Source organism: Vitis vinifera, chromosome 16 (genome assembly GCF_030704535.1).
Source record: "Vitis vinifera cultivar Pinot Noir 40024 chromosome 16, ASM3070453v1".
Taxonomy (NCBI): domain Eukaryota; kingdom Viridiplantae; phylum Streptophyta; class Magnoliopsida; order Vitales; family Vitaceae; genus Vitis; species Vitis vinifera.
Window position 1 is genome coordinate 19,835,376 of NC_081820.1, and position 144,179 is coordinate 19,979,554.

At 36.3% G+C, this 144,179-nt stretch overlaps 12 protein-coding genes and 1 pseudogene across 13 annotated transcripts; 4 read left to right on the forward strand and 9 right to left on the reverse strand.

Annotated features, from left to right (window-relative positions):
• Positions 1-7,958: 7,958 nt before the first annotated feature.
• LOC100262964 (uncharacterized) lies at positions 7,959-16,633 on the forward strand. Of its 2 annotated transcripts, none has more exons than XM_002263586.5 (5): positions 7,959-8,129; positions 9,134-9,381; positions 9,756-9,969; positions 10,154-10,303; positions 16,295-16,633. In XM_002263586.5, the coding sequence occupies exons 1-4, from the start codon at positions 7,992-7,994 to the stop codon at positions 10,274-10,276; spliced, it is 723 nt and encodes a 240-aa protein (XP_002263622.1). In that variant the 5' UTR covers positions 7,959-7,991; the 3' UTR covers positions 10,277-10,303; positions 16,295-16,633. The 2 variants fall into 2 exon arrangements, with proteins under 2 accessions (XP_002263622.1, XP_010662336.1); XM_010664034.2 differs by having other exon boundaries at positions 7,965-8,129; positions 10,154-10,298.
• A 1,286-nt stretch (positions 16,634-17,919) lies between these two features.
• Positions 17,920-21,344, reverse strand: LOC100249050 (cucumisin-like; annotated as a pseudogene).
• Positions 21,345-25,698: 4,354 nt separating this feature from the next.
• Positions 25,699-26,691, reverse strand: LOC100254982 (carboxylesterase 1). Its single transcript, XM_002267569.4, has one exon. The coding sequence runs from the start codon at positions 26,689-26,691 to the stop codon at positions 25,699-25,701; it is 993 nt and encodes a 330-aa protein (XP_002267605.2).
• Positions 26,692-39,242: 12,551 nt separating this feature from the next.
• LOC100854535 (probable carboxylesterase 120) lies at positions 39,243-40,544 on the reverse strand. The gene has a single exon (XM_059733831.1). It carries the CDS (start codon positions 40,013-40,015, stop codon positions 39,362-39,364), a length of 654 nt encoding a protein of 217 aa, XP_059589814.1. The 5' UTR covers positions 40,016-40,544; the 3' UTR covers positions 39,243-39,361.
• Positions 40,545-46,678: 6,134 nt separating this feature from the next.
• LOC132255302 (uncharacterized) lies at positions 46,679-52,467 on the forward strand. Its single transcript, XM_059743385.1, has 5 exons — positions 46,679-46,932; positions 46,984-47,754; positions 47,788-48,376; positions 48,839-50,807; positions 51,690-52,467. Exons 1-5 carry the CDS (start codon positions 46,702-46,704, stop codon positions 52,465-52,467), a joined length of 4,338 nt encoding a protein of 1,445 aa, XP_059599368.1. The 5' UTR covers positions 46,679-46,701.
• Positions 52,468-56,437: 3,970 nt separating this feature from the next.
• Positions 56,438-58,219, forward strand: LOC104882098 (uncharacterized). The gene is made up of 5 exons (XM_010664032.3): positions 56,438-56,938; positions 57,030-57,114; positions 57,211-57,306; positions 57,410-57,804; positions 57,890-58,219. Exons 1-5 carry the CDS (start codon positions 56,448-56,450, stop codon positions 58,032-58,034), a joined length of 1,212 nt encoding a protein of 403 aa, XP_010662334.3. The 5' UTR covers positions 56,438-56,447; the 3' UTR covers positions 58,035-58,219.
• Positions 58,220-59,543: 1,324 nt separating this feature from the next.
• LOC132255303 (uncharacterized) lies at positions 59,544-60,701 on the reverse strand. The gene has a single exon (XM_059743386.1). The coding sequence runs from the start codon at positions 60,699-60,701 to the stop codon at positions 59,544-59,546; it is 1,158 nt and encodes a 385-aa protein (XP_059599369.1).
• A 2,548-nt stretch (positions 60,702-63,249) lies between these two features.
• LOC100249257 (probable carboxylesterase 120) lies at positions 63,250-64,365 on the reverse strand. The gene has a single exon (XM_002267419.4). It carries the CDS (start codon positions 64,322-64,324, stop codon positions 63,344-63,346), a length of 981 nt encoding a protein of 326 aa, XP_002267455.1. The 5' UTR covers positions 64,325-64,365; the 3' UTR covers positions 63,250-63,343.
• A 15,575-nt stretch (positions 64,366-79,940) lies between these two features.
• Positions 79,941-87,222, reverse strand: LOC132252733 (cucumisin-like). Its single transcript, XM_059733856.1, has 9 exons — positions 82,886-87,222; positions 82,708-82,805; positions 82,470-82,610; positions 82,267-82,369; positions 81,681-82,194; positions 81,268-81,587; positions 81,059-81,170; positions 80,736-80,949; positions 79,941-80,661 (listed from the first exon to the last, which is right to left on the reverse strand). Exons 1-9 carry the CDS (start codon positions 82,978-82,980, stop codon positions 80,006-80,008), a joined length of 2,253 nt encoding a protein of 750 aa, XP_059589839.1. The 5' UTR covers positions 82,981-87,222; the 3' UTR covers positions 79,941-80,005.
• A 19,403-nt stretch (positions 87,223-106,625) lies between these two features.
• LOC104882169 (uncharacterized) lies at positions 106,626-108,390 on the reverse strand. The gene is made up of 2 exons (XM_010664258.1): positions 107,250-108,390; positions 106,626-107,140 (listed from the first exon to the last, which is right to left on the reverse strand). Exons 1-2 carry the CDS (start codon positions 108,388-108,390, stop codon positions 106,626-106,628), a joined length of 1,656 nt encoding a protein of 551 aa, XP_010662560.1.
• Positions 108,391-112,979: 4,589 nt separating this feature from the next.
• LOC100854483 (probable carboxylesterase 120) lies at positions 112,980-114,145 on the reverse strand. The gene has a single exon (XM_010664147.3). The coding sequence runs from the start codon at positions 114,089-114,091 to the stop codon at positions 113,111-113,113; it is 981 nt and encodes a 326-aa protein (XP_010662449.2). The 5' UTR covers positions 114,092-114,145; the 3' UTR covers positions 112,980-113,110.
• Positions 114,146-119,088: 4,943 nt separating this feature from the next.
• LOC132255304 (uncharacterized) lies at positions 119,089-119,652 on the forward strand. The gene has a single exon (XM_059743387.1). It carries the CDS (start codon positions 119,089-119,091, stop codon positions 119,650-119,652), a length of 564 nt encoding a protein of 187 aa, XP_059599370.1.
• A 7,536-nt stretch (positions 119,653-127,188) lies between these two features.
• Positions 127,189-132,858, reverse strand: LOC100243906 (cucumisin). Its single transcript, XM_059733848.1, has 8 exons — positions 130,019-132,858; positions 129,841-129,938; positions 129,603-129,743; positions 128,960-129,522; positions 128,538-128,857; positions 128,329-128,440; positions 128,006-128,219; positions 127,189-127,931 (listed from the first exon to the last, which is right to left on the reverse strand). Exons 1-8 carry the CDS (start codon positions 130,111-130,113, stop codon positions 127,234-127,236), a joined length of 2,241 nt encoding a protein of 746 aa, XP_059589831.1. The 5' UTR covers positions 130,114-132,858; the 3' UTR covers positions 127,189-127,233.
• Between the last annotated feature and the right edge of the window lie 11,321 nt (positions 132,859-144,179).

Below are 144,179 nucleotides of genomic sequence, written 5' to 3' on the forward strand. Positions count from 1 at the left end.
ATTTGCATGGGATAGGAAACTATTCAAATATGATGCTTTTAATTCTTATAAATAAGTCTCATTCTAAAACTTTTAAGAGAGAACTCGTAAGATAATCCCAAACATTGTGGATCCAGGCATTATATGGTAGAGCTCATATTTGCATTGTAAATAAATTAGTAGATGTAAATTTAAAGAAAAATAAAAAATAACATGGAAAGATTGAGCCATAATTATTTTGCATGAAAATTCTCTTTACTTTATATTATAATTGTTTCATCTAACATATGCAATTAATAATGATTTGTTATTTAATTGTGATGTCTTTTTTAAATTAGTATTTTAAATTTATATTTTACTTGTTATATAAAGTTAATGAATATTATAGAAACAAAAACTAAATTAGTAACACACATGTACTGTTTATGCATCCAAATTAATGTGAAATTGGTTTCAATGAAAAATTGAAAAAAAAAATTACTAACATGCAAAAATGACATATTTTTGCTAACTATTATTGATTATATATGAAAATTTGAAAAATGAAATTTGAATTTGGTTAAAGCACCATAATAATAATAATAATATTATTATTATTATTATTTAATTGATTCCACCCTTGAGTTAGTAAGCCGATATCACAAGGTATTAAGATTGAGTCAAAAGATTGAAAGAAAATACAAGGAAAAATGTGAATGGTCAAGTTCTAACTAAGAAATAAATGCTAACTACACACATTAAATGCTAACCAAGCTAAATAAATGAAGAGATTTTAAGTATTTGTGATGGTTAAATAATTTAAAGATGGTTAATATGTAGCCCACACTTAAATATTCTCAACTCAATATAGTTATGACTACTAAATTGATATCAAAACAAGTTGCTCATAGATAAATGATAATATTTTTTATTAAACTGTAATAATTTGAATCACTTTAATTTCATTAAAATAAATACTCTCGTATAATTCAAATTTGATATGAATTGAGTGAAATGCAAAGGTATTAATGTTTTTTACACTTATTATTAGATAGTATAAGTAAATGGATGGTACAAGAAATTGAGTGAAATAATTTTTTTAACCTTTTTTTGGTATGAACTATCAGGATGGAGTTTTTAAAAGCATGACATGATGTAACAATAAATGAGTTTCATTAATAATTATATTATGATTTTGGTTTTCCATTCACTATCCTACTTATGCATTATGTATGTTAAGCATTCAAGCCTACATCACTTACATTACACATAACTTAAGTGCATTAGGAGTTGTAAGAAATATCCAAGTTATGGGTTCCTCACAAGTTGATGCCTTGTTCATAGGTGGTTCATAAACTTATACAAGCATTTGAGGCTATAGTGTACTACCTCCTAATTGAATGGATGATTTATTTTTTCTCATGATGGATTCACTATTGTACATGGTTACATATTGGATAGAAACTACGGTGAGACGTGACATTGACTATTAGGTATTCATGCAACATAGTAGCTTGGAGAAGCCATGACAATTTAATACCCATTTGTTAAGACTCTCTATAGGTCTTGTTTAATGTGTAACCATATACATTAGTATACTTGCATAGAAAAACCATCTCAACGACCAAGACATGTCATTTCACCAATTAAGAGATAGTGTACTATAACTTTTAATAGATTGTCAAATTCTATAAACCAACCGTGAACAAACTCATCAACTTGTAAGGAATCTATAACTTAAATATTTCGTGCAACTCTCAATACACTCAAGTCATGTACAATATAAGAGATCAAGTCAGAATGCTCAAATGTACCATTATGCATAATAGGATAGTAAAGGAAAAAAATAATATCATATAAAATTGAATCCAAATGTTCCAACATGTCAATGCTTTTAACGGCTTTATCTTAATAGAAATGAATAATAGTACTCTTACAACTATTCAAATGACTTTTTTATACCCATTAAACATAAATTTTGGGGTCTATATTCACAATATAGGTTGGATTATCATCACAAATGGTTCATTCAATTAGTTTTATTCTTATTTTCTTTGATGTCGTTTTTCAATAAGTTGTTTAATCGATCCCTTTGTTAAAGAGTCAACTGGGTTCTCTTTGGATTTTACAAAATTTTCACCTTTTTTTAGGTAATTACTTTATTATTTTATGTGTTATGTGTATGTGTTTACTTTTTGCACTATAAATTTTATTTCTAACTTGAAGTATACAAGCTTGGTTGTCATAATATGAGGTAACAGATGGATTAAGTTTAACCCATAAGGATATGTTATAAGTTATTTCAATCGATCATCCTTATAGCTCTAACCTGAGACTCCATAATGGAATGACCCTAATAGTCAATTTTACTAATTTCTAAGGTATAACAGTTAGGATACAACTCTTAAAAGCATGATATGATGTAATAGGTTTGAAATTCATTATTTATTTAATGATATTTCAATCTCACTTTTATCTATCATTCTTTCATGTATTGTACTTTATGATCATTCTCGCCTAACATCTCTTGCATTATACATGATTTAGGTGCATTTAGAGTTGCACGAAAGATCTAAGTCATGAGTTCCTTACAAGTAGATGACTTGTTCATAGTCGATTCATGGACTCAAACAATTCATTAAAGGTTGTAGTGCATTATCTTCTAATTGGAGATATGACTACTTTTAACCATTGGGATGAGTTTCCTATGGTGAGTACACTAATGTATGGTTATACATTAGATAGGACCTACGTTGTATTAAGACTTAAGGTTATCAAGTAATCATGACCTTATCAAGTTGCTTCATTGTATTGTCTTTTAACCTTGAGAGAATATTGAGTTTGTGTTAAAGTTAGCATTGGTTTTGATCTAAGGGTGATATCGTAAGCTGACCATATATTCCTTATGGATTGGGTCACTATTGATGAAGTCGATAACAATAGGTATTTTCAATCGAAACACTATGATATTTCATGGGGTTGAGATAAAGTATCTCGTTGGGTGGTCTTAAGGAGGTGTGTTAATGTAAACTACGATCATAGTAGTTCTTTAAGTGGAATTGACATAGGTTTTTTAATAGTTAAGACATGCACAATTAAAAGATGTATAACTCGAGGATAGTAGAGGTAATCTTAAAAGACTAATAACTCTTACCTTATTAGACTATAGACATTAGTTCATGGGGAGACTATACGTAATGGACAAAAAGTCACGAACTCGAGCACTTAGTATCACATTGTTATTGATTATTTGTAGTGGGATGTTGAATCAACTTTAAAATTGGATTATGAGGAAGTTAGTACTATCCTAAGGATCCTAATAGTCCTCACTCGAGCTCATATACCTTGTTGGCACGATTTTGAGGGTTTGAATTAACTTTAGGTTCATTTTTGTGTATAAGGGTGTTTTGGTAATTATGCTATGGTTGCATAGAGAAAAATGAACGAGGTATCTAGATTGGTTTAATTGATTAATTAATAGGTTTTATTGGGTTAATTAATTAATTAGGACATGTTTTGGGCTAAATTAAGTGAATCAAGCCCTTTGTGGGCTCAAGTCACTTAAACCAATTGGGGACCTTGTAAATATCCCATTTGGGTTAAGGTTTCCATAGCTTTTCTATAAAGTTGTCTTTTACCTCTAGAGAGAAAGAGAGTCATAGCCTTCAACCTCTCTTCCCCTTTGTCGAAAATGTGTCAAGATCAAGGAAGAGCCATTAGACTGAAGATCTTGGGTTTATGAGACTTCTAACAACATCAATTTGATTCTCTAACACTTGACTTTAAGGTTTGGGAATATCCAAACCTAAAGGTTAGTGCTTTAACCTTAAAAATCAATTTTTTTTGAAAAATTGGTATTACTTTTGTTGCTTAGATCTAAGATGCCAACAATAACTCTACCATACAAATAAAACACATAGCTATTAATTAGTAGAGTTTAATTCACAATTATTGAAAATTCAACCACTATTGAAGTTTAATTCACCATTATTAGAAATCCAGGTAGTATCATAATATGCTTCTAAATGCAAGAGGATATCAAGTAAAATAAATACCAAGATTTATAGCTTTAAGGCATCTAAATTTCCTACACATAATTTCCTAATGGTACTTACTAAGACACTAGGGTATAGCCACTTGATTTAAGGAATGAACAGAAAATATGAAATTGGGACAATGCATTAAATATAACAAAGTATGACCTTAATATACTTATTTTGAAGAATTCTTTTACTTTTATGTTTTTTAAATTGTATGTTAAGTCATAAAATGTTCTCAAAAGTTCACTATAAAAAAATCCAAACATTTTTAGAATCTTCTTTGCATAATGTTATTAGGATAAAGCAAACACTTCAACCTATTTTAATATTCTTATCCTTTGGACCATATTTATGTCATGATTGTCTTTCATATTACATTTTTGAAGCAAAAAATTGTAAAATTGATTTCACAATATTATTTAAATAGTATCTCTAATTAAAATATCAGTAATACATAAACGTAAAATATGTATTAAGATTAATTTTACCATACATACAAATATACCAATTATGTACTATAGTATCATTTGAAATGAGAAGAAAAATTTTCATTCATCACTTGAATGCTTTTTTTTTTTTTTAACCCATATAATTACTTAATTATCTTAACTTTATTCCCTTTGTTCATGGAGCTCATACCCTGTAAGTATTTTTAAATAAACCTCTTCTTTTATATCACCATTTAAAAATGTCATTTTACATATTTGTTGAATCATAAGTTTGTATAAAGATACAATTTTTTTAATATCCAATAGTAATTATTTTTAATATAAGTGAATTAATATCAATTAATATATACTTTCCTTTTACTTAAACCTCTTTGCTACAAATTTGACCCCATATGGCAAGAAGGGCCACTAAAAGGAGGAATGTCCTAAGTTCTAGAAGACCTTCTAGGTTATAAATATTGTATAAAAGGTAAAATACCCAAGAGGTTCTTTACAACTAAATGAGATGAAGCTAAAGAATGTATGGAGTTAATGCATATTGATGTGTGTGAACCTTTTAATGTCTAAGCATGTGGATTATATGAGTATTTCATCACCTTCACCGATGATTACTTTAGGTATGGTTATGTTTACCTTATGCATAGGAAATTCTATGCCTTGAACAAATTCAAGGAATTTAAGTTAAAATAAAAAACTAATTTGGTAAATGCCTTAAAGTACTTTGATTTAATCAATGTGGAGAGTACATGTCAGGTGAGTTTGATTTTTTCCTAAAGGAGCATGAGATTATATCCAAGTTGAGTGTCCTTGGAATTCTATGACAAAATGAAGTAACGAAAATAACAAATCAAACTCTTTATAAACATGGTAAGATTTATGATGAGTGTTTTTTAACACTCTCTATATCTTTTTGGGGATATGCCTTGGAAACTATAGGGTATCTTCATTACGTAGTTCTATCTAAATTGGTACCTTTGACCTCGATGGAGATGTGGATAGGTCGTAAACCTAGTTTACACCATTTTCGCATATAGGGGATTCCAACACATGATGAAACCAAAGGTAGATAAGTTGGAACAAGGTTAAAGGTTTGTCAGTTTGTTAGGTATCCAAAAAGGACTAGGGTTACTTTTATGGTCAGGTTGACTAAAAGGTATTTATCAACGCAAATGTCGATTTCTAGAAGATAACTACATGATGAGCAATAAGTTTAGGAGTAAAGTTGATTTGAGAGCTCTAGATAAGACTCCCACATTAGCATAGATAACTATGGATTTAGTCCCAACCATTTCCCTTTTTAGTACTATAAGTCCTAATTGTCATGCTCATTCCTCTTCTCCTCTAGCTACTCTAGCCTCTTTTGAGATTGTGGATTCTCTTCCCCCATGGACTTCTTAGCATCCTTGTAAGTCTACTCGATTATTAGATTTTGTTTATTTATCTTATTCAAAAAATTTTACATCATTTTTTTGGCTTTTATTCACTTTTTTTCTTTTTTTTTTTAAGCTTTTATCTTATAGAGATGTTGTTATTGATCCTCTTTGGCAATAACTATGACCGAGGAATTTTTTGCTTTATGTAAGGTTGACACTTAGGATTTGGTTCCTTTACCTTCTAGTAAGAGTGCAATTGGTTTTCATTGGGTTTATAAAATTAAAACTAAGTCTGATAATTCAATTGAGCAGTATAAAATGCAATTGGTTATTAAGGGATTCTTTCAACAATATGGTAAGGATTATGAGGAGACCTTTGCCTTTGTTACAAAGATGACTGCTATTTGTACTCTTATTGTTGTTGTTTCTTCTCGTCAGTGGCATATATCTCACATGGATGTTAAAAATACCTTCTTGAATAGTGATCTTTAAGAAGAAGTCTATATGGTATCCCCCCGTGGTGTTTCTCATAACCCTAGAAAAGTTTGTAAGGTCAAAAAAACTTTATACAATCTCAAACAAGTACATTGTGCTTGGTTTGCAAAGTTCTTTGATGGGCTTAATTACTTCTCTTAGCTATCATCCTAGTCATAAAGATGTTACACTTTTTCTAACATGTGCTACTACTAATCGTATTCTAATTTCTCTAGATGTTGATGACATGATTATTACAAGTGATGATATTGAGAAGATTGTAGTCTTGAAATCATATTTAGCTTCTTGTTTTGAAATGAAGGATTTGGGCTTTCTTTAGTACTTTTTGGGTATTGAGGTAACTTCTTTATTGAAAGGTTATCTTTTCTCTAAGTTTAAGTATATTGTTGATATCTCAATTGTGCTTGCCTTATTGATACTAAGACTATTGATACGTTTCTTGAAGTTAAAGTTTGGTAATATTCTTCTTTTGATGGTAACTCCTTGCTAGACCTTAATTTATATCGATTACTGTTGGAAGCTTGGTCTATCTCACCATTACACATCTAAACAATATTGCTTATGTTGTTCATATTGTTAATCAATTTTTTACCGTTCTTTCTACTGTTCATTGAGTTGTTGTTCTTTGTGTTCTATGGTATCTCTAAGGCACTCTATTTTAGAGTCTTTTACTTTCATCCACTTCTTTTTTGGAGCTACATGCATATTTTGATATTAATTGGGCCAATGATCCAAAATATCATAAGTCTACCACTAGATTTTGTATATTTTTAAGGGATTCTCTTATTTAGTGGAAAAGCAAGAAAAAGATTATTATTTCTCAATCCTCCATATAAGCTGAGTATTATGCTATGACATCTACTATGAGTGAGATAATTTACTTATGTTGGTTACTTGTTAATATGAGTATTTTTTTTTTCTTACAACTCTAATGTATTGTGACAGCAAAAGTGTTGTTTAAGAATAAAAACTATGGTGTTTTTAGAAAATATTTTTTAGTTATTTTATATTATTTTCACTTGTTTTTTAAGAGTTGTTTTATAAAATAATTATATAAATATGTAAAATGATTAAAAATAAAGTACTAGATATAAAAATTATTTTTATTAAAAATAAGTTAAAAACATTTCAAGTGTCTAAACAGAATTTTATTTTACAAAAAGTCAAAAAACTATTTTCAAAACTATTTTTCAGAATTATTTTGAAAAATAGTTACTACATAGAACCTATGATTTTTTTTGAATCTCACATTAATAACTAATGAAACTTAAACTAGAAAATCGCTAACACTTTTTTAGCAATAGGAAGTGATAATATATTCATCCTACAATTGTAAATTTTGTACTCAATTACACAATTAAGAATTATAAAAATTTATTACTCTAATACATTTTTTACTTTAGGATATTTAAAAACATGTTAATTTATTATTTTTTCAAATGATTAGTTTTTAAATATCATATTTTAATTATATAAAATAACAATAAATAATTTCATAATTATTTTGAAATATGTTAATTACTAATTTTCAAGTTATTATTTTTTAAATATATTTATTTTAATTAAATTGAGTAGGAAAGAAATATTTTTATTTTTTATTTTTGCTTTCACGCGCATAACAAATTCTATATAAAGTCAGGAGGCAGAAAGGAAGGAAAAGGGGTAGGCAAAGTTGAATGGCAGAAATAGGAAGCAAGAAGAGGAAAATGGGAGAAGAAAGGAGAAAAGCAAATGCCAAGAAAACAGACTGGCCTCTCATCAAACCTAAACCCAATCTCCAAGTCACTCACCTCAAAGATTCTCATCTATTCACTGTATGGATCCCTGCCTTTCTTTTAATTCTAATTATTTACTCTGTCCCTTCCCATATATTGTATTTAGTGTGAATAATGATTCTGCAAGAGAACTCATAAATTCTGACATTTTTTCCATGATTATGCGACATTTTTTTTCTGACCCACCAAACTGATATTCATATACATGTATTAATTTTTACAATTGCAAGCATGCCCACCTCAATTTTATGCCGCGATGATGTGAAAGGTCCATTAAATTTCAAATTTTGAAGAAAATTTGCATGTGGGTTATAGGTATTTTGTTGGGATTTCGACTATAGACTTGGCGGGCGGCTGATGAAGTGGGAGAGTGCTTAGGGTTGTGTGATTGATGTATGCATAGCAACTGGAGGGGAAGTTTGTGAGTTTTTTTGGTATCGGACGTTGGGTAGTGATGATTTTTTATAAGGTGAGAGGTGAAGGAATGGAGATACTGAGAAGGGTGAGTGGCAATAAACAGAAGGATAGGGAAGAAACCTAGAACAACACCAAATTGGGACTAAGGGGAAACTGGAAAGAGAGGTGAGAATGTTTGTTGATGTGTACTGGAAATTAATCACTGCAGCAGTAAGGAGAGAATGGGTTTAGGTTGAAGGTGTTATGCGGATGTAAGAACAAAAAGGATGATCGATTGAGGTGGGGAGAAGGACATGTTGGCCTGTGATTTAATGGCTAGTGTGGATATTGTAGAACAAATGACACAAAAAGATTTGTTAGTGGATCCAATAGTTGGAATAAGACTTTTTATAAGCGGCACGGTTAATATTACAATTCCATTAATATCAGATGAATTAAATAAGTAAACTGTCGATAATATAGGATTTGAGCTAAATAATGATGATGCACCTCTTTGTCTGTATTTGGGTGTGCAACGAGTCCTAATATGCCTTTTCGAACTTGATAGAAGGAATGATTTCTTCTTAAACACATTCTTATTGAGTTATTCTGGTCATAATAGTTTCTACTTTGTTTAAGATGTTTAGGTGCAAAATTTCTTCACGTCTGCTGAATCAAAGGCATTCGTTAAGATTGCTGAATCAATGGGTTTCACCCACCAAGGAAGTCTTGGCCCAACGAAAGGCGAAGCTTATAGAGATAATGATCGGACATCTGTTAATGACCCAGTTCTTGCATACACAATATGGCAATCTGGACTTAACAAATTATTTTCTGATATTAAGATTCGAGGGAAGGTTGCTGTTGGGCTGAATCCAAATATCAGATTTTACAGGTCAGTTGAACTATTTGTTTGTTTTTTTATTTTTTTCCCATATGGATATAGAATTATTTATAGCTGTCTGGTCTACTAAAACCATTCCCAGCTGTGAACTGATACAGAGAAGGATTATATAGCTGTAGGGAATTGCATCACTAGGGTTTGTTTGTTGTTTTGCAGACATCTAAGCTGTTACTCTTTGAATTGGATAAGCATTTTTGGCTTATGTGGGGCCAAATTTGATATAGCTTGTCGAAAGTGTCTTCTTTCCCTTTCAGTGTTTCAGTTTTGTTGTGCCTTTTCTTGTCTTCTGCTGCATAATTTCTCTTGCATGACCACACCTTCGAATTTTGGTTTATTTTGAATTCAGTATCTTGCTTACTTTTCAGGTACAAGGTTGGTCAGCGCTTTGGTCGACATATTGATGAAAGTGTTGATCTTGGAGAGGGAAAGCGTACCCATTATACTTTGTTAATATATTTAAGTGGTGGTTCAAAACAGAAAACTAAAGGTGTTCAAAGCAATGTTGGGGATTCTTCTTCAGAGCCTCTAGTTGGTGGAGAGACTGTCTTCTATGGTTCACGAAATGGTATTGTGGCTGAGGTAAATCCTCTTTCCTTTCTGTCTACTTCCCTTGCTATCATTTTGCATTTTGTTATTATATTCTTTCTTTCTTTCTTTCTTTTTTGACAACAATTTTTTTTTTTTTTATCTTATCTGTTTGACATTAGAAGTTTCATTTTGTTGATATACATCGTCTTTGAAGCCAATGGTTTGCACTCTGCAGGTGGCTCCTACTGAGGGGATGGCTCTCCTGCATATTCATGGGGATATGTGTATGTTGCATGAAGCAAGAAATGTTACCAAGGGTATCAAGTATGTTTTCCGTTCAGACGTAGCTTTTGCTTGATGAGTACACAACATTTTTAAAGGTCTGGTAAGTTTTCAACTCCAAGTTTATCTCCAGACTTATATTTTGGAATTTCTTGATATTCATCTTCTGTAGCCCAGCCTTGTCATCCTTGATTTAATGCTTCAAATTCAAGTTTTTGTTTTCTGACTGTTAACCATAAAAAGAATTATATTTACAGGCTTAAAAACTCATTTTTAAAATAAAATATTTTTACCTTTATGGTATATCAAAAAGAATTCTGTGTATAATAAACCATTCACCTTCTTGGTTGCTGTAACTAGGTTGCATCGTGCTCTGGCACTAGCAAAGAAGGTCAGGAAACCAATGATAAAGATAAAATTCAGCAAGAATATATAAAATAAAATAAAATAAAAATTCAATGATGTATTTGAGTGGGGCTAAAAGCTTATACGCGAGGCTGTAAGACAATGAAAACATTTGTTTTCATTTTGAAATCATTTACACTGATTAAAAAAATCATGAGCAATGTGTATGAGAACTCTTGAACCACTGAAGTATGCATGACAAAATCAAGCTGCATATGCTAATTAGAATGCTTTCTTGAAGTTGAACCTTATTCCTTTTGTCATGGCATGGTATTCTAGTTTCAGAAAAGGAAAACAATGTCATTACTCTGCTTGGAATTCTGGAGGGGGGTGGGGGTTTGGGGGAGAGGGGGAACATAATAATGGAATTTTATGTTTTGTTCATAATGATGCAATGATTGCTGTCTATAAAATGATTAGCAATGCATAGAGGCACATTAACACATAGAAGCCAAGCTCTAGGAATAGTGTGGCTGTGTAGTTCCTGAACAATTATCTTATTCCCATGATCAAAAGTTTATCACCCAATTATTTGCTGCAAAAGTTTTCTACTGAGTTTTGTATCTAATGTTATTCTGAATTCTTATCAGGCTGCTTTTGGTAATTTGGAATAGTAAATCCTAGAAATGGTTCCAGAATACTTTTTTTTCTTTTATTTTTGTGCCATAATTATACTGCACAGTACAAATTGGTGGGAGATGAGCTGCAAGGAACTGAGTACCGTGTAGGACTTGTGCATAGTTGATCTGTACTCAAGCTCGGTTAGCTCTTGAACAAGTGTCTTTTTATGGTGATCTGCCAAGGCTGAGCTTGTTCAAGTGCCTAATAAAAAATGATCATTCACCCAATCAACATAAGCTTATTTGTGAACCTAAAATTCCAGTATCTGGAAGGCAACTCTAGTGACATCCTACTTTAAGAAAAAATGGATAATGAATAAGCATACAAAGAAGTAGAACTTGGGTGTTGGAGGTTTGCCGATGTGGAGAAAGGCACATGCACCATAGGCACGTGGGATGCCTTCAAGAGGGAGATCAAGAGGCAATTCTACATGGAGAATGTGGCTTACTTGGCAAGAAAGAACATGAAGCGTCTTACCAGTTCGATCCATGAGTATGTCAAGGAGTTCTCTATACTTATGCTTGAGATCCTTAACATGATGGAGGAGGAGTTGCTATTCAACTTCATGGACAACCTACAAAATTGGGCTGAGCAAGAGCTAAGACGTTGTGGCATCCAAGACCTTGCCATGGCCATGGCAACAATGGAGTCCTTAGTAGAGTACAAAAGGGGGAAACTCCTCTAAGCCAAAGCCATCATTCAAGTGTAATCACGATAAAGGTGGGTAAGGCAAAGGATCAACTATGGCAACAACAGAGTCCTTAGTAGAGTACAAAAAAGGGAAACTCTTCTAAGCGAAAGCCATCATTCAAGGGTAATCACAATAAAGGTGGGGAAGGCAAAGGATCAAAGGGCTATATTGTTGTTAAAGAGGGATCCAACAAGACCTCTAGTGGTAAGGATGGAAAAGGCAAAGACAAGCAGAAGGAGTTCACGCTTAAGACTAACTGCTTCTATGCGACGGTCCACACTAGGCATAAAACTACCCTTAAGAGGAAGACCCTGAATGCCATGATCAAGGAGAAAGAAAGGGAGGGAGACACTCATGTTGGGTTGATGCAACTCCTAAAGGCCCTTAAGACTAAGTCCGTGCCTAAGACTCCTCAAACCAAAGGGTTGATGTATGTGGAGGCCCATGTGAATGATAAGCCCACCAAGGCCATGATGGATACCGCTGCCGCACATAACTTTGTCTTTGTGGAGGAGGCTAAGAGACTAGAGCTCCATGCATTCAAGAAGGGTGGATGATTTAAGGTGGTCAACTCTGCCGCCAAGCCACTCCAAGGTGGCACACGTGGGGTGACCATACACATTGGCACATGAGAGGGTTAGATTGACTTCATAGTGGTGCCAATGGATGACTTCAGGGTTGTACTAAGGATGGCCTTCCTAGGGAAGGTCAAGGTAGTGCCACTACTGATTTTGAACTTGATGGCTATCATGGAGGAGGACACACCATGTGTAGTCCCCATGGTCATCGAAGGTACACCTAAGATCCCCTTGCTTTTAATTATGCTAGAGAATAAAGGTTTAAAAAAGAAGCAGGTGACCTAAGGGAACCTATGCTTAAGGAAATCAAGGGATTCCTTCATGAGTTCAAGGATGTGATGCCACCAAAGTTGCTCAAGAGACTCCCACCTAGGAGGGAAGGGGATCATAAGATTGATGTAGAGTCGGGAGCTAAGCCCCCTACTATGGGGCCGCACAAGATGGCACTGCCCGAGTTAGAGGAGCCAAGGAGACAACTTAAAGTATTGTTGGATGCGGGCTTCATCCAATCATCTAAGGCTCCATGCGGTGTGCTGATGCTTATTTTAGAAGAAGCATGATGGATCCTTATGTACCTACATGCGCTATCGGACACTTAATAAGGTGATTGTGAAGAACAAGTACCCTATTCTGCTCATTGTTGACCTATTTGATCAGCTTGGTAGGGTGAGGTACTTTATGAAACTTGGCTTGAGGTTAGGCTACTACCAAGTAAGGAATGTGGAAGGGGATGAGCTAAAGACAACATACGTGACCCGATATGGATCCTATGAGTTCTTAGTGATGCCTTTTGGACTCACTAATGCTGCAACTACATTCTGCATGTTGATGAACAAGATCTTCCATCCATATTTGGATAAGTTCATAGTGGTGTACTTAGGTGACATTATTGTCTATAGCAACACCTTGGAGGAGCATGTGGAACATCTAAGGAAGGTCTTCACATTACTCAGGTAGGACAAGTTTTATGTTAAGAAGGAGAAATGCTCATTTGCTAAGGAAGAAGTGAGCTTCCTAGGGCATCGCATCAAGAATGACGAATTGATGATGGATGATAGCAAAGTCAAGGCCATCTAGGAGTAGGAATTGCTAACAAAGTGCCTCAACTAAGGTCCTTTCTTAGTCTAGTCAACTACTACTAACAATTTATCAAGGGCTACTCAGCCAGGGTAGCTTCAATTACTAATCTACTAAAGAAAAACAAAGCATCAGATTGGGATGATAAGTGCCAACAAGTTTTTGAGGATTGAAACGAGGTCGTGATGGAGGAACCAATGTTGGCACTTCTTGACCACACCAAGGTGTTTGAGGTACACACGGATGCCTTTGGCTATGCTATTGGAAGGGTTCTTGTACAAGACAAACATCTAATAGCCTTCGAGAGTCGCAAGCTCAACGACACTAGGAGGTAGTATGTGGTGCAAGAGAAGGAGATGACAACTATCATCCATTACTTGTGCAGATGGAAGCACTACCTATTGGGGTCTCACTTCATAGTGAAGACCGACAATGTTGCCACTGACTACTTCCAAACATAAGAGAAGCTAAGTCCTAAGCAAGCAAGGTGACAAGCCAGAGTACATGCCAGAGTACAAGCCAGAAAATGCTAATCATGTGGCTAATGCCCTAAGCCACAAGGTGGAACTAGCATTTATGACTAGCTAGCCCAAGGAGATTTGGTGGATCCAAGTGGGTTGGGCACCTTGGACAGTGACACACAAGGGCACTACTAGAATCAACTTACTATCGACTTCAAATGCGGGATAAAGTTGAGGCCTATGTAAGGACTTGTCTTGTGTGCCAATAAGACAAGGTGGAGCAGTAGCCACCTAGAGACATATGTTAGAGCCACTACGCATGTTGGAACGACCATGGGAGGGTGTCACCATGGACTTCATTATCGGATTGCCTAAGTCTAAAGGCTATGGTTTGATCATAGTGGTAGTGGATAGGTTCTTGAAGTAGATAAAAAAGGTGAATGCTTTACTGGAGTTATATTTGAGGCACTTTGTGAGTGCCAATCAAAGATATGGGGCTAAGTTGCTGAATGTGGCCCAATACTCTTACAATTTACAAAGGAATGAGGTAACTAATAGGAGCCCGTTTGAGTTAGCTATGGGGCAGCAACCACTGACTCCTTACACACTAGTGATGGACTACATAAGGAGAAGTCCAACGGCTTACAAGTTTGCTAAGGGGTGGCAAGAGCAAGTTGGCGTTGCTAGCTCATGCTTAGATAAGGCTACTAGGAAAATGAAGGAATGGGTTGACGAGAAAAGGTGACACATTGAGTATTGGGCTGGAAACTTGGTGCTTGTTGAGCTACTTCCTCAACAGTTCAAAGTCCCTAAGGTTGATGCACTAAGGCCTTGTGATGAGATATGAAGGTCTCTTCCTTATACTTGGGAGAGTCAGCAAGGTGTTTTATCGGGTGAAGTTACCTCCAAGATTGAAGATCCATCATGACTTCCCAACTATTTGAAGCCTTATCATGAAGACAAGGACAATCCAAGCTGCGTGGTATAAAAAAGAGCGCTAATAGTTGTCGTAACCTTGTACGACAAAGAGGTAGAACATATTATCGCATATTGAGTCACCAAGAGAAGAGGTGTGCCACATGCGATGGAATACTTAGTCAAATGGAAGGGACTACCAAAGAGTGAGGCTAGTTGGGAGCTTGTAGATGCATTACAATAGTTCCAAGGGCAGATTGAGAGGTTCCAAGCAGAAGGCACGACGAGGATGTTTGTAGCATTGGCAGGGGAGAGTGTCACAACTTGATCAAAATGACCCACTTGAGCTTTTATAAGGAGCATGAAGCTTCTGGAACTATCTAGAGTCATCTACACATCTCTACTAGTGAAGGAGGGTAGACAATTCTAGAGAAGCCTATAGGCATCTGCACATCTCTGTACAAGGAATGAAGTTAAGGGGTGTGGAGAGTTTTAGAGAGTTCTAGAGAGCTTTTGTACATATCTTGTACATAGCATATGTTTAGGGATTTCTAGAGAATTCTAGAGATGTAAGGAACCTTTGAGGGTTCTAGAGAGTTCCATAGGTGCCCTATAAATAGAGGATGACCTCATTTGACTAAGACTCCAAGCTCTTGAGAGCATTCATAGTCTTATAAAGCATTCTAGTGCGATACAAGTTCTATTCTTCCAAACTCTCTAAGTATTGCTTCCTTTGTTGTTCCTAGCTTCCGAGCTAAGTCAGGTTGCTTGGCATAGAAAGCTAAGATCAGGGAAAGGTTGACTCAGCAATGTTAAATGACCTAAGTTGTCTAGCTTAGGAAACACCTAAGTCCGTGACATTGAGCTGTTAATGAATAGCTTGCTGATTTACCATCTCTTCATGTGAGATGAATTGAGTGTGTTCAAGTGACTTTCTTCATAAGAATAATAGGGTCACATTAAATGATTGCACCACTTTTCCCATATGACTAGTAGTGTCAGATGGAATGGCTTTGTGCAGGCTACTTTCCCAGTCTCTCCATAGGATGGTTTGTGTCTGCTCTGGCACACAGGTGTATGATTGGAAAAGATAAAAGTTCTTTCATCAATTCTGGTCAGTCAAATAATTTGTCTAGATCAGAGCAACAATAACTTTCAGTCTACAAAGGAATACAAATGCCTAATTCTTGAACCTTTGCTTGATTGACATTTGAGTTTGTAAAGGCAATGAATTTTATTTTTTATTTTTATTAGTTAGAATCTATTCTTAGTATAGTATTATCAAATGTTGGAGTTCGATTTTCTATTGTCTCAAAATCATTCTGATTTTTAATCTTGCCATTCAGGTGAATTCCAATTTTGTGTTCTTGGATTTGTGCAACTGAACAAACCAAAGCAAATGCATACAACTATGACCCATGGCTCGTGTATTGCTAAGATGACTGGGTTTCATAGAAGTATCTAGATCTTGTTGTTTGTTGTGTTAGCACAGTAGCAATATACACCTACAATGTACCCTAATTTTCTTTGAATGAGTAGACTGCCATCATTTCTGGTATGTAATCCAAGTTTTACCGATATTTCTATTTTTCTGCTGTATCAATAATCATTTTTACTATAAATCCTCTCCTACCAAGTTTCACTTTGGTATCAAACGAATAAATTGATTTGAGTTTTTGGTGAAAGTTTAGCATAAAATACTGAATGATGAGGATGGGATGGTATGGTGAGGATTGAAGAATGGCATGTTTTCAGTCAAACCCTTGCATTCCATTTTGATGTCAAGAAGATATGATCCATTTCCAAAAGACATTATGTTGAACCCTTGGGTGCCAACCAAAGTGGGTTTTTTTAGCTTGGGTGGCTGTTTGGGATAGGATTCTCACCACAGATTAGCCAAAAAAGAGGGTTGGACCTTAGTGAACAGATGATGCTCTTTATGGGGAAATGGAAGAATCAGTGGATCATCTTTTGGTTCACTGCACCAAGACAGGAATCTTATGGCAGCTTGTCTTCTCTTTGTTTAGCGTAGAATGGGTGATGCCAGATTCAGTTAAAGAGGTCCTCTTAAGTTGGCAGGGGAACTTTGTGGGGGGAAAAAAGAAATTTTTTTTGAAGGGCTGCTCCTTTATGCATTTTGTGGATTGTTTGGAGGAGGGAAACAGGAGGTGCTTGGACAATGTGGAAAAATTGGATCAAGCTCTGACATCCTCCTTTTTCTTACTTTTGGAGTGGGTGAGAGTGGGCTTAAATGATGTGACTATGTCTATGCTAGACCTAGTTGATTGGCTTGGTGTTGGATAAGGGAAGGAGCTATTGCTTTTGCCTGTCTCTTGTATTCTATTTTTTCCCCTTTCCTTGGTGCCCTTGTACACGTCATGTGTACTTTGGTGCACTTTTTAATAGATGCTGTTAATATATTTTTTTGCTTGCTTATCAAAAAGAAAAAAATAAAAAAAATCTAATGACTCTATTTTGGTAAGCCTTATTGCAAGAGCTCATCAGCATCATTCCAACATTATTTCCTGTGGCAGTATCTTCTTGCACTTTACTTTTCAATTTAAAACTCATTAAGGACTTTGAATTTTTGAGAATTTGATCTGCATTACTAATTCACCAGGCCATCACCCAGTTATCTAAAGCTAGGGCACATTCAAGGACTAGAACTGATATGTTCATGTAGTTGCCTATCATGATTCCTAAGATAATTTCCTGAGATAAATGCATAAACTTTCTCCTGAAAGTAGCTGTTCTTTGTATTAATTACGATTTATATTAAGAGGATAAGTGATTGCTCAAGTTCCCCGTTTTGGTGTGGGCATGATGGTGTCATTCTCAAAGAATCTGAGAGCTCATATTTTAGGTTCCTTCTTGCCACCAACTTCAAAAAAGATTTGAGTTCGAGTGTTCTGAGGATATCCATTTGGATCTGAGTCAAATTATTTAATATTACTCCTTCGGGAAGGTGATATGCGTCAGATCAAATGCACTCAGACAATGAAAAGGCTCACACTACCTATTTGATCAGCTTATAGAAGGAAAAAGGTTCAGACATGACATGAAGAAGGAAAAATGTTGACCAGGCGCACACTTGTGTGTTATTCTGGATGGAGATGACATTATTTGAATTGTATTGCTCACTGAAAGAGAGACATTTCTTGTTTGATGGATCTGCCTGAAGAAAGATGGTAATGGCCCCTGTATCTCTATCTTTGCTTCTTAGTTTCACCCAAAAATCCTAGAGGAACCCTTCAGGTCTGATGTCTGTGCTCGTTTAGAGAGACTTCTGTTCGGGAAAGTTTCTGATGGGAGGACTGTGTATACCACGAGTGGGGTCCTCACCACATGAACACCATCTTTCCAAAGGATAGCGCCTGATATAATTGGATGCATGGTTATCTCTGGTCCATCCACCCTCACTGAAAAGGATTTCTTCTCTCCAGTGGCTGAGAATGAAAGAACAGGGGGCTCCACCTTAACCTCGAGAGAATTCGGCATGTAGATGCTAGCTTGGTAGGTTGAGTTGAGTTCGGGAATCCTACATTTGTGACCGTCCTTGTGAAAATGCCCATGATTCTGTGGCCATCTTCAATGGTCAATGAGAATGACGGATAGTTTAGATCCCAAGCTCTGCCCAGTTCGGTGCTATTGCAGGCACTGCTGTCACCAGTGATGAGTCTTAAGGTGCTGGTATTGTAACCCTGCTTGCAGAGGAAGTTGATGTACTCTTCCTCAGATGTCTCATGGACTAAGCCAGGATCGGCTGCCTTCACTGGGTTGATATGACTGGAGCCATAAGCAAATTCTTTGTCATCGTTCTTCCTTGGGTCCATCGCATAAGCTGTTTTAAAGTGGTTGAGAAATGAGTAAGAAGTTGGAAGAAGTTTTTACTTTGGATTATCTCTCTTTTACCTGTGGTCATGAGGGCAGATTTGATGGCAGAAGGAGACCAGCTTGGGTTAGTAGCCTTAACATAAGCTGCAGCTCCACTAGCATGTGGGCAAGACATGGAAGTGCCAGAGATTATGTTGTAGTGGGTGCTCCTGGTATCATGCTGGTAAACTGAAGGTGGTGCAATGGGAGACCAGGCCGCAAGAATATCAACACCAGGTGCGGTAACATCAGGCTAAAATTTTTTATTCCAATCTCTCTATTAGTTTGTCAGTTTTTCAAAGCAACTGCAATGGTGAAATGACAATAAAATTCAAGCCTAGGAGATACAGTTTACCTTAAGAATGTCAAGAGTGATGGGGTTAAGACCTCTGGATGAAAAGGAGACCACGGTAGGAGCCATGACATCCTTCTGAGTCTCACCAGGCAGAATTGTCGCTATAGGATGCCTGAAAAGGTTATTATTATCAATTTTGATGTTACCATTTGATCTATGTTGCTAAAACTGAAGGAGAAAGCATTTGGTGATTTACTTGGAAGATCTGGTGTACTCCAATACTTTGTCTATGTCTTGTCTGCGGAGGATTGTTGTTGGCAAGGGGAAAGAGAAGGCAAAGTCATTGAAATACCATGCAGGCATTATAATTCCCACTCCTCCTGCCATGACAACACCAGAACCATCCCAAAGGCTTTCACAGAGAACGATCTTTCCCTTGACTTTGCTTGAATCAAGATCCCCAGGAAAGCAGCTTTCCGAGCTTAAAGGGATCTGATGGCCAGAAACGTTTGCTGCATCCCCTCCCCAAATTAAAGGATATGTTCCATTGAGCTCAAAGTTATTGATGTTAACTCCCTTCAGTTTGTCAAGTCAAAAGAAAATAAGAGAATGGTAGCTTGAGGGTAGCTCTAGATGAAGAGAAGCAAGGGCTCACCTTGAATGTCTGTCCATTGCCAAGTACCAATTGAGAAACAAATTTCCTGTCAATGCTGCTGGCAGCTACAGTTAGTGACCAAGGCGAGTAATTACTGATACCCCCCAGTGGCCCATCGTTTCCAGCAGAATTTGAGGTTAATATCCCACTTTTCATTGCATGAAAAGATCCAATTGCTATTGGGTCTTCAAAATATTGGAGGGTTAAGGAGCTTCCAAGGGAAACTGAAATGATATCAACCCCATCTGCAATTGCATCATCAAAGGCAGCAAGTATATCTGCAACAGCACATCCTATCACCCAACAAACTTTGTACACAGCAATCCTTGCTTTGGGGTGTCCACCCCTGGCAAGTCCTTCAGCTAGGCCATAGTAGCTTGCTCCTGCCACCTCTCGACCTGCAGCGGTTGAAGCAGTGTGAGTCCCATGTCCCTCTGAATCCCTTGGAGATTTGATGTCTCCATCATAATACTGATTTTCGCTGTTGTAGTATCGAGCTCCAATTATCTTGCTGTGAAATTTCAGCAGTTCTGTGAGTTTTTATCCGCATTGGAACACTGAGGAGGTTATATCAGAGATTGCTCACTTGTTGCAGGTGAAGTTATTCTCAGTTTGGCACGTTCCTTTCCATTTTGCTGGTGGGGGGCCAAAGCCTTCATCGCTGAAGCTCTCCGATTCTGGCCAGATTCCTACAGAATTAACCAAATTTCTACAGTTTTCATCTTAAAGAAGTACTAACCGAATTCATAGTATTGCAGTTCAGTGCTATTTTACAGACTGACCTGTATCTAGTAGCCCAACAATCACATCCCCTCCTTGGGAATCTCTGACATGGGATTGATTGAATCCCATGAAGTCCCATGATCTTGTTGTGTGAAGCTTTAGCATGCATGCTGTTTGGCAGAACTGAAACCACTTCTTCCATATCTGTAACCCCAACTTGGTTTTTAAGTTAAGAAAAAAAAAAAAAAAAACCTGAAAAAGGGAAAATGGTAGCAGACGTGCATATCATCCTCTCTTCACTATGCGTGATTATTTCACCTGAAAATCTTGCAACTTCTTCATCTGATAGTTTGGCTGCAAACCCATTAAAACTTCTTCCATAACTGTAAATTAGCAACTCTTTTGCAGATGCAGTACTGCAGGTAAAAAAATGGAAGTACTTATGATTTATAGTAATATTATTGCATGGTCTCATTTATTTCATGATTTAGAGAAGTACTATGATAGTTGACAATGATAGTAGCACAATTTAGTAACCTTCCAAGGACTCTCGCTAGCATGGAGTGATGCATCGATGTCACTGAAATGTCTCCTTGGGGTTTCTCTCCCATATAGATGATATGAACCTGCATATGAAACTGATCAGCTTGCTAAGAAATTCTAAGAGTGTTAATAGCATTTCGTGAATGCTTTCTTCGAGGTTCTTTGATGAGTACAGCATTCTGTCCTCTGTTAGCCACTCATCTATTATTAGGAAATTGTATACCTTCCTTTCATGGGAATAGCAGCTCAACACCAAAGCTGCAAGGAATGAAAGGTAGAGAAGAGGGAGCAGCTCTTGCTTAGCCATTTTCCTCCGTGATTCTATGGTGAGATTGGTGACCATGAATATTAGATTTCAGCTTATTTAAAGGGATGCTTCTTTAGTTGGTCTGTCCACAGCAATTCAGCTGTGACATTACTAAACACAAGATCATTTTTGTTGCATGTGGTTTGGGATCCTCGCCCCACTCATATATGGAACAAACATTTGTTACATTTTTGAACATACTCTTTTCATGCAAACATCTCTCTCTCTCTCTCTCTCTCTCTCTCTCTCTCTCTCTCTCTCTCTGTATGCTTTCGCTTGGCTGCTTTAATAATGAGTTCTCTATATCAAACAATTACAGATGGTATTTCTCTCTCTCTCTGTTGCTTTCTCTTGGCTGCTTTAATAATGAGTTCTCTATATCAAACAATTACAGATGGTATTTCTCTCTCTCTCTCTCTCTCTCTCTGTTGCTTTCTCTTGGCTGCTTTAATGATGAGTTCTCTATATCAAACAATTACAGATGGCATTTTCTGTCTCATAAGTATTAGTGCTGTTTCTCTTGTTGCATGTACATACTTGTTTGTGTATCTTGTGTTTGTAGTATTACTCTTGCTGTGTATTGGCATTTGTAAGTTTTTGGATGGCTGTTTCCATGACTAGTTTTCCATCTTAAATAAAATAGCCTCAGACATGTGTTGGCTCCTTTTTATTAAAGAGATTAATTCAAGAACCAAAAACAAGAGAGTTTGGATTGGATTTCTCTCCAAAGTTGAAAACCCCAATGATTATTAATTAATATCAGGTAATGCCATGATTTCTATTGAATTTCATCGATTCACAATCCAGACATTCTAATGGTAAAGGAAGCAGCCAAGCAGGTTCCACTTTACCATCAATTTCCATCTTTCTAATTACGAACTGCTTGGACAGTCTCAGCCTAGTGGATTCTTGTGTTTTGTAGTGTAAAAAAATTTGAGAAAAAAAATGTATTGATGCGGTTGACTGATTTTTCATATTATAATGATGAATGAGGATTAAAATATCAGAAATCATAGAAATTTCGATGTTTTGAATTTTATGAAAATACTGGGAAAATTAATAAAAAATTTGAAGAAAAAGTATTGGAAAAATGAAATGTATCAAATGAATGTTGGGAAAAACTTCAACAAACAATAAAATTATTAAGTTGTTTCGTTTAGTGATAACATGAAACTTTTAAAAACATTTAAAAAAAATGATGTATTTTTTTAATATATATATATATATATATTTTTTTTTTAAAAAAAAAAATTATTAAATGGAATTTTAAAAATAAATAATTGAAATTAATTTAATTAAAGCCAAATTTTAAGGGGGACAAAGAATATATATAATTATATCAATATGTATTTTATAGGACCAAGCTGCCGTGTATGCTACCCAACCATTGTCCACATGGGAGACCAAGGCTTGATTTTTGGGTTCTCCTTTCCTTTCATTTTGTAAGAGTGTAGACCAAATTTTGTGAGTGTTGGCCCTTTGTTCACCAGTCAAATATCAAGGTAAAATCTTCCAAAATCCTGATAAACCCTAAACCTAAGGGTGGTGGAAAAATCATAGAAAATGCTGACAAACCCAAAATAAACCTAAAAGTAGTAAAAAATGTTGAAAAACATACTTAATTCCTATCTATGTTGAAAAACATACTTAATTCCTATCTATATATCATGTCGAGGTTCACAAATACATAATATTTCTTTGAAATATCATTAAATATTAACAATACTTTCGTTCTTGATGATGATCACTTTTAAGGAGAAAGTTGATTAAAGTTGATTAAAGTTGAAATTAAAGCATAGAGGAAAACTATGGTTTCGAAAAAGGCAAACTCTTTGGTTTACCATTAATAAAAGGTTCAACCATGATGGAGCATTGTGATAAAAAAAATAAGGATTCCTATGGTTGAGTTAGATTGTGTTGAGTTTGCTTATCGACGAAGTAAGACAAAATATGATATTAATAATATAATTATTGATTGTTTATTTAAAAGAGTGTAAACGTGCTACAAGATGCATTTGATATGTGAGAATATGAATGAAAATAGTATAAAACTAGAGGTGAATCATAATCTAAATGTAATAATGAACAAAAATGGAATTGATTTCCTATTCCAACATTCAAAACGTAACCTTAATGTAATGCAAAATAACTTGATCCACTTTCCTTCTAATTTTTGTATGTAATGTACTTGTTCTCTAAATAGTGTAGAAACTAAAGTTTTTTGTATTCATTTCTAAGAGCTATGTAATATACTTGTGTTCTAAATAGTGTAGAAAATAATTTTTTTTTTGGAACCATTTCGAAAAGCAAAGAAATGACAAATTTACACTGTACTATGGTTTTTGAAAAGATGGTTGATCATAAAGAGAATTAAATACAAGTTTTTAATGATAAAAGGTTTTGAGTTCCCTAGTACAAGTCGTGTTGTTGTTTGTAAGTAATGTGGTTTTCTAGACTGATAAGTGATGGAATTATAGCTCTTATAATATTAATAAAGTATTTTTAATTTATTTTTTAAACCATGATACTTGGAGAAAAATGTAGGCTTATGTTCAAAGTTGCAAAAATAGAAAGCTAATCATTGAAGATGGGATGGGAGTGGTAACTACAAGATTACCATATGTACATCCAATGGCTCATGAAAGGCTCATAACTTGTGCATGACTGAACAACAAGATGATCATAAGTACGAAAGTCATTCAAATAACAAATAATACTCGAGTTTGTCTTTAGGGCTGAATCTAACAACTCATTGTGGGCTCATCCCATCAAGGAGAGTTGACCGGCCTAGTCCATAACCATTTAGGTTCTTGGTCAATGTTTAAACCTATCCATTACCCTCATTTTCTTGCTCAATTGCCTTTGATAGGTGAAAGTAAGAGGAAAAAGTTGGTGTGGGATATGTGGCATTATAAGGGAAGCACTACCAAGATGATTATAGGCTTTATGCTTATCAATTGAAGAGAGGGAGATGAGAGAAAAGGGGAAGGAGGGGGAGAGAGAGAGAGGGGGGATACTAGTTCTTTTAGGTAAATGCTCAATATTCAAGTAGGCCGACAAAGTCGATCATGATCAAGTGCTTTTTGGGTCATCTCAGACCTTGCGGTTGACGTTTATCCCTAAAATATTTCAAGTTGTTTTTTTTCATAGAAAGGATTTACTTGTTACTAATATTGTCTAACCTCTATTCTTCTTTAGATCTCTTGTTTTACTCCGATAATATCATAAATTGGGTCAATAGAGAGGAAATTAATGCATTTCCATACTATTAAGTAAGTGGAATAGATCTTATTCCTATCTCCTCTTTTTCTCTCGTCTTTCTTATGTCATTATTCCTAGGTCATCCATTAAAAACATCTAATGTCATTTGGGTTATGCAATTCCGATAAACCTCTTATTTATTTTTTCTCCTTTCTTCTTTTACTTTAACTTCAAGTGCAAGGGTCATTTCCAATTGGGGGTGTCAACTTCATAGTGAGCCCTTTTATTACTTGTAGGGACCCTTATCTCTTCATGTTGTTGCTTTTGATAGTGTTTGCTTCCCTTTTTTTGCTCTCCTTTTGCTTCCTTACGCTTCCTTTTGGGTGTTGTTTGTTTATTTATTTATTTATTTTTAATTCTTTTATTCTTTTTTGTTTTTAATAATGGCCTCTATCATTGTTTGTGCCTTATTTCAAACTTTAATATGTATTATGTCATTGGAACAATGATGTAGTGTCAAAGATTGCCAAGGTTAGGGTTGATCATTTTGACACAACTCATACACAACATGAATTTTAGGGCAACTTTTATTTTAGTCCCTCAAGTTTATCTTCTTCTTCATTTCTTTTTTCTTTTTCTTTTGTTTTTATTCTCACCAAATGATTCAAATGTCACTTAAATTAATGTACTCTTTCTTTTATGATTGATATACTTTTTTTTTTCTCCTCTTTGGATTGGATATGCGAATTGCAATGTTTAGGGTTTGATTTAGAACTTTAAGGTTTTATTTGGGTAGTGTATTTAATTAATATTTTGGGAAGTGTATTAATAGATTTTATAAAATGGGTACTAACTAATATTAGTTGTAAAAAATATTATCATTTAATATTATTTAGTAATTTTAATTAGTGATAATATAAGATTAATTTAAATTAAAATTAATTAGGTTTTATATATAAAATTTGAAGAAATTTAATTTATAACGTTATTTTAGAAAGTGTACGAAGATTAAAAAGAAATTTTAGAAAATGTATAAAGATTTATTAAAAGCAGTTTATTTTTAATTATTTTGTGGGATAAGCAAGTTATATTCAATCCATAGCACAAGAAAAGGGAAAAGCAGCAAAGAACTTGACAAGGCCATGAGCTGCTTCTAAGCCATGAAATTTTTTACGAGGCCAAACAAGGCCTTAGCTTTGGAGGATTCAAAGAGCTCTATCACATGGTAATCTCCTCTCACGAACTCTGCTTCCACCTCTACCCCATTTGCCTTTAACATATCGACGAACTCCACCTGGCGGTCATGCAACAAATCTCCCTCACAGCCCGTCACCAACAACTTCCACCCCACCCGTCCGATCTTTGAACAGTGTTCTGAGGCTTTCTTAGCCATCGGATTGCTATACTCGTGATCGCGGTCAACGCCCTCTGGCAGTGATAATTGCCACGCCAGATCAGTAGCACATAGAGGCAGTACACCGTTTTTTTCCAACCTCACCTCTGACCCAGTTCTCTGGATCCCACCAAAAAATGGATGGTGCAAGATAAGCCCTCCGATCTTCAACGGCTCAAGATCTCCTACTGAATCCGCCACGCGTATGCCCGTGAAGTACGCTAGGTTTGCTCCCGCACTGCTACCCATGAGAAAACACCGCGACACGTCAGCATGCTCTGACACCCAAACCTCTCCGCTGCTCTTGATCCAGTGCAGCGCCTCCACTCCGTCCTCGTAGGCTGCCGGAAGCCGATGCTCAGGCGCCAGCCTGTACTCCACGGAGACGACGACGGCACCGATCTCCGCTGCCATGTGAGCGCAGTGATCATGAAAAACGGTGTCAGCGGCGCTGCAGATCACGAAACCGCCGCCGTGGAAGTAAACGATGAGGGGCAGCTTTCTTGCAGCTCCAGCAGCAGGAGGGGAAGTATCCCGTTCTTCTCGGGGCAGGAAAACCCTGACCCAAATGTTCTTATCTGGGTTGATGGTAACATCTTTGGAGAGCACTGGGATGCGGGTAGTGTGATCAGGTGATGCAGCGGTAGTCGGTAAGATGATGGGCCTGGTGACGGAGCCGTCGGGGTTGTTGATCATCTTGAGATAGTCATTGAAGTTGACGGTGGGTTTAGGTATTGCAGGGTAATCTGACATGTTGATCGCTGTAATATTTATGGTGGTCTGGTCATGAGTGCAAGTATAGTCACTACTAGATATTTATACCGAAGAGTAAAGGGGAGACTGGATAGTTCTGATAAGGATATACAATCAAGTTGTGAGAAAGTCAAGGGAGAAAATCAAGGGATTTCCAAGTTTGAATATTTTGGAATATTTGTAGTTATACCATTTATTTGTATAGTTACTCAATTTATTTTGTTTCCTATTTTTTTGTAATCAGTTTCCTATTTTCGTGCTCATGCAATCTGTATATATACTAACCATATCAATGAAAATCACAAGCAATAATTCTTCAATTTCTCTCTTCTAAAAATCCTTTAAGTTCCACTTGGAATACCATAGCTTATCACCTCCACGTCCCTCTTAGAAAAGTTTTACTTCCAAGTCGGATTTTTGATTAGAATACCAAAGTTTTAAAAAATAATTCCAAATTTATCATAATTTGCATGACTATCATACCATGTTTCATATATCTTCTTAATTCATTCTAAATTTTATTAATTATTTGGCAAGATGTCTTAAATAATATTGTAAAATTTCAAATTAAAAGTAGGGAAAATTACCCAATAGGTTGGGATGGATCGGAACTTAAAGGAAGATAAAATAATATTCTAAATTTATTAATTACCCAAGATGTCTTTCAACTAAAACTTTTAAAATTCAAAGTATTTAAATTTGTTATGACATTTATGGTGCATGGGTCCCACATTTATTCTAATTATTGATATTCAAATTTTAAATCAAAATTTTGAATTTAACCCTTATAATTATATATAATTTTTTATTTAAATTTATTATTTAAAACAAAAATACTTTTAAAAAATATTTTCAAAATATCATTTATTGTTTTTTTTTACATTTTTTTTATTTTTATTCTAATTTTTAATTTTATTAAGAAAAAAAATAAGTTTTATAATTATATAATAAAAATGATGCTTTATATATATATATATATTATAATTTTAAATTAATAAATTATGTTTTTATATTAAATTCAAGGAAGATAAAATATTTAATTTTTCACTCAGATTATCTAAAAAGAATAAGAAAATGATGAAGAAGATTTAATCATTTTTTTATTTTTATAATAAAATAATTTTTAAAAATTCATATGATTTTTTTTTTCCTTTGCATAGTGTTTTTTTTTTTTTTTTCATATATAATTTTTTTTCTCAATGCATCCAGTGGATGATGTTAATATATTTGATATGTTGAATATTAATAAGGTATAAAAAGTTATTTTCAAAATTATTACTTTTATTATAAAATACGGGTACAACGAAAACATGTTATAATTATAATATAAATACACTAACATTATAATACATCACAATAAAACCTAATTAGGAAATTTTTGAAATTTTTTATAAAAATGATAATTTTGTATGATCATACCATATTTCACAACATACCTATATCATAAATAATTTATGAAACCAAATGAAATACTAATTTGAATTCACGAAACTCGTAGTTTTTTTTTTTTATATTTTTATATATATAAATTATTAAATAATTTTAATACACTAGATAAATGTTAATATATTGATATGATGTGTTAATACCAATAGGGTATGAATAAACATTTTTAGAATTATTACTTTTGTAATGAAATATAGGTACGACATAAATGCATTATACTTACAATATAAATACATTATCATTACAATATATTACACCATAATTTAATTTATTTTTATTTAATTTTTTCATGAGCCATATTACCTAATGAATAATTGTGAGTTATTCCATTTAATAGGTGTGTGTTAGTAAATTGAATATTTATATATTATTTAATTGATGATTGCTCATAAAAAATAATTATTCATTATATTATGGTAACAAAATTTGTAATTGTATGTTACATATATAAAACGATATAATAATTTTGGGATATGGTTTTTATTTATGAGATATTGAAAATTATTGTTTTACAAGGTTCTTTAAAAAATCTCAATTTTTTTTTAAAAAAATAGCAAATTTTTAAATAATAACTTGATTATTCAAAAGTGAACAACAATTTTTTCAGGCTGAGAAATGTAGGGTTGATTACCAATTAACCTGTACTTACCATCATGTATGAGCCCCACATCATTGGCAATCTCAAATTTATTTATAAATAATATAGAAAACATATTAAAGGGTAAAATTGTCCTCTAAAAATCTTTGAGATGAGTGAGCCTTCCTAGTAATTATTTTTTTCAGCCTACCCTATTGGGTAATTCTCCCGAAAATTAAAGTTTTACTTCCAAGTCGGACTTTTGATAAGAGTACGACAGTTTTAAAAAATAATTCCTAAATTACAGTAATAGAAAAAATAATTCCAAATTTATCGTAGTTTTATCCAAATAAGAGAGAGAAAATAAATTATAAGTGAAAAATCGTTTCTTCAAAAGACGATTTTAAAAAAATTATAAAAAAAATCGTCTTTCCAAGACACAATTTCAAAAATTTAAGAAGTGGGGAAATAAATGAAATGAGAAATCATCTCTTGAAAAGATGATTTTCACAAAAATAAAAAAAATAAAAATTAAGAAGTGAGAAATTGTCTCTTCAAAAGATGATTTAAAAATAAAAATAAAAATAAAACCAAGTGAGAAATCGTTTAAGAGACGATTTCCACACAAAACTAAGAAATCCTAAAAAAAGCCAAGTAGGCAGAATAAAAGCGAGAAATTCTCTCTTGAAAAAAAAAACAAAAAAAACCTTAAAAAATCCACTTTTTTCATTCTTTATTCTATTTATACAATAATACAATTATTATAAATATATATTATAAAATTAATTAATTTTATTTACTAAATTTAATATATAAATAATATACTAAATTTAATATAAGATAAATAATATTTATATATTATTTTTTTACTTTCACTTTGGAATTAAAAAAAAAAACTTTATCAATTTTCTATGAAAATTGAGTTTAAAAAAATTGACATAAGAAATTGTGTCTTCAAGAGACGATTTTAAAAAAAAAAAAAAACTTTAAAAATCTATTTTTCCATTCCCTATTATACTTATACAATAATACAATTATTAAAAATATATATTATCAAATTAATTAATTTTATTTACTAAATTTAATTTATAAATAGTATACTAAATTTAACATAAGATAAATAATATTTATCTATTATTTTTTTTCTTTCACTTTGGAATTAAAAAAATAAAAAAATTACTATCAATTTTATGTGAAAAATGAGTTTAAAAAACAAATCTATTATTAATTTATTAAATAATTATTTACAAAATAAATAATTTTGTTTTGTTAAATTTTAAAATTAATTTTATTATATAAATTTTAAGATTAAAAATATTAATCTTTTAAGTTAAAATTTCACTATAAAATGAATAAAATATAAAAAAATAAGTTAAATAATTTTAATTGTTCTTAATCTTCAAATTTTCTTTAAATTAATTCAATTAATTACAACTAATAAAATTAATTTAGTTTGATATTTTTTTTATTTACAAGATAAATAATATTTATCTATTTTTTTGTTTATGAGAAAATGATTTTATAAAAAACAAATTTGTTATTAATTTATGAAATAATTATTTATAAAATAAATAATCTTATTTTGTTTTAGTAGTAGTCATGTTTATAAGGTGGGTGGTGGGAGAAGGACAAGACAACTGCATCATCTGTTAAATGACATTTCTTTCTACCAAGCTTCTTCTATGCAGTAATTCCCCTTCATCGAATTGGATCCATCCATTTGTTCTACATTCTGTTGCTGCAGTTGTTGTTTTTGTTGCCATTTGTATCGAAGAGACGATTTCCAATTGCTTAATTCTTTTTTTTTTTTTTGGTGGTTTTTTTTTTATTGGTGGAAATCCTCTTCCCTCCTATCTAGCAAAAACTATCGTAGATTGAGAATTATTTTCCCCACTATGGTAATTTAAGAATTATTTTTTAAAATTGCTGTACTCTTACAAAAAATCCCTTCCAAGTTATCAACACATCGTTTGACCATTTGGGAAAGGTTTTATGAGAGGAATATTGTATTTTATTGTTTTGTAATTGAGAAATATAATTTTATAGTTAGCATATATTCTTATTCAATACATGCCTTTAATTTTATTATACATTTTAAATGATACAAAATCCTAAATAATGAATTAAATTCTTCATATATTTTACATAATTAAGATTTAAACTAACATAATAATAATGAAAATAGAATGAAAATGAAACTGGAGCATAATATTATGTAAAAAAGATGAATCAAAATCTTAAAGAAAGTAAAATTCGGTTGTCATATTAATGATTTTTTATATTCTCGTCTCATCGTAAGAAATAATCACACAATAATGGATATGGATGAAATTAATTTCATATTTCCCATTTTGTATTTCAATATTCCAAATGTGAACTTAAAGTATACTTCATTTATCTTCTTTTTAACCTTTGTGTGTGATATACTTATGCTTAGAAATTAATTAATTAATATTATTATTATTATTATTATTTTAGGGATGTTTAATAGCAGGAAGAGCAAAGAAATGATAGATTTACACTATAATACATTTTCTAAAGGGTTGGATAATCATAAAGAGAGTTATATGCAAGTTTCTAATGATAAAAGATCACGAGTTCTGAGGTTATACAAGTAGCACTGCTTATAAGTAACAAGGTTTTCTAAATTAGTAAGGGATGAAATTTTAGTTTCTATAATATTAATAATGTTATTAAACAAGTATAAACAAAATGTAAAGGAAGAATAGTATAAATATATAAATTCTTTCAAAAATATCACATAAAAAAAAATTAATTAAGAGAACCAATTTCTTGCTTGGGGCGTAGGCACCCAAGTTGTAAGATAGCCGAGTAAGCAACCCATCCCAAGCAATGTCAACTTGATGTTGGGTTGGGTTATTTCCTTATTGTGGAGGAAAACCCAAAACCCAAACATTTAAGGCTTCTTAGGCCTTAATGTATAAAAGAGAAGAAGAAACCGTTTTCTCTTATTTTTCTTCATCTTTGCAGCCCTAGGAGGAGAGTAAGAAGAAAAATGAAGAGAAAGTTAGAGAGAAAAAGAAAAAGAGCCACTGAATTTTTGAAGTTAGAAAGAAGAAAAACGCTGATTTCTTTTCTTCTCTTTACTGTCCAGATTTCATCAAATGGCCGATCCCGCTTCGTGTGTGGTCCGATCGACCTGAAATTTGAAGTAGAGATTTTCAACTCATTGATCTCTAATCTGAACGGTGAAGATCGGATTTAGAGTTCCGAAAGGTTGTTGTTTCAGTCCGTGAACAGTGCATATTTGTTGTTGAATTTCTTCTCACCCGGGCAGTTCTGATCTTCAGCTTTGATCGAGATTAATCCGTGGTCTGATCGAGATAATTTTTGGTTAGCACATTCTTAACTCATTGATCTTCATTTGAATGGTCAAGATTGGATTTGGAGTTTGGAACAGTGGTGATTTGTGTCTGGGAACAGTGACTCTATTTTGGTGAGATCTCTCCATTGTTTTATGCAAGTTGTTTTGTATTTGCCAAGATTAATTGTCTTGAGATATGACTGATGTAGACCTCTAGTTTCATCTAGAGAGAATTGTGTAACCCATTGATTATATTAGTGGAGGGTTTAAGTGGCCTAAGGGTCCCGTGGTTTTTACTTCTCACATTTGGGAAGGTTTTCCACGCTAAAAATTGTTGGTGTTCATATTCTTGTTGCATTGGGTGAATTGTTGTTACTCTATTAAATTGATTCCTATTAGGTTCTCACAAGAGGGGATAAAATCTGGTTGTGCATTGTTTGCATTTATCCCATCAAAGTGGTATTAGAGCATTGGTTCAAGATAATTTGTGTCTTGTGTAGAACAATGGAAAGCAATACAAGTAGAATGATCACTTTGAATGGTTCCAATTATCATGTTTGGAAAGGAAAAATGGAAGACTTATTGTATATGAAGGATTATTATTTGCCTGTGTTTGCTTCTAAAAGGCCAGAAAATAAAACTGATGCAGAATGGAATTTACTTCATCGACAGGTTTGCGGTTATATCAAACAGTGGGTAGATGATAATGTTCTCAATCATGTTAGTAAAGAGAAACATGCAAGGAGTCTATGGAATAAGCTCGAATAGTTATATGCTCGAAAGACTGGTAATAATAAATTGTTTCTAATCAAGAAGATGATGAGTTTGAAGTATCAAGATGGAACTCCTATGACAGATCATTTGAATACATTCCAAGGTATTATTAATCAGTTGGCTAGAATGAATATCAAGTTTGAGGAAGAGGTGTAAGGGTTGTGACTTCTTGGTACATTGCCGGACTCGTGGGAGACGTTTAGAACTTCTTTGTCTAACTCAGCCCCAGATGGTATTATGAATATGGACTTAGTTAAGAGTTGTGTTCTAAATGAAGAAATGAGAAGAAAGTCACAGGGCTCTTCTTCACAGTCAAATGTCCTAGTTACTGAGAAAAGGGGGAAGAGTAAGAGTAAAGGTCCGAAAAATAGAGATAGAAGCAAAAGCAAGACTAACAAGTTTGCCAATGTTGAGTGTCACTACTGCCATTTGAAAGGGCATATAAAAAAATATTGTCACCAATTGAAGAGAGATATGAAACAAGGGAAAGTGAAGGAAAAGAAGAATGACAATGGTGGTGAAGATGATCAAGTTGCCACTACCACTTTAGATTTCCTTATTGTTTATGATAGTGATGTTGTTAATTTTGCTTGCCAGGAAACCAGTTGGGTGATTGACAGTGGTGCCTCCATCCATGCTACACTTCGGAAGGATTTCTTTACATCCTACACATCCGGTGATTTTGGAAGTGTTAGGATGGGTAATGATGGCTCAGCTAAAGCCATTGGTATGGGAGATGTACGTTTGGAGACTAGTAATGGTACTATGTTGACTTTGAAGAATGTTAAACACATTCCGGATATTCGCATGAATTTAATCTCCACAGGAAAGCTTGATGATGAAGGGTTCTGCAACACCTTCCGTGATAGTCAGTGGAATCTCACTAGAGGTTCTATGGTGATAGCAAAAGGAAATAAGAGTTCCTCATTGTATTTGATGCAGGCAAGGGTAATTGATTCCAATATCAATGCAGTGGATGATGATAGTACATTTGAGCTTTGGCACAACAGACTTGGTCACATGAGTGAGAAGGGCTTGATGATTTTGGCTAAGAAGAATCTTCTTTCTGGTATGAAGAAGGGATCTTTGAAGAGGTGTGCTCATTGCTTAGCAGGAAAGCGGACCAGAGTTGCATTCAAAACACTTCACCATACAAGGAAGCCAGATATGCTTGATTTAGTGTATTCTGATGTGTGTGGCCCTATGAAAACAAAAACACTTGGTGAATCTCTATATTTTGTGACTTTTATAGATGATCATTCAAGAAAGATTTGAGTTTATACCTTGAAAACAAAAGACCAAGTGTTAGACGTGTTTAAGCAGTTTCATGCGCTTGTTGAAAGACAATCTGGTGAAAAGTTGAAATGTATCCGGATTGATAATGGGGGTGAGTATTCTGGTCCTTTTGATGAGTATTGTAGACAACATGGTATTCGACATCAAAAGACACCTCCTAAGACTCCTTAGTTGAATGGGTTGGCTGAGAGAATGAATAAGACACTGGTTGAAAGAGTAAGATGCTTACTTTCGCAGTCACAGTTGCCAAGATCTTTTTGGGGTGAGGCTTTGAATATTGTTGTACATGTTCTCAATCTTACACCATGTGTTCCTTTAGAATTTGATGTTCCGGATAGAATTTGGTCAAATAATGAAATCTCTTATGATCACTTGCGTGTTTTTGGATGCAAGGATTTTGTGCATATTCCCAAATATGAGAGATCTAAGCTTGATGCTAAGACAAGACCTTGTGTATTTATTGGCTATGATCAGGATGAGCTTGGTTACAGGTTTTATGATCCGGTGCAGAAAAAACTTGTAAGAAGCCGAGATGTTGTGTTTATGGAAGACCATACTATACAGGATATTGAGAAGACTAATCCAATGGAGTCTCAGCATAGTGGTGATTTGATTGATTTAGATCCAGCCCCTCTGAAAAATCTTCCTACACAGGTTGAAGATGAAGCACATGATGACCAACATGACATGGGTGATGTTGAAACACCCACACAAGTTGAGGTGGATGATGATGTTCATGAGTAGTCACCAGAAGTAGAGACTCCATCAGATATTCCACTTAGAAGGTCTACCAGAGACCGACATCCTTCCACACGATATTCTGTTGATGACTATGTATTACTAACTGACGGGGGAGAACTTGAAAGTTATGTGGAAGCCATGGAAGATGAAAATAAGATGAAGTGGGTTGATGCTATGCAAGATGAGATGGAATCATTGCATGAGAACCATTATTTTGAGCTTGTCAAGTTGCCAAAGGGAAAAAGAGCTTTGAAGAACAGGTGGGTTTACAGAGTGAAGCAAGAAGAACACACTTCACAACCTCGTTACAAAGCTAGATTGATCGTCAAAGGGTTCAATCAAAAGAAAGGTATTGATTTTGATGAGATTTTTTCTCCTGTTGTTAAGATGTCATCTATTCGTGTGGTTTTGGGCTTGGCAGCTAGTCTTGATTTGGAGATTCAGCAGATGGATGTTAAGACTGCATTTCTCCATGGTAATTTAGACAAAGAAATTTATATGGAACAACCAGAGGGTTTCGTACTAAAAGGGAAATAGGATTATGTGTGTAAGCTGAAGAAATGTCTTTATGGCTTGAAGCAAGCACCGAGGTAGTGGTATAAGAAGTTTGAGTCAGTTATGGGAGAGCAAGGCTACCGAAAAACTACTTCTGACCATTGTGTATTTGTGCAGAAATTCTCTGATGATGATTTTGTTATATTGTTGCTCTATGTTGATGATATCTTGATTGTTGGCAGGAATGTTTCAAGAATTGATAACTTGAAGAAGCAGTTAAGCAAATCCTTTGCCATGAAGGATTTAGGGCCAGTAAAGAGAATTCTTGGCATCAGAATTGAGCGGGATAGAGCATTTAAGAAGCTATGTATGTTACAAGAGCAATATATTGAAAAGATGCTTGCAAGGCTTAACATGAGCAAAGCCAAAGTGGTTAGTTCTCCCCTAGCTAGTCACTTTAAGCTAAGCAGCAGACATAACCCTTCTATAGATAAGGAGAAGGAAGACATGAGAAGAGTTTCGTATGCCTCAGCAGTAGGAAGTTTGATGTATGTCATGGTATGTACTAGACCAGACATAGCTTATGCAATTGGTGTTGTCATCCGTTTTTTATCGAATCCAGGAAGACATCATTGGGAAGCAGTCAAGTGGATTATGAGATATTTACGAGGCACTTCTAAGTTGAAACTCACTTTTGGAGGTGGGAAACCAATACTTGTTGGATACACTGATTCAGACATGGCAGGGGATGTGGATAATAGAAGGTCTACTTTAGGCTATTTGATGACATTCTCAGGAGGTACTGTGTCTTGGCAATCGAGACAACAGAAATGTGTTGCACTTTCTACAACAGAGGCAGAGTACATTGCAGCAGCAGAAGCATGTAATGAGTTGTTGTGGATGAAGTGTTTCATGCAAGAGCTCGGGTTTAAACAACAGCGCTATGTGGTATACTGTGATAACCAAAGTGCTATTCACCTCAGTAAGAATTCTACCTATCATGCAAGATCAAAACACATTGATGTGAGGTATCATTGGATGAGAGATGCTCTCAATGACAACTTGTTTGAAATTGAGAAGATACATACAGATAACAATGGCACGGATATGTTGACAAAGACACTACCAAGGGAAAAGCTTGGAGTTTGTTGTTCCATCGCTGGGATGGTGAGTCCCTCCACATAGTCGGAAAATGGGAGATTTATTGGGTTGGGTTATTTCCTTCTTGTGGAGGAAAGCCTAAAGCCCAAACATTTAAGGCTTCTTAGGCCTTAATGTATAAAAGGGAAGAAGAAACCGTTTTCTCTTTCTCTTCTTCATCTTTCCAGCCTTAGGAGGAGAGTAAGAAGAAAAAGGAAGAGAAAGTTAGAGAGCAAAAAGAAAAAGAGCCACTGAATTTTTGAAGTTAGAGAGAAGAAAAACGCTGATTTCTTTTCTTCTCTTTACTATCCAGATTTCATCAAACGACCGATCCCGCTTCGTGTGTGGTCCGATCGACCTGGAATTTGAAGGAGAGATTTTCAACTCATTGATCTCTAATCTAAATAGTGGATATCGAATTTGGAGTTCCGGAAGGTTGTTGTTTCAGTCCGTGAACAATGCGTCTTTGTTGTTGAATTTCTTCTCACCCGGGCAATTCTGATCTTCAGCTTTGATCGAGATTAATCCGTGGTCTGATCAAGATGATTTTTGGTTAGCACGTTCTTAACTCATTGATCTTCATTTTGATAGTGGAGATTGGATTTGGTGTTTGGAACAGTGGTGATTTGTGTTTGGGAACAGTGACTTTGTTTTGGTGAGATCTCTCCATTGTTTTATGCAAGTTGTTTCGTATTTGCCAAGACTAATTGTCTTGAGATATGACTGATGTAAACCTCTAGTTTCATCTAGAAAGAATTGTGTAACCCATTGATTATATTAGTGGAGGGTTTAAGTGACCTAAGGGTCCCGTGGTTTTTACTTCTCACATTTGGGAAGGTTTTCCACGCTAAAAATTGTTGGTGTTCATATTCTTGTTGCATTGAGTGAATTGTTGTTACTCTATTAAATTGATTCCTATTAGGTTCTCACAAGAGGGGATAAAATCTGGTTGTGTATTGTTTGCGTTTATCCCATCACTTGAATGATCCCATTTAACCAAAGCCTACTCGAGTAGTAAGCCGTTATAAATAGATGATTGTTATGCGCTAGTTGACCATTACACGCCATTAGTGGGTTGGCGTTACAAGTTTAAATGCGAATACAAAGAAGGGTCATAATGACTAAAAAAATGTTACAAAATTCAATCTATATAATAGCAAAATGACAAGAATTGAAGGTATGAACAACTAGTCCCTCAAAATTTAGTCCACCAAATCCTGTAAGCTAACTTAGCCATCAGAAAGGTCTGCTCAGAGCACATTTGGACATATCTTTTTTGCAAGATAATAAGAAGTAGGAGGCATTGGGGTAGCTTCCTTGAGGGTTAATATTGAACAAGAACTAACATGTAGATATCATTTGTACAAAGTATGAAGAGCCTTTTATAGACTTCACATAAATGACTTCCATTACTCATATTTAAGCTGAGTAAATGGAAGTTCATAAGTGAAATTTAATGGTGGTCATTCACCACCTCATCCGCAAGCGGACAATTACTATATTAACGTCTTCTTAAAACCTTATGGAAAAAACCTAACAAAAAAAAAAAAAAAACTATTATTATAATTCTTTAAGCTACTTTAGTCTATTAGAATTGTCTCATTAAGACCTTTGTTAATAAAACCAAGTAAGACAAACCCTTGTTAGTTAATTGCAATCGTCAATTCTTCTTTTATCGACAATGAGATAGTCATGATTAGGGCATCTCTCACTTTTGGTTCAAGTCTCTTGTTGGATACATGTTTGGTATCATCAGAGTTGGACTCCATAGACCAAGTGAAGTCTAGGGATAAAATGGTGGATCAGTTCGTGTTTGGTGCGGCAAAGAGGGGTAGGGATGATTTAGATTGATTAGTGTAATGAAAATGGAATCATATTTAGGGCTTTTGATTTTTTTTTTTCTCTATTTAAGGTTTGATTTGGGAAGTACATGAGATTTAAATTTAGCATGTCAGGTTGAGGGCAATTTTGATCAATTAGTGTAATGAAAATGGAATCACATTTGGGGCTTTAGATTTTTTCGTTTTGATTTGGAAAGTGCATGAAATTTAAATTCGGCATTTTAGATTTAAGGCTTTGGATTTTTTTTCCCTCCCCTTTTGATATGTGAATTGCAAGGTATAGGGTTTGATTTGGAAATTTAAGGTTTGATTTGTTAGTATTTTAATTAATGTTTTGGGAATATTATTAATAGATTTAAAAAAGATATTAATTAACATTGGTTGTAAAAAAAATTATCATTTAATATTATTTAGTAATTTTAATTATTTATAATATAAGATTAATTAAAATTACACATTTAATACAAAATATGAATTACAATTATATTTAATTAATATTAATTAGGTGAAAGTATATAAAAATGAGAAGAAATTTTAGTATTATTAGTAAGATGATATGATAAAATAAGGTAAGATATAATTATAAAGGTATTTTAGAAAGTGCACAAAAATTTAAAAATAAATTTTAGGAAGCACAAAAAGATTTAAAAAAAATTAGAATTTTAGATTCATATTTTTTATTTTCATTTAAGGTTTGATTTAAAAATATTTAACTATTCTAATTAATGATATTTTGATGTTAATTATGATTAATATATTTAATAAAAATAAATTATAAAATAAATTATGGATAAAATTTTCATTAGAATTAAGGATATTTTAGATATTTTTACTAAATTTAATTAGTGATAATTTGATGATAATTAGAATTGGATTATTTTATAGAAAAGTTAAAAACCGTTTTCTAAAATTAGTATTAAACGCACTTTAAAAGCAGTTAAATTTTATTTATTTTATTGGATAAGCGTGTTACATACTTACATTCAATCCAAAAGGTAAAATCAGCAGAGAAGTTGACAAGGCCATAAACTATTTCTAAGCCATGAAATTTTTGACAACGCCAAACAAGGCCTTAGCTCTGGAGGAATCAAAGAGCTCTATCACATGGTAATCTCCCCTCACGAACTCTGCTTCCACCTCTACCCCATTTGCCTTTAACATATCGACGAACTCCACCTGGCGGTCATGCAACAAATCTCCCTCACAGCCCGTCACCAACAACTTCCACCCCACCCGTCCGATCTTTGAACAGTGTTCTGAGGCTTTCTTCGCCATCGGATTGCTATACTCGTGATCACGGTCAACACCCTCGGGCAGTGCTAATTGCCACAGCAGATCAGTAGCACACAGAGACAGTACACCGTCATTTTCCAACCTCAACTCTAACCCAGTTCTCTGGATCCCACCAAAAAATGGATGGTGCAAGATCAACCCTCTGATCTTCAACGGCTCAAGATCTGCAACTGAATCCGCCACACGTATACCCGCGAAGTACACTAGGTTTGCTCCCGCACTGCTACCCATGAGAAAACACCGTGACACTTCAGCATGCTCCGACACCCAAGCCTCTCTGCCTCTCTTGATCCAGTGCAGCGCCTCCACTCCGTCCTCGTAGGCTGCCGGAAGCCGGTGCTCAGGCGCCAGCCTGTACTCCACGGAGACGACGACCGCACCGATCTCCGCCGCCATATGAGCGCAGTGATCATGAAAAACGGTGTCAGCGGCGCTGCAGATCACGAAACCGCTGCCGTGGAAGTAAACGATGAGGGGCAGCTTTCTTGCAGCTCCAGCGGCACCAGGGGAAGTATCCCGTGCTTCCCGGGGCAGGAAAATCCTGACCTAAATGTTCTTATCTGGGTTGATGGTGACATCTTTGGAGCGCACTGGGCAGTGGGTGGTGTGATCAGGTGATGCAGCGGTGGTGGGTAAGGTGATGAGCCTGTTGATGGAGCCGTCGGGGTTGTTGATCATCTTGAGATAGTCATTGAAGTTGACGGTGGGTTTAGGTATTGCAGGATAATCTGACATGCTGATCGTTGTAATATTTGTGGGTAGTCTGGTAATGAGCGAAAGTATAGACTCTTTGGATTATCACTCTATTAGTATTCACATTAAAATAGCAGAGAAATATTTAATAAAAATTATGACATTTCGATGTTAATTATGATTAGTATATTTAATAAAAATAAATTATAATTAATTATCTATAAAATTTTAATTAGGATTAATGACATTTTAAATTTTTGGGATAACCGATTAAAAGGGACAAAAATCCCTCAATATTGCAAAACTAACCCTTTACTTATTTAGGTCTCAAAAATGACCCAATTTGGACAAAAATACCCCTTCACCCCCTCAGTTATCTTTTCAGCCTTTTTTCCCTCCAACTCCAATTTTCTCTTGTGTTGTGTCTCTTCCTTACCCTGCAAACCCATTTGTTCCATCTGTTAACCTGCGAGAAAGAAATCACGAAGGATTTTTCCGTTTATTGCAAGAGAACAAAAAGGCAACACAATACAAAGAAAAAACAGAAAGTAAGTTTCACTGTTTCATTCTTTGATTTTAGTTTTTCGAACTATATATATGAATCTTTATCCATGAAATGAGAAGAAACCCTAAGTGTCTTATTTTGGTTCTTTTTTTTTTTTTTTAATCAAACCCGATTTTTCATCTTTCTAATATTGTGTGTTGATTCAGTTCATGAAAATGGAGGAAGAAAAAAATTCGGTGATGAAAAATACGAAACAAAAAAGGTATAAAATTTTGGGAAAAAAGAGAAGTGAAAGAAAGCCAGGTTTTGAAACCTCGTCATCGTCATCAAAAAATGAGAAGAAATCAACTGATTCAGTAAGCATTAATTTTCTACTTGAAATTTTGATTTTTAATTTTATCATTTTTAATAGATTTTTTTTTTTTTTTTTTTTTTTTTGTGAATTTATTTTTCATGAATTGATAATCTAATTGTTGGAAATTTTCTCAGTGAGGTTATAGTCCAAGGTTTAAAGCAATATTTGAATGATTAGAAAAAACTAAACTTAACTACTATCAAGTTTACCATCAAAAGGTTTTGAAATTTTGTGTAATGAAGTTATTTGTTATGAATTTATAACGTATTTGAATATAATTTTTGTGAAATTATTTTATCCAAATATTTAGAATTTTGATTTAAATATATATGTTAAGAAAAAACTGAACTTAACTGCTATCAAGTTCATTGTCAACAGGTTGCAATTTCAAAATGGTTTTGTTTTGTTTCAAATTTCAATAAAATATAATAGCTTCAATTGCATTAGTAAAATAATATCTTTAGAATATTAGCATTTGACATGACATCCTTAAATAATAGGAAAATAAAGTCTATGTTAAGAAGTAATACAAAATGATGGATTTAACATAGTTGGATAAGTTTGGTAATATAATTTTGCTCAATTTATATTGATATTTTTACAATTTGTTATTATTTTGCAGATTGACATTCCTCCTCCTCTCCTATCTTTTATATCTAAAATATCTAAAGAGGAGTACTTTCCTGGAAAAATTGCATGTTTGTCTCACTTGGTAGCTATTGAAAATATTAAGAAGAAATTGACTGAACCACAATTGGAGATGTTTAGAAAATCATGTTTTGGTCATTTTTTACTCCTTCCCGAACTTAGATTTTCAGCCCAAATTGTTCATCAATTGTTGTTACGTCAATGTGAAACCAAAAAAGACAATGAAATATGGATTTTATTAAAGTCAAAGGGCTTAAGATTTAGTAAAGAAGAGTTTGCATTGATTACGGGCTTGAGTTTTGGTCCTATTACAAAATATGATAAAAAATCATTACGAATAAGGGACACATACTTAAAGGAGAAAACAAGGTGCGTAATGATGAGTTGGAGAAAGTTTTTCTTTCTTTAGGAGAAGAAAAGAAAAAGAAAAAGAAAAAGAAAAATAAAAAAAAAAGAATTTGAAGATGAAGAGGTGATAAAGTTGGCACTTTTGTATTTTTTAGAGCATGTTTTATTTGGGAAAGAAGGAAAAAATTTGATAGATATGGAATGGGTTGCTTTGGTTGATAATTTGGAGGCTTTTAACAAATATCCATGGGGGGGGATTTGTTATGAGAGGACACTATTTGGTTTGCAAAGAGCTTTGGAGAACCGGGTATCCAAATACCAAGATAAAAAAAAAAACAAAGGGAGAAGCTGCAGTTGAAGCATATAGTCTTGTTGGATTTCCATATGCATTCCAGGTTTGGGCATACGAGGCTATTCCACTTATTGGATTGAAATATGCCACTCGTGTATCTGAGAGCTATCCTCGAATATTAAATTGGAGTGCAACAAGTGCTCCAAGGGCTACTGAGGTTGAAAATGTATTTCTAGAGGCTCATGTAAGTAATTCTTTACCTTTAAATTTTAAGAATGCAATTATAAATATTATTGTATTGTTGTTTATTAATAATTCTATTTGATTTGGACTTTGTAGTTAACTTTTCATTCGCTTCTAACACCCACTTTAGAGGAGCAACAACAAGACTATTACAAGCATGTAGATAAACAAGGAACTTCAGCAGAAATGTTGCACCAATCAAATGCCTCACAAGATGCCAAGAAGGATGACTTAAGGCATGAAAAAAGCTCATCTGACACTGTTGCATATGTTGCTGCTGCTACTGCTGCAATGGCAGAAGAAACAACAAATGATGCAGTCACCCCATCAATAGAGGTAACTTAACCTAAACTTAGCCATCATAAATAATGCATGCATGCATGTTTTTTTTTTTTTTGGTACTTTATTTAATATAAGATGTTCATTCCATAATTAACATGTGGAACCTGACCTTAACTATAAATAAACTTATAGGAAGTTAAGTTTGTAGGGATCATGAAAAAACCTAAATTTAACAAGTGTGTTATTTCAAAGTGAACAAACTTGTCATAATATATATATATATATATATATATATATATATATATATATATATATATATATATAAATATTGTAAGTGTTAAATTTTTATTTCATTTATGTGCAATATGTGCAGAAATTATGGATGGAGTTTGTGAAATTCAGACAAAGCTCAGAGTTAAATTTCAATCATCTAAAGAAAGAAATTGAAGGACTCAACTTGAAGATGGATGAATTGAAACAACTTTTATTAGAAGTTAGTGACATGTTTACTTGTTTAAATTTTCTAATACTTCAATGTTTTGACATTTGTGTTTTCTCATATTTATTATTATTGGGTGGTGTATTGATTACTACTCAAAAACCACATATTTTAGATACTAACTTTCATGAGTTTCACACCTTTTGAGTAGTAATTATGCCTAATATGCCCAAGTAATACATTACTACCCTTGCAAGAGATTCTAATGGTTCTTTGTTGAGTTTTGGAGATATTTTAAGGTGATTTTTGAAGCATGGAGTGACAAATGGAAAATGGAATGGAAGAGGATACATAATGTGGATGAAGAGGAAGAGGAAATGCACTTGGACCAAGCTTTGGAGCTTAATTGAAGGTGGTGGAGATGGATTAAACATGAACAAATGAGAGAATTTGCAAAAAGGAACCGGAATAGCATGATTTTCGATTTCGCATGACCATGCGAAATTTTCGCACAGTCATGCGAAATGAAACAGAGAGAGTATGGCTGCAGCATATGAGGAAATTGTGAAGAAGTGATTTCGCATGACCATGCGAAATTTTCGCACAGTCATGCGAAACGCTCCAGAAGAACGAAATTCCAGCTGATTGATTCTTCATTTCGCACCATCATGCGAGATCACTAGGGGCTCGTGCGAAAGTGCATTCTCTCCAGATTCCTTGATGAAGAAGCGTCCGGAAGACCTCTAAAATGTTGCCAAGTGTCCTTTTTACCTTGGCCTATAAATAGAAACGGGATTTTCTCATTTAAGGACTTTTGATTCATTTTCTAATTGTAATAACTTTTCATACTTCTTCTCTCTATATACAATTCTCCACTTTCTTTCAGTTTCTTTTATTTTCTCGGTAGCCAAACATGTCTTGTGAGATCAAATCTCCAAGCATGAGTGGCTAAATCTCGTTTTTCTTGGAGGAGGGAGGATCTAGAGGCAAGATCTATGGTGAATTAGAGAATTGAGCTTGAATTGCTAAGGTAATTTGATCCAATTGATTGATTAATTGAAATTTGGGGATTTTTCTCTTCAAATTGTCTTGGATGATTACTACAATGCAAACTAGGTAGATTCATCAAATTCTTAATGCTAGATTTGATGAGATTGAATAGTTGCATTGTGTGAATCATTGGAAGATAATTTAAGATGAATTGAATATATGATTCAAATTGATCTCTTAGATTAGATTACCTAATTTGAAGAGAAATTAGATCTAGATCTAAAGCTAAATCAAAAATCGGTTTAGATGAAAATTTAGGTTTTCAATCTAACTTGATGAAAATTAGATCTTAACACCCATTCACCATGGAAATTGCTCTCTAGAAAATCCTAACTCCGAGAATCTCACCTCTTATAAATTTTCTTCTCTTTTAAACTTCATTTTCAATTCAATTTGAATACATTGTTAATTTGGAAGTTTATCATGCAATTTCAAGTTGATTTCACTTTTTCACAATCATTTCTTATCATCTCATTCAAGCCTTAATCACCAAGAATAATCCATCCTTGTGGACGATACCTAAAAACCACTATGCTACAGTAGTTTGTACTAAAGCCAATTTTTGATCGGGTACAAATTGCTATAGAAGAGTGAATTAGGTTATAAATTTTGTTTTGATCCAACAAACGACAAAATCTGAGCGATCAAAAATGGCGCCGTTGCCGGGGATGGTGCCAAGGTGATTGAGGCATTTTCTTTGGTGAGGATTAGCCCTTGTGATCCACATCACAAGATTGGTGAAGTTCTCTTTACCAATTCTCCACTTTCATCTTATTTTTCTTCCAGATTTCATTTTTCTTCTTCTTTTTCTCTTTTGTTTTTTTTTTTGTTGTGTTTTGGTTTTCCTCTGTTTGCTGTGTAGGTGAACCCTTGTATGCTCCATTGGGAACGAAATTCTAAGGGAAGGTTGGAAAGAACTAATTCATCTGCTCAAGTGCTGAATATTGGAACTGCTACAAATACAATGGAACCTCAAGGTGAAGATCAACTAAGTCAACATGGTCCAAATGAAGAAAATTTCCATTTGTATCGATCTATGAGGGACCATATGCATCCACCAAGAATGAGTGCACCATCATGCATTGTTCCTCCTAGTGAGCAAATGATCATCCGTCCTTACTTGGTGCCACTTCTTCCTCAATTCCATGGAATGGAGAATGAGAATCCTTACACTCACATAAAGGATTTTGAAGAAGTATGTCATACTTTTCAAGAAGGGGCTGCATCAATTGATCTTATGAGGCTTAAATTGTTTCCTTTCACTCTCAAGGACAAGGCAAAAGTGTGGTTGAATTCTTTGAGACCACGAAGTATCCGCTCATGGCCTGAACTACAAGCTGAATTTTTGAAGAAATTTTTTCCAGCTCATCGTACCAGTGGACTGAAGAGACAAATTTCCAATTTTGTGGCCATGGAGAATGAAAAATTTTATGCTTGTTGGGAGAGATATATGGAGGCTGTCAATGCTTGTCCTCATCATGGTTTTGACACTTGGATGTTGGTAAGCTATTTTTATGAAGGTATGTCATCGGCTATGAAACAATTGCTAGAAACCATGTGTGGAGGAGACTTTATGAGCAAAAGTCCTGATGAAGCTTTGGATTTTCTAAACTATGTGGCTGAAATATCTAGATCATGGGATGAACCTCATGGAAAAGACTCCAGCAAAGTCAAGCCCCAAAACAATGCTAAAGGAGGAATGTACACTTTGAATGAGGATGTAGATGTGCAAGTGAAAATGGCAACCCTATCAAGGAGATTAGAAGAACTTGAAGCAAGAGGAGCTAATGAAATCAAAGTGGTTAATGATGTTCCAATGCAAATTGCTCAATGCTCCATATGTCAATCAGGTGAACATCTAGTGAGCGAATGCCCCACCATACCAGCTGTTAGAGAAATGTTTATGGAGCAAGCTAATGTTGTTGGATTTGTTAAACACTCCAACAGTTCTCCATTTTCAAACACTTATAATCCGGGGTGGAGGAATCATCCAAATCTATCTTGGAAGAGTGGACAAGGACAATTTTCTTCTAACATGCAAACTTCTCAACCTCAAGCTTCACCGGTAGAACAAGCTATAGTGAATTTGAGTAAAGTGATGGGTGACTTCATTGGAGATCAAAAGAGTATCAATACTCAATTAAATCAAAGGATGGATCATGTGGAGACATCTTTCAATCAGAAATTTGATAGCTTGCAAACCAATCTCACACAAAAATTTGATAATATGCAGCTTGCTATTTCCAAACTCACAAGTATGCATACGGTGCAAGAGAAAGGAAAATTCCCTTCACAACCCCAACAAAATCCAAGGGGAGTTCATGAAATCGGAGAAAAAAATGAAAATTCGGCCAAGGTAGATGAAGTGAAGGCAATCATTACCTTAAGAGGTGGCAAACAAGTTGATCAACCTATGCCAAAACCAAAAGAAAATAAAGGAGGAGAACAAGAAGAAAATGTGAAAGAACAAGAAAAAGAGAAAGAGGTGAATGAAGATGATGGACCAAAGCAAGATGAGATTGTCAATGAAGAGGTTAAGAAGAAAGATAAGCTCTTATCTCCACCTTTTCCAAAAGCTCTTCAATCAAGGAAGGTGGTAAATAATGCAACTGAGATTTTTGAAGTTCTCAAGCAAGTCAAAGTTAACATACCACTCCTAGACATGATCAAGCAAGTTCCTCCCTATGCCAAGTTCCTTAAAGATTTATGTACAATGAAGAGGGGGCTGAACATCAACAAGAAAGCTTTCTTAACTGAACAAGTTAGTGCAATCATCCAATGTAAGACTCCAATCAAATATAAAGATCCAGGGTGTCCTACCATTTCGGTGAATATTGGAGATACATATGTAGAGAAAGCTCTTCTTGACTTGGGTGCAAGTGTAAATCTTCTTCCCTATTCGGTGTACAAGCAATTGGGGCTAGGGGAACTCAAGCCTACTTCTATCACATTATCTTTGGCTGATAGGTCAATTAAAATTCCAAGAGGAATGATTGAAGACGTATTGGTTCAAGTGGATAAGTTTTACTATCCGGTTGATTTTATTGTTCTTGATACGGAGCCAACAGCAAGAGAACCTAATCATGTTCCAATCATTCTTGGAAGACCTTTCTTAGCCACAGCAAATGCTTTAATAAATTGCCGGAATGGGGTAATGCAACTCACTTTTGGGAATATGACTCTTGAGCTGAATATTTTTCATCTATGCAAAAGACATCCAAATCAAGATGAGGATGAACAAGAAGAGGCTTGCTTGATTGATACTCTTATAGAAGAACATGTGGAAGGAATAAGAGAGGAAGAGATGGAGAAGGCTTATGAAGAATTTGAAGAAATTGAGCAAGAAGAAAAAATTGAGGGAGCTAATGAAATTGCCTCCATGAATCATCCTATGCAATGGAAAGCAAAAGAAAAGCCTTTACCTCTAACCAATGATGAAGAAGAAAAGAAGGAAGAATCACCTAAGCTTGATCTCAAGCCATTGCCAAGTGATTTAAAATATGCATACCTTGAGGAAGATAAGTTTCCGGTGGTGATCTCTTCAAAATTATCATACCAACAAGAAACTAGCTTGTTGGAAGTTCTAAGAAAATGCAAGGAAGCTATTGGTTGGTCCATTTCTGATCTTAAGGGGATAAGTCCTTTGGTATGCACTCACCACATTTATTTGGAGGAAAATGCTAAGCCAATTCGTCAACCTCAAAGGCGATTGAATCCTCACATGCAAGAAGTTGTTCGAAATGAGGTACTTAAGCTGTTACAAGCTGGAATTATCTACTCTATTTCGGATAGCACTTGGGTGAGTCCTACTCAAGTTGTACCTAAAAAGTCGGGAGTAACCGTGGTACAAAATGAAAAGGGAGAATCTATTCCCACAAGATTGACCACCGGATGGAGGGTGTGTATTGACTATCGAAAGCTGAATGCTGTCACAAGAAAGGATCATTTTCCTCTTCCATTCATGGACCAAGTATTGGAGAGGGTTTCTGGACATCCTTATTATTGTTTTCTTGATGGTTACTCTGGTTATTTTCAGATTGAGATTGCCTTGGAAGATCAAGAGAAGACAACATTTACTTGCCCTTTTGGTACCTATGCATATAGGAGAATGCCATTTGGTTTATGCAATGCTCCCGCAACTTTTCAAAGATGCATGCTAAGTATCTTTAGTGACATGGTGGAGAGAATCATGGAAGTTTTCATGGACGACCTTACCATCTATGGTGAGGATTTTGGAGATTGTCTCTCAAATTTGGAAAAAATACTTCAAAGGTGCATTGAGAAAAATTTAGTGCTGAATTGGGAGAAATGCCATTTTATGGTAGAAAAAGGCATTGTCTTAGGTCATGTTATCTCAAGGAAAGGGATTGAAGTGGATAAAGCAAAGATTGAGATAATTGTGAATCTACCACCACCAACAAATGTTAAAGAAGTTAGACAATTCCTTGGTCATGCAGGTTTTTATAGACGTTTCATCAAGGATTTCTCTAAGCTAGCAAGACCTATGTGTGCCTTACTTGCTAAGGATGCCAAATTCAAATGGGATCAAAATTGTCAACATTGCTTTGAAGAGCTGAAGAGACTATTGACTACTGCACCTATAGTGAGAAGACCAAATTGGGACCTGCCTTTTGAAGTTATGTGTGATGCAAGTGATCAAGCAATGGGAGCAATTCTAGGGCAAAGAGATGAGGGGAAACCTTATGTTATCTACTATGCAAGTAAAACTCTTAATGAGGCACAAAAGAACTACACCACCACTGAAAAAGAGTTGCTTGCGGTTGTCTTTGCATTAGACAAGTTTAGAGCATATCTTGTTGGAGCTCCTATAGTGATCTTCACCGACCATTCAGCTTTGAAATATTTAGTCAACAAGAAAGACTCTAAAGCAAGGCTAATTCGTTGGATCCTACTTCTTCAAGAATTCAATCTTGAAATAAAGGATAAGAAAGGTGTAGAGAATGTGGTAGCTGACCATCTATCCCGAATTTCTGTGGAACACATTCCGGAAAGCCCCCCCATCAATGAAGAATTTCCTGATGATGCTCTTTTGAAAGTAGACACCAATCCATGGTATGCTCATATTGCAAATTATCTAGTCACTAGAGAACTACCTAAGGAATGGACTATTCAAGAGAGAAGATTTTTCTTATCCAAGGTGCATGCATACTATTGGGAAGAACCATTTTTGTACAAGTATTGTGCTGATCAACTCATTAGGAAGTGTGTACCAGAAGAAGAACAACAAGGAATTCTTATGCAATGCCATGCTTATGCTTGTGGAGGCCATTTCTCCACTCAAAAGACAGCTTTGAAGGTTCTCCAATCAGGTTTTTATTGGCCTACTGTATTTAAAGATGCACATGAAGTTTGTAAGTCTTGTGACAAGTGTCAAAGGCTTGGGAAATTGACAAAGCGACACATGATGCCACTTAATCCCATATTGGTAGTGGAATTATTTGATATATGGGGGATTGATTTCATGGGACCGTTTCCACTCTCTTTTGGATACTCCTATATCCTGGTAGGAGTTGACTATGTGTCAAAATGGGTAGAAGCAATAGCTTGTAAGCATAATGATCACAAAGTCGTTGTTAAATTTCTCAAGGAAAATATATTCACAAGGTTTGGGGTGCCAAAGGCCATTATTAGTGATGGGGGTACTCACTTTTGCAACAAGATATTCAACAACTTTCTCGCTAGATATGGAGTGAAACACAAAGTAGCCACACCTTACCATCCACAAACAAGCGGACAAGTGGAGTTAGCTAACCGTGAAATCAAGAGCATCCTGATGAAAGTGGTGAATGCAAACCGCAAGGATTGGGCATTAAGACTTCATGATGCACTTTGGGCTTACCGAACTGCCTACAAAACAATTCTTGGAATGTCACCGTATAGGTTGGTTTTTGGTAAGGCATGTCATCTACCAGTGGAAATGGAGTATAAAGCATGGTGGGCCATAAAGAAATTGAATTTTGATATGCAAAGAGCTGGGTTGAAGAGATTCCTAGATTTGAATGAGTTAGAGGAGATGAGGAACGAAGCCTACATGAATTCAAAAATTTCTAAGGACAAACTCAAGAGATGGCATGATCAAATTGTCCTTAGGAAGGAGTTTCAAGAGGGACAAAAGGTGCTCCTATATGATTCAAAATTGCACATCTTTCCGGGAAAGCTTAAATCTCGATGGAATGGCCCATACTTGGTTCATAAAGCGTATTCGAATGGAGTAGTCGAAATTACTAATCCAAAGAATGGATGTATCTTCAAAGTTAATGGACATCGGCTTAAACCATATATGGAACCTATGGTGCAAGAGAAGGAGGAGCTGTACCTTCTTGATCCTTCCATAAATTGAGCATTCCAGGTTTGGTGGGCTTAGTCTTCTAAAAGACTAACTAGCCCAATGATCTTGCAATTCTTTTTCTTTGATTTTTTTGTTTTGTTTTGCTTGTATGTTGCTAGATTTTTTTTAGTCATTATGAATTATCCCTTTTCAATCATATCAGTTGTGTTTTGAAGGATTTTCCGGATGGATGGAATGCATGAGGCAAAGGGAGAAGGAGTTTTAATAGCCCAACACCAGTGTGCATGATCATGCAAAAACAAAGGAGTCTTCATGCAAAAACAGGGGAGTCTTCATGCCAAAAACAAGGGAGTCTTCATGCAAAAACAAGGGAATCTTCATGCCAAAAACAGGGGAGTCTTCATGCCAAAACAGGGGACTTCTCATAGCTTTGGAAATGTGCAAAACGAGTCTCTGTCCCAGTTCGCATTATCATGCGAAATTCTCGCATGACTGTGCGAAAATGATAAGGGAAGTGCAAAATTTTTTAACCCTCTGGACTATTTCGCATAACTATGCGAACATTTCGCATGACTATGCGAAATCCAGCTTAAGCACTGAGGTAAAATTAACCCTCTGGACCACTTCGCACACTTATGCGAAAATTTCGCATGGTTGTGCCAAAATTTTCTTTAAAAGGAAAAAGACAAAATTGCCCCCAATATAATCCCTGTTTTATTTTGCACGGTTAACTGAAAGTGAGCCTCATGCGAAAACTCTTCGTCTTTGTTAGTCATGCGAAACTGAGGAGGAATACCATCGGTCCTTTTTCCATTTCACCCACTCTCTCTCACACATATCTTCCTTGCCCTAAACCACGTTGAAACATCAGGAATCTGAATACTTTCAGTTCTTGATTTTCGGAGATTTACTCGAACACTCCCGCGATTTCAAGCATTTCAGATGGGAAATCAAAAACTAAAATCATCAGACATTGAGAAAGAATTTGTGGTGATGAATGACGGAAATGGCGAAGACACTGACCCCGAATCACCTCCGGGATTTTCCCTCTCTGAACCTCCCATTTCTGGACATCGAAACCAGAGGAATGTCGCAAGATCTTCAATAGATAAAGGAAAATCAAAGATGGTTGCTACTCCTGGAAAATTACCGGTGAAGAGAACACGAAGCGTCAGAGCTCGAACTCTTTCAAATTTTCCGGCATCCCCTGCTACTCCTTCAGAGCAACATGTTGTAGTTCAATCCACCGTTGCTAAAGCCCCTGCTCCTACTCCGGTTACAAAATCTGCACCTCCACCAAGCCGACCACCTCAGTTTCAATTCACGAAAGCACCGAAGAAGAAATTAGCTACTGGTGCAAGGGAGGACTGCTCAGGTAGAAAATTTCATGAAGAATGGTACTATGATTTCAAGGCTTTTGCTGCATCATCTATTACTAAATTCTCCACGGAGCTTTGTTGTCGATATTTTTTGGAGCCATTCATGGTGCCTAGACCATTCTTCTATCCTCGCATAATTCGGGAATTTTATCGCACCATGACTAGCAGAGGAGTCTACCCACCTTCAGTGATTTATTTCGAAATTGATGGGAAACAAGGTATGCTAAATTCTGAAATGGTAGCAAGAGCTTTGGATATTCCTTTCACACCTCCAAATCCAGCTGAGTTTCAACCTATTACTTGAATTGAGGCTGCTGAGATGGTGCGGATTGTCTCTCAAAATCAATCCATCAACACACATGCAGTGCCGAGGAGAGAAATAGACTCAAAATTTTGGTTCTTAGATCATGTCCTACGCTCCAATGTCTATTCTTGCCAACATGCAATGCAAAGGCGGGAACAAATCCTAGAGGCATTATTCAGAATTATCAGTGGACAATGGTGGACACCTGCTGATTTATTCATGGCTGCCCTGTTCTACTTTGAAGATAAGGTACATCTAAAGCAATTGCAAAGAGCCAAGAAATATCCACTATTCTTCCCGCGCATGTTGGGCACCATATTGGAGTACTATGGCTTCCCTACTGAACCTGATAAAGAAAAGAAACATCATTGTAGGGAAGTCTATACTGTTTCCAGATGGCAAGGTAGTGTGACCAAAACCGAGTCCACTCTCACAAGCGCCTCATTGACTACTGATAATGAACATCATTATGTACCTCCTCCGAATTTGATCCTTGAAGATTTTGGTGATGGAGAAGATACACCCCCAAGACCACCAGCTGCCACCACACCAGGAGCTACTTCTACTCCCCAAAATCCGGATACAGCTGCACATATTTTGGCTAGCCTTTCCTCTACCCCAAACATAGGCCCATCAACTTCTGATGGCTATGTCCATATATCAACTGAAGCATTCAATCAACTTTTAGCTCGCTTGGATATGATTCAAGAAAATCAAGCAAACATCCAGCTCACTCAGCGGCAACTTGTCCAAAGAGTTAATGAACTTACCATGGCTGTCCAGCAATGGAATTCTTCTTCTGAGAAGCCAGCTAGTGTTCATGATGCTCATCCTCTGTCCATCCCACCTACACAACAGACAAATTCTACAACAAGGGAGTCTACAGTGCCCACCACCATTTTGACACCTTCAGAGATCATCCCCTCCCATCCATCTCATGCTTGAGGATAGGGAGTGCCCTCACTTTTCTCCTTGACTTCATTTTTTTTAGTGTTCATTTTTTTTTTATTTTTCTCCGTTCCTAGCACACTTATACTTCTATATTGTTTTGTCACAGTTATAGAAGCTGGAAAACAATGCTTTGCAGGTACTTTTCCCTTCCTTACTTTACATTTTTTTGGTAAACATTGAGGACAATGTTTAGTTTGGTTGGGGGGAGGATAGGAAAGGAAGGACTTTTGGTTTTTTGTTGATTTAGAATTGGTTGTTAGATTTTTTTTTTTTCTTTTCTTTTCGTTTGCTTGTGTATTAACTACTTTTTTTTTTATTGGTAATTTTTTTTTGAGAAGAACATAGCACTTATGATTGATAAATAAGCATACCTAGCTTGAAAGAAGTTGATTTGGAATATCAGCTCATTTGCTTGATCTTAGAAAACTTGTTATGTTGATTGAGTTTGATTTGACTTTGAAGTTTTCATCTTCCCAAGTTTTTTTTTCTAATTGAGTCTTGACACACACTGTGCACTGTAGACCCCTGATATAAGATGAAAGACTAATCTAACCCTAAGACTTGGACCCAATTGTCTTAGCAAGTTGAATCACTTTTAAATTGAGTTAAGACACCTTAAGAAGAGGCCAATGTGCCCAATTCATAAAAAAAAAATTAAAAAAAAAATAAAAACTTGATTGAATAAAAAGGTTGAGTTATGCTTTCCTTGAAACCTGAGCAAGGTCCGAGGGGTATATGGCCCAAAGGTCTTTAAAACCTGGTGCCCTAAGCCATTATGGTTGGGAGCCACCGACCTCAATGCTCGCTACATGGGTGAATAGGTGGAGTATGAGCTCGATTGTAGGTGCTAAGGTATTGGATCCTAAATTGTGGAGTCCGGGGTGAAGTCTGAGGAGTTAGTGGCTGAATTAGTCCTATAAACTTGGTGCCCTATGCCTTATGGTTGGGAGTCATCGATGAATCCCCGCTACATGGACCGTATGCTTGGAGATACCTTTAGCATTGCATTCCTACAATTAGATCTTTCAAAAAAAAAAAAAAAAAAGATAGGTGCGTTCTTGACCTATGAAAGAGTGGTTTTTGTTGCTTAAGATAAATTAGGCATGGTTAGGGGGAGGAATAGTTTTGAATAATATATTAGGGGGCTAGTTTAATTTCACTCAAGACTTGTTTGGAAATATCATTTTGGGGAGTTGAAAATGGATATATCTTTGACACTTTGATTTGCATGATGTCTTTTCTATTAGAGATAGTAAATGAGCTTGAGATTTTGGTGACACCTATGGATGGTGAGGTGTGTTTCATTTATGAGCATTTGTGCTATGGGATTTTCAAACACATTTTCCAAATGAGTTTAGGATTTTCTTTTTGAGTAATTTTCTCTTTCTTTTTGTTATACCATTGCTAAGGGACTAGCAATGTGTTGGTTGGGGGGAATGATTACTACTCAAAAACCACATATTTTAGATACTAACTTTCATGAGTTTCACACCTTTTGAGTAGTAATTATGCCTAATATGCCCAAGTAATACATTACTACCCTTGCAAGAGATTCTAATGGTTCTTTGTTGAGTTTTGGAGATATTTTAAGGTGATTTTTGAAGCATGGAGTGACAAATGGAAAATGGAATGGAGGAGGATACATAATGTGGATGAAGAGGAAGAGGAAATGCACTTGGACCAAGCTTTGGAGCTTAATTGAAGGTGGTGGAGATGGATTAAACATGAACAAATGAGATAATTTGCAAAAAGGAACCGGAATAGCATGATTTTCGATTTCGCATGACCATGCGAAATTTTCGCACAGTCATGCGAAATGAAACAGAGAGAGTATGGCTGCAGCATATGAGGAAATTGTGAAGAAGTGATTTCGCATGACCATGCGAAATTTTCGCACAGTCATGCGAAACGCTCCAGAAGAACGAAATTCCAGCTGATTGATTCTTCATTTCGCACCATCATGCGAGATCACTAGGGGCTCGTGCGAAAGTGCATTCTCTCCAGATTCCTTGATGAAGAAGCATCCGGAAGACCTCTAAAATGTTGCCAAGTGTCCTTTTTACCTTGGCCTATAAATAGAAACGGGATTTTCTCATTTAAGGACTTTTGATTCATTTTCTAATTGTAATAACTTTTCATACTTCTTCTCTCTATATACAATTCTCCACTTTCTTTCAGTTTCTTTTATTTTCTCGGTAGCCACATGTCTTGTGAGATCAAATCTCCAAGCATGAGTAGCTAAATCTCGTTTTTCTTGGAGGAGGGAGGATCTAGAGGCAAGATCTATGGTGAATTAGAGAATTGAGCTTGAATTGCTAAGGTAATTTGATCCAATTGATTGATTAATTGAAATTTGGGGATTTTTCTCTTCAAATTGTCTTGGATGATTACTACAATGCAAACTAGGTAGATTCATCAAATTCTTAATGCTAGATTTGATGAGATTGAATAGTTGCATTGTGTGAATCATTGGAAGATAATTTAAGATGAATTGAATATATGATTCAAATTGATCTCTTAGATTAGATTACCTAATTTGAAGAGAAATTAGATCTAGATCTAAAGCTAAATCAAAAATCGGTTTAGATGAAAATTTAGGTTTTCAATCTAACTTGATGAAAATTAGATCTTAACACCCATTCACCATGGAAATTGCTCTCTAGAAAATCCTAACTCCGAGAATCTCACCTCTTATAAATTTTCTTCTCTTTTAAACTTCATTTTCAATTCAATTTGAATACATTGTTAATTTGGAAGTTTATCATGCAATTTCAAGTTGATTTCACTTTTTCACAATCATTTCTTATCATCTCATTCAAGCCTTAATCACCAAGAATAATCCATCCTTGTGGACGATACCTAAAAACCACTATGCTACAGTAGTTTGTACTAAAGCCAATTTTTGATCGGGTACAAATTGCTATAGAAGAGTGAATTAGGTTATAAATTTTGTTTTGATCCAACAAACGACAAAATCTGAGCGATCATGTATGCAATTTTAGGTTAAGAGTTTGAATGAGGAACATGGTATGCATGACACTAGATTCAGAAAATCTAGTACAAAAGAAAATGATAACAATATGGGCTTTGATTTCCAGACTGGAATTTTTGAGGATGTTACAGATGATGAAGTGGAGAGGAATGACATTCCCATGGATGTGAACATTGATATGGAAGCTTCTAGAAACCTTCAGCTTGCAGAAAAACACATGACTAAAGAGTTGAAAGATGACTACTCTATTGATGATCCAGTTATTGATATTGCCAAGTTGTTTGGTATCCCAACTATGTCGGGCGAGTTTTCAGTATATGTCATACCTCACCATCTATCTCCTGCCATTTTTAAGCGAAGGCGTGAGATTAAAAAGTCTCGTATCTTGCAGCACCCTTTTACAGATCCCACCAAGAGAAAGAAACTAAGAAAAGAGATTGAGAAACCATTAACTTCATTTGATCCTTTGCGTCCAATCTCTGAAGAAGCATTAGAGTCCTTTCAAAAGTGGATGAGTGATGACCAAGGGTAAGTTGTATACATCCATACTTGTAAATTTGTGTTCTTCACAAGTTATAAAATTACTAATGTTTTTTTTTTTTTTTTTTTTATGTCAAAGGTCCACAATTGACATTGACTACATGCATATAGATAAAAAATGGTTTCAATCACTGTCTAATCATGGTTCATGGCTTGCTGACACGGTTTGTAAATGATGCATTTTGTTTTTATTTTTATTTATTATTATGTTCAGCTTACAACCAAATAATATAACTAATTTACTTTATTGTAATTGTTAGCACATTGATGTTGCCTTCTTCTTTTTTCGGAAGCGGCGAATAGAAAATCTTCATCTTTTTTCCCAAAAGTTTACCACAGTGGATACTATGTTTTGGGTATGTGTAGTTTGAATTTTAGTTATCATTTTTAATTTTTTTGTAATAATGAATCTTATGATTTTGGTTATTTATTTATGTATATTAACTTTATTCTATGTAGCAAAATGCTCAAGCAAGATGGATTAAGCATGGCAAGAAGTGGAACCAATTCAAATTACCAGAGAATGACATCCTTATTGATTATGCCAATGGTTTGCAGCCTCTTTATTCTGTCAAATGGCCTGATGTTGACATTGTGTATGTCCCTATCAATGTTCAGGCTAGTCACTGGGTATTAGGAGTTGTCCACCTTCATCGAAGGATTATATACGTATATGACTCATTGATGGGCATCAATAATAATGCAAGATTGCAAGTTGCCATTAAACCATTAGCCAAATTGTTGCCGCATATATTGAATGCAATAGCATATTATGGTTTTCATGGTGACACAAAAGTTAACTACCAGGAATGGGAAATTGAACGGCTGCAAGATATTCCTCAACAGGAAAATGAGTAAGTGATCTTAAATTTACTTTCATAACTTATACACTTAATCTTTAATAATAGCCCTAACATTGATTATCTGTGTACCATGCAGTGGTGATTGTGGCATGTTTGTTATCAAATATGCTGAATACTTAATGCACAACCATCCATTGAAGTCATTAACAAGTGCACGAATGGACTGGTTTCGGGAAAAGATGGCAGCAGAGTTATTTTATATGAAATACTTGCCTATGTAATGAATTCATGTTGATATTTCACATTTTGATAATGTAGTTGGATGGTTTGTTATATGTAATTGGATAGCTTCATATATGTAGTTAGACATTTTGATAAATGTAGTTGGACAGGTTGATATATCTACTTGGATATTTTGATGAATGTTGTTCGATAGTTATGTATACAATTGACCTTTTAAACTAAACTTCAATGTTGTCAAGTTGTTATGTGTACAAACTTGAAGGTAATTAAGTCCACAGTCTTAATAGAACACATGAACTTAACTACTATCAAGTTAACTGTGAACAAACTTGATAGATGTTAAGTCGAAATCTATTCCAGAATAACATATTTAATTTGGACTTAACAGGTATCAAGTTGATCTTCTATAGACTCATAAGAAGTTGTGTCTGCAATTGCCATTTTTACCTGAACTTAACTATTGTTAAGTTATTTTATGAACAAACTTGAAGGTAGTTAAGTTCACAGTCTTCAGACAAAAACTGAACTTAACTATTGTCAAGTTGTTTTATGAACAAACTTGAAGGTAGTTAAGTTCACAGTCTTCAGACAAAACCTGAACTTAACTATTGTTAAGTTATTTTATGAACAAACTTGAAGGTAGTTAAGTTCACAGTCTTCAGACAAAAACTGAACTTAACTATTGTCACGTTGTTTTATGAACAAACTTGAAGGTAGTTAAGTTCACAGTCTTCAGACAAAACCTGAACTTAACTATTGTTAAGTTATTTTATGAACAAACTTGAAGGTAGTTAAGTTCACAGTCTTCAGACAAAAACTGAACTTAACTATTGTCACGTTGTTTTATGAACAAACTTGAAGGTAGTTAAGTTCACAGTCTTCAGACAAAACCTGAACTTAACTGTCCACAGTCTTCAGACAAAACCTGAACTTAACTATTGTCAAGTTATTTTATGAACAAACTTGAAGGTAGTTAAGTCCACAGTCTTCAGACAAAACCTAAACTTAACTATTGTCAAGTTGTTTTATGTATAAACTTGAAGGTAGTTAAGTCCACAGTCTTTAGACAAATCCTGAACTTAACTATTGTCAAGTTGTTTTATGTACCAACTTGAAGGCAGTTAAGTCAACGGTCTTTAGACAAAACTTGAACTTAACCATTGTCAAGTTGTTTTATGTACAAACTTGAAGGTAGTTAAGTCTACAGTCTTCAGACAAAACCTGAACTTAACTATTGTCAAGTTCCTTATCAATAAACGTGAGAACAATTGAGTCCATAGTTTGAGAATAAACATGTAATTTTCATTTATACTTTATACATAACTCATCATAACATATATAGACAAAAGTAACAAACATCTCCATTTATATGGTTATGCAAAAAAAAAGGGATCATTATTACAATATTCATCTATGTGCTTATCCTATCACCTTATACAAAAAAGTAACTTACATTTCTGTTCACATGGGTACCAAAAAAACAAAAAAGCTCACTATTACAATTTTCATTCCATGTAAGTTCATAGAGTGCCAAAGCTATCATGATATCAAGGGATTGGTCGTTTGCATGTTTTCCGATTATGCCCATATTGACCACATCGACTACAACAAGATGTGCGCTTGCCCTCTCCATCAGAAGGAATTCTTACTTTCCTTGGTCTTCCTGTTGGGCGTCTTGTTTTAGGTGGTAACACAACTTTGTCACGAATATGATTAGGTACTACCCAATCTATTTCATTTCCAGTTGGATAAATACACTCTGAATATGAAGATAACAATGCTTTAGTAGTAAAATACTTGGAGCACAAAGTGTAACATGAAATGTTGTAAAATCTACAAGCAGCAATAGCATGTGCACATGGAATATGATCAAGATCAAATTGTCGACATGTGCATGAACGAGTGTCTAAATTCACTTGAGCACTAATGCCAGCATAGTTAACATTACACTCTTTGGAGTTGATAGGTTCCACTAGATATGTTGCTGACATATTATACCTAGAACGAAGTTCTCCATCAGCCCACATGGTAAGTTCAGTTGACATTGACATTGCTTGTTGTTGACGAGTCACAAACCATTTTTGAAGTAAGTTTCTCAATTCTTCAACCAATTGCAAAACCGGAAGATCTCTAGCATTTTTCAACACAACATTAAGGCTTTCAACGATCCCTGTCGTCATGATATTATATCTTTTTCCGGTAGAATATGAACGTGTCCATCGATCAACACCTATATCCATCAAATATCTTGCTGCTCTTGGGTCAATCATCTCTAGTTGCCCAAATATAAAATTAAACTCTGAAACACGATAAGCATGGGCAGCATCATGGAACAACTTATGAATTGCAGGATTCTTGAACTTTGTCTTCAAATTTTGTCCAACGTGATAAGTGCAGACACCATGCCTCGCATGGGGAAATACTTTATGTACTGCTTTCTCAATGCTACCATGTCGATCTGATATCACAAACAAATCATCAATGTGTCCAATTGCATCATGTAGTTTTTGTAAAAACCACTCCCATGAGGCATCATTTTCTGAATCACCAATCCCAAAGGCTAAAGGGTATATCTGATTGTTGCCATCTTTACACGCTGCAATAAATAAAGTCCCGAAGTACTTTGCTTTCAAAAATGTCCCATCAACTGCAACCACAGGCCTTATTGATGTGTGAAACCCAGCAAGAGATGCACCAATCGACATAAAAAAGTATTTGAATTGATTATCACAATCAGTAACTATATCAGTAATGGTACCAGAATTTTTTTGCTCTAAAACATAGCAATAGGATGGTAAAGTGTTATAAGACTCCTCAGGTGATCCCTTAATAGAACCTAGAGCAAGTTCTTTGGCTCTCCATGCCTTATCATAACTGATTTGAATGCCCTACTGCTTTCGAATGTCTGCTACAATGTCTTTTGGTCGAAATTCACAACCAATCCCTTGATATGTTTCTCTTATACTCTCACCAATCAACCAACTACTTGCATGTCGATTGTCACGAGACATCATATCTAACCGACAAGTGTGTGTTGAATAGAATTTCATTATTTGAAACATATTGGAAATCCCCAACTTGGTAGCACGAACTCGCCACTTGCATTCTTTATCAAAACATTCAACAAGCAATAACTTAGTAGTGGATTTAGTTGTTTTGAACTCAAACTTCATTTTCAGAGCCATCATATACAACTTCCTTTGTAATTCTTTCTTACTTGAGTAAATTTGGTGTTTTTCTAGATGGTCATCACTAATTCCACTAACTATAGGTTGTTGCATCATGTTTTGTCTTTCATTTGCTACATCTTCGATTATAGTGGGATTGTCATGAATGAACCCATCACTTGTATCAATCATGGTCAAGATTTCTGCACTCTGAGCTGAACCAGTTCTGAATGAGCCAATTTGGGTCACTTGCTTATCACTAGTAGGGTTAGTACTCATTCTATAATCCTCCTCATTAATTGCAGTCTCATTCATGTTCCAATCATGAACTTTATACCCTTCAAGTGACTCATTTTGAAATCTTGGTCCATTTTCACCATCAACAGTAAGAGTTTCAACTGAATCACAATGAATGTGTCTACTTTTATGCATCAACATTGAGTCCCCATTCAATTCTTTATCAATCTCAGAAGACATATGACATTCGAAATAAGAATTGCAAATTGATTTCTGATTGTGATTATCAATTCTCTTTTCAACTGTGATGCACAATGGAACAGACAACTTACCATTTGTACAATTTAAACCAATAAAGAATTTCACATCCCCATCATCAGTTAGTTGTATAGGACTTGTGGGTATGTTGGCATTGAATACATACTTCATTGAAAGAAAACAATTTGTTGGATCTAGCTTCAAAATATGATGGACAACCCCTAATAACTCTTTATATGATATAGTTTTCGGGATCTCAATGCCTTTACCTTTACTTCCTTCGAAATAGAAAACATTTCCATCTCGTACCCATTCTCCTTCATATAAAAGCATTATTCTTACTTCATCAACCACTGAAATAACAGAATAATTCAATTAGTGGCATCAACAAACAATATTAGAATATTTTTTAGTTACATCATAGCATTAGCACCAATAAGTAGGTATTAATTTTAAAAAACTCATTCATTATTAAATACATATTATTTCATTACACATATTTATTTTTTTAATAAACAACAAATAAATAACATTATTAATCATCTTTACTACCTCAAATAATACCAATAATGATATAGAAATACAATGTATATAGTTATTAAATAAATTCAGACATTGTAACTCTAAACTATTTTAAACAATAAAAATATATTTATTTACTAAAAGATTGGTTATGTTGTAATTTATTTAATGTCAAGGCTAATTTGCAAATGATTCAACTCAAATTGAGTATAATTAAATACAATAACAATAATATAATGTTACTATAAAATAACTATATACAATCTTAACTTACTTCAAGTTCAACTTAACACACGTCAAGTTCAACTTAATATCCGTAAGGTTTTGATATATAACTAAAAAAGATAACTTTATATATTATGTCAAAACCCTATTAACACATATATTTACATCTATATAAAGCACAAATATGCAAACAATACCAAAACCATCATAAAATTCCATAAGTTTTATTACTTACCATCATTTGATTTTTCCATATAGACAATGTTTCTCCACGCTACACTTTTTAAGCTGATTGTTTCCTTCTTTTAATCCCTTTTTTCATGGCTGTAAATGATATTAAAAAAATTATAACAATTTCAAACTTATTTAAATATTTACTACATCTCATTAAATGTTTGAAAATATTCAATAAATAAAACATGAAAGAAAAAAATATGGAAAAATAAAAATAAACGTACACTGTTTATCCAACCACAACTTAAAGCGCTTTAAGTTGAAGAAATCTGAAGAGAAACTGTGTGAGACTTGAAGAAATGCATTGAAAAGAGAGAAAGAGAATAACATGAGAAAATGAAAAAAATGAGAAAGTGGCAGAAATAATAAAAAGGAGGTGAATGGAGGGAAATAAAATTAGAATGGGAGGGAAAAAGGAATTGATGTAGCTGAGGGGTATTTTTGTCCAGATCGGGCCATTTTGGAGGCTATTAAAACTGGGGGGTTAATTTTGCAATATTGAGGGATTTTTGTCCTTTTTGATCAGGTTTTCCCTAAATTTTTTTATTAAATTTAATTATTAATAATTTGATGATAATTAGAATTGGATTATTTTATAGAAAAATTGAAATTTTTTTTTAAAATCACTACCACATACAATCTTCCACTTTATTTATTTTATTGGAAGGGAAAAAGGCAGAGAAATTGACAAGTCCATAAACTTTCTAAGCCATGAAATTTTTTACACGGCCAAACAAGGCCTTAGCTTTGGAGGAATCATAGAGCTCTATCACATGGCAATCTCCCCTCACGAACACTGCTTCCACCTCTATCCCATTTCCCTTTAACATATCAACGAACTCCACCTGGCGGTCATGCAACAAATCCCCCTCACAGCCCGCCACCAAAAATTTCCATCCCACCCGTCCGATCTTTGAACAGTGTTCTGAGGCATTCTTCGCCATCGGATTGCTATACTCGTGATCACGGTCAACGCCCTCTGGCAGTGCTAATTCCCACATCAAATCAGTAGAACAAAGAGGCATTACACCGTCATTTTCCAACCTCACCTCTGACCCACTTCTGTGGATCCCACCAAAAAATGGATGGTGCAAGATCAGCCCTCTGATCTTCAACGGTTCAAGATCTGCAACCGAATCCGCCATATGTATACCCGCGAAGTACGCTAGGTTTCCTCCAGCGCTGCTTCCCATGAGAAAACAGCGAGACACGTCAGCATATTCCGACACCCAAGCCTCTCCGCTGCTCTTGATCCACTTCAGCGCCTCCACTCCGTCCTCGTAGGCCGCCGGAAGCCGGTGCTCAGGCGCCAGCCTGTACTCCACGGAGACGACGACGGCACCGATCTCCGCCGCCATGAGAGCGCAGAGATCATGAAAAATGGTGGTAGCGGCGCTGCAGATCACGAAACCGCCGCCGTGGAAATAAACGATAAGGGGCAGCTTTCTTGCAGCTCCAGCGGCAGGAGGGGTAGAATCCCTTGCTTCTCGGGGCAGGAAAACCCTGACCCAAATGTTCTTATCTGGGTTGATGGTGATATCTTTGGAGAGCACTGGGATGTCGGTGGTGTGATCAGGTGATGGAGCTGTGGAGGGTAAGGTGACGGGCCTGGTGACGGAGCCGTCGGGGTTGTTGACCATCTTGAGATAGTCATTGAAATTGGGTACTGCAGGGTGCTCTGGCATGTTGATCACTGTAATATTTGTGGGTAGTCTGGTAATGAGCTAAAGGATAGTCACTACAAGATATATTTATAGAGTTATGGCCTATGGGATTAAAACCGTGTTTGGAAACCCTAATTTGAAAATCCAATTCATCATCATGGCCTCATACAAAAATACTTTATTATTTTTTTATAAAAATAATAATTTATTTTAAAACATATAGTTAATAATTGAAATAATTAAAAATAATAAAAAAAACAGGTTACTTACAAAGAAAAAATCATGAGAAAAGACAAATTCATAAATATATTTTGTATTCATACCGAAGAGTAAAGGGGACAAGGATGTGTGCAATCAACAATGTTAATCGAGTGACAGCATGATTGCTTGTTGGTGTTCCCATGATCATTCATTATTATTACTTTGAATGGCATAAAATTTCATTGGAAATTAAAAGTATATTTTATAATTTATTGGACTTAGGCTTATCAAAATAATTCTAAAAATAGAATAGGTGTACTAACTTTCCATATGCAGCAGCGCAGTGCCAGTCCAAATAATCAGAGGTGTATAGAAGTCCTCAGTATGGCCCCATATCCCTTTCGACTCTTCACGGGTCGATTCACTTCACCTATCAGATGACTTTGTGATAGAAAACGGCCTTATATTTGTCGGCCATTGTTTAAGCAACTTGGGGACTGGCCAGCCCCACATCGATTGTTTGTAGCTCATACACTTGCAAGCTAGCAATGAACATAGATATTCAAATACGTACCTCACCAAAACGTCAAGATCGATTTTGTTGGTTGTGGAAGGACAAAAGCTAAAAGTACCGTCAATGAGTTCCATTAAAAGTATAGTTTAAAGTGGGATAACCCCAAGGCATACCCTATTTGTTGTTCAACATTGAGGTTGAGGTGCAAGTTACGTAAAGGGTCGGAGAGATCAGTCTTTTTCTTTTCGATTTGATGTTGATTTGAATAAATCAAAGTAACGTAAGGAATAATGAGAAGAAAAGTCATGCATTTTGATTGCCTTATTCATCACGGCGCCACCAACATATCATTCTTGATTCTTACCTAGAATAACATTAGTGTTGAACCAGACTCAAACTACACCGAGTCATGAATCTGCTGCTGCACCAATTGGAATCAAATTGGACGACATCAATTATGCACTTTGGTCCTATGTTGTTGAGATGTATAGCTCGGGCAAAGAAAAGTTGGGGTATATAAATGGTGATTTTCCTAAGGCCCCGAGAGACAAATCCTAATTTAAGAAGATGGAGAACTGAAAATGCAGTGGTGAAGGGATGGTTGATTAATTCTATGGACCCAAAACTGATCAGCAACTACATCATATTTCCAAATGCAAAAGCGGTATGGGATACCATCGCCACAACATATTTTGATGGTACCGACGCCTCACAAGTTTATGATCTCAAGAGGAAAGTGACGAGACTCCAGCAAGGCGGGGGATCTATCGAAACATATTACAACAATCTTCAAGGCCTATGGAGGGAAATTGATTTTTGTCGCCCAAATCCAATGAAATGTGAAATTAGTTGTTTTTCAATTTACACGAGTAAGATTTTAGGTGTGAAACCTGCGTTGAAGTGATCGAGAGTCATCATATACCTTACCCAATAAGGTTGAAAAAATGTGAGACTCCTTTTACTTTAATTCATTTAGACGTTTGGGTCCTTGCTCCCATTTTAATTTCTTCGTATTAGATGGTTTGTGACTTTTGTAGATGATTGTATACGTATGACTTGACTTTATTTGATGAAAAATAAGCATGAAGTGTTTGGAATTTTTCAATCTTTCCATTATATGATAAAGACACATTTCTATGATAAACTACAAATTCTTGGATCTGATAATGGTGAGGAATAAGACAATAATGAGTTTCAAGAATATTTCCAAGCACATGGTCTTTATCATTAGATCACTTGTTCTCAAACACCACAACAAAATGGGGTTGTAAATAAGAATTAAAATTTATTGATAAATACAAATATGCTGGTACTTGGATTTACGAATATATCGAAAATATCGGAAAAACATTAGTGGATATTTTGACAAAAATATCAGTGAGGTGAAAATTATTCAATATTCACATGAATGTTTGAAAAAACTTCAAAAAAAAAAAAAAAGAAGAAGATAAAATAATTAACTTATGCTAATTTTTCTAATTTTTTTAATAAAAATTTGATAAATATTATCTTTAATCGTACATATAATATTTATCAAATTTTTATAAAAAAATTAGCATTAATTCTTTTAATATATTCACATTAATTTATTTTAAAAATTAAAACACTTTTATTAAAACACATGTTTATTACATTTTAAATAAAAAATTAAATTGATTTGTATAAAATATTTTATTTGAGATTTGATTTCTAAAAATTTATTACAAGTGACAATTTTTCTATTAAAGTAATTTATTTAAATAATTGAAATTATTATTAGTTTATCTTATCAAATTAATTTTAATTTATAAAAATATTAGGACTTCATTAATTTTTTTATATTGTAGTAATTTTTGAGTAAAATTATATTTTTAATATTTTAAAATAAAAATGTTTAAAATTAAACGGATAAAAAAAGAATGAGGTGATAGTAATTTTTTAAAATAACATTAATTAATGAGATAAATATAAAAAGTAGTTAAAAATAAAATGATAGTACATATTTAAAATAAAAAATAAATTAAAAATGAATAATTAAAAAATAAAAAAGGATAAATATTTTTTAAAAAAAGCTTTCAAAAAAATCTCTGATAATTTCTAGATATATACGATATATTCGTCGATATAGACGATATATTTGTCAATATATACGATATATTCCGTCGATATATCCGATATATTCGTGATATATCCGATATATTCGTGATATATCCGATATATTAGTCGATATATCCGATATATTCGTGATATATCCGATATATTCATCGATATATCCGATATATTCGTCGATATATCCGATATATTCGTCGATATATTCGATATATTGCTGATATATCGTCATATATCTCCGATATTTTGACAGCCTTCCTCTGCTACTCTACGCGTCGCTTCTGATTTTTTCGTCGATTTATCGGTTCCAAACTGATATATTGCCAATATTTATATGATTTTCCCGATATTTTTTCGATATTTCTTCTATTCAATAATCAATGCTCAATATCCTTTTGGGGCCGTTTGATATCCGATATATTGGCGAAATATCGCCGATAAAAATTGATTTTTCAATTCATGGTTGTAAAACAAAAAAACAGACATATTCTCTAAACAACTCGAGCACTTTTAACTGCAGCTCATGCACCCTGACGTTGTTGGACATATGCAGTTGTTATTGTTATCTACTTGCTAAATTGAAAGTCATCTCAAGTCTTGAACTTGGAAACTCCACTAGAAGCCCTTGCTCATCGTGTACCATTGCCCTTTGTCTTAATGCTTCGTCGCGAATATTTGGATGTGCTTACGTTCATCTTCACAAAAACTAGCGTACAAAACTTGATCCTTGTGTTGTACCTTGCGTTTTTTTGGGTTACAAAGCACATAAGAAAGGCTATCGGTGTTATAATCCCACTACAAGATGTCTTTATACCACAATGGATGTCACTTTTCTTGAATCTGAAACTTTTTTTCCTAAACAAGATACTTATTCTTCTCTTCAGGGGGAGCTACCAAGTAAATAACAAAATTGGGAAAACTAGCCAGGCTTTAATAATATGAACATGGAAAGCAATCAAAAGGATGACACAGATGACACAACTAGAAATGATGAAGCTCAACCTGTTGGAAAATTTTTATATGGGCTAACATTAATTGAATAATTTGTATTTTCAAAAACGGGTTAATGGATAGTCTATTCTATGATGAACCCAATTAACTAGTGATCACATTTTGGATTGGGTTTTGAATCTTTTGAGTAGAAGCTCAGTTGAGTGGCAAGTGTAGGCTATGGGTCTCATTGAAGCCCATTATGGGAGGGCCCAATGAGAATCCAATTTGAGTTATACTAAGTCCTCTCTCTAATCTAGATAAAAAAAAAAAGGTTTTTCTGTTTTCCCATAGAGCCACCATAGCTATTATCAAGATCATAGAGAGGAAGACTTGGTTGCAACAATCAATCATGGTTTTTTATCATGGCTCAAACAGGTATGATCTTTATAGTGATTTCCTATTGTTAGTATCCTTTAATCATGTATGATTAATCTATGTGATTATGTAAATATTTAATGTGTGGTATCAGAGCCGATCCCCTACCCCGGTGTGGGGGTTTGTTTGGCTCCGTAAGGGGTGTTTGTCTGTTTGAGCCCGCAATCCCATGGGACACAATGAGGACGTTGTGTTTGCATGGGGGATGTTTGTGATGTCCCACATTGGATAAGGGAGAATGTTCCTGGCGCTATATATGTAGAGAGGCTCCTCTTAACCAAGTAGATGCGTTTTAAAGCCGTGAGGGTCTCCTTGGGCCCAAAGCGGACAATATCTACATGGTTAGGTGCGGGTCGTTACAAATGGTATCAGAGCATATTCATTTTTTTCTCTTTTCAGCTTTTCTTCCTCAGCCACACACTTAGTGATCAGGTCATTCACACCCCAAGACTGATTCAGGGTGTTGTATGCAGTCTTGATTTGGCTAAAAGAAGATGGCAGAGTATTGAGGGCTTGATGAACAATAAACTTATCGGGAATGGGAATGTCTAGTGCTTTCAATCTAGTCTGAAGATGCACCATTTTTAGGATATACTCACGAACCCCTTTCATATCATTATACCTCATATTCATCAATTCATCCATAAAATGCCCAACTTCAGCATTGTCAGATGTTTGGTATCTTTTTGCCACAGCAACAAGAAATTCCTTAGCATTGTTGCTCTCAGGTATTCCTCCAAGGAGATGCTCAGCAATGGACCTCTTGATTGAAATAAGACTCAAACGGTTCGATCTTTCCCATTTCGCATAATGAGCTCTCATAGCTTCAGTGCTTTCATTAGTAGGCTTAGGAGGTTCATCTTCACGTAGAGCCATGTCCAAGTCCATCATTCCTAAAACAAACTCTATGTCTGATCTCCATCTCTTATAGTTCGACCCACTTAGAATTTCAATTGTAGCATTATTGTTGTTCACAGTAAAGGAAACTGATTGACAAAATTTTGCAACTAGATCAATTATGGGCAATAGGTAAAAAAAAACTTAAATAAACATAAGCAATACAATACAAGAATCAATTGTACTATCATAAACTCCCCTTTGGGCAGAGTCCACAATAAACAACTATTCTCTAAGCATGAAGATCAACAAATAATTCATTAAAATTTATTTCCTTTGGGCAAATAAATTTATCAAATTATTTATCTCATTCAATATCCTCATGTTGTTAAATTAATTTGCACAATAACCCCCTTTGGGCAGGCGATTGTACAAATTAATCTAAAATTTTCCCCATCAACAAAATAGGAACTCATAAACTTGTAAATTTTGATGGTTAAATCACTTTGGTAAAATAACCCCAGCAATTCACATGCAACATTCCAAAATTGGGTAAATTAAAAAAAAATTGCCCAACAACAATAGTGCATATTAGCGATATGCATAATATATGCATATGATCAATTATAGCTGCAAGAATTTGAACAACAATTTTTTTTTTTTTTTTTTATTACACTTTAAACTAATTATTTAACTAGTTTATGTGATTTAGACCAAGTAGGAGAGTATGTATGAAAAAGTTTCAATCTAGAGAGAGTGAGTACTACACTCCTATTCCATATATATTAGCATAATTTATGGTAAATTCTCAACAGAAAATTATACCAAAAAATAATTTTAAGCTAATTAAATCACATAAATAAGTAATAATTATTTAATAAATATTTTTGACCCCTAAAAAATAAAATAATATATCTAGAAAAATAGATTACAAAAAAACGAGCGTACAGGAAAAAACGGGGCTCAAAACGGACACCGAATGAGGTTATACGCGCCTCACACACTTGACCCGCGAGTGGGGAATGTGTGGCACATGTGGCACATGTGGCATGTGCTGAAGGTCATCTTCAACCTCCAGAATTGGGTCCAAAATTCTGCAATACGGGTCAAATGACTCGGTTGCAACCCGGATTACAAACAATTGAAAAAAAAATGTTATTTTGATCGGGATCTTGAGGGCTTTTAAACTTTAGGTTGTTTCTAACAATTCTAGGACATTTAATCATCAAAAAAACAACTTAAAGATCTCCATAATTGATTAAAAAAATTCGGTTTTTCATACCTCCATAGCCAAGATTGAAAAACTCTATTTTAACACCTATTTCGGTCTCATTTTACATGTATTTTTACATTAACAATATAAGAAGTCTCTTTACAACAATTAATTAAACAAAAAAAACTTCTCAATCTTGCTCAATTTTTTTTTTTTAAAAAAATAAAACAAATTTTCTAGGGTTCATACCCATATTTTCGAATTTTCAATTTTCACCAAATTGAGCCAAAAAACCGAAATTGATGCTACATATCAACTATAATATATGTAAACAACAAAATCTAAGAGTTTAATTTGAGTAAAACACAATAATTTGAACAAATAAAATTTTTCTTGAATTTTTTAAACAAGAAAATTCCCAAAATTTAAAAACTTAATCACTCCCAATTTAAACAACGAAATTGCACATATGATATATCAATTTGAAGCTTGTGATAAGAGGAACAAAAGACATAAAGTTTCACAATCAAAAGAAATTGTGTTTTATCTGACGGGCTTTATAGATTGTCGTTGTTATCTACTTGTTCTTACAATGTTGAAAACAATGTTGCTAAAAGACCTTTGACTAAGGAAAGATCTTCATTGTTATGGCATAAGCGTTTGGGGCATATTTCTAAAGAACGAGTAGAACGCTTAATTAGTTCTGGGATTCTTCCCCGCCTTGATTCTGATGACTTAGAAATTTGTGTTGATTGTGTGAAAGGAAAATTGACAAAGAATAAGAAAAAGGGTGCAACTTGTAGTAAAAATTTGTTGGAGATTGTTCATACAGACATTAGTGGACCTTATTCCACTAACTTGTGTGGCAACAAGTACTTCATTACATTCATTGATGATTTTTCCCGTTATGGCTATGTATTTTTGATCAAAGAAAAGGCAGATGCTCTTGAAATGTTCAAAGTCTTCCGAACTGAAGTTGAGAAACAATTGGGGAAAGTCATCAAAATTGTGAGATCTGATCAAGGTGGTGAGTATTATGGGAAGCATGGTGATGCTGGACAACAAAAGGGACCTTTTGCAAGGTACTTACAAGATAATGGTATTGTTGCTCAGTATACTATGCCTGGTAGTCCTGAACAGAATGGCGTAGCAGAAAGGCACAACCACACTCTAATGGAAATGAAAAGGAGCATGATGGGTAGATCAAATTTGCCAGAATATTTATAGGGTGAAGCCATTAAAACAACAACATACATTCTGAACCGTGTTCCTAGTAAGTCTGTGCCTAAAACACCATTTGAACTATGGACAGATAGAAAACCCAGTTTGAATCATTTTAAAGTATGGGGATGTCCAGTTGAGGTGAAAATCTATGATCCTTCTTTAAAGAAGACGGATTCGAGAACTACTAGGTGCTACTTTATTAGGTATCTTAGTCACTCAAAAGGATACAAGTTTTATTGTTCGACTCGTGGCACTAGAATTGTTGAGTCTCAAGTAGCAAAGTTTTTAGAGTTGGATGTTGTTGATAGTATACCCTCTCAATCTAATGAAAGAGTGGAACCCATGGATATTATTTCTTTACGTTTGCCAGTCTCAGACATTAACCTTGATGTTGGAGCTTTTGATTCTGGGATTCAACAAGGAGTTGTTACTGTCAATTTCCCTACTGTCGAAATAAGCCCTATTGTGGATGAGATTCCTCTTGTGGAAATGAGGAGATCACAAAGAACTAGGAGATCTGCCTTATCTAACGATTATTATGTTTACCTTGGAGAGGGAGAGTATGACATTGGAGAAGAAGTGGACCTTACTACTTATTGTGAAGCTCTCAGTAGTGATAAGGCAAATGAATGGTTGATTGCCATGAGAGATGAGATGCAGTCTATGTCAGACAATGATGTTTAGGAACTTGTTGATCTTCCCAAGGATATAAACCCATTGGATGCAAATGGGTATTCAAGACCAAAAGAGACAACAAAGGAAATGTTGAAAGATACAAGGCTCGGTTGGTTGCTAAAGGGTATACACAGCGAGAGGGCATTGATTTCATAGAGACTTTCTCACCAATCTCTACCAAAGATTCCTTTAGGCTAGTTATGGCGTTGGTAGCTCATTTTGACTTAGAGCTTCATCAGATGGATGTCAAGACAACTTTTCTCAATGGTGATTTGAGTGAGGAGGTCTACATGTCACAACCTGAAGGATTTAAGGAAAATGGAAAAGAGAACATGGTATGCAGATTGAAAAGGTCAATTTATGGTCTCAAGCAAGCTTCTCGCCAGTGGTACTTGAAATTTGACAAAATTGTGACGTCTTTTGGTTTTATAGAGAACAAGTTTGATCAGTGCGTTTACATGAAGGTTAATGGGAGCAAATACATTTTCATGGTTCTTTATATCAATGACATTCTACTTGCTAGTAGCGATGTGAATCTTTTGAATGATACTAAGCGTATTTTGTCTGCTAATTTTGACATGAAGGATCTTGGAGAAGCATATTTTGTGTTGGGTATTGAGATTAATCGTGATAGATCTCGAAACCTCCTTGGGCTATCTCAAAGAGCCTATATCAATCGTGTGCTTAAAAGATTCAATATACAGACGTGCAAAGCTGGTGATGTACCTGTTGTGAAGGGAGATAAACTCAGTAATGAACAATGTCCAAAGAATGATTTGGAAAAGGATGTCATGAAGACTATTCCTTATGCTAGTGCCATTGGTAGCCTGATGTATGCACAAGTATGTACAAGACCCGATATCGCCTTCATTGTTAACATTCTTGGTAGATATTTATTGAACCCTGGACATGATCATTGGGTTGCTGCAAAGAAAGTCATGAGATATCTACAAAGAACGAAGGATTTTATGCTTGTGTATAGGAGAGTGGATAATCTCGAGGTAGTTGGACACTTAGATTCTGATTTTGGTGGTTGTTCTGATGATCGCAAGTCTACTTCAGGATACATTTTTATGTTAGCTGGTGGAGCCATTTCATGGAAAAGTGTCAAATAAAGCCTAATTGCATCCTCGACCATGTATGCTGAGTTTGTAGCTTGTTATGGTGCATCATTTCAAGCTGTTTGGCTAAGAAATTTGATTTCAGAGTTGCAAGTTGTTGATTCCATCTTTCGACCCATTGTGATTTATTGTGACAATAATGCAGCTGTGTTCTACTCTAAGAACAATAAGATTAGTATGGGTTCTAAGCATATGGAAATCAAGTACCTTACAGTCAAGGACTTAGTGAAGAAATGAGATATTGTGATTGAGCACATAAGAACTGAGTCCATGCTAGCTGATCCTCTAACCAAAGGTTTAAAGCCCATAATGTTCAAGGAACATGTTGTGAATATGGGTGTCATTAAGTCTTTTGATTCTTTGGTTTAGTGGGAGCTTTTGTGATTTCCCTTATTTCAATTATTGTTTTATGTAAACATTGATCATTATTGTTCTGCGACTTGCAAAATTAAAATCTTCTTATTATGATCATCATAATTAAGTATTATATTATAGCATGTCGTAATTGAATTACATATAACATGGTATCTTGAGATATTGAACCTTAAGAATTACAGTTGTATACTATTGGATGTCACAAATACCACTATTTTGAGATTTTGTGGTGCATTGTTGGTGACATATGACTTGTTAAAGTCAAACAATTTCATATTGTTTAGAAATTGCAGCAATTTCATTTTGTTGAGAAATTGCAATTACAATTTCATTTTGCTGGTAAATTGTAATGAGGACTGATAAGAAACAATGCATATAGATGATGATCACATGTTGGCATTGATTTCTTACTACACTACTGGGTTTACGATCCATGTCGATATGGTTATAAATATTCGTGACTATAAGGGGCATTATGTTTGTTGAGATTAACATATAAACCATTATAGTCCAATATTAAGACCATGTTGGATCGGATAAGTTTAACAAGATGCTACTTATAGACTATCATTTCTTTAAAAAAAAAAAAAAGGTGTGGCCACACAAAATAAACTTTTCTGTATTTAACCCGAGAGTCTTATTTTCAAAATGAATTTAATGAATCCTTAAAAACAATTAATGTAGCCCAAGTGGGAGAATGTTAGAAAATTTTTATATGGGCTAACATTAATTGAATAATTTGTATTTGCAAAAACGGGTTAATGGATAGTCTATTCTATAATGAGCCCAATTAACTAGTGATCACATTTTGGATTGGGTTTTGCATCTTTTGAGTAGAAGCTCAGTTGAGTGGCAAGTGTAGGCTATGGGTCTCATTGAAGCCCATTATGGGAGGGCCCAATGAGAATCCAATTTGAGTTATGCTAAGTCCCCTCTCTAATCTAGATAAAAAAAAAAAGGTTTTTCTGTTTTCCCATAGAGCCACCATAGCTATTATCAAGATCATAGAGAGGAAGACTTGGTTGCAACAATCAATCACGGTTTTTTATCATGGCTCAAACAGGTATGATCTTTATAGTGATTTCCTATTGTTAGTATCCTTTAATCATGTATGATTAATCTATGTGATTATGTAAATATTTAACACAACCACCATCTATTCTAGTTGATGCTCAACCATAAAATAATGAAACTCCAGCTGATCTAGTTAATTGGGACTCAACCAGACGAACCAATGGAGCTGGCGACAATAATAGTGGAACAGAGAAAAGAAACTGAGGATACCGAGACTATGAGTAAGGAGGAGTAGTCCACCTCTAACACTTTAGTACCAAACGACCACTCTCCTGAGAATACTCTTGAGGTATGATCCCTAAATTCCTCTCCTAGTAATATTATAGATGACTCTATTGGTTATAGATTACCTTTCAGACATAATTGTGGGAAGCCACCCAAGCGGTACTCACCAGACCATGGAGAAAGGAAGTCGGAGTATCCGATCGCGGACCATGTCTCAACCCATAGATTATTACAACCTCTCAAAGCTTTTGTCCACAAGCTATCTTCTGATCATGTCTCGAATATAGTACAAGAAGCCTTAAACAACCCCAAGTGGACCCAAGCAATAATTGAAGAGATGACAACATTGCAAAAGAATGATATGTGGATGCTTGTACCCTTGCCAAAAGAGAAGAAAACGGTGGGATGTAGATGGGTGTTCTCCATTAAACACAAAACAGATGGTTCAATAGAGAGATATAAGACGAGACTTGTAGCGAAAGGATATACCCAAACATACGGTATAGACTATCAAGAGACGTTCTCACTAGTAGCGAAGTTGAATATTGTTAGAGTATTGTCATCTCTTGCTGTAAACTTAGATTGGCCACTACATCAATTCGATGTAAAAAAGGCATTTCTTCATGGAGACCTTGAGGAGGAATTGTGCATGGACATTCCATCGGGTTTCACTACCTTGTTAAGAACAAAGGTCATGTGCAAGTTGTAGAATGCATTATATGGATTGAAACAATCACCTAGAGCATGGTTTGGATGATTTACCTTGGCTATAAGGAAACATGGTTTCAAACAGAGTAATTTGGATCATACTCTATTCTTGAAACATCGACAAGGGATTAGTAACAACTTTAATAATTTATGTTGATGATATGATAATTATGAGGAATGACAAGGAGGAAATCTTTAGCTTGCAGAAGCATCTAACAACCGAATTCGAAATGAAGAAGCTCGAAGGGTTAAAATACTTTCTGGGTATCAAAGTAGATCTTTCAAGTCAAGGCATATTTCTATCACAAAGGAAATACGTGCTCAATTTTCTATCTGAAACGGGAATGCTCCAATGGTACAAAACCATGGTTTGAGAGAACACTCAATCCAAGTACCTACAGACAAAGGAAGGTATCACTGACTTGTGGGAAAACGGATCTACTTGTCTCATACACGATTGGATATTGCTTATACTATGAGTTTGGTCAGTCAATTTATGCATCATCCTAGTGAAGATCATATGAATACGGTGCTCCAGATTCTACGATACTTGAAAAGATTTTCCAGGTAAAGGATTGATGTTCAAGAAATGAAATCATTTGAACATTGATAGTTATACGGATGTTGATTGGGTAGGAAATACTATTGATAGAAAATTTGCACCAGGATATTTCACTTTTGTTGAAGGTAATCTAGTTACATGGAGAAGCAAGAAATAGAAGGTGGTTGCATTATCTAGTGTAAAGGCTGAGTTTAGTGGCATGACTAAAGGACTTTGTGAGCTTCTTTAACTAAAGAGGTTATTGGTTATTCATCTAATTTTGCAATGAATTTGTTTTGTGATAATAAGGTGGCTATTGAGATTGCAGATAACCTAGTTTAGCATGATCAAACAAAACATATTGAAGTGGACCGACATTTCATCAAGGAAAAACTTGAAGCTAAAACAATCTAATTTCCTTTTGTAAAACCCGAGGATTAGTTAGCAGATATACTTGCAAAGGCTATCTTAAGAAAAGTATTTTATAACTCACTATACAAGTTGGGTATCAGAGATATCTATGCACCAACTTGGGGGAGTGTTGGCTTGAGTTGTTATTAGAGGATTTTGTGGACAAATTATAGAGATTTTTTATTCTAATTTATTCTTTGGCTTCCACTAATTATGGAATACCCAAGATTCTTACCTAGAATAATGTATAGTAATTTCTTCCTTCTTAGAATAAATGCCTTTACATGTTTTATAAATATCCTCGTGTATTCTGATTTTTTTATCGATGAAAAACATACTTTCTCATCAATTTTGTGAAAGCCACATAACACATTGAGCACCTTATTCTGTAGTTGTGTCTTGAGGAAGAATGCATCCTTGAGATTTGGGTGAGGGGTGTGCGAGTGAATACTATATTGGACACTTAAAAGAGAGAACAATGAAACTTGGAAAAAAAAAGGGGTTTTGAGGTAAATATTGGAAATTAGATTTTGTTCTAAAGAGTTTGAGTTGAAATGTTAAGGGTTAATGATCTTAATGAAGTAGTTCTTGAAGCTTGATTCTCTGAGTTGAATAATTTGGAACTATTATTGGAACCTTCTTAAGTCACATAGAAGGAGATTTCTAAGTAGAAAAAGAAGAATATTTAAGCCTATTCATACATGTCCGAGAAAAAAATATATAATTTTAAAAAAAAATTGAGTTCCAAATGGTTATATGATGTTAAAGGATATAACCTTACTCAGATTGAGGGGAGGTAGCCCTTTGATAGCCACAATTAAGGGATGATAAATTTGACACTTGAGTTTTTAATAGAATGAGTAGTAAAGGGAGTTTGGATATTAAACATCTCTTACGTGATTTTCTATAACTTGGTAAATTGATCCATATTGATGATGAATAACTTTTCTTATAGAATTTTGTTCAAATTCTGACTATATTTTCTTGTGAGAATGATTTCAAATTGCTAAAAATAATGACTATATTTTGTTGTGATTACTATTGCTAGCGCTACCAATATTCAGGTTGAGGGAAGTGATCAACACACAAAAATCTATCATTTTCACACTTTATAAACCTAGATTTTGCAGCTACTTTAATCATGTCTTTTGAGTTTGAATTCATGTTAAGTGATAAGTACTCAGACTAAGCACTTTAATGGGGTCTTTTGAACTCATTTGAGTGTGCTTGAATGCTTAGAACCACCCCATTATTCATATTTGTTTCTAAACCTTAATTATTTTGTTAGTGCTTCAAGAATAAAATTAAGCAATTCAGTGCATAAGGAAGCCCATGGGAGTCAATGATACATTGAATGGATGAGACAGTGTGTTGTATGTGTTTGGAGCTGGTGAAGTTCGCACGCAAGTATAATTAATGGGTAAGCCTACGTGTAGTCCTAAGGATGTGCAACATTTTGCTGAGGTGCTATGTTAATTTGCTCAAACACCTCAACCAACCATGCTTAGTTGAAGCAAAATATGCAGGTTTGCTTATGTGAACGCAAGGGAATTGCACTACTAATTTGGGCTTAAATCAGAATGATTTTTTCATGTTAATTCATAGTGTTTTGCTACAAAGAAGAGTATAAATCACTACGTATGACTTAGTTTTTGCTTAAAACCTACGTTGGTATTTAATGAGATTTCAAAAGCGTTTGGATAAGTAACTGGTTGAAAGCTGATGTTGAAAACGAAGATGTGAAGTTCAATAGCCGGTGATGAGGGATGCTGATGTTGGTTTGAGTCAGTAAGTTTTGGTGTCTTATTGAGTCAGTGATGTGGATGACTATGCTTGTAGTTGTTATCGATTTAAAGGAAGATGCCTTGTTGATCTGAATATATAAACCATTTCAATAGATGATGATACCATTTTGGACATGGGTGTTTGTGTGTCAAAATGGGGTTGGGATGAAATAATGTCACTCTTGAGCTCGGGGATGGGTTATTCATATGATGACTCTTAAGACAAGTTCACAGGTATGATGTCAAATGGCATAAAGGTTTAATCTACCCTCACTGAAAATTAATTGGTAAGATGAGATGGTCAATGTCTAATTCAAGAATTAGTATCAAAGGTAATTAAGGGTTATGAGTTTGAGTCATGGAAGCGTCATGTTGGGAGAGGAATTGTTGGGGTGCTCTTAAGCCTAGGGATGGGTTACCTAAACGATGATTTATCTAAATGATAGCTTTTAGAACAAGCTCACAAGGTGTGATGTTGGATGTCATAAAAAGTTTAATTTACTCTCATTGAATACTGATTGGTTAGATGGTCAAGTCCCGATCCATGTTTCCTAAAACATGCTCTAATATATTGATATCCAAGCAAAAGAAAAAAGCCTCTTAATTTTAATAAGACATAGGTGGTTGAATTTCCTCAAAATGACATTCCACAAAGACGCTCAATACTATCAACAAGCAAAATAGAGGTTCAACAAAAAGAGAAAAATGCAAGGACAAGAATAGCTATTTAACTCACTCTAAAAAGAGACTAATGAAATTAAAAAAGGAAGAGATATCCCCTAGTCCATATATATATATTCAGCTTACACCATACATATACTTAGCTTACACACTCTAAATTTCCATTCTTATTTAGTTTAGTTAACTACTTAAACCATTTCGTACCTCACTGTAAAAATTTCCTATGTTTCTCACATTGTCTAAAAGATCAAAACAAAGAATGCTAACCCTAACACAGACCAATGCTCAAGTACTTAGATTACAACATCAATATATTCAAAAACCCCAAACTGAGACTTTGCCATGGAAATGTAAATTAGATATAGAGTATATAATTAAGGGGGAGTGATGGAAATCATCTCATACTGGACACTTGCCTTGCTTCATATCCTCTAGTTTGGAAGTTGTGATGTGTATTTTCGCCAAATAAAAAATACAAAAATGGAGATGAACTTGAGTCAAGTTATTTAAGACTGCATTTAGGAAGATGATATATATCAGATAAAGTGATTCAACCACTTTGATAAGCTTGTAGAAGACATACATTTGGATGAAAACTTGACTGGGATTACACGAGTGTTATTTTTGATGGATCGTGGAGGTGATCAGTTTGGCAGTTCCACCTAAAAAATCCCATTTTTGTAATATATAGAGGAGCCTTTCAGGTCTGATTTCTTCATGGAGCTAGAAGCTTTCAGGTTTGGTCTCTTTGTTTGCTTGGACGGATTTCTATATGAGGAAGTTACTGATGGGAGGACTGTGTAAACCGCAAGCGGAGCCCTCACCACATGGACACCATCTTTCCAGAGGATAGCACCTGATATGATTGGTTGCATATTTATCTGTGGTCCATACACCCTCACTGTAAAGGATTTCTTCTCTCCAATTGCTGAGAATGAAAGAACAGGAGGCTCCACCTCAATCTCAATAGAATTGGGCATGTACACGCTAGCATGGTAGGTTGAGTTTGGCGATCCTACATTTGTAACTGTCCTACTGAAAATGCCCATGATATCTTGCCCATCTTCTATGGCCAGTGAGAATGAGGGGTAGTTCAGATCCCATGCCCTCCCAGGTTTAGTGCTATTACAAACACTGTCATCACCCGTGATGAGTCTTAATGTGCTGGTGTTGTAACCCTGCTTGCATAGGAAGTTGATGTAATCTGCCTTAGATGTGTTGTAGATTAGGCCAGGATCCACCGCCTTCACCGGGTTGATATGGCCAGAACCGTAAGCAAACTCTTTGTCCTCGTTCTTCCTTGTGTCCATCACATAAGCTGGTTTGAAAAAAAAAATTGTTCACTGAATTAGAGATTGTAACAAGATTGGATTTTGGATGATTTGTTTATACCTGTGGTCATGAGTGCAGATTTAATGGCAGCAGGAGACCAGCTTGGGTGGATGGACTTCACATAAGCTGCTGCTCCACTGGCATGTGGACAAGACATGGATGTGCCGGAGATTATGTTGTATTGGGCGGTCCTGGTATCATGCTCGTATTCTGATGGAGATACAATGGGTGACCAGGCCGCGAGGATATCAACACCAGGTGCAGTCAGATCAGGCTGATCGATCAATTTTGTTCCGATATCTCAATTTGTTAGTCAATTTTAAAAGAAATTAATAGCAGTAGAGAAAGGGTGATAAATTTGAAGCCTAGTATTTTCAGTTTACCTTGAGAATATCAGGAGAAATGGGATTGGGACCTCTGGATGAAAAGGAGGCAACAATGGGAGCCATTACATCCTTCCTAGTCTCACCAACCAAAATTGTTGCTATTGGATTCCTGAAAAAGGTTATTATCAGTATGATGGATACAGTCGCATTTTCTGTGATGTGAAAATGAGAATGATAATTGGGAAACAGATTGGGTGATTGTTTACTTGGAAAATCTAGCATACTGCAATACTTTGTCCATATCTTGTCTTCGGAGGAGTGTTGCTGGCAAGGGAAAAGTGAAGGCAAAGTCATTGAAATACCAGGCGGGCATTATGATTCCCACTCCTCCTGCCATGATAACACCAGATCCATCCCAAAGGAACTCGCAGAGAACAATCTTTCCCTTGACTTTGCGTGAATCTAGGTCCCCAGGAAGGCAGTCTGCTGAACTTAAAGGGGTTTCTTGGGCAGAAACATTTGCTGCATCTCCTCCCCAGATTAAAGGATATGTTCCATTGAGCTCCAAGTTATTGATGACAATTCCCTTCATTTTTTCAAGGTAAAAGAATGATTTGGGTTGAGGTTAGCCCTAGAGAAACCATAGATAGTAACTAAACTGTCTGAAACAAGGGCTTACCGAGAAGATCTGTCCATTGCCAAGAACCAATTTGGAAACAAATTTCCTATCAATGCTGCTGGCAGCTACAGTCAGCGACCAAGGCGAGTAATTACTGACCCAACCCAACCATGGACCATCGTTTCCTGCAGAAGTTGAGGTTAATATCCCTTGTCCCATTGCATGGAAAGATCCAATTGCTATGACATCTTCAAAATAAGGTTCAGGGAAGGTGAATCCAAGGGAAACTGATATGATATCGACCCCATCTGCGATGGCATCATCAAACGCAGCGAGTATATCTGCAGCAGCACATCCTCTTACCCAACAAACCTTGTACACAGCAATTCTTGCATTGGGGTATCCACCTCTGGCAAGTCCTTGAGCTAAGCCGTAGAAGCTTGCGCCTGCCACCTCTCGGCCTGCAGCGGTTGAAGCTGTGTGAGTCCCATGTCCCTCTGAGTCCCTTGGAGATTTGATGTCTCCATCATAATACTCATTATAGCTATTGTAGTAGCGAGCTCCAATGATCTTGCTGTGGTATTTCGACACTTCCGTGAGACTTTTAGTCACATTGTAAACTGAGGTCATTTGAGGGATTGCTTACTTGTTGCAGGTGAAGTTATTCTCAGTTTGGCACATTCCTTTCCATTTTGCAGGTGGAGGGCCAAATCCTTCATCGCTGAAGCTCTCGGATTCTGGCCAAATTCCTATGAAGTAACCGAAATTCCTTAATTTTGCACTTAACGAGGTAATGAACTACTATAACTGAATTATATTTGCAGTTCAAAATTATTTTTATATATTAACCTGTATCTAGCAGCCCAATAATCACATCTCCTCCTAGGGAATCTCTAACATGGGATTGAGTAAATCCCATGAAGTCCCATGATCTTGTTGTGTGAAGCTCTAGCATGCTGTTTGGAACAACTGAAACCACTCCGTCCATATCTGTAATCACATTTCAGTTGAAATTGAGTAAAATATAATGAAATAAAACCATAACAGAGCAATATTGTCCTCTCTTTACTGTATATAGTAATCTCACCTGCAAATCTTGTAACCTCTTCATCTGAAAGTTTAGCTGCAAACCCATTAAAACTTCTTCCATAGCTGTAAATTAGCGACTCTTTTGCAGATGCAGTACTACAGGTAAAAAATTTAAACGCTTAGGATGTATACTCATAGTATTGTAGTTATTAATCATAGTAGCTAAATTTTTTAACCTTCCAAGGACACTTGCTAGCATGGAATGATGCATAGATACCATTGAAACAGCTCCATGAGGCTTCTCTCCCATATAAACGATATGGACCTGCATGTTAAACTAAGCTTGCTGAGAAACCCCATTAGTTTGTTAGCTGTGAGCCATGCACTCATCAATATTAGGTATAGGAGATTGATGAAGGCTAAGTGGGTCACTCAATACTCCATGAAATGCCACTCTGAATATATATAGCAAATGGTTCTATTCAAAAAGTGCAATCTCATGGAACCTAAGTTTTGCTATGAAGTAAGCAAAATGGAAGAGATTATACCTTTCTTTCATCGGAATGGCAGTTCAACACAAAAGCTGCGAGCAATGTAAGGTAGAGAAGGGGGAGAAGCTCTTGCTTAGCCATTTTGGGAGTCCAAATTGGAGCCTATAGCTGTTAGGGGAGGTTGGTGACTGATGAACATTATATCTCATGTCATTTATAGGGATTTTTCATTAGTATTGGTTTTACCCCAGCATTTCAGATGTGACATGACTTGTGATCATCGCCCCATTCCATATGAAACAATACTCGTTACATTCTGAACCTGCGCCTTCACATGCAAATCTCTTCCAACAATTCAAACAGTTATCATCTCTCTTTCTCATATACAACTGCTCTCTTTGGTTGTATCCCCTTGTTTGTACTGGCTACACTAGTTGTTTGTTAGTATTTGTGAGCTTTTTTGCATGGCTGTTTCAATGGTGATCGAGTTTTCTATGTCAAACATTACATATATTATTTTCTCTCGTCGTTTTCCTCTCATGTTTATATATCTCTTGTTGTATTTATTTGTTCTTGGATTTGTGGTGTTGCTATTGTTGTTTATTGGAATTTGTTAGTTTTTGGATGGCTGTATCCATGATGACTTTCCCCTGTAAAATTAATTATTCCCATAGACTTTGTTAAATCCGTTTTTAACAAGAGATTAATGTAACAACCAAAACAAAGAATTTGGAATGAGTTTCTCTACAGGATAAAACTAGAACCTGTTATGATTTATATGGTTTGTGCCCCTGCATTCAAGTCATGGTTTCCTCGATCCCAAATACAGAGACCAATTCTTCCATGTAAAAAGGGTGCTTACCTATATATGTTTAGTTCTGTAGTATAGTGCAGTAACTATTACCAGAATCATATGTCAACTCGTATGCATGTCAACTCGTATGCACTCTATGGCCAAGTAACTTATTTTTTGTGAAATGCTCCCCTTCAATTCTCTGGAGCTACAATTGTTGTTGAATGCCATCATAACAATTTCAGACATTCTAGATGTGGAGAAGCCAAGTACCACCTTCCCATCTTAGATTGGGATTTCTTTGGAATTTTTGTGTTGAAGGGGAAGTTATGAGCATGGTTCCATTTGAGTTGTCTTCATTGATATTAAGTAATTAATACCAACTTGGCATATCTTCAAAGACATTGGTCTTCATTTTGAAAAACTATAAAATTTGATACCACATTTTAAAAAAAAGTAACTCTATGTTTGTCTCTTTGGTTACGAGTTGCTATTGGGTTTTCAATGGTATGAATTCATGTAACAATGGTAGGGCTATACCTCTTAATAATACCCTTATAGTTGAAGTCTTTGAACGTTGGAATATTGAGTCCATATGTGCATTTCCTAGTTGTTTTGGATACATTTATATTCTTATTGCTGGTGACTATGTATGCATATCATCCAAGAATGATAGGGGAAATTGGTCTTTGGTTCTTGCAGCATTAAACTTCCTTTGGTATATACAAACTCTCCAACCAATGGTCAATCTAGTTGGTATATACTCCCATTTTTCATTGATAAACACAATAACCCCATTTGTTTTAGGCATCAATATGGACCTACATTTTTCACATGCATCCCCACTCGTCGGCGAGACTCGCTTTTATATGGTGAAAATTAGTTTTGGAAAAGTTGGAGTCGCCACTTATTTTATTTTATTTTAAAAGGGAAAATAAAACAAGAAAGAAAACCCTAAAGAGGTGACCTCATAGTTTTTGGAAAAACGTGTCTTTGAAAAATCCAACTCTAGGTCCGAGGATCAGGTTACCTATTGGAAAGGTACCTCTAAAAGGTAGCACCCCTCTAAGCCCTACAAAGGTCTCTACTGACTAAGTTGAGGGAAATAAGACAATTAATTGGTTGATTTTAGATACCTAGGTAGGCTAGGTGATTTTAAAAAATAGCATGCCAAACAATAAAACCAATCACAAATCATAAAGAAGATTTAGGGTGTGTACCTGAACTGCTTCTTAAGTGCTATTACAAGGCATCAATGGTTAGTTTGGAAAATAAGACACACAACATGTATTTTACCCTAATCTCTTAATCAAATTTGGCAAGCTAAACAAACAATCAAAGAGATATGTTGAATAGGTTGAGAATCGCATATGAAGCAATACATAATGATCATGTATAAAGCAATACATAATTTATGGAATTAAAATATGAAGGTAAGAAACATACCTGAATAGCATAGGTAACTTGTAACGTGCTTCCACAAGACATGAGGGGTTAGATAATAAATAATAAAATAAATAAATCCTAGCATGCTTGTTATCTAATTAGCATGACAAAAATTATCAAAGCATATGAAATAATCAATTATCACATATATCTTGTATATAATTCCTAAAAAAATAGATAGATATGATTACAACAAGTAGTAAAGGTGGTAGCAAAGATGAGTTTTGAAAAAATGATTTTATGTGGGGGTTTCATTAATTCCCCAATTGATATATACAAATCTAGCCTAGAATTATCCCATTTATTTGGGACCACAAGCTTGGATTCGTATTTTACTCAAAACCATAGTTTTTATTGAAAATTGAGAAATATGCAAACCGATCAAAACATGGTTGTATGTTATTTATAAAAAAAATGAGATTTTGATTCTAAGGACTTTAAATGAACTTTTGAAATGCATTTTAATGAGGAACATTTTGAGAAAATGTTTCTTCTTAAAAGGAAAGAAATCATTTACAAACGATAATACTCAAGGATCAAACATAGGCAACCCAAAGGAAAACAAAATCACAAAATAAAATTTTAAACAACCAATCTGACTAAAGTGGTGAGAGTAGGGCCAACCTTCATGGGTTTCTAGTGGCCTTAAAAAAAGATGATTTGACCAACAATCACTTAGGCAACAAACTAATGACTTCCAAATCAAACAAACTAACAAAAATATTAACCAAGACTAACATCTAAAATTCAAGAAGCGCATAAACTAAGATAAAAACCAATTAAGGATTAAAACCAAACTTAACATATGGAGATAATAACATGGGATCAATTAAAGTAAATTAACTAAAATTCTAAAACCACTTCGAAATTAATATTCACACATCAAAAATTAAATAAAAAACTCTAACTTACCTTTTTCAATAATGCATGGGCCGTTTTCCACCATTAAAAATTCTAAGTCTTTTTTTTATTATTCATCCACCAATTTTAATATCCATTGCTTCTTCATGCAAATGATTGCCTCCATGAAGCACCCTCCATGATCCACGTACAAAACTCATGGTTGCCACTATCCATAAAACAACTTCAAAATATCTTCACTCACCTTCTCACCTTTGTTCTGAATATCAATTATCACTTTGAAACAAAGTTAAATGACCCGAAATCAATGGTAAGCACAATAGGTTGTTTTGCTCAAATTTGATTTGTGAAAACCAGAGTCAGGGTGAGGATTCAGATGCAAGGATGGAAGAATGACCCAATTGGAAGCAATGCCTCATGATCTTGATGCCCTTTGATGGTTATTCATAACCGATCCTTCGTGATAATGGTGATTCCTTTCGATGAAGAAGTTTGATGGTGAAGAGAATCTCTTTCAGAGGCAAATACATCAGCAGTGATGAAAATACAAATGAAAATTTGAACCTTCCTTTCAGATGAATACGCTAGCAATGGTGAAGATGTGCTGAAAACAGAGGTGCTGTATAGGTGCGATGCTCCGGAATATGAACAAAGAAGTAGTCAAGGAAACTTCTGAATCAACATGTGATGCTCCTATGGTTCTCTTGAAGCTCCCTGAATCCTTGAACAGAGGTCTCGAGATTAATCGATGATATGCTGATATTCTCTAAAATAACGCACTATTGACGAATCCTTTGGCAGAACGGATCTATGCTGGTGAAGCTGGTCTCTTGCTCTAACGCTGATTGTGGTAATCAAACGTCAATCTAGTGTTGCTGGAAATGAAGTCCACTTTTCTAAGAAAGCGAAGACAGCTTTTCTATCAAGTGATATCTCTCTTCTCTTAACCTTCTTAGTCTCTCTCCAGAACTCTTTCTCGTATGTTCCTATTTTACCACAACTGAAAGATTCCCTTCTAGAGACTTCTTCTCAAAAACACGTTTCATCGAATGCCTGGCAATTAGAGAATACGTGACTACTTCTTTGCATGGCCTAAGGTGGTGTTTCTCACGTGCAAGAGTTTCGGTTTTAAACCAATTAGTTTCGAATCTCGCATTTGATCCTTATCGACATTGGAAAGGTGAGCAGATTGTGGAGGTTTAGGTGGTGGTGTGTGTGTGGTATGACGGTGGTGCATGTGGGTGTGGGTGAGATGATGAAGGTGATAGAAATATGGGTGCATGTGAAGAAAAGGTGCATGTGAGATCGTGTGGCCGTGTGTGAGTGGCTATAAAAATCTGGCAGTGCGTGAAGATGGAGAGAGGTTGTCGATGGCGTGTTGGTTCCATCAATTCTGGTAGTGTGTCCACTCCAAAAAAATTATGATTATGACCCTTCTGAAAAATTATGATCATTTTCCACTCCAAAAAAAATTGTAATTGTCTTTCTCTCTAAAAATTCTTATCATCATCCACTTTAAAAAAAAAAAAAAATATTCTGACCATCTTCCCTTGAAAAATTCTAATCATCTTCTATTTGAGAAAAAAAAAATGATCATCTTATCTTTGAGAAAATTCTGATCGACCTCTTGTGGCCTACCTTAGAGCATGTTGAAGATTGCCTTATAAATGGTGCCACTTTAAGGAGAGTTCCATGTGACTGCTTGTTATGAGAGATGCCGCTTAAACTATGGTGCATGGTTGCCTCTTGCAGCTATGATTGGTGGACTCCAACTTCTCTGATGGTGTGCTGTGATTCTTTCTAATTGATGGTCCCTTTCCTTGGTGTGTGATGCAAATTGTGTGGTCCTGAGGGTGGCTGTGAAGAAACTCATGATCACGTGTAAGAGAAGGCCCCTCTTATAGTGCGTGATTGACTCCCTCAAGAAGTCTCATGGGCGGACTATGCATCCTTCCAAGATGGACTCTTTTCATTTTCAGGCTGTTGCGTGTCGATGCTTCTCCATGGAGAATGGTGTCTATATGAGGACTTATGCAATCCCTTAAGTAGTGGACTGTGCGTAGGTTTTTTCTTTCTAAGTCGCCTTGACTATTGTTCTTAAAGAGAATACATACTTTTTCCCCAAAGCCCAATGGAAAAGTTGTCCTCTAGATTTCTGGTGTCATTGCCCCTCTTTTTTCCTCCAAAACATAGCCTTATTTCTTTTCTCTAAAAATGCTTCATGATCCCTCTTTCCAAAAAATGCTTAACATTTCTTATTCATGGCTTAAGCCTCGAAAATTCCACTAATGACATGATCTCCAAAAAAATTCCCCTCATCCATGAATCCAATCTCCAATAATAGTTTCCCATTTTTCCTTTTTTCTCCCAATATCCATATATTCCTTACCAAAACAAATCCTTAGAACTTCAAACTTCCCAAAAACGCCTTCCAAGGAGAGTCTCACTTTTCTTATCCAATGGTAAGTTTCCTTGCAAAAGCATGAAATTTATTAAATTAAATAATTGAATGAATGAATAAATAAGTAAATAAATTAGAAAACAGTAAAACAATAATAAATAAATAAGTTAATTAAAAAATAAGAAAAATAATATAAAAAGGAAGATAACAAATAAAAATAAACAAGTGATTGATAATAATAAAAATAAAAATAAATAAATAAATAAAAATTGAGCCACACAAGCCATGCAACCATGTAAGTCATACAAGTCACGCTAAAAATGTCTAATGGTCCTAGTGTGCCTAATTGGGCCTAAGTGACCTAAATGAGCCTAATGAGTCTTAAGGGACCTAGGTGTGGACCCGCATTTTTCACGTGCGCCCCCACTCGATCGGCGAGACTCGCTTTTTATTGTGAAAAATTAATTTTAAAAAAAAGTTGGAGTCGCCACTTATTTTATTTTTTTTTTAAAAAGGGAAAATAAAACAAGAAATAAAACCCTAAAAAAATGACTCCATAATTTTTGGAAAAGCGTGTCTTTGAAAAACCCGAGTCTAAGTCCGGGGATCAGGTTACCTATTAGGAAGGTACCTTTGAAAGGTAGCACCCCTCTAAGCCCTATAAAGGTCTCTACTAACAAAGTTAAGGGAAGTGTGACCATTAATCAGTTAATTATGGATACCTAAGTAGACTAGATGATTTCGAATATTGCATGCCTAACAATATCAAATAACAATGAAGGAAAGTTAAGGATGCGTACCTGGACGGCTTCCCAAACGCTATCATAAAACATGAGAGATAGTATAGAAGTATAGCACACAACATGTATTTAATCATAGCGAATCTAGCATACATCTAAACATTCAAGAATCACGTCAAATATGGATATGGTCATCAATGACATACAAGTCCATAGAGTTCTAAAAAAGATAGATGAGAAGAGAGCGTACCTGGATAGCAAGCTAGTACTCCTCTATGGGAATCAAAAGCATCTCAACAATAAATACGAAACGAATTCATGTATATCATCAAGAAGAATAAAAAATCAACATATCAAGCAAACAATATTAAAGAAGGTATCATGAATGTCGGGCCCCCACCAAAGCCCTAATTAATTTCGCATGAGTTGATTCCATAAATTCCATGATTTGGAATTATGAAGTTTGTTCATGTTTAAGAAAATCAAGAAAAATCAAGAAAATCATGAAAAATAGTTGAAAACGGTGAAAATGCATGCCGGAAGGGAAAATGGCAGCAAATAGTATGTTAAAAATCTGGATTTTAGTGACTAGAAGGGCTCTAAAGATTGATTTTTCAAAACTGGAAATGTTTAATTCAGAAAAAGATTCAAAGATTCAATTTAAAATAGTGAATTCCTAATCAAAGAAACAAAAGGAGGAGGTGTGTGTAGCAAGGTAGGTATGATGGAGGGGAGTTGGGAGGTTTGGCTGTGACCGCATTGCTGGTGATTGCAGGTGTTGCTGTTATTCTCTCTAAATTTTTCCTCTCTACTCTGGTTGCATGCATTCAAGCACCATACGTCGCTGCATTCCCGGGCCTTTTCCGATTCCTTGAAATTCCCTATATGCGGACTTACTTCCAAGAGCTTTGGCATTAATTCCCCATATGAATCTCTGAAATTTGCTGAGAAATTTGGTCTTTCTGGACTGCCATTTCTGATAACTAGAGCACTGAAAGTTAGGGAATCATATCCAATTGGTTTTAGCTTTGGAGGGTGACCATCGGTCATGGTAAAAAAATGAAATCAATTTCTGTTTCCTCAAGCCTTTCTGTACCTTCATATTCATCTGTTAGCAGCCTGTTTCAAACTATCCCGTTATTGCACCAAGGACTTCCCTTTTCTAACTGCAACATTTAACTTCTTTCTCGAAGAAGCTGACTTCTACTCCTCCTGATCAAGTGGAACTTGCATCTCCTCCCTTTTCTGATCCAATGCTTCAACTTCACATAGCAAAGATTGCATCTTCTCCATATACCCATCTCTCTCCCCTTTGCTTCGGTCAGATCACCCAAAGCCTCCTCCAGTTCTTTCTTCAAAACCACCACATCTAGATCCTTGGTATCTGGTGCATCTATGGCTCTTGGTTCATCGTTAGATGTATCAGCATTTTCGGTATGGCATTCATCAATCCCTTCCCTAAGCACGGTTCTCCCCAAGGAAAGTCTAGTGTGATTCTCTATAAACTTCCTTAGCATTGCAGGCAGTGTATACAGCTGTAGAAGGATCTCTTAGTGCGTAAATTACATCTCCAATACATCCATGTGTGGTATTGAAAGGTGGCAGCCTCCAGGTTCTGAATGTTGCGGCTGTCTTCGAATTTGGGATGGTGCGTGGTGTAAGTGGATGCAGCCCATGAAGAAACCTGTGCACGGAGTCCTTTGGTGCTCACAACTTCTTAAAAAATTCTGGGGGTTCCTCTAGAAAATGGACTATGCACGCACGTGTGTTCTCTGAAAAATCAAAACTATGCGTGGACTTCTTCATGCGGCTGTGAAGACTTCCCGGAGTGGCGTGTTTCTGTTGGTGCGTGGTCAAATTTGAGGGTCTTATTGCGGCTGAGATGTCGGCGTGAAATATGCAGAACCTGTAGCAACATGGTCTGAGAGCTGCTGGAGGTATTTTAATGGTGAAGGATTGATTAAATTCTCATTCATTACAAGATACACAGGAAACTCATCTGGTAATAACCAATAGATAAACTCTCGTATAATTGCCGCTGAATGTAAGGACCACACATTTGCCCTTGTTCATTGATGTGCATCTGTCCATCAACAAACAGAGGAAGGGCACATCCAAAGCCACCCCTGTTCTGATTCAAAGTCTCTCCTAATACTACAAGATTACAGGATATCATCGGTATTGCCATTGGATCAGCAACTCATTTCCATTGAAGAACATGAAACCAACTTTCTCATCAGGATTGCAGCAAGATGAGGCCTGAACCATTTTTGAGACTATACACTCTTAGGCGCTTGGCTTCTGGTCTGCACTTGAATGGTAAATTGTCGCAACACCTTCATGTTATTGTGTCAATACATCATTGAATCCTCACTCGACTGACCTTCGTCAAATCCATAGATTTCTCCCCTGTTTTGCGGCAACAACATGCTTTTGAACAGAACCACTATATAAACTGGGGATTTTCTAATTATTGATCCATTTTTTTAGTCTGTACCACTGCCCTCTCTCGTTATTCTCAAGTCTATGTAGACTTCTTCAGATACCATATTTAATTCATGAGCTTTAAACATCAATTGATACCGATCCAGAATTCCATGACACCCTTTCAATACATTTTGAAATGCCACTCCACTTGTTAGATTCAAATAACTTATTAGACAAACTCGGCTGCCACACAAACCAACAGAAACCTCGTATTCTTCCTTATTCTCTTGTGACTGGATTATAATCAAAGGTGATCTCCTTGCCATATTGAATTTGACGTACAGTGTAGATTCCAATCTGATACTGACCTTCCACTGCAGTAACCTTGGCTTCACAATTAGGTCAGCATAAGTGACAAATTCAGCTTGCATAGTTAGCCTTGTGCATCACATCAACAACAACTAAATTCCACAGATTCGGCTCTTGATCCAGTTTAGGTTTGAAAATTTATCTGCTAACTCCTAAAACTGGCTGCATCTTCCGAGTTCAGTTTTTCTGCCTGCATATTAGAATCTATTGCTCTAAGGTTCCCATTGGATACTGCTTCACGCATTCCTGAGAGCAAATCCTGTTGGCTCAATTTTTCCATCTTTTCCACTTTTCTTCCGAATTCACGTAATACTTTAGCTCACTGTAACCATAATAAGAAAGAGTTGAGGGAGAAGAGTTCTCTGATCTAACAACATTAGCATTATTTTCATATTTAGAACTCTTGACAGGTGAAGAATCATTGCTTTTCCGCCTCCACGAAGCAAGCATATCAAAATTCCTCATCAAAGCATTCAAGCAATCCTCAGTTTCATCACTGGCAGGAGCATTGCAATTATTTGACCATAAAGATTTACTAGAGCTTGCCTGTACCAACTGCCCATTTCTCAAAAGAGAGGGAATGAAAATTCTCTATCTGGGTGATTTTTCACCTGGGTACACACACCCTTATCATTTCTCATTACTCATTTATCAGAATCATAGGTACTTGTTCTCTTTTTAACCCTCTTTGATCTATCATTATATTTCTTATCAGATTCCTGTTGAGAATGTCTTAATCCAATATCATAATCATGAAAATACTTCAAATCCTCTTCACAACTACCTCCAACCAAATTTTCTGATACTTCACTGCCAATATCAGCAACATCACTGCTGATCCCTACACCAATCGATCTAACTGAACCATGCTGATCATCATCCCTGCAATTATCATCCAACCTTGGCCTCCCACCATGTTCAACCAAATCAGACCTACCAGTGACTGTACCCACACTCAAATTCAGATACTTCACAAATGATTTCACCACTTCTCCCTGAATCTGTGTAACTCTGTCATCACTATAAAAGACATGAGGTTGAAAATTTGGGTCCACCCGTTGACTCGTTTCCTTCATTCATTCGCTATGAAAATGAATTCTTCAGTGAACTGCATAGTAGACTTCAGAGACTGTTGAGCAGAGGTTGACAATGGCAACAGATGGTGCTTGAAATGTTAAAGTAGACGTTGTGCTCAAAGTATTAGGAGATATTGATGTTGGCAGCAACTTATCCATCTGACCAGGGTATAAATTCTGTGAGGAAGAAAGCATGGATGACATGGGTTCTTGCTCTGAACAAGAGATTACATCTTTTATGACCAGCATGAAATCAGCAACAGGTAAGAACTCTACTTGAGGTGTAACATAAATTACTGCTTTCGAACCCAAAAGACACAACAAATATTCCTTAAAGAAATTGGTTCCTGTGCGAGCATCCACAACACTGTAAATATCTGATCACCAAATACGAGAACCTCCAGATCCTACTAAGAGCAAGAGCCGTGAACTGATCTCTTGTTGCAAGCACTCAGTGGGAAGGTCCCAATGTGTTATGTATCGGTGGTTCTGCACACGGGCCAGGTCCAGAAAAACCATGCTCCAGCGATGTCCAGTAGAGTCACCACATAAACAACACCAGAAACAGGGGAAGGTATCCAAAAAACAGGGCACATAGAAAATAAATGAAAGAAACCAATAAAAGCGATGTTTCATGTTTTGAATCAACAAGTTTAAATAGGTGGGTGAAATCGAACGTATTTCGAATAAGAATCAAACATATCTCAAATAGAAATCAAAACATAACCGAAGACATCCCACGGAAAGACTAAAGCAGTATCAAACTAATTTGACAAAGATCAATAAAAGTGAAACATGAACACGCTATGGCCTTGCCCAAACAAACCTAAAACTAGCAAATACGTCTCTGATGACTAAACCAAAAGCATCCAACGAATCTTAGTAATATCAAACAAAAGAAATCTGGAAAGGAGTAGATATTTTGCAATGAAGGACTTACCTCTAGGCAGCTGCAGGTTGATGAATCACCTTTCTCCTTCCCTCTCCTCAACGTGCTAAAAGTCTTCTTTAAAAAAAAATTTCCTTTTTGCTACCTTTCTTCTTCTCCCTTACCTCCAACTCCAATGCGTGCTCTGCCCCCAAGAAAAATCCTCAAATCTGCTCCCAATCCTCCAACGCCTACTTCTCCAATGCGTCCCTTCAAAAAAAAGAATCTCCTCCTTCTATTCTTTTTCTTTTTCTCACCTATATATATCACCCTTCAAGACCTAAATTTGTTTCCAAAAATGAGAATTCTCCTATTTCCTTTCTTCTTCTCTTCTCTTTTTTTAAATCTTCCAATAAAAAGCAATCTTCCCAATTTCAAATTCCCCTCCAAAACCTTCCAAGGAGAGTCCCGCCTTCCTTAAACTCCAATGGTAAGTTTCCTTGCAAAAAAACATGAAATTTTTTAAGTTAAATAATTGCATGAATAGATAAATAAGTAAATAAATTAAAAAATGGTAAAAATAATAAATAAATAAATAAGTTAAGGAAAATAATATAAAGAGGAAGATAACCAATAAAAAGTGAATGATAATCATAAAATTAAAACTAAAAACAAAATAAATAAATAAATAAAATAAAATAAAATAAAAGTCTTCGTAGGCTTAGTGTGCCTAAACGGGCTTAAGGTGAGACTAAGCGGGCCTAGGGTGGTGTCTAATGGGCCAAGTGTATCTAAAGGCTATCCTAAAAAAACAAGAAAAGCCTAAGTCTAAATTAGGGCTGCCAAGGGTCACAATAAGGGATCAAATAATCCCTCAACCAAAGTCTCCAAGGTGACTCAGAAAAAAGTAAGTGGTGAGTAGTACTGGGCCACCAAGGAACTACTGTGGAGCACTGAAAATGAACTTAGAGACATGTGCTAAAGGGACAAAATTGAGGGTCTACACTAGGGGTGTCCAAATAGGTCTAAGGTGGTATTTAATGGGCCAAGTGTGCCGAAGTAACCTAGGTAGGCTTAATGTGTCTTAATGGGCCTAGGTAGTTTAGGACAGTGTCTAAGTGACCTAAAGTGATCAGGACATTGTCTAAGTGACCTAAACATGCCTAAGTGTGCTATCCTAAAAGTGCACCGAAAAGCTATCCTAAAAAGGAAGGAAAAACTGAAGTCTAAATTAGGGCTGCTAAGAGTCACAATGGGGCTAGATAAATTCCTCAACCAAAGTCTCCAAGGTGACTAAAAAAATGTAAGTAGTATGAATAACAATGGGCCCCCAAGGAACTACTGTGGAGCATTGGAAGTGAACTTAAAGACATGTGCTAAATGAACAAAATGGAGGGTCTACAAATATGCCCCTCTTCAGAAGAGATCACGAGTGTAGAGAATGTGAGTTGAAATACGGATAATGAGTGGAATGAAGTGAACTGTACCGAAGAACTAAAAGGAAAATACCAGAAATTTTGTCCTAACACATGAAATGGTAAGGTCAAAAGATGGGGTTGCAATGACATGGGTGGGATGAATCTATGTGAAGGGATGACAATAAAAGGAGAAAAATGTATGATGAGTAGCATAAAAATGGTAATGGATGAAAAGAATGACTCAAGGTCATGGATGAGATGAATGACTCTAGGTCATGGACAAGATGAATGACTCTAGGTCAAAAATAGGATAAACGAATCTAGGTTAAGAGCACGAGACCCTAAATATAAAGGACTTTAGGTCATAGATGAAATAAAGGACTCTAGGTTAGGAACTCAGGGCTTTAAATGCTATGAATGACTCTAGCTCAAAAGCTTAGGGCTTTAAATGATATGAATGACTCTGGGTCAGAAGCTCTAGGCTTTAAATGTTATGGATGAGTTTAGGTCAAAAATAAAAAGAACGACTCTAGGTCGTGAGCTTAGGGCTCTAAATGCTAAGAATGACTCTGGGTCATAAATAAGAAAAATGACTCTGGGTCGTGAGCTTAGGGCTCTAAATGCTAAGAATGACTCTGGGTCATAAATAAAAAGAACGACTCTGGGTCGTGAGCTTAGAGCTCTAAATGGATAGCTGATCAGGATGCTTTTTGGCTCATGGTGTTGGGTTGAGGCCACTTGCAAGTGGCTAGAATGATGAAAACGAAACATCTCAAGGATGTGAAGAATATGAACAACTTTGGGTCGTGAGCTTAGGGCTTAGAATGCCATGAATGACTCTGGGTCATGATGCAATGAGTAACTCAGGGTTATGATGAATAACTCAAGGCTATGTGAACAGCTCAGGGCTATGAGCCCGAGCTCTATGACTGATAGGCTAGAAGGAGAGTGCGATAAGCAAACTCCAGGTCAAACCACTTATGGGCGACCAAATGATGAAGGCTCAGATTAGGGCTGGAAAGACTTTAGGTCTTAAGGAAATAATAGCTCAGGGCCTAGAAGGAATGGATAACTTAGGGCTACGAGGCTCAAGGTCTAGAAGAAACGGATAGCTCAAGGCTGCGAGGCTTAGGGCCTAAGAAGAGAGGGATAACTAAGGGCTAGGAAACTTAGGGCCTAAAAGGAACAGATAAAGAAGACCAACTTGAAAGTGGATAAGAAGTAAATGGGCTCAAAACCATATACTCAAAATGCCAAGGGTCGGACTACTGAACTTAAGAAGGGAAATATGCCCTAGTATCCAGGGTGTTCGCATTGTTGAAACAACTAGTAAATCAATCACCCGCTGAAATCAATGGGTCAGAATCCAATGCATCATGAAAAACCTCTGAAAAATCTGAATTAAAATTTTTTTCTATATCTCAAAAACTACTTTGTTGATACATCGCGACTCATCTAAAAGCAAATCTCGAAGTGCACAAAAATACTACTCATCTGGATAACCCAATCTGCAAGGTAACAATGACGAAAACAACCTATCTCATGAGCATCTGGCTAAAGGATCCATCAACACTCCTTGAGTGAAACTTGATGTGATCCATCTCTATCTTAAAAAAACCATGTATGAAGGTCCTGATATAGTCAATCGTTAGAAGTCATAGATTAGTGCATAATCTAAAACCAAGCTAGCATTGTCTCAATCTCAAGGATACTCAAAGAAAATGGGGAAATATGCCCTAGTATAAGATTTGATGTCAAAGTCACGAGGTAAATAACCAACACCTATTATCCATCCTCGTATTACTGCACAAACAAAATCTCATCAAGGAGAGGAGAGTATGCTCCAATATAATATCTAATGTCGAAGTCATGACGTAAACAACCAACACTAATCATATATCCTCATACCACTACCCAAAAATAGTCTCATCGAGGAAAAGAGAATAGGCCTTAGTATGGATATCTAATGTACAATAAAGAATTTGTCAAAATCCATCAAACATCTTTATGACCATGAATAGTGGTAGCCATACCACCCAACAATAAGAAGGAACCTCAGAGAAAATGGAGAAATATGCCCTAGTGTGGATATCTAATGCACAACAAAAGGATGAATCCAACATCACTAATCAACTATCTCCGACTCAACAATAATCCGCTAAGAAGTTAGAATGAAGTATCAGCCAATGCCTCAAGGGAGACACTCCAAATCTAATAACAAATGAATAACCAAAATAATGAGGGATGTGATAATCTCAAGAGTAGAAGCATGTCTCTGATGAATCCAGTAACCTAAAAAAATGGGGAAATATGCCCTAGTATACAGGATCTATACACTGTACTGAAAATTGTCTCCAACTTAGTAATAATCCACTAGTTTATCTTAGAAATACTCCACAAACAGAACCTAGAATCATGAAAACCGTCAATAAGCTCAATAATGTTGCACTAGAACTGATATCATCTCAACATACTCCACTAGAAATCTCTGATTGGTGAAAATGCCCAGGCTTAAAGAAAGTGCTCCACTAGGGGCTCATCTCAACCAAATGAAAGAGGAATATGTCCTAGCATAGCAATTGATGCAAAGTCATAAGGTACCTCTAATGACACTAGCCCATCATCTATGTATCCAAGGATGAGACAATTAACAACTCAAACAGTACATATGCAATGACCCATCATGCTAGCTCAAAAGCGAACCTTGCTAAGAATAAAAAAATCATCATGCTGATCTACTACAGCCCTCCTACGGTGCCACCCGCTTCTGCACTGCCAATGACCGCCTTCTTGTACTCATGCATCAATGGGTTACTCTATTAAGAATATGGACGAAAACATGTCTCACTAGAGTAAAACAATCGAGAATAGTGAGAAATCATCTCTTGAAGAGACGATTTTCACAAAATAAAAAAAAAAAAAAATTAAGAAGTGAGAAATTGTCTCTTCAAAAGATGATTTAAAAATAAAAATAAAACCAAGTGAGAAATCGTCTCTTTAAGAGACGATTTCCACACAAAACTAAGAAATCCTACAAAAAGTCAAGTGGGCAGAACAAAAGCGAGAAATTCTCACTTGAAAAAAAAAACAAAAAAAACCTTAAAAAATCCACTTTTTTCATTCTTTATTCTATTTATACAATAATACAATTATTATAAATATATATTATAAAATTAATTAATTTTATTTACTAAATTTAATATATAAATAATATACTAAATTTAATATAAGATAAATAATATTTATATATTATTTTTTTTCTTTCACTTTGGAATTAAAAAAAAAAAACTTTATCAATTTTCTATGAAAATTGAGTTTAAAAAAAATTGACATAAGAAATTGTGTCTTCAAGAGACGATTTTCAAAAAAAAAAAAAAAAAAAACTTTAAAAATCTATTTTTCCATTCCCTATTATACTTATACAATAATACAATTATTTAAAAATATACATTATCAAATTAATTAATTTTATTTACTAAATTTAATTTATAAATAGTATACTAAATTTAATATAAGGTAAATAATATTTATCTATTTTTTTTCTTTCACTTTGGAATTAAAAAAATAAAAAAATTACTATCAATTTTATGTGAAAAATGAGTTTAAAAAACAAATCTATTATTAATTTATTAAATAATTATTTACAAAATAAATAATTTTGTTTTGTTAAATTTTAAAATTAATTTTATTATATAAATTTTAAGATTAAAAATATTAATCTTTTAAGTTAAAATTTCACTATAAAATGAATAAAATATAAAAAATAAGTTAAATAATTTTAATTGTTCTTAATCTTCAATTTTTCTTTAAATTAATTCAATTAATTACGACTAATAAAATTAATTTAGTTTGATATTGTTTTTTTTATTTACAAGATAAATAATATTTATCTATTTTTATGTTTATGTGAAAATGATTTTATAAAAAAACAAATTTGTTATTAATTTATGAAATAATTATTTATAAAATAAATAATCTTATTTTGTTTTAGTAGCAGTCATGTTTATAAGGTGGGTGGTGGGAGAAGGACAAGACAACTGCATCATCTGCTAAATGACATTTCTTTCTACCAAGCTTTTTCTATGCAGTAATTCCCCTTCATCGAATTGGATCCATCCATCTGTTCTACATTCATCCATCTGTTCTACATTTTGCTGCTGCAATTGTTGCTTTTGTTGCCATTTGTATCGAAGAGACGATTTCCAATTGCTTAATTCTTTTTTTTTTTTGTGATTTTTTTTTTATTGGTGGAAATCGTCTCTTCAAGAGATGATTTCTAACTTCTTATTTTATTGGTGGAAACCGTCTCTTCTAGAGATGATTTCTCATTTTTAGTAATTTGGAAAGACAATTTTTTTTTGAAAGGCCATAAATCATCTTTTGAAGAGACGATTTAAAAAAAAAAAACATATCCTTCCCTCCTATCTAGCAAAAACTACCGTAGATTGAGAATTATTTTCCCCATTATGGTAATTTAAGAATTATTTTTTAAAATTACCGTACTCTTATAAAAAATCCCTTCCAAGTTATTAGCACATCGTTTGACCATTTGGGAAAGGTTTTATGAGAGGAATATTGTATTTTATTGTTTTGTAATTGAGAAATATAATTTTATAGTTAGCATATATTCTTATTCAATACATGCCTTTAATTTTATTATACATTTTAAATGATACAAAATCCTAAATAATGAATTAAATTCTTCATATATTTACATAATTAAGATTTAAACTAACATAATAATAATGAAAATAGAATGAAAATGAAACTGGAGCATAATATTATGTAAAAAAGATGAATCAAAATCTTAAAGAAAGTAAAATTCGGTTGTCATATTAATGATTTTTTATATTCTCGTCTCATCGTAAGAAATAATCACACAATAATGGATATGGATGAAATTAATTTCATATTTCCCATTTTGTATTTCAATATTCCAAATGTGACCTTAAAGTATACTTCATTTATCTTCTTTTTAACCTTTGTGTGTGATATACTTATGCTTAGAAATTAATTAATTAATTAATTAATTGTTATTATTACTATTATTTTAGGGATGTTTAATAGCAGGAAGAGCAAAGAAATGATAGATTTACACTATAATACATTTTCTAAAGGGTTGGATAATCATAAAGAGAGTTATATGCAAGTTTCTAATGATAAAAGATCACGAGTTCTGAGGTTATACAAGTAGCACTACTTATAAGTAACAAGGTTTTCTAAGTTAGTAAGGGATGAAATTTTAGTTTTTATAATATTAATAATGTTATTAAACAAGTATAAACAAAATGTAAAGGAAGAATAGTATAAATATATAAATTCTTTCAAAAATATCACATAAAAAAATTAATTAAGAGAACCAATTTCTTGCTTGGGGCGTGGCCGCCCAAGTTGTAAGATAGCCGAGTAAGCAACCCATCCCAAGCAATGTCAACTTGAATGATCCCATTTAACCAAAGCCTACTCGAGTAGTAAGCCGTTATAAATAGATGATTGTTACGCACTAGTTGACCATTACACGCCATTAGCGGGTTGACGTTACAAGTTTAAATGCGAATACAAAGAAGGGTCATAATGACTAAAAAAATGTTACAAAATTCAATCTATATAATAGCAAAATGACAAGAATTGAAGATATGAACAACTAGTCCCTCAAAATTTAGTCCACCAAATCTTGTAAGCTAACTTAGCCATCAGAAAGGTCTGCTCAGAGCACATTTGGACATATCTTTTTTGCAGGATAATAAGAAGTAGGAGGCATTGGGGTAGCTTCCTTGAGGGTTAATATTGAACAAGAACTAACATGTAGACATCATTTGTACAAAGTATGAAGAGCCTTTTATAGACTTCACATAAATGACTTCCATTACTCATTTAAGTTAAGTAAATGGAAGTTCATAAGTGAAATTTAATGGTGGTCATTCACCACCTCATCCACAACACTTAGCCTTGGACAATTACAATATCAATGCCTTCTTAAAACCTTATGAAAAAAACCTAACAAATAAAAAAAAAACTATTATTATAATTCTTTAAGCTACTTTAGTCTATTAGAATTGTCTCATTAAGAACTTTGTTAATAAACCAAGTAAGACATACCCTTGTTAGTTAATTGCAATCGTCAATTCTTCTTTTATCAACAATGAGATAGTCATGATTAGGACATCTCTCACTTTTGGTTCAAGTTTCTTGTTGGATACATGTTTGGTATCATCAGAGTTGGACTCCATAGACTGTTGATGCCTTGCGTCCCAGGGATCCACGTTGCTGCCAAGTGGACGCACGCTGTCAACCAAGATTGAGTTCTGGCTCAGTTGTCCCTACAAAAGATGTCCGGACAGGATGTCCGGACACACCATCCGATGATTTTGTTAGCCATGGCTCTAGAGATTAAGCTATCGGCTTTTTTCAGGGATAGCAAACTTACCTTCTTCCTTGTGTGAAGGTCCTCTTATATAGTGTCAGAAGCTCTGTCTCCCTCTTTAATGGTGGGAAGAATTTTTGGCTCATTATGATGTCCTCAAGGTGGTGGCAGGGCCATCATCACCCTACAGGCGGCTGTAAGAGATCGTGGGAGGCGACTTGCCATCGCTCCTGTCCTTTCGTTCTGCAGGCGGTGGAACGTGGGCGGCGGCAAGCTGTCGGGGATGACTCAGCAAGGCTTGCTCGCTACAGTCAATGATCCGGATCATAAGCCCGGGTAGGATAAAGCATCGCCCGGGTATGATATTTGAGAGTGCCGTGTGCCTCCCCTAGGGAGTCCGGATAGAGGAGCGCACCACGTGTCCTCTTGGGGAGTCTGGATGGAGTTGTTCCGGATAGCGATGCGTGCCACGTGTTATCAGGGGGAGGGGTCCCTACAATGCCCCCCTTTTAACCTGTCGATTTTGCCCGGGCAGAATGGGCGGGTTAAAAATGATTGTTTTTGAAACTTAGGTTACTTTTTGCACTCATTGGGCCACGTGGTGCGCGGAGGCGAAAAGGAAGAAGGGCATTTATGACGAGCCGCCGTCTTTGAGAATTCCCAAGCAACGTGTCTTTTCAATAACAACGCGGCTGGGCGTTTGGGATACCGAGGGACTATCTCTTTTTAAATAGCAGACCGAGCCCCTTACGCCTGCATTTTTTCTTTCTGCATTTCTGCTACTAGTGCTCTCTCTTTGGCTCTCCACGTATCTTCGTCTACAAGTGAAGCTCTAGGGTTTCTGCTAGCAACATTGGTGTCGTGAGGGTGATTGCATCGCAGACTTCATCTTTGCTTTGCCAGTTTACGCTAGGTACGTTCTCTATTTCTGCCTTCTCCTCGTTGTGTTTGTTTTATGGTTGTTTCTGGCTTGTTGGGCAAGTTATTTGTGACTGGGGGTCAGTATGGGTGTTTAGGGTTTTTTCAGGGGGTTTTGGTTTCGCTTTGGGTGCCTTAGGGTTCTTGTTGCCCCCCTGCATCGTTTGCGGGTTACCGATCCTGCTTTGGGGTAGAGCCAAGGGTTAGGCTGAGGATGCTGTTTATATTAGGCTTTCTGGGCGTTTTTGCTGTTAGGGTTGTGGGACCGGGCCCTTGTTTTTTACTGTTGGCATCCTGCCATGCAGGTTCCGTTTCGGCCCCCCTCTTGAAAATGTCTGCGAAAAAGGACGTTGCTTCGTCTAGCGCGGTCAGGCAGAGCGTCAAGGGTGCGTCCAGAGTGGTCTATACGGAAAAATCTGTTGACAAGCTGAACGTGAGGCAGTTTTGTGAACGCTTTTGCATTCCGAATGGTGTGTCCGTTCAGTTTGTGGACGGAGAGGCCGTATCCACTGAGAAATCCGCGGACAACGCTATCTACTTCACAAGGAGCAATTCAATGCTGGGCTCCGGTTCCCTCTCCCATCCTTGTTCAAAGAGTTTCTTCACTTCACCCAGATCCCTCCGGCCTACATCCATCCCAACATAGTCCGGGTGCTGATGGGGTGCAGCATTCTGAGCAGGCTGTTTAACCTAGACCTTTCACTGCTGGAGGTCCTTTTCATCTATTCCATCAAGAAGAGGAGGACTGACCTCTTCAGCCTGGCCGCCTTTATGTCTTCCCTCCAATTGGTGACCCATCTTCCGGATTCGACAAAGGGGGGAGCCAAGGGGCATGTATTAGTCAGGGGTATCTAGGCTGGGCTATTGGAGCATCTGGAGAGACCGTTCTCCCCAAATCGTTCGCTGGTACTCCCGGGTAGGGCAGTTTGGGGGTTTGTCCGACGTTCGCTTGTTGTTCTCATATTTTAAAGTTATCAGATGACTAACGTTTTTGTTTGTTGATAATGTAGGTACGGACATGAGGGGTCGCGTAGTCGAGTGGGTGGAAAAAGCGTCATTCGACCGCTTGAACAAGTTATTCGAGATTGCTGCAACTGAGAGGCATCATCAGACGCTGTTTACTGCACGTAACTTGTTGGTGGTTGTCCGGGAGCCCCAGCCGTACATCACCAACATTCTCCCTAGGCGGTTGCCAAAACAGGTAGTGCCTGGGGAGCATTTTGTACTTAAAGATTTGGCCTTCTACGAGAGGGCTCGCAAGGCTGACACAAAGGCGCGCCAAGAGCGCCTTGACTAGCGAGAAGAGAAGATGCAGGAGGGGATGCTAAGGAAAGCACCCGGTGAGAAGAGACATTACTCTCCCCCAGCGGCTGGTCCCCCGGCCAAGAAGGAAAAGAAGAAGAAGAAGAAGAAGAAGACGAAGATGACACTTTCGCAGGTGCTTCGAATTGCGGCCCCCAATCTTGAGGCTTCGTCTTCGTCTTGTAGGTCCGGACCCAGCCGGCCGGACCATACTATCCCAGAGTCTGAGGAGGCTGAGGAACCTGAGGCTACTTCCAATTCCCTCCAGCTTGTAGTCTTCCACCCAGGGCCTAGCTCTCCCCAGCCTGAGCCGGAGTCTGCTAGTTTTCAAGTTGCGGACAAGCCAGAGGAGATGAGGAGCCCAAGTGAGCTTTGGGAGAGGCTGATGCAAAGGCATGGCAAAAGGTTGCATGTCCCCATCGACCTTGGGCCTCCTCAAGCTAAGAAAGTTCGCTTGGATCGGGGTGGGGAGGACCCAAAGTCGAAGGCTCCAGCTCCAGCTACGACACGTCCGGACGGGGATGGGGTGAGTGCAAGTGCTCCAGCTCCTCCGAATGCCACAGGGCCTAGCATGGCGGTTGTGGTTCAGGCCGATGGTTCGGGGCGTAGCTCCCCTGCTATGGTGGGGACCCCTATGTGCGGAGGTGCCGACCGGTGAGAAGGCTCCAATTGAGAGGAGCAGTTATTTTGCAGCAACTCCTCCAAGTTGGGAGGAACTGATGGTTATGCTGAAAGGGGTGCCTTGCTTCACAGACGCAGAAGCGCTACATCCTCTTGGTATTTCTAAGTCTGGTGTGCCTCCCGTTCAGCACCTGCAAGAATGGACGATGCCAGAGGCCGCAGAAGTGGTAAATACTTCTTTACTGTTTTTCTCTTGCTTCTTTTAGCAGTTACCACTTTTCCATGTAACTTTGTCTGCTACTTTGTTGTTGTTTTGCCCAGGTTATATCCGACATCCGCTACATGATGCGCTCACGCGAGCAACTCTTTGAGCGGCTGAAGGTGGCGGAGGCCATGCGTGCCTATATCTCCCAGCATCCGGGTGGCGTTGATGAGCTGCACGCCCAGTTGGAGAAGGTTGAAGCTGAGCTGGCCTCTGCACGGAAAGCTGTATCGAATGGGGCGGAGTGGCTATGCCAGGTGGAGGGAGAGAGAAAGACTATCCGGGCTGAGGTTGATAGTCTATAGAAAGAAAAAGAAGCCTTGGAGGGCCAAATCAATGAAGTTGGGCAGGAGAACCTTCAATTGAAAAGGGAGATGGAAGAACTCCGGGCTAGCCTCGCCGCCTAGAAGAAGGAGTCAGAGAATTTGCGGGCGGGTATGGCGGCTCAAAAGGAGGAGATGGAAGCTAGCTTCGCCGCACATAAGAAGGAGCTGGTGGAGAAATACCAGCAGCAAGCGGACGAGATGTACTTCTTTGGTTACCGCTGCTATATGAAGAACGGAATCATGCATGATACTCCTTCCTTCCCTTTTGATGAGGAGGACGAGGCTCCCGGGGGTCCGTCCAGCTAAGATTTCTTCTTTGTGCAGACTTTACATTTTTTTCTTTGTTTTGCTGCGTATGGGGCAACTTTTTGTAAAGACACTTTGTTACTTATCTTATAAACACATTACATTTCTTCTGTCCCATTTTTTCTTACTCTTCATTTCCTTTCATTGATAATATTGTTTGAGATTGGATACATTCCATGGTCGGAGCAGTGGAGTTTCGTCTAGATTTTGCAGATGATAGGCTCCATTTTCACTTGTCTTGGATACTATATAGGGGCCTTCCCAATTAGCTTGGAATTTACCTGCTCCGGCTTCAACAGTGTTTTCAAAAATCTTTCTGAGGACCAGCGTTCCGCTTTTGAAGCTCCTGGGCCTTGCTTTATAGTTGTAGTGAGCGGCTGCCCTTTGTTGATAGTCGGCCATCCGGATGGATGCGGTCTCTCTTACTTCGTTCGCCCAGTCCAAATTTCTTCTTAATTCTGCACTTGCATCATCCTGCGGTCCTGCCTAGGTCTGGATAGTGGGTAGCCCTATTTCTGTAGGAATGACTGCGTCCATAGCATATGCGAGGGCGAAGGGAGTGTTTCCTGTCGGTCGTCCGAGTGTGGTTCGATAAACCCACAGGACGTCGAATAGCTCCTCAACCCACTTCCCTTTGGCTTGCTCGAGCCTCTTCTTTAAGGCAGTTATTAGGGTCTTGTTTGTGGCCTATGCTTGCCCATTGCTTTGAGGATAACGCGGTGTGGAGTATAAATTCCGGATGTTTAGTTCCGAACAGAAATTCCGGAAAGTGATGTTGTCAAACTGTGGGCCGTTGTCAGCTATAATGGTTTGAGGGATCCCAAAGCGGCAGATGATGTTCTTCCATACGAACTTGGTGAGATCTTTGTCCTTGATGCTAGCATATGCTTCAGCTTCCACCCATTTACTGAAGTAATCCGTGGCGACGAGCAGGAATTTCTTCTAGGCAGGTGCTGCTGGTAGGGGTCCTACTATGTCCATGCCCCACTACGCGAAGGGCCAGGGGCCAGAAATTGGTTTTAAAGTCTCCGACGGCACATGCGGTATAGGGGCATGCCTTTGACATTTGTCACACTTTTTGACATAAGCTGTTGCATCTTTTTTCATCGTGGGCCAGTAGTATCCTTGCGAGTGGGCCCGGTGCACTAGAGATTGACCTCCGGAATGATTTCCACATACCCCTTCATGCAACTCAGCCAATATATACAGGGCTTCTGAGTGGTTTAAGCACCTGAGATAGGGGTCTGTAAAGGACCGCTTATATAGGTGCCCCCCGATCAGGGTGAAACGGGCGGCTTGTACCCGGGTCTTGTGTGCCTGCTTGGGTTCTTCGGGCAGAGTACCTGTCCGGAGATTTTCTATGATGGCTTCCGTCCAGTCTTGGCTGTCTGCTTGGTTTGCCTCGATGGTATTGCAAGTGGAGGCTTCCGCGATGGAGGGGTTGGTTTGCACATGGATAGGCAATAATATGGCTTCTTTGATGGGGAGGGAAGCAGCTATGCCTGCCAGGGCGTCGACACGTCCATTTTCAATCCGTTTAATTTTTTTTTATCGTCCATTCGGTGAACCGTTGTAAAGTGTCCCTTACTTTAGTCAGATATCTCGTCATACACTCATCCTTAGCTTCGTATTCTTTCTGGACTTGTCTTACCACGAGTTGGGAGTCACTATAGACCCGGAGCCTGGAGATAGAAAGAGCCAGGGCGAGGTCCATCTCGGATAGGATGGCTTCATACTCGGCTTCATTGTTAGAGACGGGGAATCCCAATCGGATAGCTTGCTCCAGCTGTTCTCCTGTTGGGGATTGTAGTAGGAGTCCTACTCCGGATCCTGATGACCGGAAGGCTCCATCAACCCGCAAAGTCCACCACCCCTCTCCGTGTGGTTCCTTGTGCTGGGTAGGTCTTCGGGAGTATTCCAACATGAAGTCAGCCATCACCTGGCCTTTCATGGACAACCTGGGTTGGAACTCGATTCCATATTCGCTCAACTCTATGGCCCGTTGAAGCATTCTTCTGGTCAGGTCCGGCTTGTGTAGGATGTTGCAAAAGGGCTGGTCGGTCAGCACGACCACCGGGTGGGCTTGGAAGTAAGGGCAAAGCTTCTGGGCGGCACTTCGAATGGCCAAAGCCGTTAGCTCCATCTTTGAATACCTTGTTTCTACGTCCGCCAATGCTCTGCTAACGTAGTAAATAGGTTTTTGCTCCTTGCGTGAAGGGCAGCGGAATAGAACAACGCTAATTGCCCACTCTGACACAGCCAGATACATATACAATTTTTCTCCGGGGAGAGGGCTACTTAGAATGGGCGGTTGCATGAGGCAGTATTTAATTTTTTCGAAAGCGCTCTGGCAGCTGTCCGTCCATTCGCTCGCTCCGACTTTTCGTATTGCTAAGAAGAAGGGTCGTAGTTCATCAATGAAGTGGGCTATAAAGCGTCTTATCGCGACGAGCTTGCCTGTGAGGCGTTGTAACTCTTTTTTGCTCCTGGAGGGTGGTGTCTCCATGACTGTCTTAACCTGATCCGGGCTAACCTCTATCCCTCTTTGGCTGACCATAAATCCCGGGAATTTGCCAGCACTCACGCCAAAAGCGCATTTGAACGGATTTAATTTCATGTCATACTTCCTTAAGAGGTGAAAGACCTCTTGCAAGTGGAGGGCATGTTCCTCTCGGGTTTTGCTCTTAACCACTATATCATCAATATATACTTCCACTGTGCGACCGAATAGAGGTTTGAAGATTTTCGTCATCAGTCTCTAATAGGTGGCGCCAACGTTTTTGAGTCCGAATGGCATGACTTTGTAGCAGTAAAGGCCATGCGGCGTTATGAAGGCTGTATTTTCTTCGTTGGTCTAGGCCATGGGGATTTGGTGGTACCCGGAGAAGGCATCTAAGAAGTAGAGCATTCCTTGTCCAGCAGTGGAGTCTACAATATGGTCTATCCGTGGCAAATGGAAACTATCTTTTGGGCATGCATTGTTGAGGTTGGTGTAATCGATGCACACTCGTCATTTGCCTTCCTTTTTAGGGACCACTACCACATTTGCCAACCAGTCCGGATATTCCACCTCTCTAATGAATCCGGCTTCCAACAATTTGTCAACCTCATCCCTGATAACCTTTTGCCTGTCTGGGTGGAAACGTCTGATCCTCTGTCGGACGGGTCTTGCTGTTGGAAAGACGTTAAGTCTATGAGAGACGATGGAGGGGTGAATTCCCTTTATATCAGAGTGCGCCCATGCAAAGACATCATGGTTTTGCCGGAAGGCGTCTTGGATGTTCCGGGTTTCTTCAGGCGTCAAGAGGGAACTGATATGTGTGAGGTGAGTACTTTCTTCCGAAATCTGGATCACCTGCAAGGGATCCGCTGCCGGTGGATCTTTGTCCGCCGGACTCAGTAATTGCTATTGGTCAAGTGCGTAGGGGGGCTCAGGAAGGGATCTATTCTCTTGGCTGGTCCCTGCTTCTCGCACTATTTGATAGCATTGGCGAGCGGCTAACTGGCTGCCGTATAGGTCGATTTGCCCATCCTCAGCGAGAAAGCTTACCATTTGATGGTACGTAGAGGGGATGACTTTCATGTAGTGTAGCCATGTGCGCCCCAAGATGACATTGAAGGGTGATAAATCTTGTACCACCGAAAATTGTACGTTGAGAGTGACTGGGTCCGCTTGGACCGGCAGTACAATATCTCCCAAGGATGTAGTCGCCGCTCCGTTGAATCCGGACAAGATTCGCCCAAGGTTTTCGAGGCCCGTGAGATCGCGTCCCATGTGGCTGATTACCGACGCTTGTAAAAAATCGACCGAGCTGCCTGGGTCGACTAAGATGCATCTCACGTCAAAGTCTCCCATCTCCAAGGACAGGATGAGGGCTCGCGGTGCGGTTGTAATATCCGTGTGGAGTCTACTGGGGGGAAAACGATTGTCCCATCTATGGGCCGGGGGCTCCCACCAGCTATCCCAGGCCGTATGGAGTTGACGCGTTCCCGTACCGATGCTGCCCGCAACAGCCTCTGTCTTTTTCGTTTGGAGTCGTATTCCTCATCCAACGGTCCTCCGTGGATATAGTTTATAACGGCTTTAGGGGCGACGGGGATCCTAGAGGTCCCTGAGTTGTGATTTCGAGAAGTGTCTCTAACTCTGGCGTCTGAGCGGAGGTATTGCTTCAAATGTCCCACATTTATGAGCCTTTCGACCAAATAATGGAGGCTTCTGCACGTCTCTGTTGTGTGACCATGCTCCTTATGGTAGACACATTTCTTACTATGATCCCTTTTGGATGGGTCCGTTCTGAGGGGTCCGGGCCACCTGAAGTCGGACATGTCTTGGATCATAGGAAGAAGCTTCTCATAGGATATGGAGAGGGGTGTGAGGGGCGGCCATTTCGGACGGCTCTGCTCCTCCTGCCTTCGACTGGACGGCCTTGGCCGGTCCGGAGGTTTTGCACTTCCTTCCGCACTACTTCTGGATGCCTGTCCGGCAACCAAGACTTGTTGGGTGGCTGCTCGCACGTCATCTTCGAGCATTGAGTATTTGCTCGCGCGCCGAAACAAGTCGTCCATCGTCGTAAGAGGCTTCTTAGCGAGCGATTCAAAGAATGGGGTGCCTAGACAGATGCTTCGCTTGAAGATCTACAGGACAACATCCATGTTGTAAGCCTCTACTTGTAACACGGCCTGACCAAACCGCTTCACGAACTCCCTTAAGGACTCGTTCTCTTGCATTTTTATGTTTTGCAGAGTGCTGATGTTTTGTTTATGTCGAGCGGAGCATAAGTATTGTCCCACAAAAGCTTCCGACAAGTCTCTGAAATTATCAACAGAGTTAGGAGGTAGGCGGTGAAACCATGAGAGAGCCTGTCCTTGTAGGCTGGCGGGGAATACTTTGCATAGTAGCGCGTCGTTGCCTATATCGAGAGTCATGAGCTGTCGGTAATGTATGATATGATCGAAGGGGTCGCTGGACCCATCGTACGTGGAGAATTTAGGCACGAGAAATCCCCTTGGGGAGTCGTAATGAATAATATGCGAGCAAAAAGGCGTAGAGAGCATGTCGTCCAATCTTTTGCTGATGGAGCCAGTGGGTAGCTCGTTTAGGGGGTTTCTCCCAGCTTGGCGTACCGCTTGGTGTGGGAAGACGTTCTGCACCATGGGAGTGACCAGGGGGTCGGGGTGCGCTCCCCAGGTTGTGGCTACTGGCGGCCTTGTCTTCCTAGGTTCTTGTGGGTTTAGCCTCGCGCGCATCGCGTCTGACAATTGGGGTCTCTTGTCACGTTGTCTCTTTGATGAGAGACGAGTAGAGTCTGAGCTTTCCTCCTGGGGGAGCTTGGTGTATGGGAGTGTGTCGCTCTTGTAGTCTAACATTGCCCGTCTCGGGGATGGCCCCCGCAGTCCCAGGGTATATTGACTCTAGGTTAGGCCTTGAGTTTGCTCCTTGGCCTCTCGAGCGCTGACCACGAGGAGGCCCCATCGATGAAGCCTGAATTCGCAACACAACGTTTTCTTTCCTCAGTCTCGCTGTTTCCTGGAGGAGAGCTTGCATTTGTCGCTCGCTTTCTAATTGTCGTCTCTCGATGGCTTCGCGCCATTCGTGATAATCTTCGTCTCCCCTAGCCGACAAGCGGCTTCTGGAAGGTGTGGACATCTTTGCCGTCGACTGAATCAGAGAATTCCTATAGACGGTGCCAATGTTGATGCCTTACGTCCCAGGGATCCACGTCGTTGCCAAGTGGACGTACGCTATCAACCAAGATTGAGTTTTGACTCAGTTGTCCCTGCAAAAGATGTCCGGACAAGATGTCCGGACACACCCTCCGATGATTTTGTTAGCCATGTCTCTAGAGATTAAGCTGTCGGCTTTTTTCAGGGATAACAAGCTTACCTTCTTCCTTGTGTGAAGGTCCTCTTATATAGTGTCAGAAGCTCTGTCTCCCTTTTTAATGGTGGGAAGACTTTTTGGCTCATCATGATGTCCTCAAGGTGGTGGCAAAGCCATCATCACCCTGCAGGCGGCTGTCAGAGATCGTGGGAGGCGACTTGCCATCGCTCTTGTCCTTTCGTTCTGCAGGCGACAGAACGTGGGCGGTGGCAGGCTATCGGGGATGACTCAGCAAGGCTTGCTCGCTACAGTCAATGATCCGGATCATAGGCTCGAGTAGGATAGAGCATCGCCAGGGTATGATATTTGAGAGTGCCGTATGCCTCCCCTGGGGAGTCCAGATAGAGGAGCGCGCCACGTGTTCTCTTGGGCAGTCCGGATGGAGTTGCTCCGGATAGCGATGCGCGTCACGTGTTATCAGGGGGAGGGGTCCCTACATAGACCAAGTGAAGTCTAGGGATAAAATGGTGGATCAGTTCGTGTTTGGTACGGCAAAGAGGGGTAGGGATGATTTAGATTGATTAGTGTAATGAAAATGGAATCATATTTAGAGCTTTTGATTTTTTTTTTCTGTTTTTTTTTCTCTATTTAAGGTTTGATTTGGGAAGTACATGAGATTTAAATTTAGCATTTCAGATTGAGGGCAATTTTGATCAATTAGTGTAATGAAAATGGAATCACATTTGGGGCTTTAGATTTTTTCGGTTTGATTTGGAAAGTGCATGAAATTTAAATTCGGCATTTTAGATTTAAGGCTTTGGATTTTTTTTTTCCCTCCCCTTTTGATATGTGAATTGCAAGGTATAGGGTTTGATTTGGAAATTTAAGGTTTGATTTGTTAGTATTTTAATTAATGTTTTGGGAATATTATTAATAGATTTAAAAAAGATATTAATTAACATTGGTTGTAAAAAATATTATCATTTAATATTATTTAGTAATTTTAATTATTTATAATATAAGATTAATTAAAATTACACATTTAATAAAAAAATATGAATTACAATTATATTTAATTAATATTAATTAGGTGAAAGTATATAAAAATTAGAAGAAATTTTAGTATTATTAGTAAGATGATATGATAAAATAAGGTAAGATATAATTATAAAGGTATTTTAGAAAGTGCACAAAAATTTAAAAATAAATTTTAGGAAGCACAAAAAGATTTTAAAAAAATTAGAATTTAAGATTCATATTTTTTATTTTCATTTAAGGTTTGATTTAAAAATATTTAACTATTCTAATTAATGATATTTTGATGTTAATTATGATTAATATATTTAATAAAAATAAATTATAAAATAAATTATGGATAAAATTTTCATTAGAATTAAGGATATTTTAGATATTTTTACGAAATTTAATTAGTGATAATTTGATGATAATTAGAATTGGATTATTTTATAGAAAAGTTAAAAACCGTTTTATAAAATTAGTATTAAACGCACTTTAAAAGCAGTTAAATTTTATTTATTTTATTGGATAAGCGGTTAAATTTTATTTATTTTATTGGATAAGCGTGTTACATTCTTACATTCAATCCAAAAGGTAAAATCAGCAGAGAAGTTGACAAGGCCATAAACTATTTCTAAGCCATGAAATTTTTTACACGGCCAAACAAGGCCTTAGCTTTGGAGGAATCAAAGAGCTCTATCACATGGCAATCTCCCCTCACGAACACTGCTTCCACCTCTATCCCATTTCCCTTTAACATATCAACGAACTCCACCTGGCGGTCATGCAACAAATCTCCCTCACAGCCCGCCACCAAAAATTTCCATCCCACCCGTCCGATCTTTGAACAGTGTTCTGAGGCATTCTTCGCCATCGGATTGCTATACTCGTGATCACGGTCAAAGCCCTCTGGCAGTGCTAATTCCCACATCAAATCAGTAGAACAAAGAGGCAGTACACCGTCATTTTCCAACCTCACCTCTGACCCGCTTCTGTGGATCCCACCAAAAAATGGTTGGTGCAGGATCAGCCCTCTGATCTTCAATGGTTCAAGATCTGCAACCGAATCCGCCACATGTATACCCGCGAAGTACGCTAGGTTTCCTCCAGCGCTGCTTCCCATGAGAAAACAGCGAGACACGTCAGCATATTCCGACACCCAAGCCTCTCCGCTGCTCTTGATCCACTTCAGCGCCTCCACTCCGTCCTCGTAGGCCGCCGGAAGCCGGTGCTCAGGCGCCAGCCTGTACTCCACGGAGACGACTACGGCACCGATCTCCGCCGCCATGAGAGCGCAGAGATCATGAAAAACGGTCGTAGCGGCGCTGCAGATCACGAAACCGCCGCCGTGGAAATAAACGATGAGGGGTAGCTTTCTTGCAGCTCCAGCGGCAGGAGGGGTAGAATCCCGTGCTTCTCGGGGCAGGAAAACCCTGACCCAAATGTTCTTATCTGGGTTGACGGTGATATCTTTGGAGAGCACTGGGATGTGGGTGGTGTGATCAGGTGATGGAGCTGTGGAGGGTAAGGTGACGAGCCTGGTGACGGAGCCGTCGGGGTTGTTGACCATCTTGAGATAGTCATTGAAATTGGGTACTGCAGGGTAATCTGCCATGTTGATCACTGTAATATTTGTGGGTAGTCTGGCAATGAGCTAAAGGATAGTCACTAGACTCACAACTAGATATATTTATAGACTTATGGGATTAAAACCGTGTTTGGAAACCCTAATTTGAAAATCTAATTCATCATCATGGCCTCGTACAAAAATACTTTATTATTTTTTTTATAAAAATAATAATTTATTTTAAAACATGTACTTAATAATTGAAATAATTAAAAATATTTATAAAAAAATAGGTTACTTACAAAGAAAAAATCACGAGAAAAGACAAATTCATAAATATATTTTGTATTTATACCGAAGAGTAAAGGGGACAGGGATGTGTGCAATCAACTCCCATAATCATTCATTATTATTACATTGGAAATTAAAAGTATATTTTATAATTTATTGGACTTAGGCTTATCAAAATAATTCTAAAAATAGGTGTACTAACTTTCCACATGAAGCAGCGCAGTGCTAGTCCAAATAATCAGAGGGCCCGATATCCCTTTCGACTCTTCACGGGTTGATTCACTTCATCTATATTTGTTGGCCATTGTTTAAGCAACTTGGGGACTGGCCAGCCCCACATTGTCACATTGATTGTTTGTAGCTCATACACTTGCAAGCTAGCAATGGACATAGATATTCAAATACGTACCTCACCAAAACGTCAAGATCGATTTTGTTGGTCATGGTTGTATTGTGTGGAAGGACAAAAGCTAAAAGTACCGTCAATGAGTTCCATTAAAAGTGTAGTTTAAAGTGGGATAACCCCAAAGCATACCCTATTTGTTGTTCAACATTGAGGTTGAGGTGCAAGTTACGTAAAGGGTAGGAGAGATCAGTCTTTTTCTTTTCGATTTGATGTTGATTTGAATAAATCAAAGTAACGTAAGGAATAATGAGAAGAAAAGTCATGCATTTTGATTGCCTTATTCATCACGGCACCACCAACATATCATTCTTGATTCTTACCTAGAATAATGTATAGTAATTTCTTCGTGTATTCTGATTTGTGATCGCATGGTATTAGAGTACAGATTCTAGGACGTATACAATTTCTGTGGAATAGCAGAAAGAGAGAAGAGATAGACCAAAGAGTTTGAGAGCAATGAGAGAACCTGCCCCCTTGATAGAACAACTCCAAGAAGAGAATTCAATCCAGAATAACACTGGTGTTGAACCAGACTCAAACTACACCGAGTCATGAATCTGCTGCTGCACCAATTGGAATCAAATTGGACGACATCAATTATGCCCTTTGGTTCTAGGTTGTTGAGATGTATAGCTCGGGCAAAGAAAAGTTGGGGTATATAAATGGTGATTTTCCTAAGGCCCCGAGAGACAAATCCTAATTTAAGAAGATGGGAACTGAAAATGCAGTGGTGAAGGGATGGTTGATTAATTCTATGGACCCAAAACTGATCAGCAACTACATCATATTTCCAAATGCAAAAGCGGTATGGGATACCATCGCCACAACATATTTTGATGGTACCGACGCCTCACAAGTTTATGATCTCAAGAGGAAAGTGACGAGACTCCAGCAAGGCGGGGGATCTATCGAAACATATTACAACAATCTTCAAGGCCTATGGAGGGAAATTGATTTTCGTCGCCCAAATCCAATGAAATTTGAAATTGATTCAGGTAACAACAGTTGTTTTTCAATTTACACGAGTAAGATTTTAGGTGTGAAACCTGCATTGAAGTTAAGAGTCATCATATACCTTACCCAATAAGGTTGAAAAAATGTGAGACTTCTTTTACTTTAATTCATTCAAACGTTTGGGGTCTTGCTCCCATTTTAATTTCTTCGGGTATCAGATGGTTTGTGACTTTTGTAGATGATTGTATACGTATGACTTGACTTTATTTGATGAAAAATAAGCATGAAGTGTTTGAAAATTTTCAATCTTTCCATTATATGATAAAGACACAATTCTCTGCTAAACTTCAAATTCTTGGATCTGATAATGGTTAGGAATAAGACAATAATGAGTTTCAAGAATATTTCCAAGCACATGGTCTTTATCATTAGATCACTTGTTCTCAAACACCACAACAAAATGGAGTTGTAAACAAGGATTAAAATATTGATAAATATGAATATACCCGTATTTGGATTTATGAATATATAAAAAATATCGGAGAAATATAGCGGATATTTTGATAAAAATATCAGTGAGGTGAAAATTATTCAATATTCACAAGAATGTTTGAAAAAACTTCAAAAAAAAAAAAAAAATGATAAAATAAGTAAGTTATGCTAATTTTTTTTTATAAAAATTTGATAAATATTATCTTTAATCGTACATATAATATTTATCAAATTTTTATAAAAAAATTAGCATAAATTCCTTTACTATATTTACATTAATTTATTTTATAAATTAAAATACTTTTATTAAAACATATTTTTATTACATTTTAAATAAAAAATTAAATTGATTTATATAAAATATTTTATTTGAGATTTGATTTCTAAAAATTTATTACAAGTGACAATTTTTCTATTAACAATAATTTATTTAAATAATTGAAATTATTACTAATTTATCTTATCAAATTAATTTTAATTTATAAAATATTAGGACTTCATTAATTTTTTTATATTGTAGCAATTTTTGAGTAAAATTATATTTTTAATATTTTAAAATAAAAATATTTAAAATTAAATAAAATTAAAAGGATAAAAAAAAGAATGAAGTGATATTAATTTTTTAAAATAACAGTAATTAATGAGATAAATATAAAAACTAGTTAAAAATAAAATGATAGTATAGATTTAAAATAAAAAATAAATTAAAAATGAATAATTAAAAAATAAAAAAAGATAAATATTTTTTAAAAAAAGCTTTCAAAAAAATCTCTGATATTTCCTAGATATATCGATATATTTGTCGATATATCTATGATATTTTGATAGGCTTTTTCCCCTACTTAGCGCGTCGCTTCACACTTGATTTTTTCATTGATTTATCGGTTCCAAACTAATATAGTGCCAATATTTCTACGATTTTCCCGATATTTTTTCGATATTTCTTCTGTTCGATAATCAATGCTCAATATCCTTTCGGGGCCGTCCGATATCCGATATATTGGCGAAATATCACCGATAAAAACTGATTTTTCAATCCATGGTTGTAAAACAAAAAAACAAACATATCCTCAAAACAGCTCAAGCACTTTTAACTGCAGCTCATGCACCCCGACGCTATTGGACATATGTGGTTGTTATTGTTATCTACTTGCTAAATCGAAAGTCATCTCGAGTCTTGAACTTGGAAACTCCACTAGAAGCCCTTGCTCATCGTGTACCATTGCCCTTTATCTTAATGCTTCCGTCGCGAATATTTGGATGTGCTTATGTTCATCTTCACAAAAACCAGCGTACAAAACTTGATCATTGTGTTGTACCTGGCGTTTTTTTGGGTTACAAAGCACTTAAGAAAGGCTATCGGTGTTGTGATCCCACTACAAGATGTCTTTATACCACAACGGATGTCACTTTTCTTGAATCTGAAACTTTCTTTCCTAAACAAGATACTTATTCTTCTCTTCAGGGGGAACTACTAAGTAAATAGCAAAATTGGGAAAATTGGGAAAACTAGCCAGGCTTTAATAAGATGAACATGGAAAGCAATCAAAAGGATGACACAGATGACACAACTAGAAATGATGAAGCTTAAACACCATCTATTCTAGTTGAGGCTCAACCATAAAATAATGAAACTCCAGTTGATCTAGTTAATTGGGACTCAACCAGACGAAGAAATGGAGTCGACGACAGTAATAATGGAACAGAGAAAAGAAACTGAGGATACCGAGACTATGAGTAAGGAGGAGCAGTCCACCTCTAACACTTTAGTACCAAACGACCACTCTCTTGAGAATACTCTTGAGGTACGATCCCTAAATTCCTCTCCTAGAAATATTATAGATGACTCTATTGGTTATAGATTACCTTTCAGACATAATTGTGGGAAGCTATCCAAGCGGTACTCACCAGACCATGGAGAAAGGAAGTCGAAGTATCCGATCGCCGACCATATCTCTACCCATAGATTATCACAACCTCTCAAAGCTTTTGTCCACAAGCTATCTTCTGATCATGTCTCGAATATAGTACAAGAAGCCTTAAACAACCCCAAGTGGACCCAAGCAATAATTGAAGAGATGACAACATTGCAAAAGAATGATATGTGGATGCTTGTGCCCTTGCCAAAAGAGAAGAAAACGGTGGGATGTAGATGGGTGTTCTCCATTAAACACAAGACAGATGGTTCAATAGAGAGATATAAGGTGAGACTTGTTGCGAAAGGATATACCCAAACATACGGTATAGACTATCAAGAGACGTTCTCACTAGTAGCACAGTTGAATACTGTTAGAGTATTGTCATCTCTTCCTGTAAACTTAGATTGACCACTACATTAGTTTGATGTAAAAAATGCATTTCTTCATGGAGACCTTGAGGAGGAATTGTGCATGGACATTCCATCGGGCTTTACTACCTTGTTAAGAACAAAGGTCGTGTGCAAGTTGTAGAATGCATTATATGGATTGAAACAATCTGTTAGAAGTTTGCTTTTTGGACTGCCACGTTATGTTTTAATTTTTCAAAGTTTGAATAAAACTGAGTCATTGTTAGTTCATATTCTTTAGGAGATGTGAGTCCACTTTCATAAATTGTGGATCACGTACTATTTGTTTTGAATTTGAGATTTTTTTTCTCTTTTCAGTTATTTCCCAGTTCTATAAATGTACGCTGGATGGAGGAAATAAAAAAATTGACTTCCGTTGATATATTTTCTCTATTTTCTATTGTGTCTTCTTTCCTTAACTTGTCTTAAAACACCAACAATTGGTATTAGAGCATTATATTCTTGAGGGACTGTGAGTGAAAAAAATTGTGAGTTTTCAAGAGAGTTGAGGGCCACCAAAACACCACGTATTCCGCCAAAATTTCAAGCATGGAAGGAGACTCAAGTTTCTCAGCAATGGCACCTCTAGTCTGCAGTGGTTATAATTACACCATATGGGCTGTGCGGATGGAAGCCTACCTAGATGCTGTAGATCTATGGGAGGTTGTTGAAGATGACTATGACGTTCCTCTACTATCAGACAACCCAACGATGGCTCAAGTCAAGAATCACAAGGAAAGGAAAACCAGAAAGTCTAAGGCAAAAACTTGCCTATTTGCAGTAGTTTCAGCTACAATCTTCACCCGAATTATGTCTTTGAAATCAGCCAAAGCCATATGGAGTTATCTCAAATTTGAATATGAAGGAGATGATCGAATTAAAGGCATGAAAATGCTGAATCTAATAAGAGATTTCGAGTTGCAGAAGATGAAAGAGTCAAAAACCATCAAAGAGTACTCTGAAAGGCTTTTAAGCATAGCCAACAGAGTAAGATTGCTTGGTTCGGAGTTTAAAGACTCTCGTATTGTTGAAAAAATTCTGGTTACTATTCCTGAAAGATTTGAAGCTACCATAACCACTTTGGAAAATACCAAAGATTTGTTCAAAATCACGTTGGCAGAGTTGTTGAACTCTTTGTAGGCACAAGAACAACAGATGGTTATGAGACAAGAAGCAACTGTAGAGGAAGCCTTGCCCGCCAAACATGAAGTTGGTTGGAGAAACAAAAAGAAGAAAAATAGAAAGCATCAACAAGCAAATGGAGAAGCTGCAGCGCACAGGAACAACAAAAACAAAGCTGGAAGTTCCAAGGGAAAGTACCCACCTTGTAAGCATTGTGACAGAATTGGCCACTCATCGTTCAAGTGCTGGAAAAGGCCAGATGCTAAGTGTAACAAGTGCAATCAACTTGGACATGAAGCTATCATTTGCAAGAACCAAAACCAGTAGCAAGACGTAGATGCCTAAATCGCTAATGAAGATGAAAATGATCATCTCTTTGTTGCAACTTGTTTTTTAGGTAGCATTTCAAGCGATAGCTGGTTGATTGACAGTGGATGCACCAATCACATGACTCATGACAAGGAACTTTTCAAAGAATTGAACCCTACAAGAATTGCAAGAGTCCGGATAGGTCACGGTGGTCATATTCCTGTGAAAAGAATTGGAACTGTTGCTATTGCAACCCATTTAGGTACTAAAGTCATTAATGATGTGCTTTACGTACCTGAAATAGACCAAAACTTGTTAAGTGTTGGTCAGCTACTAGAAAAAGGTTTCAAGGTGTATTTTGAAGATAATTATTGCCTGATCAAGGATGCCTCTGGTCAAGACTTGTTTAAGGTCAAAATGAGAGGAAAAAGTCTCTCATTAGATCCACTTGAGGAAGAACAAATAGATTTTCCAACAAAAGAAAATATTGTTGAGTTATGGCATAAACGGCTGGGGAACTATCATTATCAAGGGCTTATCAAAATGCAAAAATCAGAAATGGTGGAAGGCTTACCTGAGTTTGAAGTGATTTCCACAAGCTGCCAGACTTGTCAATAGAGAGCCTCAAATAAGTTGCAGCTGATTCACACCGATGTTGGAGGGCCTCAAAGGACACCCTCACTCAAAGGTAGTCGCTATTATATCATTTTTATAGATGATCTGACCAGAATGTGCTGGATATATTTTTTGAAATTCAAATATGAGGTTGGGAACACTTTCTGGAAGTTCAAAGAAAAAGTGGAGAATGAAAGTGGCTGCAAAATTCAGATTTTAAGATCTGATAATGGCAAGGAATATACTTCATGTCAACTCAATTTATTTTGTGAAGAAGCAGGAATTGGACACCAACTTTTAGCTCCTTATACTCCAGAGCAAAATGGACTGAGTGAACGAAGAAACCGATTTATTATGGAGATGGCCAGATGCATGCTGCATGAGAAGAATTTGCCAAAGAAATTTTGGGCAGAGGCTACAAACACAATTGTATTTTTTCATAATAGACTCTCTACAAAGGCAGTAAAGAATCAAACTCCTTTTGAAGCATGGTATGGGTACAAACCTCCAATGACTTTTCTTAAAGTGTTTGTTGTCTTTGTTTTACCTATGTTTCTCAGGTTAAACTAGATAAACTAGACAAAAAAGGTACTGCAGGAATTTTTATTGGTTATAGTATAGTTTCAAAGGCTTATAAAGTCTTCCAGCCACATACTCATACTATAATAATCAGTAGAGATGTCCACTTCATGGAAAATGAAGAATGGGATTGGGAAGATTCAAAGACAGAGCTTGAAACAAGTTTTTTAGATGAAAGGAAGGATGATCCACCAGTAAGAGGTACTCGATTGCTCTCTGAAATTTATCAGAGATGCAATGTTGCAATTTATGAACCTATCGACCATGAAGAAGCACTCAAAGAGTCCAAATGGAAGGATGCAATGAATGAGGAGCTGTTCATGATTGAAAAAAACAAAACCTGGGAGCTTGTTGATAGACCTCAAGAAAGAAAGGTAATTGGGGTAAAATGGGTGTTTAGAACCAAGCTAAATGCTGATGGTTTAGTTAACAAGTATAAAGCAAGGCTTGTAGTTAAAGGATATGCACAGATTTTTGATGTTGATTATTCTGAAACATTTGCTCTAGTAGCAAGGCTTGACACAATCAGATTACTTCTTGCTATTTCTGCACAACTTGGCTGGAAAGTGCATCAGATGGATGTTAAATCAGCATTCCTTAATGGAATTCTTCAAGAAGAAATTTATGTTGAGCAACCTGAAGGTTTTGTTATGGAAGACAAAGAAGACAAAGTCTATTGACTTCATAAAGCTCTTTATGGCTTAAAACAGGCACCAAGGGCCTGGTATAGTCGAATAGATGATTATTTGCTTGGTTTGGACTTTAAAAAAAGTCTTTTAGAATCCACACTTTATGTTAAGGAAAATAACAATAAAATTCTTGTTGTTTCTCTTTATGTGGATGATCTTTTGATTACAGGAAGTAGTGCAAAGCTTATTGATGAGTTCAAGCTGGATATGATGCAAGTTTTTGAAATGACAGATCTTGGTCTAATGACATACTTCCTTGGAATGGAGATCAAGTAAGGAAAAGATCAAGTTTTTATTTGCTAGAGAAAATACGCAAAGGAGATTCTCAAGAAGTTCAGAATGGAAGATTGCAAAGAAATGAATACTCTCATGAACCAAAAAGAAAAGCTAAGCAAAGATGATGGAGCTGAAAAGGTGGAGGAGACATACTTCAGAAGTCTCATTGGCTGTTTGATGTATTTTATAGCAACAAGGCCTGATATATTGTATGTTGTAAGTGTTCTATCAAGGTTTATGCATTATGCTAGTGAGGTGCATCTAAAGGCAACAAAAAGAGTTGTGTGGTACATCAAAGGAACTATCGACTGTGGAGTTAAGTTTCAAAAGATTCTATATATGAAGCTGTTCGGGTATTCTAACAGTGATTGGGGTGGTTCCTTAGATGATATGGAGAGTACTTCAGGGTATTGTTTCAGTCTTGGCTCAGGAAGTTTCTCATGGTGTTTGAAAAAATAGGATATTGTGGCTCAATCTACTGCGGAAGCGGAATTTGTAGCAGCAACCGCGACAGTAAATCAAGCATTGTGGCTGAGGAAAATTTTGGTTGATTTGCATATGAAGCAAACACAAGGTACTGATGTGTTCGTGGACAAGCAAGCTATAATAGCAATTTCTCACAATCCTGTGTTTCATGGGAAAACCAAGCATTTCAATATCAAACTCTTTTTTTTTAGAGGTGTGCAGAAAGATGGAGACATTAATCTTCGCTACTACAAAACGGAAGAGCAATTGGCTGACATATTCACAAAGCCTTTGTTAGTCAGTAAGTTTGAGTTTCTCAGACAAAAGCTTGGAGTTTGCAGTTCCTAAAGCAAGGAGGAGTGTTAGAAGTTTGCTTTTTGGACTGCCATGTTATGTTTTAATTTTTTAAAGTTTGAATAAAACTGAGTCATTGTTAGTTCCTATTCTTTAGGAGATGTGAGTCCACTTTCATAAATTGTGGATCACGTACTATCTGTTTTGAATTTGAGATTTTTTTTCTCTTTTAAGTTATTTCCCAGTTCTATAAATGTACGCTGGATGGAGGAAATAAAAAAATTGACTTCCGTTGATATATTTTCTCTATTTTCTTTTGTGTCTTCTTTCCTTCGCTTGTCTTAAGACACCAACACAATCACTTAGAGCATGGTTTGAATGATTTAGCTTGGCTATGAGGAAGCATGGTTTCAAACAGAGTAATTTGGATCATACTTTATTCTTGAAACATCGATAAGGGATTAGTAACAACTCTAATAATTTATGTTGATGATATGATAATTACAAGGAATGACAAGGAGGAAATCTCTAGCTTGCAGAAGCATCTGGCAATCGAATTCAAAATGAAAAAGCTCGAAGGGTTAAAATACTTTCTAGGTATCGAGTTAGATCATTCAAGTCAAGGAATATTTCTATCACAAAGGAAATACGTGCTCAATTTTCTATCTGAAACGGGAATGCTCCAATGGTACAAAACCATGGTTTGAGAGAACACTCGATCCAAGTACCTACAGACAAAGAAAGGTATCAATGACTTGTGGGAAAACTGATCTACTTGTCTCATACACGATTGGATATTGCTTATGCTGTGAGTTTGGTAAGTCAATTTATACATCATCCTAGTGAAGATCATATGAATACGGTGCTCCAGATTCTACGATACTTGAAGTCTTTTTCAGGTAAAGGATTGATGTTCAAGAAATGTAATCATTTGAACATTAATGGTTATACGGATGTTGATTGGGCAGGAAATACTATTGATAGAAGATTTGCACCAGAATATTTCACTTTTGTTGAAGGTAATCTAGTTACTTGGAAAAGCAAGAAATAGAAGGTGGTTGCATTATCTAGTGTAAAGGTTGAGTTTAGTGGCATGACTAAAGGACTTTGTGAGCTTCTTTAACTAAAGAGGTTATTGGTTATTCATCTGATTTTGCAATGAATTTGTTTTGTGATAATAAGGTGGCTATTGAGATTGCACATAACCTAGTTTAGCATGATCGAACAAAACATATTGAAGTGGACCGACATTTCATCAAGGAAAAACTTGAAGCTAAAACAATCTAATTTCCTTTTGTAAAACCGGAGGATTAGTTAGCAGATATACTTGCAAAAGCTATCTCAAAAAAGTATTTTATAACTCACTGGACAAGTTGGGCATTAGAGATATCTATGCACCAACTTGGGGGAGTGTTGGCGTGAGTTGTTATTAGAGGATTTTGTGGACAGATTATAGAGATTTTTTTAATTCTAATTTATTCTTTGGCTTCCACTAATTATGGAATACCCAAGATTCTTACCTAGATTAATGTATAGTAATTTCTTCCTTCTTAGAATAAATGCCTTTACATGTTTTATAAATATCCTCGTGTATTCTGATTTTTTTATCGATGAAAAGCATACTTCTCATCAATTTTGTGAAAGGCACATAACACATTGAGCACCTTTCTCTGTAGTTGTGTCTTGAGGAAGAATGCATCCTTGAGATTTGGGTGAGGGGTGTGCGAGTGAATACTATATTGGACACTTAAAAGAGAGAACAATGAAACTTGGAAAAAAAAGAAGGGGTTTTGAGGTAAATATTGGAAATTAGATTTTGTTCTAAAGAGTTTGAGTTGAAATGTTAAGGGTTAATCATCTTAATGAAGTAGTTCTTGAAACTTGATTCTCTGAGTTGAATAATTTGGAACTATTAGTGGAACCTTCTTAAGTCACATAGAAGGAGATTTCTAAGTAGAAAAAGAAGAATATTTAAGCCTATTCATACATGTCTGAGAAAAAAATATATAAATTTAAAAAAAGAAATTGAGTTCCAAATGGTTATATGATGTTAAAGGATATAACCTTACTCTGATTGAGGGGAGGTAGCCTTTTGATAGCCACAATTAAGGGATAATAAATTTGACACTTGAGTTTTTAATAGAATGAGTAGTAAATGGAGTTTGGATATTAAACATCTCTTACATGATTTTCTATAACTTGGTAAACTGATCCATACTGATGATGAATAACTTTTCTTATAGAATTTTGTTCAAATTTTGACTATATTCTCTTGTGAGAAGGATTTCAAATTGCTAAAGATAATGACTATATTTTGTTGTGATTACTATTGCTAGCGCTACCAATATTCAGGTTGAGGGAGGTGATCAGCACACAAAAATCTATCATTTTCACACTTTAAACCTAGATTTTGCAGCTACTTTAATCATATCTTTTGAGTTTGAATTCATGTTAAGTGATAAGTACTCAGACTAAGCACTTTAATGGGGTCTTTTGAACTCATTTGAGTGTGCTTGAATGCTTAGAACCACCCCATTATTCACATTTGTTTCTAAACCTTAATTATTTTGTTAGTGCTTCAAGAATAAAATTAAGCAATTCAGTGCATAAGGAAGCCCATGGGAGTCAATGATACATTGAATGGATGAGACAGTGTGTTGTATGTGTTTGGAGCTGGTGAAGTTCACACGCAAGTATAATTAATGGGTAAGCCTACGTGTAGTCCTAAGGATGTGCAACACTTTGCTGAGGTGCTATGTTAATTAATTTGCTCAAGCACCTCAACCAACCATGCTTAGTTGAAGCAAAATATGCAGGTTTGCTTATATGAACGCAAGGGAATTGCACTACTAATTTGGGCTTAAATCAGTATGATTTTTTCATGTTAATTCATAGTGTTTTGCTACAAAGAAGAGTATAAATCACTACTTATGACTTAGTTTTTGCTTAAAACCTACTTTGGTATTTAATGAGATTTCAAAAGCGTTTGGATAAGTAACTGGTTGAAAGCTGATGTTGAAAACAAAGATGTGAAGTTCAATAGCCGGTGATGAGGGATGCTGATGTTGGTTCGAGTCAGTAAGTTTTGGTGTCTTATTGAGTCAGTGATGTGGATGACTATACTTGTAGTTGTTATCGATTTAAAGGAAGATGCCTTGTTGATCTGAATGTATAAACCATTTCAATAGATGATGATACCATTTTGGACATGGGTGTTTGTGTGTCAAAATGGGGTTGGGGTGCAATAATGTCACTCTTGAGCTTGGGGATGGGTTATTCATATGATGACTCTTAAGACAAGTTCACAGGTATGATGTCAAATGGCGTAAAGGTTTAATCTACCCTCACTGAAAATTAATTGGTAAGATGAGATGGTCAATGTCTAATTCAAAATTAGTATCAAAGCTAATTAAGGGTTATGAGTTTGAGTCATGGAAGCGTCATGTTGGGAGAGGAATTGTTGGGGTGCTCTTAAGCCTAGGGATGGGTTACCTAAACGATGATTTATCTAAATGATAACTTTTAGAACAAGCTCACAAGGTGTGATGTTGGATGTCATAAAAAGTTTAATTTACTCTCATTGAATACTAATTGGTTAGATGGTCAAGTCCCGATCCATGTTTCCTAAAACATGCTCTAATATATTGATATCCAAGCAAAAGAAAAAAGCCTCTTAATTTTAATAAGACATAGGTGGTTGAATTTCCTCAAAATGACATTCCACAAAGACGCTCAATACTATCAACAAGCAAAATAGAGATTCAACAAAAAAAGAAAAATGCAAGGACAAGAATAGCTATTTAACTCACTCTAAAAAGAGACTAATGAAATTAAAAAAGGAAGAGATATCCCCTAGTCCATATATATATATTCAGCTTACACCATACATATACTCAGCTTACACACTCTAAATTTCCATTCTTATTTAGTTTAGTTAACTACTAAAACCATTTCGTACCTCACTGTAAAAATTTCCTGTGTTTCTCACATTGTCTAAAAGATCAAAACAAAGAATGCTAACCCTAACACAGACCAATGCTCAAGTACTTAGATTACAACATCAATATATTCAAAAACCCCAAACTGAGACTTTGCCATGGAAATGTAAATTAGATATAGAGTATATAATTAAGGGGGAGTGATGGAAATCATCTCATACTGGACACTTGCCTTGCTTCATATCCTCTAGTTTGGAAGTTGTGATGTGTATTTTCGCCAAATAAAAAATACAAAAATGGAGATGAACTTGAGTCAAGTTATTTAAGACTGCATTTAGGAAGATGATATATATCAGATAAAGTGATTCAACCACTTTGATAAGCTTGTAGAAGACATACATTTGGATGAAAACTTGACTGGGATTACACGAGTGTTATTTTTGATGGATCGTGGAGGTGATCAGTTTGGCAGTTCCACCTAAAAAATCCCATTTTTGTAATATATAGGAGCCTTTCAGGTCTGATTTCTTCATGGGGCTAGAAGCTTTCAGGTTTGATCTCTTTGTTTGCTTGGAGGGATTTCCATATGAGGAAGTTACTGATGGGAGGACTGTGTAAACCGCGAGCGGAGCCCTCACCACATGGACACCATCTTTCCAGAGGATAGCACCTGATATGATTGGTTGCATATTTATCTGTGGTCCATACACCCTCACTGTAAAGGATTTCTTCTCTCCAATTGCTGAGAATGAAAGAACAGGAGGCTCCACCTCAATCTCAATAGAATTGGGCATGTAGACGCTAGCATGGTAGGTTGAGTTTGGCGATCCTACATTTGTAACTGTCCTACTGAAAATGCCCATGATATCTAGCCCATCTTCTATGGCCAGTGAGAATGAGGGATAGTTCAGATCCCATGCCCTCCCAGGTTTAGTGCTATTACAAACACTGTCATCACCCGTGATGAGTCTTAATGTGCTGGTGTTGTAACCCTGCTTGCATAGGAAGTTGATGTAATCTGGCTTAGATGTGTTGTAGATTAGGCCAGGATCCACCGCCTTCACCGGGTTGATATGGCCAGAACCGTAAGCAAACTCTTTGTCCTCGTTCTTCCTTGTGTCCATCACATAAGCTGGTTTGAAAAAAAAATTTGTTCACTGAATTAGAGATTGTAACAAGATTGGATTTTGGATGATTTGTTTATACCTGTGGTCATGAGTGCAGATTTAATGGCAGCAGGAGACCAGCTTGGGTGGATGGACTTCACATAAGCTGCTGCTCCACTGGCATGTGGACAAGACATGGATGTGCCGGAGATTATGTTGTATTGGGCGGTCCTGGTATCACGCTCGTATTCTGATGGAGATACAATGGGTGACCAGGCCGCGAGGATATCAACACCAGGTGCAGTCAGATCAGGCTGATCGATCAATTTTGTTCCGATATCTCAATTTGTTAGTCAATTTTAAAAGAAATTAATAGCAGTAGAGAAAGGGTGATAAATTTGAAGCCTAGTATTTTCAGTTTACCTTGAGAATATCAGGAGAAATGGGATTGGGGCCTCTGGATGAAAAGGAGGCAACAATGGGAGCCATTACATCCTTCCTAGTCTCACCAACCAAAATTGTTGCCATTGGGTTCCTGAAAAAGGTTATTATCAGTATGATGGATACAGTCGCATTTTCTGTGATGTGAAAATGAGAATGATAATTGGGAAACAGATTGGGTGATTGTTTACTTGGAAAATCTAGCATACTGCAATACTTTGTCCATATCTTGTCTGCGGAGGAGTGTTGCTGGCAAGGGAAAAGTGAAGGCAAAGTCATTGAAATACCAGGCGGGCATTATGATTCCCACTCCTCCTGCCATGATAACACCAGATCCATCCCAAAGGAACTCGCAGAGAACAATCTTTCCCTTGACTTTGCGTGAATCTAGGTCCCCAGGAAGGCAGTCTGCTGAACTTAAAGGGGTTTCTTGGGCAGAAACATTTGCTGCATCTCCTCCCCAGATTAAAGGATATGTTCCATTGAGCTCCAAGTTATTGATGACAATTCCCTTCATTTTTTCAAGGTAAAAGAAGTAAAAGAATGATATGGGTTGAGGTTAGCCCTAGAGAAACCATAGATAGTAACTAAACTGTCTGAAACAAGGGCTTACCGAGAAGATCTGTCCATTGCCAAGAACCAATTTGGAAACAAATTTCCTATCAATGCTGCTGGCAGCTACAGTCAGCGACCAAGGCGAGTAATTACTGACCCAACCCAACCATGGACCATCGTTTCCTGCAGAAGTTGAGGTTAATATCCCTTGTCCCATTGCATGGAAAGATCCAATTGCTATGACGTCTTCAAAATAAGGTTCAGGGAAGGTGAATCCAAGGGAAACTGATATGATATCGACCCCATCTGCGATGGCATCATCAAACGCAGCGAGTATATCTGCAGCAGCACATCCTCTTACCCAACAAACCTTGTACACAGCAATTCTTGCATTGGGGTATCCACCTCTGGCAAGTCCTTGAGCTAAGCCGTAGAAGCTTGCGCTTGCCACCTCTCGGCCCGCAGCTGTTGAAGCTGTGTGAGTCCCATGTCCCTCTGAGTCCCTTGGAGATTTGATGTCTCCATCATAATACTCATTATAGCTATTGTAGTAGCGAGCTCCAATGATCTTGCTGTGGTATTTCGACAATTCCGTCAGACTTTTATTCACATTGTAAATTCCTTAATTTTGAACTTAACGAGGTAATGAACTACTATAACTGAATTATATTTGCAGTTCAAAATTATTTTTATATATTAACCTGTATCTAGCAGCCCAATAATCACATCTCCTCCTTGGGAATCTCTAACATGGGATTGAGTAAATCCCATGAAGTCCCATGATCTTGTTGTGTGAAGCTCTAGCATGCTGTTTGGAAGAACTGAAACCACTCCGTCCATATCTGTAATCACATTTCAGTTGAAATTGAGTAAAATATAATGAAATAAAACCATAACAGAGCAATATTGTCCTCTCTTTACTGTATATAGTAATCTCACCTGCAAATCTTGTAACCTCTTCATCTGAAAGTTTAGCTGCAAACCCATTAAAACTTCTTCCATAGCTGTAAATTAGCGACTCTTTTGCAGATGCAGTACTACAGGTAAAAAATTTAAACGCTTAGGATGTATACTCATAGTATTGTAGTTATTAATCATAGTAGCTAAATTTTTTAACCTTCCAAGGACACTTGCTAGCATGGAATGATGCATAGATACCATTGAAACAGCTCCATGAGGCTTCTCTCCCATATAAACGATATGGACCTGCATGTTAAACTAAGCTTGCTGAGAAACCCCATTAGTTTGTTAGCTGTGAGCCATGCACTCATCAATATTAGGTATAGGAGATTGATGAAGGCTAAGTGGGTCACTCAATACTCCATGAAATGCCACTCTGAATATATATAGCAAATGGTTCTATTCAAAAAGTGCAATCTCATGGAACCTAAGTTTTGCTATGAAGTAAGCAAAATGGAAGAGATTATACCTTTCTTTCATCGGAATGGCAGTTCAACACAAAAGCTGCGAGCAATGTAAGGTAGAGAAGGGGGAGAAGCTCTTGCTTAGCCATTTTGGGAGTCCAAATTGGAGCCTATAGCTGTTAGGAGAGGTTGGTGACTGATGAACATTATATCTCATGTCATTTATAGGGATTTTTCATTAGTATTGGTTTTACCCCAGCATTTCAGATGTGACATGGCTTGTGATCATCGCCCCATTCCATATGAAACAATACTCGTTACATTCTGAACCTGCGCCTTCACATGCAAATCTCTTCCAACAATTCAAACAGTTATCATCTCTCTTTCTCATATACAACTGCTCTCTTTGATTGTATCCCCTTGTTTGTACTGGCTACACTAGTTGTTTGTTAGTATTTGTGAGCTTTTTTGCATGGCTGTTTCAATGGTGATCGAGTTTTCTATGTCAAACATTACATATATTATTTTCTCTCGTCGTTTTCCTCTCATGTTTATATATCTCTTGTTGTATTTATTTGTTCTTGGATTTGTGGTGTTGCTATTGTTGTTTATTGGAATTTGTTAGTTTTTGGATGGCTGTATCCATGATGACTTTCCCCTGTAAAATTAATTATTCCCATAGACTTTGTTAAATCCGTTTTTAACAAGAGATTAATGTAACAACCAAAACAAAGAATTTGGAATGAGTTTCTCTACAGGATAAAACTAGAACCTGTTATGATTTATATGGTTTGTGCCCCTGCATTCAAGTCATGGTTTCCTCGATCCCAAATACAGAGACCAATTCTTCCATGTAAAAAGGGTGCTTACCTATATATGTTTAGTTCTGTAGTATAGTGCAGTAACTATTACCAGAATCATATGTCAACTCGTATGCACTCTATGGCCAAGTAACTTATTTTTTGTGAAAGAGCATGCTCCCCTTCAATTCTCTGGAGCTACAATTGTTGTTGAATGCCATCATAACAATTTCAGACATTCTAGATGTGGAGAAGCCAAGTACCACCTTCCCATCTTAGATTGGGATTTCTTTGGAATTTTTGTGTTGAAGGGGAAGTTATGAGCATGGTTCCATTTGAGTTGTCTTCATTGATATTAAGTAATTAATACCAACTTGGCATATCTTCAAAGACATTGGTCTTCATTTTGAAAAACTATAAAATTTGATACCACATTTTAAAAAAAAGTAACTCTATGTTTGTCTCTTTGGTTACGAGTTGCTATTGGGTTTTCAATGGTATGAATTCATGTAACAATGGTAGGGCTATACCTCTTAATAATACCCTTATAGTTGAAGTCTTTGAACGTTGGAATATTGAGTCCATATGTGCATTTCCTAGTTGTTTTGGATACATTTATATTCTTATTGCTGGTGACTATGTATGCATATCATCCAAGAATGATAGGGGAAATTGGTCTTTGGTTCTTGCAGCATTAAACTTCCTTTGGTATATACAAACTCTCCAACCAATGGTCAATCTAGTTGGTATATACTCCCATTTTTCATTGATAAACACAATAACCCCATTTGTTTTAGGCATCACTATGGACCTACATTTTTCACATGCATCCCCACTCGTCGGCGAGACTCGCTTTTATATGGTGAAAAATTAGTTTTGGAAAAGTTGGAGTCGCCACTTATTTTATTTTATTTTAAAAGGGAAAATAAAACAAGAAAGAAAACCCTAAAGAGGTGACCTCATAGTTTTTGGAAAAACGTGTCTTTGAAAAATCCAACTCTAGGTCCGAGGATCAGGTTACCTATTGGAAAGGTACCTGTAAAAGGTAGCACCCCTCTAAGCCCTACAAAGGTCTCTACTGACTAAGTTGAGGGAAATAAGACAATTAATTGGTTGATTTTAGATACCTAGGTAGGCTAGGTGATTTTAAAAAATAGCATGCCAAACAATAAAACCAATCACAAATCATAAAGAAGATTTAGGGTGTGTACCTGAACTGCTTCTTAAGTGCTATTACAAGGCATCAATGGTTAGTTTGGAAAATAAGACACACAACATGTATTTTACCCTAATCTCTTAATCAAACTTGGCAAGCTAAACAAACAATCAAAGAGATATGTTGAATAGGTTGAGAATCGCATATGAAGCAATACATAATGATCATGTATAAAGCAATACATAATTTATGGAATTAAAATATGAAGGTAAGAAACATACCTGAATAGCATAGGTAACTTGTAACGTGCTTCCACAAGACATGAGGGGTTAGATAATAAATAATAAAATAAATAAATCCTAGCATGCTTGTTATCTAATTAGCATGACAAAAATTATCAAAGCATACGAAATAATCAATTATCACATATATCTTGTATATAATTCCTAAAAAAATAGATAGATATGATTACAACAAGTAGTAAAGGTGGTAGCAAAGATGAGTTTTGAAAAAATGATTTTATGTGGGGGTTTCATTAATTCCCCAATTGATATATACAAATCTAGCCTAGAATTATCCCATTTATTTGGGACCACAAGCTTGGATTCGTATTTTACTCAAAACCATAGTTTTTATTGAAAATTGAGAAATATGCAAACCGATCAAAACATGGTTGCATGTTATTTATAAAAAAAAATGAGATTTTGATTCTAAGGACTCTAAATGAACTTTTGAAATGCATTTTAATGAGGAACATTTTGAGAAAATGTTTCTTCTTAAAAGGAAAGAAATCATTTACAAACGATAATACTCAAGGATCAAACATAGGCAACCCAAAGGAAAACAAAATCACAAAATAAAATTTTAAACAACCAATCTGACTAAAGTGGTGAGAGTAGGGCCAACCTTCATGGGTTTCTAGTGGCCTTAAAAAAAGATGATTTGACCAACAATCACTTAGGCAACAAACTAATGACTTCCAAATCAAACAAACTAACAAAAATATTAACCAAGACTAACATCTAAAATTCAAGAAGCGCATAAACTAAGATAAAAACCAATTAAGGATTAAAACCAAACTTAACATATGGAGATAATAACATGGGATCAATTAAAGTAAATTAACTAAAATTCTAAAACCACTTCGAAATTAATATTCACACATCAAAAATTAAATAAAAAACTCTAACTTACCTTTTTCAATAATGCATGGGCCGTTTTCCACCATTAAAAATTCTAAGTCTTTTTTTATTATTCATCCACCAATTTTAATATCCATTGCTTCTTCATGCAAATGATTGCCTCCATGAAGCACCCTCCATGATCCACGTACAAAACTCATGGTTGCCACTATCCATAAAACAACTTCAAAATATCTTCACTCACCTTCTCACCTTTGTTCTGAATATCAATTATCACTTTGAAACAAAGTTAAATGACCCGAAATCAATGGTAAGCACAATAGGTTGTTTTGCTCAAATTTGATTTGTGAAAACCAGAGTCAGGGTGAGGATTCAGATGCAAGGATGGAAGAATGACCCAATTGGAAGCAATGCCTCATGATCTTGATGCCCTTTGATGGTTATTCATAACCGATCCTTCGTGATAATGGTGATTCCTTTCGATGAAGACGTTTGATGGTGAAGAGAATCTCTTTCAGAGGCAAATACATCAGCAGTGATGAAAATACAAATGAAAATTTGAACCTTCCTTTCAGATGAATACGCTAGCAATGGTGAAGATGTGCTGAAAACAGAGGTGCTGTATAGGTGCGATGCTCCGGAATATGAACAAAGAAGTAGTCAAGGAAACTTCTGAATCAACATGTGATGCTCCTATGGTTCTCTTGAAGCTCCCTAAATCCTTGAACAGAGGTCTCGAGATTAATCGATGATATGCTGATATTCTCTAAAATAACGCACTATTGACGAATCCTTTGGCAGAACGGATCTATGCTGGTGAAGCTGGTCTCTTGCTCTAACGCTGATTGTGGTAATCAAACGTCAATCTAGTGTTACTGGAAATGAAGTCCACTTTTCTAAGAAAGCGAAGACAGCTTTTCTATCAAGTGATATCTCTCTTCTCTTAACCTTCTTAGTCTCTCTCCAGAACTCTTTCTCGTATGTTCCTATTTTACCACAACTGAAAGATTCCCTTCTAGAGACTTCTTCTCAAAAACACGTGTCATCGAATGCCTGGCAATTAGAGAATACGTGACTACTTCTTTGCATGGCCTAAGGTGGTGTTCACGTGCAAGAGTTTCGGTTTTAAACCAATTAGTTTCGAATCTCGCATTTGATCCTTATCGACATTGGAAAGGTGAGCAGATTGTGGAGGTTTAGGTGGTGGTGGTGTGTGTGGTATGACGGTGGTGCATGTGGGTGTGGGTGAGATGATGAAGGTGATAGAAATATGGGTGCATGTGAAGAAAAGGTGCATGTGAGATCGTGTGGCCGTGTGTGAGTGGCTATAAAAATCTGGCAGTGCGTGAAGATGGAGAGAGGTTGTCGATGGCGTGTTGGTTCCATCAATTCTGGTAGTGTGTCCACTCCAAAAAAATTATGATTATGACCCTTCTAAAAAATTATGATCATTTTCCACTCCGAAAAAAATTGTAATTGTCTTTCTCTCTAAAAATTCTTATCATCATCCACTTTAAAAAAAATATATATATATATTCTGACCATCTTCCCTTGAAAAATTCTAATCATCTTCTATTTGAGAAAAAAAAAATGATCATCTTATCTTTGAGAAAATTCTGATCGACCTCTTGTGGCCTACCTTAGAGCGTGTTGAAGATTGCCTTATAAATGGTGCCACTTTAAGGAGAGTTCCATGTGACTGCTTGTTATGAGAGATGCCGCTTAAACTATGGTGCATGGTTGCCTCTTGCAGCTATGATTGGTGGACTCCAACTTCTCTGATGGTGTGCTGTGATTCTTTCTAATTGATGGTCCCTTTCCTTGGTGTGTGATGCAAATTGTGTGGTCCTGAGGGTGGCTGTGAAGAAACTCATGATCACGTGTAAGAGAAGGCCCCTCTTATAGTGCGTGATTGACTCCCTCAAGAAGTCTCATGGGCGGACTATGCATCCTTCCAAGATGGACTCTTTTCATTTTCAGGCTGTTGCGTGTCGATGCTTCTCCATGGAGAATGGTGTCTATATGAGGACTTATGCAATCCCTTAAGTAGTGGACTGTGCGTAGGTTTTTTCTTTCTAAGTCGCCTTGACTATTGTTCTTAAAGAGAATACATACTTTTTCCCCAAAGCCCAATGGAAAAGTTGTCCTCTAGATTTCTGGTGTCATTGCCCCTCTTTTTTCCTCCAAAACATAGCCTTATTTCTTTTCTCTAAAAATGCTTCATGATCCCTCTTTCCAAAAAATGCTTAACATTTCTTATCCATGGCTTAAGCCTCGAAAATTCCACTAATGACATGATCTCCAAAAAAATTCCCCTCATCCATGAATCCAATCTCCAATAATAGTTTCCCATTTTTCCTTTTTTCTCCCAATATCCATATATTCCTTACCAAAACAAATCCTTAGAACTTCAAACTTCCCAAAAACGCCTTCCAAGGAGAGTCTCACTTTTCTTATCCAATGGTAAGTTTCCTTGCAAAAGCATGAAATTTATTAAATTAAATAATTGAATGAATGAATAAATAAGTAAATAAATTAGAAAACAGTAAAACAATAATAAATAAATAAGTTAATTAAAAAATAAGAAAAATAATATAAAAAGGAAGATAACAAATAAAAATAAACAAGTGATTGATAATAATAAAAATAAAATAAATAAATAAATAAAAATTGAGCCACACAAGCCATGCAACCATGTAAGTCATACAAGTCACACTAAAAATGTCTAATGGTCCTAGTGTGCCTAATTGGGCCTAAGTGACCTAAATGGGCCTAATGAGTCTTAAGGGACCTAGGGGTGTCCAAATAGGTCTAAGGTGGTATTTAATGGGCCAAGTGTGCCTAAGTAACCTAGGTAGGCTTAATGTGTCTTAATGGGCCTAGGTAGTTTAGGACAGTGTCTAAGTGACCTAAAGTGATCAGGACATTGTCTTTGTGACCTAAACATGCCTAAGTGTGCTATCCTAAAAGTGCACCTAAAAGCTATCCTAAAAAGGAAGGAAAAGTCGAAGTCTAAATTAGGGCTGCTAAGAGTCACAATGGGGCTAGATAAATTCCTCAACCAAAGTCTCCAAGGTGACTAAAAAAATGTAAGTAGTATGAATAACAATGGGCCCCCAAGGAACTACTGTGGAGCATTGGAAGTGAACTTAAAGACATGTGCTAAATGAACAAAATGGAGGGTCTACAAATATGCCCCTCTTCAGAAGAGATCACGAGTGTAGAGAATGTGAGTTGAAATACGGATAATGAGTGGAATGAAGTGAACTGTACCGAAGAACTGAAAGGAAAATACCAGAAATTTTGTCCTAACACATGAAATGGTAAGGTCAAAAGATGGGGTTGCAATGACATGGGTGGGATGAATCTATGTGAAGGGATGACAATAAAAGGAGAAAAATGTATGATGAGTAGCATAAAAATGGTAATGGATGAAAAGAATGACTCAAGGTCATGGATGAGATGAATGACTCTAGGTCATGGACAAGATGAATGACTTTAGGTCAAAAATAGGATAAACGAATCTAGGTTAAGAGCACGAGACCCTAAATATAAAGGAGGACTTTAGGTCATAGATGAAATAAAGGACTCTAGGTTAGGAACTCAGGGCTTTAGATGCTATGAATGACTCTAGCTCAAAAGCTTAGGGCTTTAAATGATATGAATGACTCTGGGTCAGAAGCTCTAGGCTTTAAATGTTATGGATGAGTCTAGGTCAAAAATAAAAAGAACGACTCTAGGTCGTGAGCTTAGGGCTCTAAATGCTAAGAATGACTCTGGGTCATAAATAAGAAAAATGACTCTGGGTCGTGAGCTTAGGGCTCTAAATGCTAAGAATGACTCTGGGTCATAAATAAAAAGAACGACTCTGGGTCGTGAGCTTAGAGCTCTAAATGGATAGCTGATCAGAATGCTTTTTGGCTCATTGTGTTGGGTTGAGGCCACTTGCAAGTGGCTAGAATGATGAAAACGAAACATCTCAAGGATGTGAAGAATATGAACAACTTTGGGTCGTGAGCTTAGGGCTTAGAATGCCATGAATGACTCTGGGTCATGATGCAATGAGTAACTCAGGGTTATGATGAATAACTCAAGGCTATGTGAACAGCTCAGGGCTATGAGCTCCGAGCTCTATGACTGATAGGCTAGAAGGAGAGTGCGATAAGCAAACTCCAGGTCAAACCACTTATGGGCGACCAAATGATGAAGGCTCAGATTAGGGCTGGAAAGACTTTAGGTCTTAAGGAAATAATAGCTCAGGGCCTAGAAGGAATGGATAACTTAGGGCTACGAGGCTCAAGGTCTAGAAGAAACGGATAGCTCAAGGCTGTGAGGCTTAGGGCCTAAGAAGAGAGGGATAACTAAGGGCTAGGAAACTTAGGACCTAAAAGGAACAGATAAAGAAGACCAACTTGAAAGTGGATAAGAAGTAAATGGGCTCAAAACCATATACTCAAAATGCCAAGGGTCGGACTACTGAACTTAAGAAGGGAAATATGCCCTAGTATCCAGGGTGTTCGCATTGTTGAAACAACTAGTAAATCAATCACCCGCTGAAATCAATGGGTCAGAATCCAATGCATCATGAAAAACCTCTGAAAAATCTGAATTAAATTTTTTTTCTATATCTCAAAAACTACTTTGTTGATACATCGCGACTCATCTAAAAGCAAATCTCGAAGTGCACAAAAATACTGCTCGTCTGGATAACCCAATCTGCAAGGTAACAATGACGAAAACAACCTATCTCATGAGCATCTGGCTAAAGGATCCATCAACACTCCTTGAGTGAAACTTGATGTGATCCATCTCTATCTCAAAAAAACCATGTATGAAGGTCCTGATATAGTCAATCGTTAGAAGTCATAGATTAGTGCATAATCTAAAACCAAGCTAGCATTGTCTCAATCTCAAGGATACTCAAAGAAAATGGGGAAATATGCCCTAGTATAAGATTTGATGTCAAAGTCACGAGGTAAATAACCAACACCTATTATCCATCCTCGTATTACTGCACAAACAAAATCTCATCAAGGAGAGGAGAGTATGCTCCAATATAATATCTAATGTCGAAGTCATGATGTAGACCCTCTATTTTGTCTTCCTCGCACATGTCGTTTATAGCAATTCCCTGGTGGCCTGTTAATACTCGTGTAGCCTATATTTTCTAAGCCACCTTGGAGACTATGGTTGAAGGATGATTTGACCTCTTATTGTGACCTTTGGCAGCTCTAATTTAGACTTAGGCACTTTAGGCCCACTAAGGCACCACACTTGGCCCATTAGGCATCACCCTAGGTCCATTTAGATACTTGGCCTATTAGGCATCACTTTAAGTCCATTTAGACACTTTAGGCCCACTTAGATCACTTTAGGCCCATTTAGGTGCCCTAGGCCCATTTAGTTATACTTGGCCCATTAGGCATCACTTTAGGTTCACTTAGTGCACCTTAGGCCCATTAGACACACTTGGCCCATTAAGTACCGCCTTAGGCCCACTTAAACACTTTTCAAGGTTTAGTTTCACTTAGATTTGTTTTCTTGTTTTATTTATTTATTTATTTTATTGATTGCTTTTAAGATTAAGTGAGTTTTTGATATATTTATACTATTTCATCATTATTATTATTTGTATTTTTGTTTATTTATTTTATTTTATAATTGCATGAAATGAGTTCTTATTATTATTATTATTATTATTATTATCATTATTTACTTAATTGTTTTGTTAATTTAATTTGTTTGTTTATTTTATAATTTTCTAAAACACCTTGGGATTCATTCATTAAGTCTAATTTTCTTTATATTTTTGTAGAGAAATTCACCAAAGGAATCATCACTGGAGAGAAAAGGGAAGGTTGAAAACATGTATTGGCAAAGATATGCATGTGTTGAAGGATAGATCCAAGGTGGTTGGAAGAGGAGAGAACGTATGGAAGGAAATGAACTGAGAAAGAAAGCAAGTATGCACCCATGCATGTGCTGATTGTGCTTTTGATGGAAGGAAATGAATGAAGAAAGAAAATTACCAAAGCTATTTTGGCATGGAAAAAGGAAAGGTTCAATGGGTATTTGGACGGAATGAAGACTAGGTTCAGAATGGAGGGTTCGAATCATGTTGGACTGATGCGGAAGATTACAGGTTTTCTCTAGACCGGTGAGGGATTTTTTCCATATTTGGTAGAGTCAACGGGACCATTGAGGAGGAAAGGATTCTCTGGAGGGAAGGGCAGCTGCACCAGGAAAGAGGGAGAATATTTTTGCATTCAAGAAGAGAGGAAAAAGATCAGAGAGGAGGGAGGATGGAAAAGAAAAAGAGAACGAGAGAGGCTGTGATTTTTAGAGAGAAGAGGAGTGATCAGTCGGTGTTTTTGAAGGGTGAGGCTGTGATTTTCAGAGAGAGGAGAAGAGAGGGCTGCTGTTTTCAAAGAGAATCAGACTGTGTTTAGGAGTGATTCGGGGCTGCTGTTTTCAAAGAGGATCAGTCCGTGTTTCAGCACAGAGGAGGGCCGCACCAGAAAAGTTTTGGAAAACATTACTGCATCAGAGAAGCCGTACCATTGAGAGGAAGAAGGATCTTCATCTGACTGCATCGTTCTTCATACAAGGTTAATATTATTCGACTTTGTTTTATTGGGTTCAAAATACAAATGAATGCAAATATATGTTTCGTTATGTTGTGAATGTTGTCCTTGGTATGTTTTGCTTTATTTTTATTTTTAATCAATGGAATGAGATCATGGTCTACCATGCTGGGATTTATAAGATCGGTTATGAGGAAATGGGAGCGGGCGTGAGATGCTGTGCGTGGCTGCATATAGGCCACAGGCGTTGCAAGTCTCTTTGGGCTGGCGGAAACCTGTATAAAACTTGGTCAGTGACGGTGCCAAGGAGGTTGAAGCGTCGAACACCAGGCTGATCACACGCGCCTCGGAAAGGTGAGCATAAGGCATGTTCGAAGCATTTCGTGGCAGCCATGGAAGATCTAGGAGAAGCATCGAAGGATTTGAAGGTCAGAAATTCTAGTGGTATGGTGGAGTCTAAGCTTGATGGGCTGACCGAAGCTCGGGATTGTCGAAACGAAGCTATATAGGATGGTGGCCATGGCGGCTGAACACTTCCCCAGAGAAAGAAGGAGGACTGTGGATGCGTGGGTCTCCCGCCGATGGCTGGCGGCTGTATGGTGGTTCAACAAAAGGAAAGAAAGAAGAAAAAGAAAAAAAAGAAAAAAAAATTGCTTTAAAATATTTTGATTTTCTGTTTTGAAAAAAAAAAAGGAATCCTAATATTTTCTCACTCAAAATCTCGGTTCCACCTCTTTACAATCTTATCTATTTCTAAATATCATACATATTTTACTACAGAAGAATTTAAAAATAAAATTGTAGAAGATATTTTTCATATTTATAAAATATTTTTTTTAAAAATGGTGCAATAGTTTTTTTTTATTATGAGGATTTATTATTATTATTATAAATAAAATTTATTATTATTATTTTGTTGTCTTCCTCCCTATGAATTTTTTTTCTTTGTAAACAAAATAGAATTGTCTTTTCTTTTTGCATGAAATTAAAGCTTTTTTTTTTTTATTTAAGTAAATTAAAACTTCCATTTATAAAATTCATTAATACTATGGAATCAATTATTTTTTTTAATACTCATGAAATTTGATTTTATAAAAGTAATAACATTTATTTCCTTGTAAATAAACTTTTAAAAGTATTTTCCTTGAAAGAGATTAAAGCATTTTTATTCTTATCATTTAAATTAATCAAAATTTCCTTTTATAAATAAAATTCATTAAAACTATCAAGAATCAACTGTTCTTTTTTTTTTTTTTTTTATCAACACTCATGAAATCTTTCGGTCCCTCAGTATATTTATGAATTCTTTTCTATATTGATCCATGATGTTTTGTTTATTCCCCGAATCCTTAGTAGTTAAAAACCAATGTTAATTTATATTTGGTTCTAAGAGATGAGTTGCTGTCTTTTGATGATCTATGCCATTATATGTTGTCCTTTAGATTATTAGATGTTGTTTTGGTAATCCCTTTATTATTTCTTTGAAACTAAGTTGATAATTGTGAATATCTCGTATTATTAGTTTCATTTTAAAACTCATTTCAAAACGCTTGATTAATTTATCTTAAGTTTAGACGCATTTGAAAGTCAAATTTTTTTAAGATATCAACATGTAATTTTTGGCGTCAAATTGAAAGTTGGATTTGTTAAAATGTTAGTTTACTTGATCTAAGTATCTTTGGTCAGTTGCTATAATAATCTTATCTTTACTTTGATTTTCGGAGGCTATCGGAAGATAGTGAAGATTGGCCTCCATTCCCACCACTTCAATTTTATCGGTTGTCAAGAATTCTACTTTGTGATTTTGTTCTTTTTTTCTTTTGCTTGATATTTGATTCATACATTTTATTGTTTTCAAATTAACTTCTTTTATCTTTAAAACATAACAATATTCTCAAAAATCTCGTTTCCTTAAAAAAAAAAAAAAAAAAAAAAAATCATTTCAAAAATTCATTTAGAGTTCTCAGAATCAAAATCTCATTCCCTTTAAAAATTCATTTCAAAGATCCTTTAGGATTCTTAAAATCAAAACCCCATTTTCTTAAATAATACGCAACCATTTTTTTTGATCGGTTTGCATCTTTCTCGGTTTTTAACGAAAATTTTGGTTTGAAATTAGACACGAATCAAAGCTTGTGGTCCCACATAAATGGGATAATTTTGAGCTAAAATCGCGTATATCAATTGGGGAATTGGTGAAACCCCTACATAGAAAAATCTTTTCAAAAATTATTTTTGTTGCCACTTTTGTCACTTGTTGAAATTATGTCTATCTTTTTTTAGGAATTGTATACAAGACGAGTGTGATAATTAGTGTTTTCATATACTTTGATAATTTCTGCTCTGCTAATTAGATAACGAGCATGCTAGGATTCCTATATTTTATTATTTATTTATCTAACCCCTTACAACTTGAGGAAGCACGTTACAAATTATCTATGCTATCTAGGTATGTCCTCTATCACCTACTTTCTGAATTCTGTGAATATGCTTGTCATTGTGAAATAATGCTTATGTCTAATAATGCTTGAGTGTTCTGATATACATGTTTCATTGTTTGATTATTTCTAATAAAATACATGTTGGATGATATATTGTTTAAATTAACCATTGATGTTTTATGATAGCGCTTGAGAAGCGGTCCAGGTACGCATCCTAACCTTCCTTTATTATGATTTGATCTTGTTTGACATGCTATTTTTTGGAACCATCTAGCCTACTTAGGTATCCATAATTAACCGGTTAATTGCCACATTCCCCTTAACTTAGTTAGTAGAGACCTTTATAGGGCTTAGAGGGGTGCTACCTTTTAAAGGTACCTTCCCAATAGGTAACCCGATCCCCGGACTTAGACTCGGGTTTTTCAAAGACATGCTTTTTCCAAAAATTATGGAGTCACATTTTAGGGTTTTTCTTTCTTGTTTTGTTTTCCCTTTAAAATAAAAATAAAATAAGTGGCGACTCCGACTTTTCCAAAAATTATTTTTCACGAATAAAAAGCGAGTCTCGCCGATCGAGTGGGGGCGCACGTGAAAAATGCGGGTCCACACATGACGTAAACAACCAACACTAATCATATATCCTCATACCACTACCCAAAAATAGTCTCATCGAGGAAAAGAGAATAGGCCTTAGTATGGATATCTAATGTACAATAAAGAATTTGTCAAAATCCATCAAACATCTTTATGACCATGAATAGTGGTAGCCATACCACCCAACAATAAGAAGGAACCTCAGAGAAAATGGAGAAATATGCCCTAGTGTGGATATCTAATGCACAACAAAAGGATGAATCCAACATCACTAATCAACTATCTTCGACTCAACAATAATCCGCTAAGAAGTTAGAATGAAGTATCAGCCAATGCCTCAAGGGAGACACTCCAAATCTAATAACAAATGAATAACCAAAATAATGAGGGATGTGATAATCTCAAGAGTAGAAGCATGTCTCTGATGAATCCTTAACTAAATTTGATATGAATCCAGTAACCTAAAAAAATGGGGAAATATGCCCTAGTATACAGGATCTATACACTGTACTGAAAATTGTCTCCAACTTAGTAATAATCCACTAGTTTATCTTAGAAATACTCCACAAACAGAACCTAGAATCATGAAAACCGTCAATAAGCTCAATAATGTTGCACTAGAACTGATATCATCTCAACATACTCCACTAGAGATCTCTGATTGGTGAAAATGCCCAGGCTTAAAGAAAGTGCTCCACTAGGGGCTCATCTCAACCAAATGAAAGAGGAATATGTCCTAGCATAGCAATTGATGCAAAGTCATAAGGTACCTCTAATGACACTAGCCCATCATCTCTGTATCCAAGGATGAGACAATTAACAACTCAAACAGTACATATGCAATGACCCATCATGCTAGCTCAAAAGCGAACCTTGCTAGGAATAAAAAAATCATCATGTTGATCTACTCTATTAAGAATATGGACGAAAACATGTCTCACTAGAGTAAAACAATCGAGAATAGTGAGGGTATCAAAAAGTATGAGCGTGACACAACGGCTTGAGGGAAACTCCACTAGAGGCATCGCGACAAAGGTATACTACCAAATAATCATCTATCATCATAAACCATGAAAAAATGGTAATCTCAATAGAGGAATGTACCCCAGTATGATAGCTGATGCACAGTAAAAGGGGAAGCCAAATGACATCAAATATCATCCATAAAATGAAGTAATCGTTTACACCTATCACTAA

What these genes read in the sequence shown, in the direction of transcription:
- LOC100262964 (XM_002263586.5), top strand. Translation starts at nt 7,992, where the DNA reads ATGGCAGAAATAGGAAGCAAGAAGAGGAAAATGGGAGAAGAAAGGAGA. An exon ending in CCAAATATCAGATTTTACAG is followed by an intron (nt 9,382 to 9,755) that starts GTCAGTTGAACT and finishes CTTACTTTTCAG; the next exon opens with GTACAAGGTTGGTCAGCGCT. An exon ending in GAAATGGTATTGTGGCTGAG is followed by an intron (nt 9,970 to 10,153) that starts GTAAATCCTCTT and finishes TGCACTCTGCAG; the next exon opens with GTGGCTCCTACTGAGGGGAT.
- LOC100254982 (XM_002267569.4), bottom strand. Translation starts at nt 26,691, where the DNA reads ATGTCAGATTACCCTGCAATACCTAAACCCACCGTCAACTTCAATGAC.
- LOC100854535 (XM_059733831.1), bottom strand. Translation starts at nt 40,015, where the DNA reads ATGGCGGCGGAGATCGGTGCGGTCGTCGTCTCCGTGGAGTACAGGCTG.
- LOC132255302 (XM_059743385.1), top strand. Translation starts at nt 46,702, where the DNA reads ATGCAGCTTGCTATTTCCAAACTCACAAGTATGCATACGGTGCAAGAG. An exon ending in ATACTCTTATAGAAGAACAT is followed by an intron (nt 47,755 to 47,787) that starts GTGGAAGGAATA and finishes GAGATGGAGAAG; the next exon opens with GCTTATGAAGAATTTGAAGA. An exon ending in GACCACCGGATGGAGGGTGT is followed by an intron (nt 48,377 to 48,838) that starts GTATTGACTATC and finishes TCTCAAGGAAAG; the next exon opens with GGATTGAAGTGGATAAAGCA.
- LOC104882098 (XM_010664032.3), top strand. Translation starts at nt 56,448, where the DNA reads ATGCATGACACTAGATTCAGAAAATCTAGTACAAAAGAAAATGATAAC. An exon ending in TGGATGAGTGATGACCAAGG is followed by an intron (nt 56,939 to 57,029) that starts GTAAGTTGTATA and finishes TTTATGTCAAAG; the next exon opens with GTCCACAATTGACATTGACT. An exon ending in CAGTGGATACTATGTTTTGG is followed by an intron (nt 57,307 to 57,409) that starts GTATGTGTAGTT and finishes TATTCTATGTAG; the next exon opens with CAAAATGCTCAAGCAAGATG.
- LOC132255303 (XM_059743386.1), bottom strand. Translation starts at nt 60,701, where the DNA reads ATGTCGATTGGTGCATCTCTTGCTGGGTTTCACACATCAATAAGGCCT.
- LOC100249257 (XM_002267419.4), bottom strand. Translation starts at nt 64,324, where the DNA reads ATGCCAGAGCACCCTGCAGTACCCAATTTCAATGACTATCTCAAGATG.
- LOC132252733 (XM_059733856.1), bottom strand. Translation starts at nt 82,980, where the DNA reads ATGCAGGTCCATATCGTTTATATGGGAGAGAAGCCTCATGGAGCTGTT. An exon ending in TATTGGGCTGCTAGATACAG is followed by an intron (nt 82,370 to 82,469) that starts GTTAATATATAA and finishes GTTACTTCATAG; the next exon opens with GAATTTGGCCAGAATCCGAG. An exon ending in CAGTATGCTAGATTTTCCAA is followed by an intron (nt 81,171 to 81,267) that starts GTAAACAATCAC and finishes AACCTTTTTCAG; the next exon opens with GAATCCAATAGCAACAATTT.
- LOC104882169 (XM_010664258.1), bottom strand. Translation starts at nt 108,390, where the DNA reads ATGACGAAAATCTTCAAACCTCTATTCGGTCGCACAGTGGAAGTATAT. An exon ending in ATACGAAGCTAAGGATGAGT is followed by an intron (nt 107,141 to 107,249) that starts GTATGACGAGAT and finishes ACGCCCTGGCAG; the next exon opens with GCATAGCTGCTTCCCTCCCC.
- LOC100854483 (XM_010664147.3), bottom strand. Translation starts at nt 114,091, where the DNA reads ATGGCAGATTACCCTGCAGTACCCAATTTCAATGACTATCTCAAGATG.
- LOC132255304 (XM_059743387.1), top strand. Translation starts at nt 119,089, where the DNA reads ATGGCACCTCTAGTCTGCAGTGGTTATAATTACACCATATGGGCTGTG.
- LOC100243906 (XM_059733848.1), bottom strand. Translation starts at nt 130,113, where the DNA reads ATGCAGGTCCATATCGTTTATATGGGAGAGAAGCCTCATGGAGCTGTT. An exon ending in CAGTATGCTAGATTTTCCAA is followed by an intron (nt 128,441 to 128,537) that starts GTAAACAATCAC and finishes AACCTTTTTCAG; the next exon opens with GAACCCAATGGCAACAATTT. An exon ending in TTTCTCCTGATATTCTCAAG is followed by an intron (nt 128,220 to 128,328) that starts GTAAACTGAAAA and finishes TTGATCGATCAG; the next exon opens with CCTGATCTGACTGCACCTGG.